Source organism: Nelumbo nucifera, chromosome 1 (genome assembly GCF_055504915.1).
Source record: "Nelumbo nucifera cultivar China Antique chromosome 1, China Antique-T2T, whole genome shotgun sequence".
Lineage (NCBI taxonomy): Eukaryota > Viridiplantae > Streptophyta > Magnoliopsida > Proteales > Nelumbonaceae > Nelumbo > Nelumbo nucifera.
The window spans coordinates 56,263,303-56,407,481 of record NC_142649.1 but is presented as its reverse complement, the minus strand read 5'-3'; the positions used below and the strand labels follow the sequence as shown (position 1 = coordinate 56,407,481).

The following is a 144,179-nucleotide window of genomic DNA, read 5'->3' as shown; positions in this document are numbered from 1 at the left end:
ACCCCCTAGCTGAAGTTATTGAAGTCATCGTTGGGGGCTCGGCCTTAGGTGGAGCATCCACTTTGGCCCAGAAGGCACACGCCATGCAAATGTCCAGAGCCCGGTGCCTAAAAGGTCAAGGTTGGAAGACACCACCTCCTTCTCCAATGATGACCTACAAGGGGTCTCATTGTCCCATGATGATGCATTGGTGGTGTCTATGACTATTGAAAACTCCATGGTAAAGAGAATCTTCCTGGACAATGGCTCCTTGGCTGACATCTTGTTTTACAACACATTCGAGAAGATGTAACTAATGCCAAATCGGATGCAACCTGTAGATGTGTCACTAGTCGGGTTCTCCAGAGTAGTCATCAATCCTGAAGGAAAGATAGCTACTAGTCATAGTAGGGACCGAGCCTCGACAAATAACCCAGATGACCAAGCTCTTAGCCATGAAGATAGGCTCCCTATACAATGCCATTATAGGGGGGCCAACCCTTCATGCACTCAAGGTGGCCATCTCGTCCTATCACCTCGCCATGCCATGAGAGTGGTTAGGGGAAACTAGCAAGCCAAGGCGAACCGGCCGAGGACCTCATCTTGGTTCCCCTAAACGAGGCTGAGTTCGAGAAGATGGTATGAGTCAGGCTGAAACTGCAATAAAAGCATAAGCGTTGGCGGACTTCTTAGTCGAATGCACTTTCAGCCATGCCCTCAGCCAATCACCCCAAAGAGGATGAAAGGTCTCGGCCCACCCAGACTTTTCTCGTGGATGGATCCTCCAACTCTATAGGAACAAAAGCTGGTGGCATACTTCTCACCCAGATGACAATAAGTTGGAGTATGTGCCGTGGTTTAGCTTCCACAACTCCAACAATGAAGCCGAGTACGAGGCCCTTCTCGCTAGCCTATAGCTCACCAAAGACCTCAAAGCCAAGCACATTGAGGTCTTCATTGACTCACAACTGGTCATGAACAAAGTGAATGGGAAATATGAAGCTAGAGAACCAAATATGGCTAAGTACTTGGCTGAAGTCTGAGAATTGATCAACCACTTCCAATAGTTCACCCTACACCAGGTCCCACGGGCTAAGAACACAAGAGCCGACGCCTTGTCCAAACTTGCAAGTTGTTCAGGATTAGCCCTTGGCCGTACAATACACATCGAGAACTTAGCATGGCCCAACACTGAAGAGAAGCAGGTGTATCCTATCCAAGCCAAGCCCGACACCTTTCAACTGGAGTACATGAGTGGAAGATCAATACCTCGTACCTGGAACTTTGAGAACCTCTCGATGTATTATCAATGATGTAAACATGGTTAGTGGAAATTTTTTGAATAAAGTGTGCAAGTTTCTCTCACCTCAGCTTGATTCACCTTAGTGTAAAGGTTCTCGTTTTATCCAATCGCTAGGAGCCCTTGATCGAACGATTGGCCATAGCACACAACCTTAATTAAGGTTATACAATTGGATTGAACGTCAGCCCAAGGCACAGAACTCTTTGAGAGTCATATGCCTAGTCACCTTTTTAGCAAAGGCAAGAAGTTTCGGGACCTTGGCCATTGTTAATGAGCGTCCTACGATGCTGGCCTTGGCCTTAAAGACCCTCAAGAGAAGCGAGTCTTTGTGTAGGCCAAAGAGCCAACATCGACCCTTTACTTAACTCAAAACACAATGAACAACACAAACTAAGCGAATAACGCTACTCCATCAAGGCAAAGACACTTCATAACCTCAGTCACATACCATTTGCCTGGCCCCGACCACGTGTGAGTCCAATCTCTAAGCCCCTAGGAAAAGCACGCCAGACAGGCTAATCGCTTCCCTTCCTTTTCGCTAAGGAAGAGGGTCCCGAGACCTCGGTGACAAGGGTCGGCCTCAACTTAACAGCCTTAAGGTGAAATGCCTTCGCGAGTAGCTAAGTCAAGAGTTATGAGTTTCTTTGCAAAATATGCCTCTTCGGTGGAGGCATCGACTCCTTGTGTGAGAGAAAAGAAAAAACGAGAAAAAGAAAGAAACAACACAATTTTGACAAAAACCTCAATATGGCAAAAAGTTCGTATATTCATTCAATTCTCTTTACAAAAAGATGCCTCTAATGGGGGAGGCCGAAGCCCTTACAAAAAGTATGTCAAAACAAAAGAAAAAGAAAAAAAAACTGTCGAAAGGTCGTTGAGGAAGGAAGCCTTAGCCCTACGCAAGCATCCTCACTTAGCCTCAATGTTGACATGCTCGTTGGTTGCCACTTCCTACTACTGTGTGGGCTATTCAGTGCCACCTTTGCCCTCGGCTGTGCTCACCACCTTGACTACTTACTGGCCCGAAAGGCGAGGACCCAACTAGCTGACATCGAAGTCAGGGAAGAATGCCAACACCTAAGCTCGGGTATCCTAGATCCCCTCCATATAAGATGAGGCACCAAACTCATCCATCTCCTCCTTGTGGGTCTTCGAGGCCTTGTACTCCTCTGCAGCTCGGGTGGACGCCTCTTGAAGCCTCTGTTCTGCTTCGTCTAGTGAGGCCCTGGCGGCCCCTAGCTGCTTCCTCTTGGCCTTAAGCTTCTTATGGCGCTCATGTTCCCCATGATCCGTCTTGGCCTTAAGCTTCTTAAGGTCCCTCGGCCGAGCCCTTCTTGGATTTTGCCATCGCTGCTTGCAGAAGTCTCTCCTTTATGCTACCATTCATCTTTGCAACCAAGGAAGACGACCGACATTAGAAGAAAGGAAATGAACATCAAACAAGTGACACAACTAGCCAACAACAGGAGCGCCCATACCATGGGGGGCAGGATTGAGGCCACTCAACACCAAGGCCTCCTCCGTCACCAAGGGTCCAACATGAATCATCCCAGTCAACTGAATCTGATTAATCATGACCGACTTCTCCTCACTATTGTACAACTTGATCCTCTCGGCCAATGAGTCTGACATTCCCTAATCAGACCAGAAGGACCATCCTTGTGGACAACTAATGAATAAAAACTTCTTCTTCCAGTTGTGGACATACAATGGGTTGTCCACTACCTTACCCCATTGGCCTTGGAAATACCACAAGCCTTTCCCTCAGGATGCTTCCTCAATGCGAACAAACCCCTAAATGACTTTCAGGGTCACAGACACATTTTAGAGGCAAGCCATTACCAACACGCCCACTATGGTCCTAATGGCATTCGAAGCAAGCTGGTTGAGGGAAATATTGTAATAATTAAGGATCAACCCTCCTAATCTAATTAGGAGTTTCCAGATCTAAATCTCTATTTGGATTTGGACTCTCTGAGTGGATAGGGACAATCCCTTATCCTATTTGCTGATTTAAATCCCAGAACCGCCCCTCTTTAATTAATCTCATTAAGCCAGTTCGAATTAGACTTTAGGCTCATTAAGTCTATGTGCTCACTTATCCACCAAACTGCTGCCCAGTTGAATATCCTTGTATTGCGTGGGACCCAAACATTGATCTACACATCAGCCACATGGGTTCAGCCCAACCTCTATTACAAGGCCTGGCCGAATTCACTGTAGGAGTCAGTGAACCCCTGAGTCCATCACCATGGGCTCTTAATGGGCCCAACATTTACACTAAATGGTCCTTGGGTCAAGCTACTTTATAAAAACTCAAGGACTAGGGGCAAATGCAAGATTAGCCCAACAGGTATCATCCTCAATGGTCGTACACTTAACCTCTCAGCCCATAATGATCAAACACTGCCCGATAAGAGAGGACCTCTCCCTCGACTGCAAGGTACAGTGCTGCACTCTCTATTCACATGGATCCCAGAAATTAAAACATTTTGCAAACATTTTGAAACAATAATATATATATATATATATATATATATATATATATATATATATATATATATATGTATATCTCTATAAATATATTTTGCAAAACAAATTCAACGGTTGAAATCGACTGCCGACAGTTTTGGTTTCCATCAGAGAGAGTGCATCCCCGATCATTCACTTTGTCCGACAAAGACGCTGATCATGTCACAATGATCACCCACTCAAATGAATTCTCAGACTGCCCCAACATACCCAGGTTTTGACCCCTCTAAGGGTCTCACTGATTGGCATATCAAAGACAGCCCAATCCGACACCCAGTGCAGTATCATAATCGAGTCTAGGGGTCAGGTGTAACATTCCAGTTTTGCCCGTCTATCTCCAAGGTCCAGGGCAATACTGGAATTCTGGTCCGGTTCAGGGTTTCAAGAAAACCCACACTGCATGTACCTCAGGTCTCACCCTGGCAGCTGAGACAAGCCACCCCAACCAACTTGGTGGCACATCAGTGTCCGCCTTGGTAGGATAAATCTCCCCAAATCTATCCAACGGCTATGAGGATTCTAAACTAACACGAGTCTCATAAGTGTCTAGTTTAAGCGTATTATACAGAAACACACCATAATCACTTGAATCAAATATGTACTTTATTCATTTACATTAAATGTCATAATGTACATCATGTAATTGGAGCTACAGGCATACACTGTCTAACAAGAGGAATGGTGAAAATGGGTCCCCTTGTCTGATTCCCCTACTTATTGGAAAAAAATCCCTCACCAACCCGTTTACTAGGATGGAATAGTGACAAGAGCCAACACAACTAATCATCCAACTACACCATCTTTTCCCAAACCCACACTTCCTCAAAACCTCTAGTAGGAACTGCCAGTCCACCAAATCATAGGCTTTCTCCAGATCAAGCTTACAAACAAAGATTCTCTACTTGGACCTTTTCATCTCTTCCACACTATCATTGGCAATCAGAATCTGATCAATTATCTGATGCCCTTGGATGAAAGCCCCTTGAGCCTGACTAATAATGGAGGGGAGGATTCCTTTAATCCTTAAAGACAAGACCTTGGCCAGGATTTTATAAATACTAGTCACCAAATTAATTGGCCTAAAATCTTTACGATGGAGACCGTAGATCTAGTGTTGTCACACAACAATGGAATGGGTGTTGTGCTGAATTCTAAATTTCAGAATGAACACCTTCATTCATAAGGCAGCCTCAGTTACGATAATGTGTTCGACTTGGGTTGTGGACTTCTATTCTTACTACTCAAGACCCCTGTTTGTTGCTCTTCTAGGTAACATCACACGATCCTATCGTGAAGTTATAAGCAAATGTAGACATTCTACCATCTAGATCTGACTGGTAGTCGGTATCAATATACCCGACGATCTGTAGTGAACTACCATCAAATTCCAGACAAAACTCTTTTGTCCTTCGAAGGTACTTTAGTATGTTTTTCACAGTGGTCCAATGCTCCTGCCCTAGGTTTGACTGGAATCTGCTTACCACACTCACTGCCTGAGAGATGTCAAGACGAGTGCACAACGTGGCATACATGATGCTTCGTACGTCTGAGGCATAGGGAACGTCCTTCATGCCTTCAATCTCTTCGAGAGTCCTGAGAGACATACCCTTGGAGAGAGTGACTCCATGCCTAAAAGGAACATTTCCTTTATTGGAGTTCTCCATGCTGTATTTCTTAACTATTTTGTCAATGTAAGCAGATTAATGGGAGGGGAGTTTTGATTTCTTTTCTTTTCTTGGAGGGAGTGACTCCATCGAAGGCTATTTATTTATTTTTTTTTCATTTTGGAAGTCAGAGGTGGTGACGTGTAGTTTTGTGTGGGACCCACCAATTAATGGGTGGGGAGTTTTGAGTGGAACCCATTTGTTAATGGAATTAGCTAACACAACACGCCATCTCAACATTCAGTTATAATTCAATGGTTCTATTAGGAATTGGGGTCACCAAAATTGGAGGATAAACTTTGAAGCATATCTAAAGATAATCTTTAGAACGTTATTTGCCCCCACTAAATTTTATTGAGTTTGCTGTTAGGTTATGAATAATTTTTTTTCTCAGAATATAACAGAGCCTTGGATGAGAAATTACAACTAACCAAGTTGAAGAATCTCTAAAGAAATTTTCCGTGTGAGACAGTAGCAATCAAATTGAGAGAATGATTTTGAGTGAAAAGTGATCAAATGTTATGTATAATTTGGCTTTGTTCACATCCTTTTAGTGACCGTTAATGTTTATAATTTCAAACTTTGTGATTTCGAAAAGAAATTTTGTACAGTTATAATTGCAAACTTTGTGATTGTTCTCAGTATAATGAACGGTTAGTGATCGTTAACATTTAAATGTTGTCCCTTGATCACACCCGATCAAGTCATGACCATTGGAATAACTTAAAACGTCCATGACCATGGTTCAACTTTCAAACCAAACACACCCTTATGTGCGGATCAAAACCAAAGGCGATTATGAAAAATCCATAGTCAGTGATTTGAGATTTTGCAAATCGCAAAGTCTATGTCTTGCGAATTTGGAAATTGCAATGTCTACATTTGCAAATTCTATAAAATTACAGTTTTTGGTTTTTTTCATTGCAAAACACGTCATCGCATCATAAAATTAGCTCTACCTCATGCGAACCAATGTGAACAAAGTGCACGTCTAAAATGCCTCATTGCACCATACTTATGCACACATATTGCACAATACCAAATCTCTATACTCCCCTCTCTATATCTTTTTACACTCCTTAAAGATATAAGATATAGTGAGGTTAAAGTCCAATAGGTTCTATAACATAACCATCGACAATGTTTCTAACATGGGTGTTTTTGCCTAACAATAGTGATGAAGGGTGATTTGGTCCGACCTAGTAAAGAGGGGACACGTGGACACGACCTGACCAAGAGATGACAACTCAGCTTGACATGACCAGTCCACAATAGATCAAGCTCAGATATTCAACCACCTCGGGATAAGGTGACCTCGGGACAAGGTCACCTCAGGACGAGATCACCTTGGTACCAGATCGCAGCAGGATCACTTCGATCCCAAGCCACTTCGGCATTCAACTTAGTTTGAAACTTGAAAGCATTAGCTCGGGGATACCGACTTCAGATCACTACGTGGTGATCCCAAAAATCCCTCCAATGGATTCCGAACCTCACGAGATCACGCCCCGTAACAGCTAGCATTATCTCCTCCATGCCCGATTCAGGCGGAATTGATAAGCCTTACCAATTGACAACGTTATCCCTCAATTAACGCAGAAACAGATCTCATCGTGACGAAGATCCTGGAATCGATCCGCGAAACCCACGAGGATTCAACTATATAAAGGCTCCACCCCCGGTGGCTCAAGGTATGCATGATTTCTCTGCTCTAAAGCTCTTAATACTCTCAACATTTTTTCAGCTCGCAACAAGCTTGCTAACTTAAGCATCGGGGCAACCTCACTGGGTTAGCCACCTCAGGTTCTCTGGTCTTATTTTGCAGATCCACCTAGCTCTCCATTCGACTGGAAGCCAAATCAACCTCCAGTAGGGAGCAGTCAAATCATGCTACATCATTTGGCATCGTCTGTGGGAAATGCTACAAAAAAGCCTTTTCCACCATCAACAACTCAGAAATCCATGGCTTCTTCCAGCAACGCCGGACATAGCATAGAAATGAACGTCTCCGGTGGGCAGCCTCAGTTCCCATCCGTCTGCATCGGTCAGTTCACCATACCTTTTACTGCAGCGGGGGCCCCAACACTGACAATGCCCCAAGCGACTGCACAGGTAAACACACCACACCCCCCGATAGTTGGTGCGGCCGTTGCTGAACCATCTGTGATTCCCCCTGGAGTCGGGCAATCCTAGTTCGACGACCTGGTACACCGCGTGTGGGCCATTCAGGTCCAAATGCAACTGGTCCAACAGTTCTAGCACTATCAGTAGCAGTTCCCTCTACTGCAACAAAACCAGCAGCCGATTCCACCCTGACACCCAACAGTACAGCAAAATCGACCTCGTGTGTAGAGCACTCGTTCTCCCCGCCGAGGAGAGGAGACTTCCCAGGTTCCACTTCCTCTCGGGAGCCAAGTCTCACCTCACGGTAGGAGAGGCGGGTAGGCCACTCCGCCCGCTTCACAGGACAACGTCGGAAACAGATCAGGAGACACTCATCCCGCTAGGGCCATTTTACCTCAGCATTCGCATCAAGAAGGTTCGCTAGCAGGTAACCGGTTCAGGGTTCTGGCCATGAACTCAAGGAAAGGCCCTTCCATCCGTGGCTGTCAGCCTCTACATCCAGAGAATCAAGAGCCACCCCGCTGCAAATCAGTACCTGACAACACAGAGGTCCGCAGCACCAATGCGGAGCTGACGAAGCAGCAGCGGAGGCATTGCAAGGCACACCAAATCTCAGTCCAGAATAGTCAGCTCCCAAGGCCCAACCAGCAAGAACAAGTGAAAGGTAAAGAGGAGGCGAGCTCAGTAGCAATAAAGATAGCTCCTCTCCTCTCCGAGTCGTTCCCTCTGTCCTCCGAGCTCCTATTGACCCTGATGCCGAAGGACTTCAAAATGCCTTCTCTCGACAAATATGGTGGATCTTTTGATCCAAATGACCATATAGACTCTTTTCAGTCCCAGATGCACCTAGCTGGGGCTGACAAGTCCTGCATGTGCGTGGCTTTCTCCACCACATTCAAAGGAGTAGCTCGCACATGGTACTGGAACCTTGCGCCAGGAACAATCAGAAGTTGGGCGCAGTTCGTAGAGTTGTTCACCTCGCACTTCATCACTAGCAAGAAGTGCCCAAGGTCCCAAGAAAGACTCCTCAACGTAGTTTAAAGAGATGGGGAGTCTATCAGAAGCTATATCAAACGCTTCAATGACACCTGCCTGCAGATCTCCGATCTAGATCCAGCAGTGAGGCTCACGATAGCGAAGAAAGGTATAACTCACAAGGAGTTCAAGTGGCATGTGGTGGCCAACAAGCCAAAAGACATCATCGAATTCCTCATGCTCGTCGATTAGTTCATCGGGACCGAGGAAGAGATGAATCAAAGGACTGAAAATCCAATAGAAAAGAGAAAAAGGGAAGGTGACAACGCAGGCAACAACGAGAACAGGAGAAGAAAGAGCAAGTCCCCGACCAGGGGAGGAAACAAGTCTGGGAGCCGATCTCCTTCGCGATCTCGTAAGTCAGGTCAGCGTTCCAGAACTCCACCCGTTGAAAGGATGAGCTACACACCCCTCAACGCGAAGCGAGGAGAGATCCTGATGGTGATCAAAGACTCCTCCTATGTGAAGTGGTCACCTCGGTTGAGGGGAGATCCCGCCATTACAAACAAAAATGTCTATTGCCACTTCCACAAAGACCATGGACATAGTACAGAGAATTGTAGGAACCTCCACAATGAGATTGAGGAGCTCATCCATCACGAATATCTAGAAACTTCATACAAAGAGAAGACAGGAACCAGGCAGATCACCAAACAGACCGGCAGGGGGACCAGAGAAGAAACGCCCCCGAGTCCAGCAACAGACAGAGCAAGTAGCCGCCGCAGCAGTTGCCCGAAGAAAGTTCGATCCATGGAGTAATCAACATGATTACTGGCGGGTCCATCATCGCAAGCTACACCTCGGCAGCAGGTCGAGCTTCAGTTCATGAATTAGAGAACGAGGAGTAGAATCCACCGAAGCAACCCAGACTCGAAGACCCCATCTACTTCACGAAAGATGATGCGTACGAGATCCAAGATCCTCATGATGACGCTTTGGTAATAAAATTGGGGATAACTGATTTTGAAGTTAAGCGCGTCCTAGTGGATTCACGTAGCTCGGCCGACATCCTGTTCAAAGACGCCTTCGACAAACTGCATCTCCAGACGAGCGATCTAAAGCCAACAAACACTCCCTTGGTAGGCTTCAGCGGTGAGGAGGTCAGACCTCTAGGGCGAGTCTCAGTAACCGTAGAGGTCGGCGCGTGGTCAAACATTGCAAGGTTCGAGCATACATTTTTAGTGGTTGCAGCTCCCTCCTCGTAAAATGGCATAGTAGGTTGGCTCATTACGCACACCATATGTGTGGTAGTATCCACCTACTACTTGGCAATGAAGTTCCCTACGGACTATGGAGTAGGGGTGGTGCGAGGCGACCAGATCGAATCTCGCAAATGCTACGTTGTCGCCCTCAAGTGGAAAGCCAAGCTAGCGGCTGACATCGAGCTTGAGCGACCTACAAAGTACGCCGAGGAGCGAGCTACACCAACAGAAGAGACAATTCACATCCCAGTCTCAACAGATGATCCGACTAAGACCCTCTAGATCGGTGCTTCGATCGAGGAACCGCTTCGCTCTCAACTGGTAAGTTTTTTACTTAAAAATTTAGATGTATTTGCATGGTTCGTGGCAGAAATGCTCAGCATAGATTCAAAAGTCCTAACTCATAAACTGAATACTGATCTCTTAGTTAGGCTCGTTAGACAGAAAAAATGCAACCTCGCCCCGGAGCGCTGGAGGATAGTCGACGAGGAGGTTGGGAAGCTCTTGGCGGCATACTTCATAAGGGAGGTCCATTACCCGAGCTGGGTAGCCAACCCAGTTCTGGTAAAAGAGGCCAACGGTAAATGGTGCATGTGTGTCGATTATACCAATCTGAACAGAGCCTGCCCAAAGGACTGCTTTCCGTTGCCCACGATCGACCGCCTAGTGGATTCGACCTCAGGGCATGAGTTGCTGAGCTTTTTGGATGTTTACTCGGGTTACAACCAGATCAGAATGAACCCTGCCGAAGAGGAAAAAATGGCCTTCATAACCGAGCTCGAACTGTACTGTTATAAGGTTATGCCCTTCGGTCTAAAAAATGCCGGGGCGACCTTTTAAAGACTTGTAAATAGGATTTTTGAGCCATTAATCGACAACAAAGTTGAACGCTATGTAGATGATATGGTCGTTAAGACCCAATTTTCAAAGTTTCTATTGAATGACTTGCAAAATGTTTTTGAAAATTTACGAAAATACAACATGAGGTTAAACCCCAACAAATGTGTCTTCGGCATCACCTCGGGCAAATTCTTGGGCTACATAGTCAACCGACGTGGCATCGAAGCCAATGCAAAAAAGATAAAAGCCATCTTAGATATGAGACCACCTGGCAAACTAAAGGAGGTTCAGAGACTGGACGACAGGATAGCCGCTTCATGTCTAAGTCGGCAGATGGCTGCTTGTCTTTCTTTAAGGCCATAAAGATAAGTAAGGACTTCGAATGGACTGCGGAGTGTCAGCTCACCTTCGATGAGCTGAAAAAATACCTAGCTAGTATCCCAGTTTTGACCCGACCGGAGGAGGGAGATATTTTAAAGCTGTACCTCTCCGCAAGTGACGAGGTGGTCAACTTGGTACTGATAAAAGAGGTAGATCGGGTCCAACGACCCATCTACTATGTTAGCAAGGTTTTGCAGGATGCGGAGACAAGGTATCTTGAGATCGAGAAGCTGGTGTACACGCTGGTCACAACAGCTCGGAAGCTTCGTCCCTACTTCCAAGCCCACACCGTCGTCGTCCTCACCAACAAGCCTCTGAGGCAGATCCTGCTCAAGCCCAAGGTGTCTGGCAGACTAACGAAATGGGCCATCGAACTCAGTGAGTACGACATCTAATACAAACCTCGGACGGCAATTAAGGCCCAAGCCTTAGCCAATTTCGTGGCAGATGCACATTCAACACCACGACCCCCGAGCTGGCCGAGCTCGAGCACACGGAGGAAGCATCAACTAGAATGGAACCAATCCTGGTTAGAGCCGAAGGGATGAGACATCCATCGTATGGACGCCCAAAGATTGTGGAATAAGGGGCGAATTTCAAAATTTTTTCTCTCCCTTCAACTGGGAATCACATTCCTTATTTAGAAAAATATATTTTTCAAGGATCAATCTTGAACAAAGAACCAAACCAGATCTGAACCAAAAGGAGTAGGAGGGAGGATGTACTTGATACGGAGAAACAGTATCTCCCAATGGAGGTGTTCACACCTAAGGAAGGATCCAAAATCTGCTCCCAATGAAGATGGTGCAGTGCAGGATGGAGCAGAATCAACAATGTTCTTTGAAACAAACTTGACCCTTCGCAAGAATCAACTGGATGGGTTGTGAGTACAGCTCCAAACAATCTTTTCCCAAAAGATTTGAATCAAGATCAGATCTTGATTTCTCCCAAGAACTGGAGATCGAACTGAAGGCAATGACGGCGACAGTGGGGAGGCGGCAAGAGAGTATTTGCAGGGTGCAGAATTCTCTCTTCTTGTGATTTCATCACTCTAGAGGATCTGAATGTCTCATTCATCTAAAGGCTGCCACCCCCACCTTCTTTTTGTTAACCAAAAGGATCAGCTCTCAATCCCATTAAGAGCTGCTTATCCAAATCATATTTGGATCAACCTTCACTTCAGGTGATAAGGATAAACCCTTATCTTATTTGTAGATCAGATTAGCTTTCTCCTAATCTCATTAGAAGGTTTCTAGATCTGAATCACATTCAGATCTAGACTCTCTGAGTGGATAGGATCAAGACCCTATCCTATCTACTAATCTATCTCAGAATTCGCCCCATAAATAACTAATTAAATAGCCCAGTTCGAAATGGGCTTTAGGCCTATTAAGCTTATGTACTCACTTAACCTTCCTAACTCCTGCCCAGTTGGGCTTCCTTGTATGGCGTGGGACCCAAACATTGATCTACGCATCAGCCACATGGGTTCAGCCCAGCCTTTGTTACAAGGCCTGGCCGAATACACTGTTATGGACAGTGCACCCCCTGAAACCCATCTTATGGGCTCTATGCGTCCGACACTTACCCTAAGTGGTCCCTAGGCCAAGCCACCTTGTAACACCCAGGGACTATGGGCAGATGCAAGATTAGCCCATCAGGCATTATTCTCAATGGTCTTACACATAACCTCTTAGCCCATAATGATCATACACTGCCCGACAAGAGAGAACCTCTCCCTCGGCTGCAAGGAACAGTGTTGCACTCTCTACTTATATGGATCCCGGGAATTAAAACCTTCTTGCAAACATTTTAGAAACCATAATATATATACTTTTATATCACATATAAAATATACTTTGCAAAACAAATCTCAATGGTTGAAACCGGCTGCCGGCAGTCTTGGTTTCCATTAGTGAGAGCGCATCCTCGATCATTACTTTTGTCCGACAAAGGGGCTGATCCTGTCACTATGATCACCCACTCAGATGAATTCTCGGACTGCCCCAACAAACCCAGGTTTTGACCCCCGCTAAGGATCTCACTGATTGGTACATCAAAGACAGCCCAATCTGACACTTAGTGCAGTATCATAATCGAGTCTAGGGGTTGGGTGTAACTTTCCAGTTTTGCCCATCAATCTCCAAGGTCCAGGGCAATTCTGGAAATCTGGTCCAGTTCATAGATTCAATTAATCCTACACTGTATGTGCCTAGGGTCTCACCCTGGCAGCTGAGACAGGCCACCCCAACCGACTTGGTGGCACCACAGTGTCAGCCTTGTCTGGATAGGTCTCCCCAGACCGATCCACTAGCTGTGAACATTCTAAACTAACACGAGTCTCATTAAGTATCCAGTTTAAGGGTGTTACACAGAAACATACCAAGGGAACATGAATCAAATATGCATTTTTATTCATATACAATAAACTCATAAAGTACATCATTCTGATTGAAGCTAAGGGCATACAAAACTGTCTAACAACTCCCACTTGCACTTAGGTCCAATCAGGTACTAGCCGGAGTCCCATGCTTTCCACGTGTTTCTCAAACACTTTCTGTGATAGTGGCTTCGTCAATGGGTCTGCTACATTTTTCACTGACGCTACCTTCTGAATCAGGACGTCCCCTCTACCAACAATCTCCCGCTGTACGTGGTACTTCCTCTCGATGTGCTTCGACTTCGAGTGGGCTCGTGGCTCCTTAGCTTGAGCAAGGGGTCCATTGTTGTCACACAACAATGGGATGGGTGATGTGCTGGACGGAACTATTCCCAACTCGTGAACGAATTTCTTCATCCAGACGCTTCTTTGGCAGCCTCACTTGCGGCAATGTACTCGACTACGGTCGTGGAGACTGCAGTGGACCCCTGTTTGCTGCTTTTCCAGCAAACAACACACAATCCTATCGTGAAAACATATCCAGATGTAGACTTTCTATCATTTGGGTCCGACTGGAAATCGGCATTTGTATACCCTTGGATCTGTAGTGAGCTACCGTCGAATACAAAACACTTTCTCCCCATCAAGAACAACTTCTTGACGATGGGTGTCCAAGATATAATCGGTTTCCAAGAATTGTGCATTTCGACTGCAGAACACTTTCTGCTCACTTGGGTCGTAGAATAGGTAAGCTACAGAGCCTTTTGGGTAGCCTACAAATAGGCAACGACTGGTCTTGGATTTCAACTTGTCTACACTCGTTCTTTTAACGTGTGCTGGACAACCCCAAATCTTCAAGTGTCTGACACTTGGTTTCTTTTCAGTCCAAAGTTCATATGGAGTATTCGGAACCGATTTGGTTGGAACCTGATTCAGCACGTAAATCGCAATCTCTAATGCGTACCCCAAAGGATGTGGGTAACTCTGAGAGAAGTGACCGGACCATATCCAATAAGGTCCTATTCCTCCTCTCTGAAACACCGTTAAGTTATGGTGTAGTAGGAGGAGCTAACTGTGATACTATCCCATTGTCCTTTGAGTAGTCCCTGAATTCGTCAGAGAGATATTCGCCACCTCGATCTGATCGAAGGGCTTTAATTTCTCTCCCTAACTGTTTCTCGACCTCTTGTCTGAACTCTTTGAACTTTTCAAAGGATTCAGACTTTTGTCTCATTAGGTACATGTAACCATATCGTGAAAAATCATTTGTGAAGGTGATGAAATACACGTGTTGGTTCCGTGTCCTAACTCTCAGGGAACCACATACATCAGTATGTATTAGGTCAAATGTGCTTATACATCTTTCCGGCTTACCGTTAAATGGCCGTTTCGTCATCTTGCCTTGTAGGCAAGGCTCACAGGTGGGAAGATCTTTTACAGTTAGAAAATCCAAAGGGCCATCCTTTACCAACCTTGTGATTTGATCAACACCTATGTGGCCAAGTTGGTAATGCCACAGACACGTGGGATTAACTATATCACATGCTCTCTTCTTGGGGATTTTAGCTGACGTAGTTTCGGTTATGTTTGTTTCTAGAGAAGGTTGTAGAACATAGAGACCGTTCTCCAGTTCCCCATATGCGATGAATCTGTTGTTTCTTTTAATAGTAATCGTATTACTAAAGAAGACAGAATAACCATCTACACATAGTTTTGAAACAGAAATCAAATTTCTCCTTAAATTTTGTACATAAAGACAATCTTTTAGTACAATCGTTCTTTCTCTAAAAAGTAACACCACGGTTCCTATGGCCGCGACTGCAATAGTTGCATTAGTCCCCAAGTAGAGTGTGACTTCTCCTTCACTTAGCCTTCTACTTACCTTGAACCCCTGCAGTGAGTTACACGCATGAGTTGAAGCCCCAGATTCAATACACCAAGATGCAGAAGCTACCAATAAATTGGTTTCTATAACACAAGTTTCGAAATTACCTTTCTTGGATTTCAGGTAGGCAGGACAGTTCTTTTTCCAGTGGCCGGTTTTCTTACAAAAATGACAAGCATCTGATGCCTTGTCCTTCCTCTGTTTCTTGGGTTTGGCAGTCTTCTTCTGGGGTTTTCTCTTTACCTTCATTTTCTTGCCCGATTTGCCAGTTTCAACAAGCATGGCAATGGGCTCATCATTTTTAATCAATTCTTCGGCCCTCTGCAACATATTGCTGAGTTCCTGCAAGCTGATGTTCAGCTTGTTCATGTTGTAGTTCATGATGAATGGATTAAAGGATGGAGGCAGAGAGTTGAGAATAGCATCGATCTGTGTTACCAAATCCAACCCGGATCCAAGAGCCTCCAGTTCGTTGATATAGCCCATCATCCGAAGACAATGGTCATGAACTTGTTGCCCCTTGGACATCTGCACGGTCATGAACTTTTTCAAGACCTTCTGCCGAGTAGAACGATTATGCTCTTCGTACATTGTCTTCAGACTGTCCAGTACGTCCTTAGCTAGTTCGATCTGATCGAACTGCCTTTGAATTGGATTGTCTAAAGAGGCAATGATATAGCAGCGGGCAAGGGAGTTTTTCTCCTCCCATTCTTAGTATTCTCTTCTCCTGGCCTCGGAAGCCCTATCTCCCGGACGATCCGGAGTAGGATTCTTGGCTACCTTATCCAACTTTTCAGAGGTTAAGACCAACATAAGGTTCCTGTATCAGTCGGCATAGTTTGGGCCCTTCAACTTGTTGTCATCAAGCAATCTTGCGAATGATCCATTTGCCATTTTCTGATAAAAGAGCAAACATCAGTCCACAACCTAATTTGATTCATGTTCATTTCATAAATATGGATTTTAATCTACGTTCCATTTCCATTTATTCATCTCTGAGATTTCCCTCATTTCTTAGTGACGGAGACTGCGGGTCGTCTCTGGAAATGTGGGAAATCACATAGGGTGCATGGAGCCAACTGTTTCAACTGCATAACCCCACCACCTTTCTATGAAGGATCATATCCACTCATCATATGAGTTTTCCCTTTGACCTCTGCCAGACAAGGTTCAGAGCCGTTTTCAGGTAAACCTTTCTATCTAGTGAGTGCTTACCCATCATATTCGTGAACGCCAAGGTACCGTGAGAGAGTTCCCATTTTCTGGTGAAGCCTCTCCCACATTGGTCTATGACGCCCCTATCATCTTATGAAACACTTAGACAAGCCCAACAACAAATGGATAGCCCATTTTTTGGTGCGTTTTCTCATTACTGAAGGACCCATCCTCATGCTAATGATGGAAGGCCTTTAGAGAGCTCATCATATGAATCTCCCTATCACATGCACTCATATTAGTTGGAGGGAACAGTTAATTACGCCCTAGTTCTAATTTTAGGTCAAACAAAAGTGGCTCCCACTGACTTTCATAAAGCCAGATTTCGGTGGGCCTAAATCGGTTAGGGTTCCGCACGTAACCTCTTGATGAGGTGTGGGGCCCACCACTGAGGGAGGTCATCCAATGACCAAAAGGGACACCATGGCAATGATGTGCATTCATCCATGGTATGCACAAGAGCCACTATCGATTGAGCATGGGCCAAGTACTTATGGCCCATGTACGTAGCACATCATACATTCATACATCACATGCAGGGATAAATTGATCCAATCAATTAATCATTTGTAAGGCCCATTTGAAGCCCATTTTAAATCCATAAAATTAACCATTAATATTATCTAGGTATATGGGCCGAATGGTTCAACCCATATAGCTTTATGTTTTTAATTGGGCTTTTATCAGTCCACTTGAACTCGTCATGAACTCCCCGCACCGGGTCAGGACCCCTGGCTTGAGGAGTCGGGGGCAATTGATGAAGGGTGATTTGGCCCAACCTAGTAAAGAAGGGACACGTTGACACAATTTGACCAAGAGATGACAACTCAGCCTGACATGACCAGTGCACAATAGATCGAGTTCGGATATTCAACCACCTCGGGATAAGGTGACCTCAGGACAAGGTCACCTCGGGACGAGATCACCTCGGTACCAGATCGGAACAGAATCACTTTGATCCCAAGGCACTTTGGCATTCAACTCAGTTCAGAACCTAAAAGCTTCAGCTCAGGGATACCAACTTTAGATCACTACGTGGTGATCCCAAAAATCTCTCCAACGGATTCCGAACCTTACGGGATCACGCCGTGTAACAGCTAGCATTATCTCCTCCCCGCCCGATTCGGGCGGAATTGGTAAGCCTTATCAGTTGACAACGCTATCCCTCAATTAATGCGAAAATGGATCTCATCGTGATGAAGATCCCAGAACCGATCCGTGAAACCTGCGATGACTCAACTATATACAGGCTCCACCCCCGGTGGCTCAAGGTACGTGTGATTTCTCTGCTCTCTAGCTCTCAATATTCTCAACATTTTTTCAGTTCGTAACAAGCTTGCTAACTTAAAGATCGGAGCGACCTCGCCGGATTAGCCACCCCGGGTTCTCTGATCCTATTTTGCAGATCCACCTATCTCGTCATCCGACTAGAAGCCAGATCAACATCCAGGAGGGAGAAATCAGATTGCGCTACATTAAATTACCTTTCTGCCATAATCTAAGATTCAAAATAGTCCTTTTTAATTCTTTAATTGCGTCAAAAAATGGTTTTGACAAAATTCCAGGATTGTATGATCCACAAATCCTGTAGAAATATGAATCATAAAAGTCCATGAGGCTGTGCGCTACAGTACAAAATAAACAAATCAAAACCGCAATGGTACTCACTCCGGTCAACCATAGCCTTTGCTGTTTTGTCGGACACTCCAAGAATCCAAATGGCTCACTCACTGTTTTGTTTTGTCGTGACGAAACCGCTGCCAAAAATATTACGTAGACCAATGGTCGAACACTTGGAATATTATAATTTAATTGATAACCCAATGAGCGCGATCGATCTCATTTAGTGAAGTTAACAATTGGATGAGCACACTACCGTGTTTATCACTCTTATTGGCTCTTAAATTAGACATATATATATATATATACATATATTCCAACTTTCATGGGTGCTGCGAGGTAAACGACGAAGTACCTTGGGTCTCGGACTTTATAAACAACTTGCCACTTGAGTCTGCAGATTCAAGAACACAGATGGTGGGTCATGATTCTAGAACAATGTTTTGAAAAATGACCTGAAATTGAAATCATTCCAACCACCGGTTTTCAGGTGAATGGTTCGATTGTCTGATTTGAATGAATGACCTATTTTAATAAAAAGTTAAAATAATAATTAAAATAAAAAATAATTAAAAATCGTTGATTGAATCGAACAAATCAACAGTTTGATCAACTGAGTCAATAAATCGCTAACTAATTCAACGGTTTTTGATTAAGGACTAAGTTTAGGATAAAATAAAACCGGTTGCCCTAGATGATTTTCAGGCTAAATGGTTCAACTGTCCGAATCAACGATGATTCAAAAACCATGTTATATAGCCAGTTAACGTATTAAATGTCTATTAATTCACCATTAAATGGTTCCTACTAAAATATTAATTGGTTGTGCCAAAATAGATCTTCGTCATTAGAAATTTGAGTCCCCATATGTATTCACATAATTAAGTTAGTAAAATCATCAAATGGTTGTAATAAATGCTCTAAGAACAACGACTTTGGTCTAATTGATCCAACAGAAGTAGGACCCATCGCTTGGTGGCCCTATACCAATCTACTGGCCTGGTCACTGGTGTCATACATAAGATTAATCTTGATTTTCACCTAAGAATTATAAATTAATGACTAGTACTGACTACTGACTACTGAGAAAGAGTGAGAAAGTTGGAGGTTTTATTTGGTTTATGGGTGGTAGTAAATGTTTAAGTAGAAGTAAACTAAACAACAATATCTCTTCACATCTCATTCCTTCAATCAAAAGTAAACCCACTTATAAATCCATTAAAATGCGACAGGAACGACATAGACATAACACAGACATGTTAGAGTAGGGTGATTGCTAGCTAGGTCTCTCTAAAACTCTGCAGTACAGTCCCGCCAAATGGGAAGAAGACCCTGCTGTTCCAAGGAAGGCTTGAATAGAGGAGCTTGGAGTGTTGTTGAAGATCAAATACTCATGGATTACATCAAACTCCATGGTGAGGGAAATTGGAGATCCCTACCTCAGAAAGCAGGTGAGTTCATCAATGAGACATGCACTAAGAAATTCTTAACTTTATTGCTATATATGCTGTTTTGTTAGTCTACAAATTAAAACCATACCAGCAGCTATCTAATGTTCTGAAATCTGAATATACTTCACCAATTATTCCAGGTCTCAACAGATGTGGCAAGAGTAGTAGACTTCGCTGGTTGAATTATCTGAGACCAGATATCAAGAGGGGAAACATATCCCATGATGAAGAAGAGCTGATTCTCAGGCTTCACAAGCTCTTGGGGAACAGGTGATGCTGATGGTCTAACTTGTTTAATTTCTCTTAATTTTATTAGTTTTCTGGTCTACATGATACATAATTTGCAGAATATTAATTCAAACGAACTTTGGTTTTCTGCACTACTGCAGGTGGTCTCTGATAACTGGGAGGCTTCCAGGGAGAACAGATAATGAAATCAAGAACTACTGGAACACCAAGTTAGGAAAGAGGAAAAGAGATCACCCCAGCTCTTCTTCGGCTCCTAATAGCAAGCACTCAAAGCAATCAGAAAACGAGAAGAATGAGCCCATTGATGAGTTATCTGCAGGCCAACCAAAGATAACAACTTTGGTCCGGACCAAGGCATCAAGGTGCACAAAGATTTTTATTGTTCCCACTCAACCACGAGACCATCATCAAGTTGAAGAAATTGATGACGCTAATGCAGCAGTAATTCCTCCTCCCAATCCAATGGTTGATAGCCTTGTGACCCAGAAAGCAGTAGAATCAGAACCCTGCAGCAATGGGCTGTCATCACTCACTACTCCTGTTGAAGACAATTCGCTGGATTTCATCATGAATCTCAATGTTGGAGACCTCTGTCTGTCTGAGCTTCTTGGTTCTGAGTTCTCGCAGCTGTGGAATCCTCACGATGATCATGAAATGATAGAAGAGAGCAAGATCAATGGTGACAACGACAACTGGTTGTGTCCATCTTTAGACCAATCTATCATTTACACTGACGTAATGCCGGAGGATTGGACACGAATTAATTATGTCGAAACCAGAGACGACACTGTTTTGCACCTTGGATCACTGGCATCTTTTCTTGATTCCGGAGATGACTGATCAGTAGCAGAATAGTTTAAACAAATCGAGATTGTTAGGTATAAGCTCTAGGTGGTTACAGGTTTGACCCTTGGTCGATATTCACACTGTTTTGCACCAAATATGATTGTTTTAATTTCCTGCTTGTGCTTGGTGTTGATTAGGATGAAGTAATTGCTTTCCCTCGTGTGTGGATCTACTATGGCTCTAGTTATAGCTTTTCCTCCCCTAGGTAGAACCTTAGGAGTTATTTTACTATCAAGTTTGCGTAGTGTGTAATTAGCCTTATTCAAGTGAAAAGAAGCATTATTTATGTATTCGTTGGTAAGTCTTTTTTGAAAGATCTGACAGCCAAAAGAGTAGTGGACTTTTACATAAAGATCTTGGCATCTCACAAACCATTTGGTTGGAGGTGTGTTTTTCATGTGAAAATGAGACGAAAAGAAGGCAAGAAATTTCGTTTCTAACTTCTCAAAATAAATTCGAATCGAGCTTCTCACGTCTTTGAGGCGGAGTCTTTTAGCAGCTAAATCTTCCCCCAACCAAATGGGAAAAGACGAAAATGCGGACTACCAAACTTCTGAACAACTGACAGCCCATGTGAAAAGACATCTGAAAAGGGGCATTAATTACTCCACTAGGATTATTGTTTGATTGGCTGTGCTTTGATCAAACAATATTGAAAATGGAAATGACTATCATGAGATTATTAATTCGATGCCAAATAACTCAAATCTACTAGCCGTTTTGTTTATCTTTCTTTCTTGTATGTTTTCTACATGCATGTGGATGTCGTGATTCAATAATTTATGAAATTTAATATTTTATTTAAAGTTTAGGGTAAAATACACTCTGCCACACCCCATACGTTACTTTGGGGTACTTTGGTGTACGTGACACTTTATCCCCCAAACTTCTTATTTTTCTTCTTTTTGGTCATTTAAAGTATTCTTAATTTTTAGGAAATTGACTAATTCTACCTCTACTATTTATAAAGTACTCCTAGATTTTTTGACAATTGACTAATCCTCCCTACCGTTACTATTCATTAATGGAAAGATGGAAAAAACTATTTTACCTATCATCTTCTTAAAATTTTCAAAATGACATATTTGAATAACACCTTGCTAGTCTTCTTTATCTTCTCAAAGGAGAAAACCCTAAAAACTAGGTACGTGTTTGGCATCGGTGCTGGGAACATCGCACTATTTTCTCATAAAAACGGTGCTGGGCATGTGGAGTTATAAGAACCGTTTTTTTCAAAAAACAATGCTTATTTTTTTGTTTGGAACTAGTGTTGCCACATAGGCGTTTTTTGAGAAAACAACATTGGTTTTGCTTGGTATACCAGTGTTGGTAGACTTATTCACAGGCCGGGCCGGGCTTTGCCTCTTTATCAACAAAAAAAGCCCAGGCCTGAGCCCGAGCCTAGATCTTAAGCTCGAGTCCAAATCTGAAGCCCAATTTGCACATAAAATGTCCTACTTTTTGTGTAATTTAATAAACTAATATTATATTAATTTGGTAATAATTTAATAAATTAATTCATATTTCTTGAATAATAAATTAATATTTGATAATAACTTTATAAATAAATACATATTATATATTTATTATATATAAATAATGTATATTTCTATTATATGTAATAGTATCAGGCCAGGCTTATTTGAGAAAGCTTGAGCCTAGCCCAAAAAATATTGGGTCGGGCCGGGCTGGCCCGTCAGACTACCTGGCCCTAGGGGTGTCTATGAAAAACTGAAAAACTGAACTGAACCACAAAATGCAGTTAACCGAACCGATTGGTTCGGTTTCAGTTTGGAAATTTTGAAAAACCGAAGGACCAGTTTGGTTTTCGGTTAACATACAAAAAAAAACCGGCAGTTAACTGAACCGACTGATATATATATTTATATGTATAATTTATATATATTTTTAATATATGTCACATATTTTCTATATATTATATATAAATATATACTTATATTATATTTATAATAATCTATTTATAAATATATTATATATTTTTAAAATATTTATAATATATTATATATCATTTATTATTTATAACAAAATATTATACATATATTTATATAATATATATTATAAATATAAAAAACTAAAAAACCAAAGAACCGAATCGGTCAAAAATCGAAACTGGTAGACTAGTGGTATCGGTTTAGAGAAATGGAAAATCTGGTACCACCGGTTTGGTTTGCAAAATATGCCCATGGTTCGGTTAACCAAACTGTGGACACCCCAACCCGACCCATGAACATGTCTAAGTGCTGGCAGCAACGCTTTCAACATTGATCTATATTATTCAACGTCCAAGATGATGCCACATTGGTGCCACATCATTGCATCGCTGGCAGCAACGCACCATTTCCTCTAAAACATTGAATTTAGCGTTGCTCCAAACCACACTTTCCTTATTTCTAAGGTGTTGTTTGAAGTAACATTTTTTCTGGAAAAATAGTACCAAACAAGAGGGCATTGTTTGAAGCACTGCTTTCTTTGATGTGGCACCTAGGTGGTGTCATTTTCTCAGAAAATGACATTAATGCCAAACACCCACTAGAACCATCTCCCCATTTCCAGCAACCCATCCACCCTTCCAACGGCAAACAACGACCCAGTATGATCCCTCTCTAATCCCATTTTGCATGTAACAAAAAGAATAGAAATTGATATGTAACCTATTTTTTTTAGGGTTAAATACTTAAAGTACCCTATGGTTTAGTAAATAGACAAAAACTTACCCTACTGTCGGGGTTCAAAGTATCGATATGATACGAGTTTCGGTCGTATCGTATCAGTACTTAGAAATGGCCGAAACTTTATTTTTTTTCACATTTTGTTTTTTGGGAAGCTGTTATCATGTTTTTTATTATTAAAACAAATTGGGGGTCCGAAACACCTGGAAACAGGCGTTTTAGACCGTATCTTTTTCAAAAGATATTATACGATACGCTCCATATCGGGCGTATCGTATCGATACTTTGAACCATGCCTACTGTTTAAAAAATTACTTATAGTACCCTTAAGTTTTTTGACAATGGACAATGCCATTAAATATTGATGAAAAAAAGTGAAATATCGAATTTTCCCTCCATTATTTCTCGAATTTTCAAGTTAAAATCAATTGATAAAAAATTCAAGAACTACAAGAGAGTTAAGGAAGGAGGGCCCCACCAAATTTATATCAATATTGGAGCTTAAAAGGCCTAAAGGGTGAGCTTGAGCTTCCATTTATGGTGGTTACAAAAGCTCTGCCCTGTAATACACTTATGCCAAGGTGGGTCTTTGCTTAGGGAAAAGATGGTCGACACCACAAGGTTGATATTGGAAAGACAAATCTGTGTAAAGTATGGATTTTTCAAGCCCTATAACCACCCGTAATATTCAATGTACACTCCCCTATCCCCGCACATTCTTGATTGTAATCCCTTTGACAACATGGAGAGCTAGCATTGGGATTGAATTTATCATTTGTTTGGTCCTTCGAGTAGATCAATTAGAGAGTACTATAACTCTTTTTTCCATTAGGCGCCATTCTAGTTTCCATGGGAGGAATTAGGATCTGCTCCTCACACCGGGTGCCTCACAGTGACCTCACAAGCACATCCCATCGTGAATTAGGAACATCTCCCATAAATAATAACACATAAGTACGGGATATGTTCCCAATGTATGGTGGGATGTGCATGTGAGGTCGGTGTGAGGCGCCATGTGTGAGGAGCAAATCCAGTCTCCCATGGGGGTAGGCTACAACTTGTACGGAGAAATTAATGCCATTCAACCAAGCGGTATATTTTGCTTCACGAAAAAAAGCAATCTATTCAACCTGCACTCAATGTAATAAAAAAATTCTGAATATACCAAGTTAAAATCAATGCTTTAATGCTAAAAAGATGCTCATTGGGATTAAAACAAACCTCTCTAACTACTTTCCTATGGATTTGAACTCCTTTCTAAAAGATTTTCAAGTATCTAAATATAGATGCAACCACTCTAAGCTGAACCTGAAATTTTTGGTTATCAACACAATTTGGGTGATCAAAGGTCTTGATTTCGTTAATTGGATTAACCAAATACCACTAAGATGTGTCCTCCCATTCTAGGATATTGAACATACCCTTCCCAGACTACTGAACCTACACTCCTCGTGTATTGGGGTGAAATCCTAGAACAGGGAGGATTTTGTCCATTGTCAGAAAACTTAAGGGTATCATAAGTAATTTTTCTAATAATAGGGTAAGTTTTTGTCCATTTTCTAAACCATAGGAGTACTTTAATGGTCCGTTTGGTTGCCGAGAAAGGATGGGATGTGAAAGGAATATATTTCTTTCCCATTTTTGCATCCAGTGTTTGTTTCCTAAGAAACAATATGATCAAAATTCATTTTCCTGTGTTTGTTTACTAAGAAATTTTAACAAGAAACATATTAAACCGAGTTTTTCATCCTTTCTCACCTTTTTCAATGACATTGCATGGTTCATCACATGAATGTATAAATTTTCCATGTGGCAACAATGAGGTGCATATAAGATATCGCAATCACATTCCAAATCGGTGAAGTGTAAAAGAAAAAACTAAAAAAGACAAGGTAGTGAAAGAAAATATTAGATCTAAGATCACCTGTTACCTGAAGACGAAATCAATTGCTTTGTTGTTTGTGATTACCAGAAGTAACAAAAAAACAACACAAAATCTCATATCTGAGTTCAACCAAGACAAAAAAACGTTTGAATAAAAAGATATATTATTGTGCCAGAGAACAAAGTCCAGATATGGGACTATCATATTCTAGAATCCAGAATTGGAGATCGTGCGAATAAACTCAAATGATTATCCGGTTAGAAGCTAGATCTGGTTCAATCATGCCAGATCTAAGCCTACCTTCGCCAAAAATTCCAGCGGTGAGGTCTGGATGACCGAGGACGGATGGAGCTGGCAGTGAAATTTCGGTGACCACCCATCAAACGGAACAGGAGAAAAATAGTATAAAAAAGAACGTGAATGAAGAGATAGTGTCAGAACTACACTTACTGTCCGACAAGAAGGGAGGCGGCGATGTTTGTGAGAGGGCACTTGACAAAAATTTCTTGCCTTTTTTCCTTTCTCAGCGAGGTCTCACCAAATTAGTGTGTCCCTGCTTATTGATTTTTAGGAACCCACATCCCTGGTGTTTCCTTTCCTTTCTCAAGTTTTCATTTGAAACAAACACACGAAAAAAAAATATTCTTCAAATATGCTTCCTTTCCCATCTGTTTCTTAGAAACCAAACGCACTATAAGTATTTAACTCTTTTTTATGGATAATCTCAACTTTATCAAACTTCTAAACATCAAACAACTTGTACGGGTAGTGAAGTCCTAGAGGTCTGTAACCAATTAATAAACAAGAAATTTCTCAAGAAATCATCCCTTATGCCCCTTACGAAAAATTTTCGCAACAAAAACCATGAAGATTTGACTGAACTTGAATTAAATGGAAGGTTAACATGCGTCTCTATTTTTACATTTAAAATATTTTTAAATAACCCCAAAAGAAGCATCAAAAGTATTTCTCGCCTCTCTACCATTCTTACTGTAGGTGGGAAGGTAATGTAACAATATAAGTCTTCCTAATGGATGACAAATGGCCTTAGGGATGGAGAAGGTAAGAGGGTTGTAGGGAGTAAGGGAGCTTTAATGGAGGTTGGAGAGGGGTTGGGATCGTAGTTGGGCAGAGTTCTCAGAAGTAATCGGTAATTGTGAGCTCCGGGAAGCTCTTTGTTGGCTCAAAGAGATGGAGTCGCTACTCATTTTTTAAAGGAAATGGGCCTTCATTTTTAGGTTTGAAAAGCTTGATTTAAGTCTTTGATAGTAACTCCATCCTTAACCAAGGATGGCACTTAACCGAGAGATTTCGGGTCCCAAGGATTGGGAGAGGGAAAATATTAGGCACCTCTCTCTCCAAAATGTTGTAGCAGCCCAATATGGGATTGTTTAGGCTCAGATTCTTTCAGGGAAAAATAGAAATTGTTGCAAGAATTTCTTAAATCCGGAGGAACATGCTTTCAACTTCTCCTAAGACCAATTTTGAGGTGATGTTATCGGGTCTTATGTACTGATTTTCCTAAGACCCTCGCCTCTTTGCCTCTATTCTCAGTCAAGAAGAAATTCCAAGCAATGGTTCTCCAATATTCAAAACCTCAAGCAACCCATAAAATCTAAAAAAAAGGCTTACCTTTCGTATATACCTTGTCAAAAGATTTCCAGCAAGTAAAAGGACTTCAAACAAAACTTGAGTAAGGCACATAACTGAGTTGAGCTTTTTGGTGTTAAGTTTGGAAGACAGGAGATATGGCTTCAGCTTGGCTTCAGGGACTTCGGGATTTCAGGCAGAATGGGTGTATCACAGAAGTTGGGAAAACTACCATCCTCCTCTCTCTTTCTTTCTATAGGGACCTCTCTCAGGTTTCCTCCCTTTAGTCCCCCCTCGTCTCCCTTTTTCCTCTAGTCTCTCCTCTCTCCATTTGAGCTCGAATTAGATCGGTATTTATAAAGAAAGGGAGGAGGGTCTAGTCTGAATTCACTCAGCTACATTGCCTGGGATTCGATAGAGGTTGTTCACAAAAAAAAAGGTAAAGATTCTTCAAAGAAAAGGATGCCCAGTCAAGCTTACTTATTTGGTGAAATATTTTCTTTGATTTGGGGGTGGCTTTCATGGGTTTTGTGCGTCAAATGGGAGCTTAGGGCGTGCTAGACGTTGCAGACCCGTATTTGGGGCTGACAGTGGCAAGAAACATAAATTTGATGAACTTTTAAATGCTATTTTATCTTTTCTTGGTCTCAAGTAGGGTCTGTTAGGCTCTGTTTCATTGGTACAAGTGTTTCAATAGGGTTAAGTAAGGAGATGGCGTCTGTCCCTACCCTCTTAAGATTCTAGGTTGGACAACTAATGTGGCGGTTAAATCCGGTGCATCAAAATGGTACCTTTATAGTTTAACGCTCAAACGGATGAATCTGATCATGAAATTTGGTGTGCTGGGGTTTCTTGGGTCTCTGAATATAGTGGTGAGGTCTGATCGGACAAATAGGATCGGAATGATGAAGATCTATGGCTGACAAGTTTGGATCAACGAGATTTGCTGAAGTAGAATCTTTGTTTAATGAAGGGTCAAATGAAAGAATTTTGAGATGAAATTTGGTGGTTTGGCACTTTTGAACATCCTAAATCTATCGAAAGTGATGGATCTTTGACCAAAGGTGTGGATTGATTGTTTTAGTTCAGGTCATGGTCTTAGCTTATGGTTTTTCAACCAACGAAAGGGACTGAAATGGAATCTTACTTTTTTAACTGTCAAATGGAGGTGTTTGGTCGTAAAATTTGATGTGTTGGGGTTTTCTAGGTCCCCGAACACAATGGTAAGGTCTGATTTGTCATATGAAATTGGGATGACAGACGGTAAGCTCTAATTAATGCGATTTACTGAAATAGGATCTAGGCTTGATTATGGGTCAAATGGGGGAATTTTGAGATAAACTTCGGTAGATAAGCATGGATTAGGGTGAGGAGTCAAGTGGATGGTTCTGATCTAAGAAAGATATGGTTAACCTTGGTAATCATTCAGGGCCTTCAGAATGTGATCTTAATGTTTTTGCAGTTGATTATCATAGATTTGTGGTGGGATTCACTAGTTGATTGCTTCCTAGTGATCTTAAGGTGATGAGTGTGTTGGATTTGATTTTGAGAAGTTGGAGTTTGAACATTGCATAGATCGGGACCGTCGGAAAAGGGAGTTGGCATGATGATCAGTGGATCTTTGTAGCTTAGTCATTATAACTAAGTTATAATTTTCAAAATCTTGGGATGATGTCTGATCAGACGTTGATATTGATCTCAAAGTTCTTATTTGTCCTGTGGATTGTGTCAGAGGAGGGTTTTTCAGGATTTGGGAAGTCTCAAGTGGATCTGGTTGTGTTTCTAAGTTTTTTGGAGTCTAAGAGGAGGGTATAAAGAGGTAGGGTGAAGGGACTGAGCAAAAATTGGGTGCTAACAGCTGCCCCTCTTTGTTGGAGGTAGCAAGCTACCGAACAACAAAGAAAAAGAAGCACAGAAAGATTTTTGTAAGGGCCAAGAGTTTAGAGGAGGGGATTTGGCTGTTGGAATTTTAATCAAGATGGAAGTTGATGTAGTGCAAAACCTTTGTTTGGAAAGTGTTATACCATCCTAAGCCTTGGAAGGAAATTGCAACTGTAAAGCAAACACAAGAAAAACATAGTGGTGCCATCCAAAAAATAGTTAGCCTTAGTTGATGTTTGATTTTTTATTAATGCATGGATATGTTTTGAAGGATTTTATATTTTTTAACATGGGATGAAGCTTGTTAAGTTTTTTTTTTAATTATTATTATTATTTTTATGGATTTCAAATTTGTTATTTGTTGGTTGCCTATAGGTTAAGTTTGTGTGGGTTTGACCTTTTTCTGTTGTGGCATTTGAATTGATGATTCGATGAAAGCCTATAAATTTTGATTTGCTTTTTTTACTGATTTAGGCTTTTGATAATTGATGTTGAAGATCGAATTCGTTATTTGATTCAAATGTTTGATGAAATTTTACTAAGTTGATATGGATTTTGGTTTTTGATTTGAGTTTTTTACTAGCCTTGATTTTGATTTAAATATTTGATGGATTTTGAATTTTGATTTTAATTTTCACAGGTTTTGATTTTTAAAAATATTTGATTTTCTTGTGGATTTTATTTGATTTAAATTTTTATGGGTTTGATTTTGGAAATTGGCTATTTGATTTGAATATTTGATGGTTTTTGACTTTTGACTTGAATTTTTATGGGTTTTGAAAATATTTGGTTTTATTTGATATAAATATTTGATGGACTTTGGCTATTGATTTAAATTTTTATGGGTTTGATTTTTGAATGTGGTTATATGATTTGTATATTTGGTGGATTTTGACCTTTGATTTTTATTTTTATGGGTTTTGATTTTTGAAATTTATTTGATTTGAATGTTTAATGGATCTTGACTTTTGATTTGAATTTTTATGGGCTTTGATTAGTTGTTTGGTTTATGGATTTTGATTTTTTATTTGAGTTTTCACGGGTGAAGTTATTTAAAATATTTGATGGAAGTTTTCTAATTTAATATAGATTTTGATTTTTTTATTTGAGTTTTTAAAGGTTTTGATTTTTGAAAATATTTAATGGAAGTTTAATATGTATGTTGATTTTTGTTTTCAGTTTTTACGAGTTTTGATTTTTGAAAATATTTAATGGATTTTTATTTTTGTTTTGTATTTTTACGGATCTTGATTTTTGTTTTGGTTTTTATGGGTTTTGATTTTTTGAAAAAATTTGATGGATTTTGATTTTTGTTTTGGTTTTTATGGGTTTTAATTTTTGAAATTAGTTATTTAATTTAGATATTTGATGGAAGTTTATGGATTTTGATTTCTTTATTAGAGTTATTATGGGTTTTGATTTTTGCAAATATTTGATGAAAGTTTAATATTCGATGGATGTTTATGGATTTTGATTTTTTGGAGTTTTTACAGGTTTTGATTTTTTATGTTTGATGTTGAAATCATTTTAGGAAACCATTTTGAAAACTTGACAAAGGTCGTGTGATTACTATAGCACATGTTGCCAGTCTGATAGGTAATACGATCCCTTCAGATAGGAGTTACTTGCACATCAGAACTTTGATAATTCGAGCGATGAAAACTGTGTGGCAAAGTGTACGATGTTAAAGTAAGTCTAATGCCCCTAGTAACGGTTTAGATTTTATATGGGTGGTTTGGTCATAACTTATCAAGCTTTCTGTGCTTCTAGACAGACTGCCATGCATCGGGGGAAAACGATTTTTGAACTCTACAATTGATTTTAGGAATGATTGAACTGAAAGTTTTTTCTTTTCTTTAAGTGATTTACCCGAAGGTATCTCACATGGGATTTTTTTTTTATTATACCAAGTGAATGCTTTTGATTGACTCCAGATTTTGCATGAAGGCAAACCACACAAGGTGATAGATTTTGATGATTTTCGATGGGTAAGAGATTATGCCAGAGAGATTTTGATGAATTTGGATTTGATTATGCTCAAAGGCGAAGTGAAAGATATTGATGAATTTGGATGGGTATTTGATTGTGCACGAAGTGAAAGATTTTTAATGAATTTGGATGGGTATTTGATTATGTCCGAAGTCGGATTGCAAAAAGTGATAGATTTTGATGATTTTCGATTATGTCTAAAGGTAGATTGCACAAAGCGAGAAATTTCGAGGATTTTCGATGGGTATTCGATTATGCCCGAAGGTGGATCGCACAAAGTGAGAGATTTCAGTGATATTATGGGTATTCAATTATGCCAGAATGCGGATTGCACAAAGCAAGAGATTTCGATGATTTTCGATGGGTATTCGATTATGCCCGAAGGTGGATAACATAAAGCGAGAGATTTTGATTATATTTGATGGGTATTCGATTATGCCCGAAGGCAGATAACACAAAGCGAGCAATTTTGATGATATTTGATGGGTATTCGATTATATTTGAAGGCAGATCGCAAAAAGCGGGAGATTTTGATGATTTTCGATATTCGATTATATTTGAAGGCAGATCACAAAAAGCGGGAGATTTTGATGATTTTCGATGGGTATTCAATTATTCCCAAAGCCGGACCGCACAAAGCAAGAAATTTTGATGATTATTCAATTATGCCCGAAGGTGGGTCACACAAAGCAAAAGATTTCGATGATATTTGATGGGTATTTGATTATGCTCGAAGGCGGATCGCATAAAGCGAGAAATTTCAATGATTTCCGATGGGAATTCGATTATGCCCGATGGCGAATGGGTTTGGATGATTTAAATGAAAGGAAGTTGAATGATTAATGACTTTTGGATTTAGATGAAAACAAATTGCACATAAGGATTATGAAGATGATGCAAAGGACTTCGGATTTGGTGCATACCAAAATTTTGGATTTGATGAAAAATTTTTGCATAATAAAGGAAATTTGTATGAAAACTCTTGGATAGTTGAATGAAAGATTTTTGAATGATTTTAGATTTTCTGGAAAACTTTTGGTGATTTGAAAACAAATTTTGGATGCTTTAAATGAAAGAAAAAATGAATGCTATTGAGTTTTTCACTATGCGGTGATGCCATGCTTTTTTCTTTTTTTGCCACAAGGGACTTTGATGTTGCAAATGACTTTAATGTCACAATGGACTTTAGTGCCACGAGGGACTTTGATGACACAAGGGACTTTAGTGCCACGAGGGACTTTAAAATAGATTTGATGATCAAACATTGATTTATATGCCATATTGCAAGAAATGATATAACTATCTGGAAGATTGATGATTTTAAAAAGCATGGTAAACGAGTGAGGACATTTTCTTCTTTTCCTGTGATGATTGGCCATTTTGAAACATTCGGGCTGAAGAAAAGGATGATGTATATGATGCTAGGTGGGAAGATAATGACAAGAAGTTGACAATGATTAGGTGAAAGGTCATAGCTTACTTCTGAGAAAACAATGACACTAAAAAAGAACTTGCTTACCCTTAATGTGGTGTGAGACTTGCTGATAGTAGCACTATTGATTTCAAAGATATGCATCTTAAAAATGTTAGATGCCAATTGGAAATTCACTTCGAGAAAATGTTCAAGCAAGAGGTAGTCTCCCCTTTGCGCAAAGATTGAATCTTTACGATTTTGCTGAATCAAACTTTTTTTGCTTTGATATACTTGCCCCAAGTTTGGAATGTATCTTCCCTTTTTCTTTTTCTTTTTTATTTTTTTGCCCTTTTTACCCCAGGTTTAGTGTTTCTAAGTCCGACTTCTTTCTTCTTCTTCTTCTTCTTTTTTTCTCTCATTTGGGGAGCCTATACTTGATTCTGTCATTGTTAGCGAAAAAAAGTGTACCCAAGGTTAATTTGCTAATCTCTTAAAGATTGATGAGGTCTTATTAGATGAGATGAAACATGATTTAGGACATGGTTCAGAATTGAAAGATAGGAGGCTCAAATATTCTTTAGACATAGGTTTTAGATGCTTGAATTGACAAATGGAGCCTTTAGCACATTTTTTTTTGCTCTTCTTCTTTTCATTTTTTTCTCCTTTTTTTTATTCCCTTTGGATGAGAAATTATTTTCATGTCTTTCAACGCCACGAGCCATACATTTATCTTGATCCAAGAGGAATTTTTGTTGGGGTGGAGAAGGAGGAATGAGGTGGGGTTAAAATGAAATTAGAAATAGATGTTTAGCTTAACTGCCCCAATTTTTTTTTCTTTCTTTTCTTTTTTCCTTCAAAATTTCACTTTGCTGCCATAGTTTTTCCTTTTTTTTTGACTTATTGTAAGGGCATTCGAACATTTGACATCTATCTCGAGGTGAAATGATTGATAGATGGCCTCCCTTCGTCTCTTGATTGTATGTATAACTTGTGAAATGAAATACATGTTAAGCTTGTCCCTAATTGATCATTCAAGGGAGAAGTATTACTCTTTGACAATGTTGGGGTCCTTCAATGAACTTGCCCCAAGTTCTTTTTGCCTTTTTTGTATGCTTTTTTTTTATTCTTTTTCTTTCCTTTTTTCCTCTTTCTTTTTTTTTTTTGCCTTTTGATTTTCCCTTTTGATTCAAGCATCTTTGGAAACTTGTGGGTTTTGTCAAAGAAGAGTTTAGATGAAAGGCTCAAATGGGTTGACTATCATCTAAATAAATGATAAGGGACCAAGGGAAATGATTGACCAAAAATGGTCTCCAGTCATTTCTTTGATCGATGAGCAATTGATATTGGTTTTGATGCCCTTATGCTGACTTAGGAGTAGTTGTGAGTTGACTCCATTGCCCTTTTGCCTTCAGCACTTGTGCTACCTAGGGTTGTGAGTTGACTCAATCGTCACATTTGGATACACTAGAAGGATAAATTGGGCCCAATTGAATTCATTGTTTTGTTGGGAGTAAGCATTGAGACCCAAACATAGATTGATAAAAGACAAAAAGCAAAATTTCATTAAGTAAAAACTAAGTACACTGAGCTTTAAGGCACAAAGAAAAATAAAGTTCAATGCAAATGTGCTTTATATGGCAATATGTCCATAAGCTTGAGCTCAGAGTTGTATTGGCCGTCATCAATGAGGCATTGGATAGCATACTTCATTTGCCAGCATTCATTGGTCTTATGTCCTGGTCCTTGATGATAGGCACAGTAAGCCTTTTGGTTGAAATTCTTTGGATTCGTAGAAGGCTTCCAAGGCAATAAATGAAGGTATCATTTTTTGACTAAGATGGGCAAAAGTTGGGAAGGTTGGCAAGGTAATGGGCTGAACTTCTTCAGTTCTTTCTTTGATGGTTGAGGTGGTGGCATAGGATTTGAAACAAAAACTAGTGGTGTTGCCCCTGTGTGGGAGATTAACCAATCAACTTTGAAGGTTAACAGGTTCACTGCTTTTTAAAGTTCTTCGATCTCTTGTTTGATTTTGACTTGATCTCTGGTAGGTATGGTCATCTTTCCTGCTAAGAGCATTAGACTTTAGATGGAATGCAGACATGCGTGGAATGAATGCAAAGATGATGCAAGCAGTGCCTAAACTATTTGGGTTGGTACCTAGAGGGTGTTTGGGTAGAACGCCTAGTGTTTTTAGGAGAAGATACTGAAAGGTGTTTATTTGAGAGTCCTAAGGTTTTATTTTTATTTGATTATCCGGATCGCACCTAAGTGCCACTGCTCAAGCTACCTACGTACCCCTTGTGGGGGATCATACCAGTTATAGTTCTTGAAAATGTTACAAATTTGATTACATATTTTAGTTATGCTTTAAAGGATATTGTTCGAAGTTGATTAGATCTTGGATGTTGACTTTGAGAACTATGCAATTTTTTGTCGAATGCCCCGGTTCTTGGTGATAATACTCGCCCATCTCAGAGCTCTTTGGTAGGGGATTGGGAGTTGGTTTAGGTAGCAATTGAGGAAGCGGATTGTCTCTTTACTCTTCTTTTGAAGGGATCAGTTAAAGTTCGATGTATGGCAACAACTATAGTAGGTTCTTTTATCTCAACTAGTGGATTTGTAGACGTCAGGTGGATTTTCTTATGCTTAACTCTCCATTCGATGTGCACACCAACTTCTTGCAATTGAGAAAAGCTTATCTTATGTTGTCCTAAGGTGTTCTATATCAACAAAACTCTTGGTAAATTGTTCCACCAATTTTCCGCATGTCCTCTGAGCGTCTAGGTTGACCTAGGTATGCCAATCCAAAGTGCTCCTTTTAGGATCTTAGATCCAAGGTGCAACATGTCTGTATAAATTATAATAAAGGAGGATGTGAGCCCTAAGACAACTAGATCGATTATACTTGTGGAATTTTGGGATTTAAACATTTTTAAACATGTCAAGGTTGAGGTGAGGGGATAAAGCATTAAACTCAATTATTTCTTCTAGTTGGGATGTTCGTATATCATTTATGTCTTCCTTCATCTTTGACAACTCTTCTTGGTAGAGTACAACCGACAAGTCTTGCATAGTGGGAGGTTGATGAGAAACTTGCTCCATAACGATCCTAGAAGAGTTCTTTTTAGTTTAAGAGGGATTTGAACTTTTATTTGATTTGTATTATGGTCCTTTTGTTTTACTATATTAGGATTAGGCTAGGTAGACATTTCAAAGTTGGTTGTCTCAAGGGACTATGTTGCTAGTTCTACAAAGATATCAATCTAGGTTGTAGGCATCTAGCATGTGGGAATAAACTAGTGTGGGCTAAGGACTAATTCTAGGGATGCAACATGTTATGACATGTGATATGCTCATGCAAATGATGAAGTGCAGACAAAAACAACGGAAAACCACGATAAAGCCGACCTGCCCCTAGTATATACCTAGAGCTATTGAGGCCGCTATGACTTGGCTAACTAGATATTGGATTGTAAGCAAGAACGGGTCGAGGTTAAACTTGACTTGCGAGGGTGTAGGGTGCTATGGGTGAGGTTGAGGTAATAGACTTGGTGTGAAGTTCTAGGGTTGTCAATAATATGGTGACTATTGATTGGAAGAGTCCTAAGAAGGCTAGATGTGTAGGTGATTAGATAAGATGGCTTCCTTGGAGTAGGTCAAGGGAACCTAGTAAGGATGTGCAAGAATCTATGGTCAACTAGATTAGGTCGTGCAAGAGGAATATCTTAAATTAGTGGACCTCTGTCGAAAAAAAAAACATTAAGATTGAGCTTGAAGTTAGAAAACCAATCCAATGTTTAAAGAAACTTTGAAGAATCTTTTTGGAGTTTGCGGAATTTGATTAACTTTGTTGGTTTTGATAATATTGAAAGAACATTAATGGAATTCAGTATTTTCTCAAGTTTGTGGAATGTTGATTTTTGCAATTAACTTGAAATTATGTGAGTTAAGGTTTGATAAAGAGACTTTATTTGATAATAGAACTTGACGGTTTGAATTTTATTTCACCTCGTTTTATAAGCCTTTCCTTTATTGGATTTTTGTTTACTTGATAGATTTATATATTAAATGATTTTGGAAATAGATTTTTATTATGAGTTAGATATTGGGATTTGATGCTATTTGGTACATTTGCCATTTTCCCTCGTTTTATTATTAATTTTGGGACTTGGGCAACTAATGTTGTAATTAGGATCAAATTCTAATTTAGAAAATACTCTTGGGTTTTGGAAATGTTAAGATTTGAAAGAAATGTCGAGAGTAATTAGTTCATGTACTTTATTTATAAAATAAACAACATTTTTTATGTTGCTCCCCAAGAGCAAACTCATTGGATTAAACATCTACTTAGTTTGGAAAAGAGCAAGAAAGATATTTGAGCTCGAAAGTTTATGAAGTATCATGAGAATGTCTTTTCAATATTGGCTAAGGGAATATCAATCCCTACACCATATGTGCACCTACTTAACATCTTGGAGTTTTGAAGGTATGAAGGTTTAAGTGGCCTTTTGATGTTATTTCTCACGAGTAACTCATAGAGCCAAGCCTCTATTTGGCCTAAGTTCAGTTGAGGGAATGAAGCATCCTTTGATACTGGTCAAGGGAGGCTTAGACCCTTTCCATATATATATATATATATCTACTTGAAACTCGTAGAGTGAGTCAATGTGGTGTTTTGATGTACTTCCCAATAGTTGAATATCATGCATCTTACTCAGCTAAAGGATGGACACAGGAGAAATGATGAAAGGGGTCAAAAATGGCCTTTTGATACTACTTCTCAAGAACTGAACTTATATAGTCATGCATCTACTTAGCTAAGAGATGGACATGGGACAAATAATGAAAGGGATCAAAATGGTTGTTTGGTGCTACCTCTCAAGAGCTGAGCTCATAGAGTCATGCATCTACTTAGCCAAGATAGGGAACAGAAACCTGGAGTCGTAAAATGGTCATTTTATTTGAGAGTTTCAGATTCTGATAATTGTAGTTTTAATTTTGATTATTTTTTTATTATTGTAGGGAGGGGATTGGTGTCTACCTGTGTTGGTTTTGTTTTTTTTTTCAAAAACTCATCTAACTTAACCTTTTGTTGCAAAAATTCTTTGTAGGGTAAAGTGTAGTGTTCTAATGGACTCGTGCCATTGCTTACGACACCTATCTCTCTTTGGATTGACATGGGGTGGGGTTGGAGGTGCTTTGATGGAATTATCTTCAATTAATTTGTTCATGATTGGTATTACCTCATTTCTGTTGCAACCAAAGGGTAGTGGTGGGGGAGGTGGAGGTCCATCATCTCTTCTCCTAGGGCTAAATCCATTCCTTGTGTTTCTCCTAGAGGTACACTACTTCTTATCTACCATATAGCTTTCTTGAAAGTTGTGTTGAAACTACTGCATTGTATTTGATCGTTGCACTGCGGGAAGGGTGTCTTGAATGTTGGTTGTTCTTTTGGCCCACTTCCAAAGCTGCGAAAAACTAGGCAATTCATGGTTCTCGATGCTAATTATATAGGGTGGTCTCATCCTATGCACACATTATTCCATGAACTCTTTTTTCTGCAATTCATTCATCTAGGATGAAGTGCATTGCTTTCTAAAATCGCATGGCATAGTCTAATAGGCTTTCTCTAGCCCTTTGCTCTATGTTGCGCAAGTCTACCATTGTCATGTGCCTCTCCAAAGTGAACCGCTTGGTGATAGATTTTTCTACCAAGTCATTGTAGGAATCTATCCCTCATAGCGTTAAGCTCATGAACCAAGAGTAAGTTGGGCCGATCAGGGAATTGGAAAACTCACTTACTTTGAGGTCTCCCTCCAGGGCAAAAGAACCCATAAGTCTTCAAACTTGCTGATGTGACCACATGGGTTGTCCCGTTGCCCATCATATAAGATCCATTGTTGGGGAGGGGTGTACCTAACTGTGTAGGATCTATTCAATATCCAATCAGAGAAGGGTTTCTAAAGGAATAGGGAAGCTTTGAACCATATCTTGTTAGCCTTAAAGAGGCTCTAGACATATTCATGGATTTCAGCTTGATTAACTGGGGACTTGGAGGAATTGACAACTTTCTTGGCCAAGTGAGGATGTTGTACAGGGGTGGGAAAGGTGGAAAATGGCTCTTTAGTGTATAAGGTTCTATGGGGCACTGAGATTTGATAATTTGGATCGTGGAAAGTAGTTGTAGGGCCATGTTGTGTCGGTACTAATCCAACGTGGTCTTGGGGATGGATTTGATTGGAAAACTAGGTCAGGGGTGGTTGGTGTCAAACTGATGAAGGTGGGGGATTCTGTGGGTAGTTCAGAGCTTGTGTTTGCACCTCCTTAATCTTTACCATTTGGCGTTCGAGAGGCATAGACTTTATGGGAGAGGATCTCCAATTCGCCATCTCTGTGACCAGGAAAGAACTAGAGATTCTAATGAAGGTGGGAAGGTAAACCAAAAGTGTATGTCATCTTGAAGGATGATGAATGGCCTTAAGGATGGAGAAGGTAAGAGGGTCGGGTTGTAGGGTGTTTGTAAGGGAGCTTTAATGGAGGTTGGAGAGGGGTTGGGATCGTAATAAGACAGAGCTCTTGCAAGTGGTTAGTAATAAATCATGTGTAGAGGGTGTTGAGTTTTCTCTATTTATATAGGAAGACTTGTTAATAGAATAGGAAGTCGTGGTGCAAACGGAGACTTTCTTCTATACAAGAAAGTATTTATAATTGGTTAGTTTTAGGGTGGAAGGTTCGCAAGTAGGGTTTTGCCACGTGAACACGAGCTTAGCTACAACCCTGCCTCTAGAAACTTGTCAACATGCCTTAATTTTTCATTTGAAGTGTCAACACACCAACTAATAGGTTGTCATGTACTTGCATGTCATGCTACTACACCGCAGAGCTTCTAGCAAAGGGTTAGTGTAGTGTAGAGGGATATTGTGCTGAAGCATTGGTTTCTAGGACATTGGTAAGCTTGGATTTGTGCTACCACTATGATCCAACATGTCTCGTTGCAAGTGCAATTGTATCTTGTGTCTTAGGTGTTCAAGTGGAACTATGCTGTAAGAGGACTTTGACTGTAAACAAATCTAGGTATTCGTCAATGTAATTTCATTGTTTAAATGTGGGGGGTCCAGGTTTGTGTTATGATGTTGGTGCGTTGTGGTCACTTATACGTGTGTGTAAAGGATAACTCACTAAGAAAATTCAAACATTACTGAAACTGTATTGTAAAAACTCAAATAAGTGACATCCCACAATATAGTATCCATGTTGGTTCGTTGTGGTCACTTATTTGAGTGATCTCCCAATAGTCATTGAATTTGAGTGTTTATAATACATGTGCATCCAAGTGATACACGCGACCTTCCTTTCAAGAGGTCTCTCTCCTTCTGTTTGGCAAAGAATATCATCTTTGCAGTTGATCTATGTATTGCAAGTGGCTAACAACCTCTGACTTGATTTAATGAGAGGCTAGGAAGGGAGAAGGAGAAGGAGAGAGAGAGAGAGAGTTAAGGAGAATGAAGGAATTCAACATGGCAAATTTTTATGATGATGATTAGGGGTGAGCAAAAAAAACCGAAAAACCAATTAACCGAATCGGTCAGTTTGATTTCGGTTCAGTGTTTTTAAAAAACTAAAAGTACCGGTTCAGTTTCGAATAACCAATACAAAAAATCAGCGGTTAACCAAACCGACCGGTATACATATATTCCTATATTTTATATATATTTATGTATATTATATATTTTGTATACTATAAATTAATAAATATGCATTATATGTATACAAATATATAGTTACAATATATGATATATTATTTATTATTTAAAATATAATATTTTACATTATATTTATAATTTTTTGTATATTTATATATATATTTTTATAATATATTGTAAAAAATAAAAAAACTGACAAACCGAACCGATGGTTAACTGAACTGGCCAACTGATTAACCGATAGGTTTTGGTTACCGGCATTCTAGTCAAGAATAGGATTCAATAAATGTTAATAGGAGTTAATACTTTAAAGTGGTTCAAATATATTTTTGTCCTTATAATTAGAGGACCAAATTAAAAAATTGGGATATTTTAATCAAACAAACAAGGGTGTATCCTTGAGTCATGAGTATCAACAAATTCAAGGTTGCATCACATATCACATTGTATTGAGTCGACACACAAGGTTGTATCACATTATATTTATATTTTTTTGTATATTTATATATATTTTTCTAATTTGGTCCTTATAATTAGAGAAGGACCAAATTAAAAAATTGGGATATTTTAATCAAACAAACACAGGGCGTATCCTTGAGTCGTGAGTATCAACAAATTCAAGGTTGTATCACATATCACATTGTATTGAGTCGACACACAAGGTTGTATCACATATCACATTGTATTGAGTCGACACACAAGGTTGTATCACATTATATTTATAATTTTTTGTATATTTATATATATTTTTATAATATATTGTAAAAAATAAAAAACTAACAAACCGAACCGATGGTTAACTGAACTGGCCAACTGATTAACCGATAGGTTTTGGTTACCGGTTTTCCAAAAACTGGTACTATCGGTTCGGTTACAAAATGAGCCTCACGATCCGGTTAACCGAACCGTAAGCACCCCTGATGATGATGATAGTAAATAATATGTTTCCAAAATTTTTTATAATTTTATTTTATATTTCTATGTCTATAAAATTATTCTTATTTGTCATACTTATTTTTTATATTTCTATGACATTTATTCTTGTAGCACGGGGACACGTGGGTATGACCTTGCTTAAGTGATGACTCAGCGTGACAGCACAACAAGCGTAACCGAAACCCGGTAAGAAGGGCTCGTCGAGTTTAATCTGGCAACTTGGTAGGTTAGGCTACTCACCGAGAGTCGTCTGCCTTGCACCTTCTTCCCGAGGCTGAAGCGCTCCAAGCTGCCTCCGAGCTCGGGGCCTCCTGACTTTTCCTAATGCCTGAGCTCCTCCCAGTGGGTTCTAGGCCACTCCCGAAAAAGGAACACCCCGATCCGACTCTAGATACCCCGAGGTGGAGACACCCCTGGCCAGGCAGCTCGGTGTAGCCCGCCACAGGCAGCTCGCCACGTATAGGGCAGCTCGGTACAGGGTAGCAATTCAGCATATCACAGGAAGATCTCCTGCCTGACAACTGAGCCTGACAACCTGAAGACTGCGATCATGTCTTTTGTCAAACAGTGTCGTGCCCACCACCTCTGGAAGATGTCTTACATCTGACAAGTACATACCCTGCAACAACGGCCCCGCATGTGCCACCTCAGCCCTAGCTGTAATGGCTGCGGCAGGACGACAGTGGCGGTTATACCTACCCTGACCAAAGCAGGTGGGCCTGATCCAACAGAGTTCTGTTATAAGTAGCTCCATATCCAAAGGGCAGAGGTAATCTTCTAATACTCGCGCTATCTGCACTCTTAGCCTCCTTTACTCTATTTGCATTTACTCTATTTGCATCTTTCATAGAGCTCTAACTTAAGCGTTAGAGTGTTCCTGCCGGGCAAGCCCCCCGGGGATTCCTCATCTTCTCCATCTCAAGTACCATCCAGGAGCCACGCAGATGCCAGCTAGGAGTGACCGGATTGCGCACCATCATTTGGTGCCGTCTGTGGGAAAGACTTCAAAAAGCCTCCCCTTAGTTTCTACAACTACCTTTTAAGACTTAGCACCCATGGCTTCTTCAAGCAATGTCGGATGCAGCATGGAGATGGACATCGCCGGGGAACAACTCCAGGTTCCCGTGGTCTGCATTGGGCAGTTCACTATTCCCCTCTCCGCGGACGGAGTCCCCAAACTGAACGTGCTGCAAGTAACGGCACCTTTGAGCATCCCCCTACCTTTTTCAGTCGGGACAACCTTCACTGAGCCTTCCATCGTCCCTCCGACGACAAGACAGAGCCAGCTCGACAACCTGGTGCAGTCCATGCGGGCCATGCAAGCCCAGATGCAGCAGTTTCAGCAATTTCAGCTCTCCCAGCAGCAGGTGCTGCACCAAGTCTCTCAATATCACTATCAATAGCAGTTCCCTTAATTGCCTCTGCCTCAGCTCCCTCCTCGCCACCTGGCCTCGCGACAAGCTAGGTCTCACCGCCAGGATGAACGCCCTTCTCGCCCAGAAGAGGCTTCCCAAAACCCCCCTAAGAGCCAGGCATCCTCCCGCGGAAGAAAGGAAAGCCAGCCACTCCGGTCTTGCCGCGGGTAGTCAGGTCGGGAGGATCCCAACTCACCAGGTCTACATCACCCTAGCAATTGAAGTTCGAAGCTCCGCTTCTGGAGAACCGGTTCGAGATCCTGGCTGCAGACTCTAAGTAGAACCCCTCTGTTCGTAGCCATCACCAGCAGCCCGAGTTGCTTCCTGCGCAAATTATCCCTGACAGTACGGAGGTGAGCAGCACCAACGCGGAGCCCGCCAAGAAGCAAAGACGCCGTCGCCGAGCTCGCCGAACTGCCACCTACAACCTGCCCGAGCTCAGAGGTAGAGAAGAGGTAAGCTTGGGTGAAGTAAAAGCTCCCCTCCTTTCTGTTCCATCCCCCCCATCTCCCGAGCTCCTAGTCGTTCCATTGCCCAAGGACTTCAAGCTCCCACCTCTCAATAAGTATGACGGGTCATTCGACCCGAATGATCATGTAGACACTTTCCAATTACATATGCACCTGGCAAGGGCCAGTGAGTCTTGCATGTGCGTGGCCTTCTCCACCACTTTTAGTGGAGTGGCCCGCACGTGGTATCGGAACCTTGCACCCGGATCGATAAGAAGCTGGGTGCAGTTCGCGCAAGCCTTCATGTCCCACTTCGTCACCAGCAAGCGGTGTCCACGAACTGAGGAAAGCCTTCTCAGTATTGTTCATAGAGAGGGAGAGTCCATCCGGGGCTACATCAAGCGGTTCAACAATGCATGCATGCAGATACCGCACCTAGACCCCGCAGTGTGCCTTGCAGCAGCCAAGAAGGGCGTGATGCACAAGGAATTCAAGTGGCACATGGTTGTCAACGGAAGAGGAGATCAACCAGAAGGGCGGAAGCGCGCCCGAAAAGAGAAAGAGAGAAGGGGAACCTTCTAGCTAAGGAGACAGCCGAAAGAAGAAGGACTTAGCTCAGGAGGCAAATCCGAGTCAGCCATTCCGAGCCCCTGTAGCGGACCGAACTGACTACACCCCATTGAATGCTAAGCGGTCTGAAATCCTGATGGCAATCAAGGATGCCCCGTATGTGAAGTGACCACCCCGCCTGAGGGGAAATCCTAATGAAAGGAATAAAAAACTATATTGTAGCTTTCATAGAGACCACGGTCATAGTACCGAGAACTGTAAGAATCTCTGCGACGAGATAGAGGAACTCATTCGTCACGGATATCTAAGGAATTTTGTACAAAATAATAATAGTAATAATAATAAAGCAGGTCGGCAAGGAGAGCACGGTAAGGATGTTCCCGAGTCCAGCAACAGGCCAGTAGAGCAGTCACAGAGGCAGCCCCCGGAAGAAAGGCCAATTTGGGGCACCATCCACATGATAGTTGGAGGCTCGATCGTTGCGGGTTGTACCTCGGCGGCAGCTCGAACATCAGTTCATGAAGCTGCCAGAGAAGAACAGAATCCTCTGAAGTGGCCGAAGACAGAGGAACCGATCTTCTTCACAGAGGATGATGCGCACGGGGTTCACTACCCCATGATGACGCGCTCGTCATAAAAGTAAGGATCAATGATTTCGAGGTCAGACGCATCCTCGTAGACTCGGGTAGCTCGGCAGATATCCTCTTCAAAGACGCGTTCGACCAACTTCAGCTGTAGGGAAGTGACTTGAGGCCCGCGAATACTCCCCTGGTAGGCTTCAGCGGAGAAGAAGTCATGCCCCTGGGGAAAATAACAGTACCTGTGAAAGTCGGCGCATGGCCCAATGTAGTAAGGCTTAACCATGACTTCTTAGTGGTCGCAACCCCCTCCCTGTACAATGCCAATAGGCCAGCCGATCACCCATGCCCTATAGGCGGTGGTTTCCACTTATTATTTGGCAATGAAATTCCCTATAGACTTCGGAGTGGGGGTAGTGCGGGGCGACTAGCTTGAGTCTCACAAGTGCTATGTTGCCGCCCTCAAGGGAAAGACAAAGGTGGTCGACAATCTCGAACTGGAGCGACCTACGGAGCAAGGCGAAGAACGAGCTGCACCCACAGAAGAAACAGTTGCTATTCCAGCTTTAGTGAAAGACCCAGCTCGAACACTTCAGATCGGAGTTTCAGTCCAGGAGCCCTTGTGATCCAAACTAGTAAGTTTCCTACTCCAAAACTTAGATGTTTTTGCATGGTCCACGGCAGAGATGCCTGGCATAGACCCTAATCTCATAACTCACAAACTCAATATTGATCCTGTATTTAGGCCCGTTAGACAGAAGAAACACAACCTAGCCCCAGAGCGATGGAAAACAATCGACAAGGAGGCCGGGAAGCTCCTCGCAGCCGACTTCATAAGAGAAGTCTATTACCTGAGCTGGGTAGCCAACCCTGTTCTTGTAAAGAAGGCTAACGACAAGTGGCGCATGTGCGTCGACTACACCGACCTGAACTGAGCCTGCCCAAAAGACTGCTTCCCCCTCCCCAGAATCGACCACTTAGTGGACGCGACCTCAGGGCACGAGTTCTGATTTTCTTAGATGCCTATTCGAGTTATAACCAGATCAAGATGGACCCGGCGAAGGAATAAAAGACTGCCTTCATCACAGAGTTCGGTCTATATTGTTACAAGGTTATGCCCTTCGGATTGAAAAATGTTGGGGCAACCTTTCAAAGGCTTGTAAATAAACTATTTGAGCCATTAATCGGCAAAAAAATAGAGTGTTATGTAGATGGCATGGTCGTCAAAACCCAATTCTCACATGAATTAATACGAGACTTGTACTATGTCTTTCAAATTCTGCGACAATTTAACATGAAGTTAAATCCAAACAAGTGTGTCTTTGGTGTCACCTCGGGTAAATTCCTATGATACATCATCAACCGGCGCGGCATTGAGGACAACTCGGATAAAATTAAGGCTATCCTAGATATGAGACCACCCCGGAAGTTGAAGGAGGTTCAGAGGTTGAATAGCCGCATAGCCGCCCTGAGTCGCTTTCTGCCCAAGTCAGCGGACCGCTGTCTGCCTTTCTTTAAGGCAATTAAAAGCAAAGGGTTCGGGTGAACCCAAGATTGCCAGCTCGCGTTTGACGAGCTCAAGAAATATCTCGCTAGTGTACCCATCTTAACCCGGTCCGAAGAGGGCGATGTTTTAGAGCTGTACCTCTCGGCAAGTGACGAAGTGGTCAGCTCGGTACTGATAAAGAAAGTAGATCGGGTCCAACGACCCATCTACTACGTTAGTGAAGTGTTGCAGGGAGCAGAGACGAGATATCCAAAGATAGAGAAGCTAGCCTACAAGCTGGTCATCACAGCTCAAAAGCTTCGCCCATACTTCCAAGCTCATACTGTTATCGTCCTCACCGATAAACCTTTGAGACAAGTCTTACTTAAGCCCGAGGTCTCTAGTCGATTGACGAAGTGGGTCGTTGAGCTCAGCGAGTACAACCTCCAATACAAGCCGCGAACTGCTATTAAGGCCCAAGCCTTAGCAGATTTCATTGCGGAGTGCACTTTCAGCTCTAAAGTCCCCAGGCCGGTTGAGCACGAGGCCCCCAGTTCGGGTAAGCCCGGAGCTCTCATGCCAGTTGAGTCCGAGCCCCGTGAGACAGTAGCCAGCGCGGCATCTCTCCTAGTTAGGCCAAGCGCGAACTGGGATGAGGAGCCCTGGATCCTTCACGTAGATGGCTCCTCGAACCAGCAGGGCAGCGGAGCCAGAATAGTTCCGCACGGCCCAAGTGGCACAAAATTGGCACTATGCTTCGAGTTCGTGACATCCAATAACGAAGCGGAGTACGAAGCGTTGATAGTTGGACTAGCTTTAGCCAGAGAAGTAAAAGCCAAGCATATTGTCATCTGCAGCGTCTGCAGCGATTCCTAGCTCGTGGTCAACCAAGTCACAGGAGATTACGAAGCTCGCAAACCAACCATGATTGCCTACTTAGCCAAAGTAAGAGAGGCTCTGCTCAACTTCCAGTCACACCTCATTAGGCAAATGCCGAGGTCAAAGAATGCTGAGGCCGATGCTCTGTCCCGGTTGGCTAGCACCAGTGATATCACCATGAGAACCGTGTACATAGAGGACCTGCCTCGACCTAGTATTATTGGGGGGGCAGAGGAGGTCGTTCCTATCGTTCAAGCAGAGCCGAACTGGATTGACCCGGTCACGAGCTTCTTACTGCACGGGACCCTCCCTGTAGATCACAATGCGGCCTGAAGGGTAGAGCGCCAAGCGGCCAAATACGTCATAATAGATGAAAGGTTGTACCGAAGATCCTACACACTCCCCTACCTGCGCTGCTTGCGACCTACCGAAGCCGAGCTCGTACTCTGCGACACTCATGAAGATCTGTGCAACGGACACTTGGGGGGTAGGGCCCTCGCCCAAAAAGCACTACGACAGGGGTACTATTGGCCAACAATGAAAGCAGGCGTCATCGAGCTCGTCAGAAAATGTGACAAATACCAGAAGCATGCCAATATCCATCATCAGCCCGTTGTCGACCTCAAGTATCTTACCAGCCCTTGGCTTTTGCACAATGGGGCATCGACATACTTGGACCGTTCCCATCAGCGATAGAACAGAGGAAGTTTTTAGTAGTAGTAGTGGATTACTTCACCAAGTGGGTAGAAGTTGAACCTCTTGTAACGATCACAACCCGGAACGTCTAAAACTTCTTTTGGAAGAACATTGTGTGTCGCTTCGGGCTACCCCGGGTACTAATTTCTGACAACGGCAAGCAGTTCAAGGACATCAAATTCCAGAACTGGTGCCAAGACATGGGGATCCGACAGAATTTCACTTCAGTCGCACACCCTCAAGCAAACGGTCAAGCAGAAGTCACGAACAGAGCTATCCTCCGCGGACTAAAGGCATGTTTGGACCGAGCTAAAGGATTGTGGGCGGACGAGCTACCCAGTGTTCTATGGGCTTACCGAACCACGGAGAAAACCGCCACAAAAGAGACTTCCTTCAACCTCACTTACGGCACCGAAGCAGTTATCCCGGTAAAGATCGAAGTACCTACGCTGCGACTGGAAGCATACAATGACAAGACAAATGAAGACGAGCTACGTACCTACCTCGATCTACTCGATGAAGTAATGGACCTCGCGTACATCAGGACCGCAGCTTACTAGCAAAGAGTAGCTCGGTACTATAACGCCAGGGTCAAGAAGCGGAACCTCCGCGACGATGACCTCGTCCTTCGTAAAGTTATGGTACCTGAGCCCGGCGTTGGCAAGCTCGGGCCTAATTGGGAAGGACCTTACCGAGTGAAACAAGTGCTTGGGGAGGGAACATATGAGCTCGAAACCCTTGAAGGGAAACGAGTACCTCGGGCATGGAATATTGTCAATCTGAGGCAATATTACCTGTAGCCGCTGAGCAGACCACGGGTCACTCTAAGCCCAAGGACCAAAATGCCGAGCTGACAGGAACCTCAGCAACACATGAAAACCAGCTGCCCCTTTGGCATGGGCGGATAGACTGTAAGTCACCGCCACCTGGCTTAAGAGCCAAGAAGCCAAGCTGGTAAGAGACCTCGGCACCGCGCATGACTTAACCGCCTCACTCCGGCTGTACGTGCACCGAGCGATACATAGCACACCCCGGCATATGCCAATATCAACCTGACGTATGAAGTCTACTTGTAAAAATAATAAACAATCCGGAAAATAGTAGAAGATTGAGGAAGAAAATTCTTTCATTGATTCTACAAGGTTCTTTACAAGGATTGAGGAAGAAAACAAAAAAGATCAAGCTCGCAGGCTCAGGGTACGGGGACTGAACTACTTCGGAGACTCGTCGCCTTTGCTCAGGACCTCCTCAGGGGCATTAACCGGATCAGTGGCCTTTGCACCATCATCAGTGCCTTCGTCCTCGGAGTCCGGATCATCTGCTGACTGACACACCATGTCATCAGTGATCCGCGAAGTGGTGATGGCACCCGTATCAAGACCGGGGTAGGTATGCCTGATTAGCCATCGGCTGAGCTTGAAGCCCTTACGGTAGGCCTCGGTCATCACGTTGTCAAACCTTGGAGACTTGACGTAGTCAATGACGACTTGGACCTTTGTCTCCTTGAGGGCATCTTCGAAGATCTCGGTCTTCTCTTTGAGGTTGCCTCTGAGGTACTCCACCTTGTGCTCCAACATTCCTTTCGCTTCCTTGAGGCCCTGCACCTCGAGCTTCAGAGCATCCCGGTCTACTTTGAGGCTGTCCACCTCGAGCCTCAAGGCCTCTTGTCCAGCCTTGAACCTGCTCACCTCGGCCCTCAATCTGTCCTTGTCTCGGGCCAGCTCACTCTTCTCCACCAGCAGTACCTCGATGAAGCTCTTCTGAGCTGAGGCATCACTCTGCAAGCGGTGGATCTGACCACGAGCCACCCTCAGTTCGCTATGGGCTGTGCGGGATGACTCCTCTGCTGCCAAAGCCCGTTTCAGGTGCCGATCAGATTGAAGGGTCAAGGCGCGCACGGCTGAGTTCACCTACAAAAAGGAGACCAATCAAAAAAAAAAAGAGAGAGAATCCTTCACAAGGAACTCACCACCATGGTATGAGAAGCAGCTCGGGCACCGAACTGACCAGGAGTGAGATCAGCCCATCATGTGACCTCCTCCAGGTACGCAACCTCCTTACTCTTCTGAAGGCTGCACTGGGGGTTCAGAATGCTTTGACTCTCCTGACTCCCCGAGCTGGATACCGACATCTCTGCCGCATGGGTGGACTCCTCGGAAGCTTCAGCGGCGGCATCAGCAAGACGAGCTTCGGTTGTAACCTCTGCAGGGCGAGTCTCAGCGACAACTTCAGTGGCATCCTCGGCAGCAGTCTCGGCAGGATTAGGGGTGGGCTCTGTCGCCACCTCAGGTCCCTGAGGCACCATGTCTCCCTTCAAGTCGATCACAGGGGGAGCGTCGGGGAGCTCAGGCTCCGGAGCCGGGACCTGTGGAGGCTGGGCCTCGGTAGGGGTCTGCGGAGACACGACGCGCGCCTTCTTGGCTACGTGTTTCTTCCTCTTCATCTGGTGGAAGAGCCTCTGACTCTCTATCTTCTCCTCCTCCATGGAACCTGTAGTGGAGCTCGACGTTAGTAACCCTGAAGTGAGTATGCAAACGAAAAAGTCGAAGTAAAGACAAACCTACCCAGGCTCAAGCCAGCCTAGATGAGCTTCTCCTCGGCTGTGAAATCCTTGTAGTTCATCCCGAATTGAGCCCACAACTGTAGTGACTTTTTGGTCTTTCCATCAAGGATGACACCGAGGTCTTGAACGGCCACCCTCCAGTTAGTAGGGAAAGGCCACCCCGTGCTGCTCTGAACTACGAAGTAGTCCCGCTTCCAGGCTGGGACTTTACTCGGGAGCTTGTGCATTAATATAAAACCTGGGCGGGGTGACAGGTAGTAGGCCTGCCTGTGCCCGGGGAGAATGCCTGAAACGCTCTTCTTTATTGCCAGGATGGAACAAAGAATATCTAAGTCAATAGGGAAGGCACGGTCGAAGCAGAGGGAAATGGTCCCAACCACGTTACGAATGGAATTCGAGTGGAGTTGGTCCAAGGTAATGTTGAAGTGCACCAGCACCTCAACGATCAGGGGGTGAAGAGGGAGACGGAGTCCGGCGACTAGTTTCTCCCTAAAGACCACGATCTCATCAGGACCGTGCTCCCATGGAAAACCGCCGGTAGGAAGGCTGTAAGAGTACTCCCTAGGAAGGTGAAACCTCTATATGAGATCTTGAAGTCTCTCCAGAGTCATAGTGGAAGGGCCGAACTGATCTGGCACCCGACCTCGGTGGGAGGTAGATGCTAGATGGCCCGAAGCCACCCGTACCTTGGAAGGCTGGGCGGCAAGAGAGGCACCCTGAGCCGAGGTACCCACCTCGGGCTCGTCTATAAGACAGTCTACACTAGACGACATGAAAGCACGAAAAGAAAAGAAAGTTTAGAAAAGAAAAGGAAGCTCGGGGACTCACCGTGAAAGACGCAACCGAACTGAGGAAATAACTGAACTAGAAGACCCGAGCTAGGAACCTCAGACGCGAGCTCAATACTGACGCTAAAGACTTTGTGGCGAAGAAAATGACCAGGGTTCCCCACTATTTATAGCCACTGTATTTGGGCATTGACGGTCGAGATTGAGATGATCCAACGACTCTCAAAGAAACCGGCTACGGACTCCTCGAGGTGAAATCAGTTTAGCGCGTTTTTTGGCGTGCGCGAAGTCCAAATCGCATGACGCCCGCGCGTAAACCGAACCCGACCCGGGTTTCTTTTTATTAAGTCGGGCACCGGACTGGTCTGGCCAGGCGAATCGCACGACAGAGTGGTATGAGTACCAAAGCCAAATCCACCCGACGCATCATGAACTCCCCGCACTGGGTCAACACCGCTAGCACAAGGGGTGGGGGGCAATTGATGGAGGGTGATTTGGCCCGACCTCGTAGCACGAGGACACGTGGGTATGACCTTGCTTAAGCGATGACTCAGCGTGACAACACAACAAACGTAACCGAAACCCGGTAACAAGGGCTCACCGAGTTTAATCCGGCAACTCGGCGGGTTAGGCTACTCGTCGAGAGTCATCTGCCTTGCACCTTCTTCCCGAGGCTGAAGCGCTCCGAGCTGCCTCCGAGCTCGGGGCCTCCTTACTTTTCCTAATGCCTGAGCTCCTCCCAGTGGGTTCTAGGCCACTCCCGAAAAAGGAACACCCCGATCCGACTCTAGATACCCTGAGGTGGAGACACCCTGAGCCAGGCAGCTCGGTGTAGCCCGCCACAGGCAGCTCGCCACGTATAGGGTAGCTCGGTACAGGGTAGCAATTCGGCATATCGCAAGAAGATCTCCTGCCTGACAACTGAGCCCGACAACCTGAAGACTGCGATCACGTCTTTTGTCAAACAGTGTCGTGCCCACCACCTCTGGAAGATGTCTTACATTTGACAAGTACGTACCCTGCAACGACGGCCCCGCACGTGCCACCTCAGCCCTGGCTATAATGGTTGTGGCAGGACGACAGTGGCGGTTATACCTGCCTTGACCAAAGCAGGTGGGCCTGATCCGATAGAGTTCTGTTATAAGTAGCTCCAATTCCAAAGGGCAAAGGTAATCTTCTGATACTCGCGCTATCTGCACTCTTAGCCTCCTTTACTCTCTTTGCATTTTTCACAGAGCTCTAACTTAAGCGTCAGAGTGTTCCCACCGGGCAAGCCCCCCGGGGATTCCTCATTTTCTCCATCTCAGGTATCATCCAGGAGCCACGCAGCTGCCAGTTAGGGGTGACTGGATCGTGCACCATCAAGAAGAAATATAGTAATTCAAATTACATTTTGTGCCCTTACAATTGAAGAGGGAACAAATTAAAAAATAGGGGTATTCTAGTCAAGAATAGGATTCAATAAATGTTAATAGGAGTTAATACTTTAAAGTGGTTCAAATACATTTTTGTCCTTATAATTAGAGAAGGACCAAATTAAAAATTAGGATATTTTAATCAAACAAACAAGGGCGTATCCTTGAGTCGTGAGTATCAACAAAGTCAAGGTTGTATCACATATCAAATTCAAGGTTCTCAAATCTTAAACGCTCTTCTAAACCGCTGAGCCACTTTACTTTTTTGTGATAATAAATATATTATTTATGTTCAATTAAAAAATGATGATAGCGTGATTTGAACCCTAAGCGCTTTACGAACTAATAACTTATGTTTATAATCAATATATCCAACTAAAAATTAAAAAGAATAATATTCAAAATTGGTATTTTACAAATAATCTAAATCTACATTAGTATCAAAAAATGTTTTTTTTTAATCTCAATATATTTAAAAAATATTAATAATAGAATAATTATTTTAGTACTTAAAATTTATAAATTTTCACATCATAAGTATCTTAAATTTTTTATATATTTTTATAAATTATTATTTTAATTTAAACTAAATAACATATTTATTATTTACAAAAATAAAAATATTATTTACAAAATATTTAAGAATATAATATTAAATTGAATATATCAAATATATTAACCTACATTTATATCAAAAAATGATTTTTATTTTAGAAAAATTATAAAAATAAAAACATTAATAATAGAATAATTAATTTAGTAATTAAAATTTATAAATTTTCATATGGTACGTATCTTAGAAATTTTAACAAGTTTGATAACACCTTTATTGTTTAAAAAAATAACAATATTATTTACCAAACATTTAAAAACTTTTTATTTAGTTGAATTTTTGTTAATGTTAAAAAGTAAAAATTGTAAAACAAAATATAATTGATACAATAATTAAGATATAATGGTTGTATATGTTTTATGCTTTGGACTTAAATAAAAAATAACAAAATATGTGTCTTAGACTCTTGATTGATGCATTACCATAAAGTTGTATGATATCTATGCATCCCATTATATTTCTTTATATATACAATTAAAATATATATTTTTATGTATTTATATACTATTTGTGGCTATTTTAACTTTAAGTTTAGTGTTATTAATATGTTTACGGAATTTGTATGTATTTTCCTAGTGTATCATACTTTTCATTCGTATTCATGCGTTTCCAAAGTGTATCCGTATCTATATCCGTATCTGAATTATCTGATATGATATCCGATACTGATACTTTAATCTTTGAGTTGTATAGATTTGATATGTTTTTATCATGGTTTTCAAAACTGGACCAAACCAGACAGTCGAACCAGAAAAATCGGGAATCGGTCACCAGATCGGTTTTGTTTTCTCCCAAAACCGTTGATTTTAGTCAGCAAATTGCTGAACCAACTGGTTAACTGTTTGAACGGTTTTGACCATTTTTTATTTTTTTTGTCAGAACGGGCTAGCCGTTCGGGTCGAATAGTCGGACCATTCAAACCGGTAACTGGACTCCTGACCGGTTTGGTTTTTATTCACTCCAAGGTTCTAAATATTGATACATACCGATACGACATATCAGTACTTTTTTTATGTTTTATTTATTTTTTCAAAACCAGTTCAAAGGGGTCGGTTCAAGTCCTGACTATCTTTTGAACCATGGCTTGCCCAATACAACCCCTATATGGCATTATCGGGAAGGCCCCGGTACGATACATATCGGCCGATATGGGCCAATACGTGATAATATTTTGAACCTTGATTTGTATAGGTGCTTCAATTTGTATAATGAAAGTTTAATGTGATTTGCTATATTCTCTTAAACTTACTCAATGGGACCCAACTCATCTAAGTGATTTTTCTATGTTACCTGCCGGTCCTTATTGGTCTGCAGTAGACCCGGTTCTTGATCTATCGTCAAGAATTTGGACCCAAAATGGACCCACTAGAACATAGGGTCATACAGTTCAGGTCAGCCTGGTTAAGTGTGAACCAGACTCACTGACCGGCCTGATGGTCCATGCCCAACTCAGGGCCTAAACTTATTATTTTTTATTTTTATTTTTGGGTAAGAGGGCCCTAGTACAAGGCTAAACCAGCCAGTGGGTCCCTCTCTTCTCACTTTTTCTGTAAGATGTGCAATTTCAACAACTCCACACCCCAAAGGCTCTAACCAAAAAAGAAAGTCTGCCTTTTCTATAAATGAACTCTTTTTGTTTCTTCTTTTAACAAACACAATGCCCACAGACATAGATATACCACAAGGGTCCATTCAACTGACAACTGTGGGCCTTCACCCTGCTCCACGCTCAGGCCCCAGAACCCAGAATAGTTCTGACTCGTGATTCCCTGGCTCAAAAAGCCCACCTTAGTGCGAGGCTGGACCTATGTACCTAGATGAGCTACACCCATTTGTCCTTTTTTTTTTTCTTCATTTTCATATATCTATAATACAAAGTTGCAGCTATAATAAACAAACACATCAAGCTGAAGAAAACGACGTAGGAAAAATCAAAAATCTTTGTTGGTCGGCTTGACAAGGTCCCCCACTTGATAAACTATAAGTTTTTGGTCAACATTTAAAGCCAATGAATTAAGCAGCCAACCTCATTTTCCTTTATTTTACTACCACCCATGTCTACATCCCTCCATTCTGAGGTCCCCAAAAGAGTCTAGGAGAGATTAAAAAGGAAGAAAAGCAAGAAAGAGATATTAAGAAAATTGGGCCCAAAACCCCAAGTCCTCTATTTTCTAGAGTATGTAAATTCATGGCTTCCTTATGGGCACATCAAGACCTAAAATGGTTAGGATGACAGTGGGGCAGGTGCCATGTGGTACACCTGGCTTGTTGTGTTGTGGGCATTGTGGATTGGTGGGTGCTTCTATCTTTTATTCCTGAGGAATTAGAAATCATCAAGAGGGGAAGGCATGTTTGGGCATGAAATGAATTTGTCCAAACTCACAAATGAAGAGGTCAACCTCTTAATTATGGCCAGTTCTTATGATTGATAGAAGGTTTAATTAATCAAGCAATGGTCATTGGGTTGTCTGTAGATCGGGGATGACAATTTTTGCTCTGACCTGTAAATTTAGACGTCTCTCTCCCTCAACCTTTTAATATTCAGATTTTGTGTGCGTCGAGTTTCTTGGTCTGAACTTTGAAGTTTGAACCAAATCCAAAGAGTTGAGCCATGACCTATTCCACGTGGGTATGTATGTATGTATATATATATAGAATGAGTTGATTAATCAACCTGAATCTAATCTGAATTCAAGTTCAAGTCCAGTATATCAAATTATAGCATAGGCTAGATTTGGATTGAAAAGATCGGGCTTAGCCTCAGGCTGTCCAGACTTGGGCTTTAGGTTCAAATCTTAGGGTTGGGCCTGGGTTGACATTAAACCCAGCCTAGCCCACCCAATTTGCACCCCCTAATTCCACCTTTATTCAGGGAAAAAATATTGTTGTCTTAGTTTTAACAGCCTTGGCTTTCAACGGGGCTCTCCCTCCCGTCTCCATAACACGTTAGTGGTTACTTCACAGACTCCTAATAAAAGTTTTCCGTGCTGGATGCATTGTTGGGTGAGCTAATTTGTCACGCAGGAGGAGCCCTATTAACAGCTGGTACGGATGTCAACGGGTCGGATTTGGTGCATGTTTGCCCCAATCCAAACCTGACCCGACTAAATAAAGAGGGGATACTAAACCTGCCCCGTCTCAAATATAACACACCTATCCTCAATCCTCAGTTGATATTATATATTAATATTTGAACTTTGAAGGATGCAATGTCAACAGGCCGGGTCAATGTGGGTTCACCCCAGCCGAATCCAACCCGAAACCCGATTGAGTATGGGGTCAGTGTGGTCACCTAACACAATCCACTGACATCCCCAACAGCTGGCTGTCAAACTTATTAGACAGCTAAAGCTTCCTCTAATCCATGCAGCAGGTCCTAGGATTTTGGCAAATGAATGGCTTTGTTAGTGAAGTCCTACAAGGCTAAAAGACCAAATTCGTTGATAACTTTCCCTCAACTCTCTGTTTCTCCTTTATTTTATTTTATTCTTTTATCAAAAATCAACGATGATCCAACCATTCGCGATGTATGACAGCACTTTAGTGCTTAGGCCAGCCTGGTTTGATTGGTATGGTTGGGTTCGGTTTCTCTGACAGGTTCTGGTTCATCCAGTTTAATAAAAAAATGTTCAGGCCATGCTTCACACACTGTTTGAGCCTAGTTGCAGGGATATTTATAACAAAATAAGGACAGTTGATATTTTTTTTTTTAGTAAAAAGATAGGTCTTCAACAACTCAATCCTTTGCAGAACATGCAGAAAACCAATATAAAAATACCAACCACGTAAACTCATAACAACCCTTTTAAGAGAATCACCCCATAGGCTTATAATGTCAGCAACCACTAAATTAATATAAATTCAAAATTGTTGTTGGAGCATCACATTCACACATTCCATGGCACAAACATAACTTCATCATGTATCAACATTAATCACCAGATTTTAACACCAGACAGAGGACAATTATCCAAAGAGCTCCACAGATTGAGAATCAGGTTGGGTCATGCGCCGCTATATATTAGATTGAAGGTGACTGACAATTGATGGGATTTCTTCTTTTTTTTTTTTTTTTTTTGTGTGTGGTGAGGAACCAACCACAGGTTTGGAACCCAAGAACCAAAGTTGGTGGTATTAAACACTGAGGCCTGAGGGGCAGATTTTACAAATGGGGATGAGGTTTCAGTCAACAGTCTCATTCATGGTGTACTATACTGGTACAGCTCAAGAGAGAGGCCTTAAGAAGCCTAAAACAAGCAGGTAGAGAACCAAAACAGAATTTATGCAAGGAACCCACCACCCCATCACAGTGGAGCTGGAGACAAATTCTCACAAGCTTGACTGAAGTCATTTTCCATCTGCTTCACATCCATACTTAGGTTTCTCTTCCATTAAATGCTTACTATTAATATCAAATAATTGAAGATAGTACCACATGGGTAGGCCCCCCACAAGCCGCCCTTACAGTGAAGGCCTCATACCGCCACTACCAGTGCCAAATCATACATCCCTTGGACTGGTTCTGTCATCTGTTGTCCACCCATTTCAACATTAAGCTTGCCAACACACTCAACCCCAATCCCACCACCAAAATGCCTATAAAAAAACAACACTTGAGTACTGGAACTAGTTCCTCAAAGTGTGGGTGGGGTCTGTTCTGTGTTTGTAATTTTGTTTTGGTTTTAGACTTTTACCACCAAAGAGAGCTGAGAGAACTTATATCAATAATCATATTTCATGGATAAAAGAAACAGAAAAGATAAAAAAAAAGAGCAGCCAGCCTGACAGACAGCACATATCATCCTCTCCTTGCTTGGTCTCTTACCCACAAAAACCCAACACATTGCTTTTCTCCCTCCACGCACGGTTCCTTCTTTCCCCTTTTTGGATTCGCAAAGCTTTTGGGGGCACTGATCACTAACTGGGTCTGAAGATTTTCGGGGCGCTTGGCCCCGGAAGAAAGCAGAAAGGTGTGTTCAGGCTTTGGATTTTTTTTTCTATTTTTTTCTCTTTTTTTTAAAAGCTTTTTGCTCTTCTTTGCTTGGTTTTTCTTTGATTTTTGTTTTCTGGGTTTTCAGGAAAATGTACTCTGGGATTCATTCGCTTGATGGGAGCGTCGGCCATGAAGATTTACAGGGATCTCTTGAAGGCACTAATCTACCTGGTGACGCTTGTCTGGTTCTCACTACCGATCCGAAGCCTCGGTTACGATGGACAGCTGAGCTCCATGAGAGATTTGTAGATGCTGTTACTCAACTGGGTGGCCCTGACAGTGAGTATTGTTCTTGTCTGTGTTGTTGGTTTTCTTTCATTTTTCTTTTATCCTGTTGTTTTTGAATGTCTTGAATTTGTTACTCTCTCTCCCGGGTTTTGTTTATATTTTTGTTACTATTGTTCAAAATGTAGCTTCTTGGCATTCTATATTGTGTTATTTCGTACTTTCTCTTCACTTAGTTACTTGATGAGGTTAAAGGAATGTTAATGGTGGGTATCTTATTCTATTTCCTCTCTTGTGGTGGGTCACCATGGCTTTTAGAACTAATATTGCTGAATTTTGACTGATCAAGGAGTGTGCTTTATTCTTATTCTTCATATTATAATCTGGTGGATGAGATCTTTTTCCCCTCTAGTTCCTGTGCTTTCTCTACCTCTTATGAAAGATTAATGGTTTTCCCTTTTGTTGTGGGTTTTCTTAGAAGAGGATCTCTCATCATCTTCATGCACCTATGCTGTTTTAGTTGTGAAGGCTGCTAGGTTCTCATTTTTCATGCTTATTATAGAGTTTTTTTTTTTTTTTTTTACATTTAGAAACATTTACTGGTTTTCTTAAACTTTCATTAATGAACCATCCATTTATTTTTTTATTCTCATTTTTTTTACCAGTGACAAAAACAATAATTCAAATATTTGTTGATTGTTAAATTCTGTAAGAGTGGTTAACTATGTGTCCTCACATTTTTCTTCATATTCTCTCTGTTTGATTTCATACATCCTTAATTTTCCATTTGATGCATGCTTCAATTGGTTTGGTTGTTGAGGAATCCTATAGGTATGAGGGCCTTGTTATGTGTATAAAACTTTCTAGAAACACAGATTTCAACCAAAAATATAGATAATTGGTGGGCCCAATAAATTCTGTTATTCTTGTGTAGGTTATATAACTGTATACAAAATATAGCAAGTATTATATCTGTGTCTGCCTTAGAAGTCTGAAGCGAAAATAAAATAACTTTTTCTCCTTTTAAAAGGAGCAGAAGTGAACTCGTTATAAGAATATTCTGCTGCTGATGTAAAATGTTGTCTGAATTAACCACAGACTGAGGATTTAGTTTTGATTAAAGCACATAGCCACTGTAAACTATTTGTATATGTTGGTCTTAGTAATAGAGTGGACAACTAAAATTTCCCAAATGTCTTCCTTGCTCCATTACTTTAAATCCTAACCAGATATCTGCTGATACCTTTGCTGTAAATATTAGATATTCTCATTAGAAAAGAGACAAGTTTCATATGCAAAAAGGATATGAAGTATGCTGTGAACTATGTCTTTCCTCCACGAGGCCAGGGAGATTTGAGGAAAAAAGCCTGTTGGTTGGCAGTGATTATCTCGAATGTTTGGAAGGGGAGAAACAACTAGATTTTCAATCAGTGCAGGCTTCAGAGGATGACATTATGAACAGAATATGTGGCTCAATTTATTCTTGGCTGTCAAAATTTCAAGGGAGTCTCTTGTTTATTTTTTTAATCATAGTAACCTTTATTTTTTCTCTTTATTTTGTAATGATCACATACAGTTGTACAGTCTCAGGGTACAAAATGTTATGTAGAGGGAACTATATATTGTAACACATTTGGTTTTCATATAGTAATGAGACTTTCCTTACCTTTTAAAAAAAAAAAAAGATTGGTAATCAGGAGGAAATGAGGTTAGCAGTTAGGGTAGAGACAGAGAAAGTTGGAGTCATAAGGAGAGGATACAGAAAAAGGGGAGGTTGGACCAAAGAAACAAAGTGAGGATGAGGGGCAGAGATGGGAGAGTGGGTTGGTAAAGCGGGGGGTAGTGGAGCCAAATGAAATCATTTCAGTTGAAAGTAATTTGTTTGTAAAACAAACGGTGTTTATTCTCAGTATATTGTAACATTTTCATATAGTAATGTAAATTTTTTCTATCATTTTCAGAAAAAAATTGGTTGGCAGTTAGGGTAGAGAGGGAGAAAGTTGTGGTCATAGGAAAAGACACAGACAAAGGGGTGGTTGGTTCAAGGAAACAAAGTGAGGATGAGGGGCAGAGATAGGAGAGTGGGTTGGTAAAACAAGGGGTAGTGGAGCCAAATGAAACCATTTCAGTTGAAAGTAATTTATTCATAAAACAGTCTAAGGGTGGTTATTCTTAGTGTGAGACCATTGACTGTGTGCTTTTATTAGATGAAAAGTTGGATGGTTTTGTTGAAGAGAGTTTGGATCTCAATGAAGCATCACAGGCAGATGATATAGAAAATTCAAGAATTGGGCTAAAAAATTGTTTTTTTTTTTTTTATGTACCTGGATCATAGTTTTTTTTTGTCTATTTTGATTTGTTCTTTTTTTTCCTCATTAATTCTTATTTATCGTGCATATCTGATATGATTTCTTCCTTTTCCTTCTGTAATTTCTCTCAAAAATTGTTTATTTGTTATCCACAATTTCCTGTAGCTAAAATGCTAATTTGCAGCATTTTTTTTTTCTTTTAAGAATTTTGACCTGAAAACCCTCCTCAAAGGCCCAAATCCATTTTTCTCTCATCCTATCATTAGATCTGAACCCTCTTCCTGTGAATCAGTCCTTTAAATTCTTTCTTTTAGTGCATCACGGGCTTGATTCATGGGGCTCCATTGATCAATTAGCTTCAAGTTATTTGACCATGTCTGTACATAGTGATTGATCCTTTTTGTTTATGCACATGTCTAATAATCTTGAAGATGAAGTAACCTGATGCTAGTATACTACTAAATCTCTTCCTTAGAAGAGTCAAATGTTGTTGATCTCAGTTTCTCATTCAGATGAGCCCCTAGGTCTGCAAATGAAAAGGGTGGTGCATTAGCAAGGAATGGAGTTTATAGGGAAGAATGGGTTTTTAGTCATTTGCATTTCTGCCTTCAGCTGTTGACTGTTTTGTACTCACCCCCTCCACCTCCAGTTCAAAACCTTGAAATGTTGGGGATCACCCCTTTTGTACAAATTTAACAAAATCCTGATTGCTGGTACTGATAAAAAAGTCATATGTGGAAGAGAGGCCTTCAAGTTAGTTTTTTCACAAGATACTTGGCTGTTCAAATTCAATTTAAGCTACTTATTGATTACAAATTAGAACTACTCAAAGTCAACTACCCACATATAACATGTCAATGAACATAAAACATAACAACAAATCAAGAAGAAAATAAGAAGAGGAAATAGAGAAAACACCAAGATTTAACATGGTTCGGCTCGATAGCCTACATCCACGGGAAGAGAGGGAAAAATATCCATTATGAGAACAAGAGATAAGAAAGTTCTCCCTCAACAAAATATCCACTCTCACTCAACCCTAATCCCACACAACCATTGGCTTAAATAAGAAAGTTCTCCCTTCAATCATCTCTCATTATCAAGGAGCCTTTATCCAGGATAGACAGATAGTGGATCAAATCCTCATTGCTAATGAATGTGTGGAGGCCCAAAGGAGATCTAAGAAAAAGGGTGTCGCAATTAAGTTGGATTTGGAGAAAGTTTATGATTTAGTGGATTGGGAATTCTTGATTAATATCATGAGATCTTGTGGTTTTGGGGATTTATGGTGTAAGTGGATTAAAGGCAGCCTGCAAACCAGTCAGTCACTTCTCAGCCTGCAAATCCCCTTTCCCCTTTCCTTTTCATCTTGGTGGTAGAAGTTCTAAGTAAGCTGATTTCTAGAGACAACCAATTGTAGTTTATTAAAGGTTGGGAGGTGGGTAGAGAGAGTGATGGTCTCCCATCTCCAGTTTGCAGATGACATTTTGATTTTTTGTGATGGGGAAGATAGGAATTGAGTGGAAAACCTGAAGTTGGTGGTGGGCCTCTTTGAAAGAATGTCTAACCTAAAGATCAATTGGCATAAGAGAGCAAGGGTTGGTTCAAATGTTGGGGAAGAAGAGCTTGACTCATTTGCGGATATTCTTGGGTGTGAAAAAGGGGTGTGGTCTTTGAATTATTTAGGCTTACCCCTTGGTGGCAATCCAAGGTCTATAAGCTTATGGAGTGTAGTAGTTGAGAGATTTGAGAAAATATTAGCTGGGTGGAAAAGGAAGTACATTTCTCTAGGAGGGAGAATCACTTTGATAAAATCAACCTTGGCCAACCTCCCTATCTACTTCATGTCTGTTTTTAAGATGCCTCGAGCAGTTGTGAAGAGGGTAGACAAACTAATTAGAGACTTGACTTTCTGTGGGAACCGGGAGGTAAAAAGGACCACTTGGTGAAATGGGAAAAGGTGGTTAAAAGGACAGAGGGGGGGGGGGGGGGGGGGTAGGGTATAGATAACATCATTTAGAAAAACCTTGCTCTCCTAAGTAAGTGGTTGTGGTGTTTTCCCTTTAGAGAATGATAGATTGTGGCATAAAGTGGTCTCAAGTATTCATGGGCTGGCTAGGAATGGATGGGATGCTGGCATTCTACAAAGAGCTAGACTTACTATGCCGTAGAAAGTAGTGCATGGTATCTTGCCCCAATTCCTTGAGTATGCCAGGTATGATTTGGCTCTTGGTAATAGGATAAGATTTTGGGAAGATGTGTGGGTTGGGGATGCTCCCTTGAAAGATTTGTTGCCTTCATTGTATGCTTTCTCTAATCTAAAGGAGAAACCTATGTCTGATTTCTTTGGGTCTCCCTCCTCCCTTGGGGGGGCTGGAATTTGGGGCTTGTGAGAAACCTTCTAAAATCAGAAATTCCATTTGTATCGAACCTTTTAAATATTCTGGATGGCCTTGTCTTTGATGTTTTGGGGGAAGATAGTAGGGTGTGGTCTCTCAATCCCTCTGGGTGTTTTAATTGTAAATCCTTTTTTTTTATTCTCTTGTGCCACCCCCATTCCCCCTTCCTTTCTTGTGAAAGAAATTTGGAGTGCCCCTATCCCCCCAAAAGTTAGTGCCCTTTGTTGGAAAGTTTATCATGGGTGCATCAACACTTGTGATATGCTACAAAGGAAAAGGCCAAATTGGTGCTTGTCTCTTAATTGGTGCATCTTGTGTAAGGTGAATGGTGTGAATGCTTTCCATCTTCTAATTTCTTGTCCCTTTGCTTGTTGTATTTGGGAATGGTTCTGCTCTCTTTTTGGTTGCAGGGTGGAGCCCTTGGTAGCTTGGAAGGTCTCTTTAGTCCATCTCTTCTGAGGAGCACGAAGAGAAGAGGTAGAATCCTTTGGAAGTGTGCAAGGGCAACGGTGGTGTGGTCAGTTTGGGAGGAAAGGAACCTAAGACTCTTTGAAGAGAGAGAAAGAAATAGGGAGCCACTAGTGGAGATTGTTACAGTAAGAGCTGCACATTGGGTGATAACTTTGAAAGTTTTCTCAGACTTCTCAATGGATGACTTCTTCTAGAACTGGAGGTTGATTGCCCTCTCCTCTTCTAGGAAACAAAAGGTCTTGGAGACCTGTAGCCCCCCAAGTGGTGGGTGGAAGAAGCTGAACTTTGATGGAAGTAGCTTTGGCAATCCAGGGACTTCTGGAATTGGTGGAGTGTTTAGAGATGAGAATGGGAATATATGTGGCTTGTATTCAGGACCTGATCAAGGTGACTCAGTGAGAGCTGAATTTTTGGCTGCTATTGTTGGGGGTGCAAAAAGCTAAGGATATGGGAATTTCTAGGCTGATTCTTGAAGGGGACTCAAAAATAGTCGTTGGCTGGTTGAAAAAAGAAGAAGGGGTTCTATGGCAATTCAGAAATGATTTCAGAAGATTCAAGATGATCTCAAGAAATATGCAAATCCATGTAAGATGGGTTAGGAGGTCTGCAAATGGGTTGGCAGATGGATTGGCTAAGCAAGGAACTGATAGGCAACATTTGTTTTGGGATCAATGTTGAATGTATAGGGGGATCTTTGCTGTAAAGGGTCTTTGACCTAACAACTTCTTGTTGTACCTTTTTGTTCTTTAATCTTAATAAAATTTTCTCGAGTTGCTGATCAAAAACAAAGGTCAAATTATATCAGAATTTCATACAGGCCCCTCTTCCTCCCATAAATACATACAAGTCCCCAAATTTGAGATGGGGAAACCAGCTTTAATTTGTAAGAAGGATGTTGAAGCAACCTCCATGAAAATAGGTGTACTGTTGAAGCAACAACCATGAAACTTGAGATGTTGAAGTGGCCTCTTAAAAACCAAAGTTGGATATTAGAAAGCTGAATGAACTCATGTCAAAAAGCCAAAGTAGAGCCAAGGCATGATCTAGTAATCACCAAACTGAAGTTGGCCAACGGAAAGCCAACATATATCATGCCAAAGAATCAAATTTAGCCATCAAAAGATCAATCACAATCTCTGAACTGAAGAACCAACCATGTGAAGCAACTAGATCATCAGAAATGCCAACCGAATTACCAAAACAGAGTTGGCTAGCGTAAAGCCAACTATGAACTCCATAAACCAAATTGGGGAATATGAGTTGGCCAATTGAAAAGCCAACTAGATAAATTGAGTCATAATCCCATGTCACCGAAGAAGATCAAAATTCCAAGGATTTCTTCAACAATAACTCAGAACTGATGAGCATAATAAAGGATCATTGCTGAAACATTTCGTCAAACATCTTCCATGCAAAACATGTATGAGGTAAACAAACCAAATATCCGCCGATGATAATAGATCCACCATTCACCAAAATAGTCCAAATATCAAACCAAGACACAAACAAGATCAGATCAGAAGTAATCATAACAATGGAGAACCATTGTAGAAATTTGCACCATTGAGACATTTTCTCGAACACAAAATAGTCACCTTTAGGGGTGGCAAATGGGTGGGTTGGGTTGGGTTGGGTTGAGTATCAAGTATCAACCCACCCATATTGACCCTCCAACCCATTTGCCACCATATTTATTGATGTTAGTGGGTCACAACCCACCCTGATCCTGACCCACCCATATCAACCAGCATGGCCCAAACTGTGACATTTTTTTTTTAATTTTTCTCTATTATACAAACACATTAAACATAGAAATATCAATTAAGAAAACATAAAAAAGATGAAAAAGTGCAAAAAACATTTTTCAAATGAAAATAAAAATGCACAAAATACTGAAAATAATAAATATATCTCGTGTAAAACATAAAAAAATTAAATGAAAGTTCTCATTTCACATAAAAACAGAAAATTGTAAAAAACACAAAAATTGCAGAAAATTCAAAAACATACAAATATGCACAAATTTAGAAAAATATAAAATATGAAAAATAGAAATTGTAGAAAAACCAAAGAAATTATAAAAAATTATATAAAAAACAAAAAAATGTAAATAAATAACAAAAAACAGTAAAATGTATAAACTACAAAAAATAGAAATTATGAAACATTTAGAAAAACTATAAAATTAGAAGAAAATACAAAAGTTAGGGGAAATACAGAAAATTAGAAAAAATAAAAATTGCAGGAAAAACAAAAATTATAATAAAGCAACAAAATGCAAATAAATAACAAAAGTACAAGAAAACCAAACATAAAAAATGTAGGAAAATTACAAAAACTGATAGATTGTTTTTGATATTTTTAATACGAGAAAACAAAACGTAAAAATGTAGGATTTTTTTTTGAAAGAGGTTTCCATCATTTTTTAAATAATTAGAAAATTTAAAAAATATATAGAAAAATATAAAAATTATTTTGAAAAAAATATATTATATGCGACGAATTTCTTTTACAATCCCAGATCTGTCACGATGAACACATATCTGGAATTCTGGATTTAAACCAGATCTGGTGTGATCTCTTTGATTTTTGTCTACGAACCCAGATCTGTGTTTGGGAACCCAGATCTGAGTTCTACCATGGCAGAAAACATCTCCGATCCATCTGTGTCGATCTGGGTTCTACCATGGCAGAAACCTCTTCGATCTGTGTCTGTGAACTCAGATTTGGGTTCTACCATGGGGGAAACCTCTCCGATCTGTGTCTGTAAACCTAGATCTCTTTGATCTAGGTTCTACCATGGCAGAAAGAGTGGAGAGATCTGCTATGTGAAGCCAGACCCCTAACCCTTTTTCTCTAAAGTTTTGACCCTTCTTTTATCCAACTGACCCCAACCCATCTTGACCCTAATGGGTACCCTCGACCCAACCCATCCTGACTCTTTTCTCCTGACCCTAATGGGTCATTCGACCCTTACCCACTAATAGTATGGGTGGGTTGGGTGGGCAAATGGGTTGGGGTCAAGATTGCCAGCCCTAGTCACCTTGAGCTCTAGTATCACGTGCTGATATTGATAATCACAAATAGACCAAAGAAGTTGCAGAGTTTCTATAATACTTCTTCGAAAATTAGAGCTCTCAAAGAAAACACCAGACTTGGCTAAATAAGGACTGGAAGATGTCCTAATATACCAACCAGATCAGATTTCCTTGCCCAAATGACCCTTTGATCTTCTTTCTCATATAAAAACGATCTGAACTCTAAAAGCTCAAGTCTAGATTCCACCTGGTATGAGAGAGCCAAAAGAAAATCCAAATCTGATGTTACTTTTTCCTAGTTTCCGAAAGAAGCCACGAGAAGCAATATCACCCCTTTCAGAGTCTAGTAAAATTCTAGAAAAATGATGAAAAATACTCACATATATTCTTCATTGAATGGTAAAAGTCCCTAACAGATTGCTTCATAGATTCAAGCACTACAGATATGTTGTCAAAATCTTACGATTTACGATACCATTCACGATTTGAATCATGGGAGACTTTTTTAAGCCCTTAATAGAAAATGATTTATTTACATTATTCAAGACTAGAAATTGAGTTTATTTTCTATCATATGTAAATTAAAAGGTCATTGTGTGTAGATTTGTTTGATTTTCAAGTCAAACTTTATTATATCATCTTAGGCTTCTATTGTATAAGTAGTAAGTTCTGTTGTTTTAAGTACATATATGGTAGATACGGATTAAAAATAGGGTAAAGTCAGTTTCTTATATATATTTAGCCTTTTAATATATCTATATTTAATTTTTTGACAAGTTTGTAAAAAATAGAAATAATATTACGATTTACAATACAATTCACTATTCGATTCAATTCAACTTTCTTTACGATTACAGTTTTCAAAACATTGTAACAGACCTCGCGTGAACAGTAACGTGAATAGTGACTCGATTGCTAGTCTTCCTTAGTTCACCAAACCAATTCCCACACTAAACCTGTTCTGATACCATGTCAACTAACATAAAACAGAATAACAAATCAAGAAAAAAAATAAGAAATAGCAAAAACACCAAGATTTAACGTGGTTCGGCTCAGTAGCCTACATCCAAGGGAAGAGAGGGAAAAATATTCACTATGAGAACAAGAGATACATGGCTGACCTCTCTGTAGACTCGCAACAAAATATCCACTCTCACTCAACCCTAATCCCACACAAACAATGGCTTAAATAAGCAAAAGGGCAAATTTATACCAGAATTTCACACAAGCCCCTCTTCCTCCCATAAATACATACAAGTCCCCAAAATTTATCAGCATTACAAATATACACCTGTAACCTCCAAAAACCCAAATACAACCAAATATAATATATCTCTCGACATAACATTCCTTAACCTAAAAATGATGGAAAATAAATTCAAAAGGCCATTAGATAGGTTATAAATAGCTCACATATTGAAATAAGTCTTACTACACAAAGGGTTTTGAAATAAAACTGTTGAGAAGAAAAGAAAGTGAAAAGTACAGAGCTAAGTCATTGCTGAATTGGTTAAATTGCATTAATTGGACAGACAATAAAGACTCATGAATCAAATCATAAGATTCAAACAACAACAGTAATGTATTTTTAAGAAAGGTGATGCTGGATTCACCCAAAGAGGAGATAATTGATGTAGCTATTTTTTTGTCAACATAATTGATTGATGTAGCTATCATGGCCCTGAGTAAGCTGGAATTAGGCCAAAATCCCTCATCTTGTTAGTTTGAGATTTAGCTTATGTCTACCCAAAGACACAAAAAATGGATAAAGTACTTGCTATTGGAGTAAGGATAGGTCCTAATGGAGTCAGCACCATCAAGTTTGGAGTTGGCACCAATCTGTAAAAATTATAAGAACAATTCATCACCATCATCATCTAAGCCTTGTCCCAACAATCCAAATGCAGAATCCCCATTTTTCTTTCAGGAAAAGGTTTTCAAAAATTTTCAATGATTTTAACAAAATATCAGAAAGTTTCAATGATATTCTAAAATTTTAATTCTTAGATGTATAATTTGTCTATGGATCCCTGATATGTTGGCAATGTATTAGCAATTTATAAAAAAAGGGCAATGTATCAAAGATACAAGGGGAAAAAGATTCTTAGAATACCTTTTGTCCAACCATCCAAGATGATTGGGGAGTAGTATTTCTCATTTGGGGAGTAGTGCTTCTTACACTAATAACCTACTGATAGATCACTAATAAAAAAATGAATAGTTGTGCAAGGTAAAGGATTAATTGGGAAACGTTTTGCCAGTTTAGTCCAAAAATTCTTGCCAAGATGAAATTATGGATTCATTTCCTGCCCAAGTCATGGCTTCATACAAGTTCAGGACAGAACAAGAGAACTTATGGCTTTGTTGAATGTCCAAGTTAGATGGATCCTAAGGGAATTAATACCATTGTTGATATGCTTGGGAAATCAGGGTCAGAAAGAGGCTATTTTATATGGTGGCAGAACCCTGTCTGAATAGTTTCTAGACAGGAGTGGGTTCTTATTTTTTCCCCAATATTTTGTGCAGATCTGCACATCCTATCATGTTCATTAACTTTTACCATAACTGAAAATTTTCAGTTTCTTTTTTCCAAAAGCAAAAAAGAAAAAAAGAAAGAAACAAGGAAAATCAAAACAAGTTGGTAAGCATTCAGCTTAGCTATATTCCATGGATATGTCCCCAAGTCCAGATTGCTAGTTGCCTATTAACTGGATCCATTGCTGGATAGTGAATCTCCAATAAAAATGCACCAGCTGTCCTCTGACCATGTGAATGCGGACTATGTGCTAAAGCCGTTCTATGTTTTCTCCTTTGAATGGGGGAATCATGAAAATGTGGATAAATCATGAATGGAACTTACGTGTAAATGCAGGTGGCTCCTGTAGACTGCATTCACATGGGTCTAGGATATGTGGCACATTGCTACTGGGGATTCATCAATGAGTCTACCAAATAGGTAGCCAGCAATTCCCAGAATTCCAGCTTCTTGCAATTCAACAATGATGGGTTACAAGGTTGAGCATAAAAGACTTATTGTATGGAACATCATCTCATTTGTTGTTTTTAGGGGATATTGAGGGAAAGAAATAGAAGAATTTTCTTGAGTGTGCCAACACTGCTTCCATGGATGTGCAGAGATATTTATTCATGCATGAGGAAGTATGAATTGGGCAATAGGGTGGATTCAAGCCGAGCTGAGCTGAATATCTAGCTATTCGAGCTTGGCTTGCCAATAAAGTATGAGGCTCAAGCTCGAGCTCGAGCTTGATTCGAGCTAGAGATTTGAGCTCAAGTTTGGCTCGAGTCAAAAGCTCAAGCTCGGATCGGCTTGACTTGAGCTTGATTGTGAGCCAAATGTTTTATAAAAGTAAAAAAATATATATAATTATTTTTTCTTTGACATATAAAAAATTAAGAATTATAAAAACTAGTTATAATTATTATATATATAACATTTTTTATTTTTTTATATATATTTATATATTATTTTCTATTTGTATAATATATATATATATATATGTGTGTGTGTGTGTGTGTGTGTGTGTGTGTGTAAAAGCTCGATTAGGCTCTCAAGCCTCACAAGCTGAGCTCGAATAGCTTGTGAAAAAGCTCGACTTGTGGCCACCCCTAGATTGGCCATTAATATTGAAAGAATTCTAGAATATAGAATTGATGTCAAAAGAAAATTGCCATGATGTCGTGAGACATTGAAGTTACACTAGGTGTATTTGTTCTACACACTTTTATTTTGTTGGGATCCTCTAGCTCTTAAGTTGGACCTATTTTACTTTTGTAAACCCCTTTACTTGCATCTATAAAATTACTCTCTTATCTACTGAGAAGGATTGATTTAAAATGCCAGAGCCCCATTCAATCCTGTTTTCACAAATTGAGTATGCTAAACTTAATATGTAACCCATTGTTGAACTAGCCTGATTCTCCTCATCAATCTGATTTCAAGTCCTGCATCATTCCAATACACTGCTAATATTTGTGGTCAAAGCTGGTCATGATGTTCTTTCCCATGACAAAAATAGTAGGTCTTTCATATAAAACTGGCTAACTTCTCCCTTATAATTTAGTCTCACATTTGAAGCTGATTATCATTTTTCCCAACTCATTTGCAGAAGCAACACCAAAAACCATTATGAGGACAATGGGTGTAAAGGGCCTTACCCTGTATCATTTGAAGTCTCATCTACAGGTTAGTTTCTCTGCATTGCATATTTTGGAATTTCTATTTTTATTTTTCCTTTGGTTGCCTTATTATTCCGAAACAAGAAAAAAAAAATCAGATTAATGAATAGATTCTTTCTTGATTTTTAAAATATGTAATTACAACCTAATTGATATTCTTTTCTTTTCCAATTTTGGATCTATTTGATATTGCAAGTAAAAAAGAAGGAAAATGAATGATTTCCATAGAAAAGGCTGTTTTATGGCATTTGTTCGCAATGTCTGTGGAAAGCAAAAAAATTCCAAATAGTGAATGGTATTTGTAGGATAATGACGTGATGCTCCTTCTAACCTTCCTCACATCATTTTCTGAATAGAGGAATGATTATCTTGATTCATTTTCCTATTTCAACTTCAGGGGGATCATTCTTTTTACTTTCATTTTGTATGCAGCCAAATGCGACCTTAGTGCATCTACTTTTTCCTGCTATAGTTGTGAATTTCTAGTCAAGTGAATTTGGGAGGCAATAATCTGACTTTTAGGTGTATTCAGAAATAATACTGTTATCTGCAATTCATGTTTGACTATATTCTTCTGCAGAAATATCGTCTGGGGAAGCAATCATGCAAGGAGTTCACTGAGAGTTCTAAAGATGGTATCAATCATATTCTTTCTTTCCCCCCCTTTCTTATGCATGGGGGATTGTGCGTTCATTCAGACATGGTTTTACTGCAATAATGGATATTTTTCTTTCTTTATAATATTTTTTTCTGAATATAACCATTGCCTTTCAATGGAGGTGGCACGGCATTGAAATGCCCATCTTCGTCATCGTAGTAATCGTCATCGTCATCTATGCCTTATCCCAACTATAAGGGGGTCAGCTACATGAATCCTGTTTCACCAATCTGTTCTTTTAAAGCCATATCCATTGTTAAATTATTAGTGCTTAAATCATTTCTTATTACTTTTAGTCTTTTACCCATATCCTTTTTGGTCTATCCCTAACTTTTTTGGCCCCTTCCACTTGTAACAAATCACTTTTTCTAATTGGAACTGTTGGTGGTCTTCTATGCACATGACCAAACCTTCTTAGTCTACTCTCTCTCATTTCATCACTTATTGGAGCTACTCCTAAGTTCCTACATGACTTCATTCCTGATCCTATCATTTCTAGTTTTGCACTCATCCATCTTAGCATTCACATTTCTGCCACAATCATTTTCTGGACATGTTTTTTAACTGCTCAACACTTTGCTCCATGCAACATTGCTGACCTTACAACTGTTCTATAGAAATTTCCCTTTAATCTAAGTGGTATTTGCCCATCACACCGAAGTCCAGATACGTCCTCCATTTTGCCCAACCTTCTCTAATCTTTGGGTGACATCATCATCCATACTTAGGGTGGGTTATTTCTGGTTAACCAGATGCTCATTTATTCTATATTATTGCATTGGGTTTACAGCCTCTTCTGTTGCAGAAAGTCAGGGTGCTGTTTCATCATCTTCATCAGCATCATCAAGAATGATGGCTCAAGACTTAAATGAGTATGTTGTAATTTCTAGTTTCTTATTTACATCTATCTTGTTTTCTTTTTCCTCATTGCTTGCAAAATTTGTAACAGTGGTTACCAGGTTACTGAGGCTTTGCGGGTGCAAATGGAAGTCCAAAGAAGATTGCATGAGCAGCTGGAGGTAACTTCTGATTTTTCCTTTTCCGAACTTCTAGTCTTATAATGATGGTTTCACAATGCCAGGTCCAGCGACATCTCCACCTTCGGATTGAAGCGCAAGGAAAATATCTGCAGTCCATACTTGAGAAAGCCTGCAAGGCTCTCAATGAGCAAACCATAGCATCAGTTGGGCTTGAAGCTGCCAGGCAAGAGCTCTCTGAATTGGCCATCAAAGTTTCTAATGACTGTCTGGGTATGGTCCCACTCGACACCATCAAAATGCCTTCCTTATCTGAGATTGCTGCAGCTCTTGAAGAGAAATCTGCTTCAAACGGGCCAACTCGGATTGGGGATTGCTCTGTTGACAGCTGCCTGACATCAACTGGAAGCCCAGTATCTCCAATGTGCATGGGTTCACAAGCTGCAATGATGAAGAAAAGATCAAGGCCCATGTTTGGCGGAGATTCACTGGCTTGGGAAAGTGATATGCGGCAAGATGTTGAGTGGATGTTGCCAGGCATTCGATGAAAGGCAGGAGCAGTCCCATGAAGAACAAATGACAGAAGTTCCATGGTGACTAATCTGAACCTTTCATTGTGGCAACTGTAACATGATAGATCTGTATATTCTCTATACAGATCTTTGTATTTGGGAACACATCTCACTTGCAATGGAGTGGCATTATGCTCAGTCGTTCATGAAATATCCATCTTTTATGTATGTGAGCTAAGTAATAGCCATTTCTTATATATAATCAATATTTGTTTGAAGTTTAAATCGTGTATATCACAATCTGACAGTCGGTAGAGGAGTTGGTAATTGCTGAAATCATGCCATTGCCACCCAAGCTTGAAAATACTAGCTTGCCAATACGGGGTTGCCCTACAATGAGGGCCCTCTTGTAGTGGATTATTGCTTTTTGACTGCAAGTTAGGTTTGGGCATTAAGTAGAAGCCATTATGATGAAAAAGGAATCCTTCCTACACCCTCAAATGCAAGGGATCAAGGTTCAAAATTCCGCAACTTATTGGACCATATTGGCCAATAAGTATAGTTTCTTTAAGGGGTTGGTATAGGAAATGCTATAAAATCATTTGTATTGTATCTTTTTGTTGTGTCAACCTCATAGCGGGTCTGTATCGGAGTGTATTGGGACCATATCATAGCCATATTGAAGTGTATTGGCTGATTCAATACGATTTTCCTATATGCGAAAAATAAATTAAAAATGATAAAGAAAAAAGGTTTCTAATTCTTTCCAAAAGTTTTGTTTTTCTCCCAAACTCACCAAATCATCCTTGTACATTCTTGGAAATGCTACTAAATGTATACACTCCTTATGTTGAAAATCCTATATTTTTTGTGCTTTAAATAGATCTATTTAATTTTTTAAGAAAATTTGGAAAAAATATAAAATAACAACAAAAAAAATAAAATTTTATATTTTGTGTAATTTGCCCATGAAGAATAATTGTGTCATAGATTTATAGGTAATTTAACATATCCATATATCTATTGAAATTTCTAAAATATTTATTTTTTGTAAATTTTAGAATAAAAATAGTTTTTCATTTTTAATATAAAAAATAGTTATTTTTGTAAAACTAAAAATATTCATTTTTAAAACTTTTTTGTAATTTTAGAATAAAAAGTATATATTTTTTTATAATTTTTAATTCATAGATTTATTGAAATTTATTGTAAAATATTTATTTATATTTTTTTGTAATATTTATTTTTTCTAATTTTTGGTGTGATCTAACTATAATATTTACCATGTTGTAAATCTATGGATGATCTATCACATCCATAAAATTATTTTCTTGTTACACTTTATTTTTTAATTTTGTAATAAAAATAAAATAATTGTTTGAATAGGAAATAAATAATTGTAGTTATAACCTTATTAGAGAGAATATCCTTGTATTTTCATATGTTGATTATGATATATATTTTCATAAAAATCACTAAGGCTGTATTTGGATGTGATGTAAAACAAGAACCTATGTAAAATTTACATTGGTTCAGTTTTGTATGCATTTGGAAAGAGGGTGTAATTATTATTAATGTAAAGTTACACTCTAGTTCAGTTTTGAGTGTGTTTGGATGGAGTGTAGTATTACGTCAATAATCAATGTAAAATCTCATTAACTCTAAAGCTTTACATCGATAATCGATGTAAAAACTACATCAATTTTCAATGTAAAACCTCATTAACTCTAAAGATTTACATCGATAATCGATGTAAAAATTACATCAATTTTATCGATGTAAAATTTTACACTCTTCTGCCCATCACTATTTTCAAAAAAGCAACCGTCACTTTCTAGTTTAGTGTAAAACGTCATCGGTGTATTTTTAAACTGATTTCAAACGCAGCCTAAGGATGTAAATTTTATGTATATATAGTTCATTGAAATATCTAGTGTTTCATGTGTTTCCATGTATATCTTAATTTTTCATTCATATCCATGTGTATCCAAGGCATATCCTAATATGTCTCTTAAATTGTCTTTTTGATCTTTCAAAAAAAATTGTCTTTTCGATAGATTGTCATCTCATCTCAACAGTGATGTCTCAAAAAAGTTGCCAGAGTGCCATAGATTGGATTTTAGGGGATCGGTATCAATGAGCTTGCTTGGCCCTATTGGGTTTGGATTTATAATTTACTTCTCATTGAAGCTGTTGTAGAAGTGGATAATCTTTATGAGAAAAATGATAATAATCAACTTTTACACCAGCTTGGTTGAGCATTCTTGAAGATGGGTGGCATTCAAATGTTAAAACAGTTAAAGGCATGGAATTCAAAATGTTATCTAAAAACAGTTCTTCTACAAAATTTAATGCACTTGCAAAGCTTCCTTCTCTGGGGTACCTTTTCAAAGCCAGCCCTTTCATTCGTCATGGTCTTCACATTCCAACAATTCAATTTTCTGAAACTCGGAAGATATTATAAGAAGTTTGTTCACCTTGAAATGAAGTGAAACCCTAGAATTCTTTATTGTTCACCTTTTTCTTAGACTTTCCATGAAAGCCACTTTGGCATCTCTTCCTTTATTCAGAACAACTCATGTAGCCATATTCCCCACTTTCTCCATTGCGTCTTTGAAGGTCTCTCTTTTATTCTTTTATTTCTTTGTGTGTGCGTGTGGTGGTGGTGGTGGTGGTGGTGGTGGGGAGGGGGAGAGTCTATAAAGCTGAGAGTTGCTGTGTCGCCTCTCAAGCCAAAGCCATGAAAGAGTCACCAGGTAAGCATTTATCATTAGTATTCTTTTAGTATTCGCTTTCTAATTTCCTTCCTTAAAAAATAACAAAAAAGATTAAGAAAATCAAAGGCTTTTAGCATGTCTATAACAATATGAATGATTTTTCTTCAGAAGATATGGTTGATTCAATCACTCGTCTAGCTTTTAAATCTTAATATGGTTGGGAAATCTGAACTCTCAAGTTGAGAGTTGTCTATACAAAAAGCAGAATTGCTAACTGGCAGTTCACTACATGGTTGATTACATCTTTAAGGTTCCTGAAATGTTTCCAAACCAAGTGATCCAGTTATTTGATTAATGTAATTGGGTGTGGATACTAATCACAGCAGCATGCCTTTTCTTTTATTTTTCTTTCATATTTTTAAAAGAATTATTATTTGTTCTTTTACAAAACTTTACACTGGACTCCTGCAAAATTAATGAAATATATCTATGAACTTGGGGCACTGGCTCCTTAGATAATTGAGTTACACCTGTTTGAGAAAGTGAAATATGGGATCTGCTCTCCTTGTTCTGGGTTGTTTGGGTTGATAGCTTATGTTCTTCATTTTCTAAAGAGGTGGTTGGTGCCACTCTAGGCAAATAAATCTTGGTTCGGTTCGGAATTGCTTGATGGTAATAACATGTCTTGATATTCATAAAAAAAATAATAATAATAACATGTCTTGATTATTTCATTTCTTTTTTGATGAAACATTAGATTTCTGTTTGAGTGATCACAACCTGTAGTGGTTTCACATTGTCCTCCAATAACAATTTGCCCTGAGATCCAAATTAATTGATAGGATATGGTAGTAAAGTAAGCCCTACAGGTTTAATTTGTCTTCATGTTCTTATATCCAGCCAAGTAAGATTTAACTGATCTGCCTATATCCATGCTGATACTTGGACATCTATTTATACCTTCTAATATGCTATTGATTTTATGGGCTGAAATTGGCAAAAGACATTGGAACTAAACACTTTCAGACAATGTAACACAATGAAGGGGACAAACAATAAAGTGCAAACATTTTATTTTCCAAAATTTCCTTTAGGTTTCATATTCTGTTACATGGTTACACCTTAAAATTGTTTATGTACTTTCTTTTACATGCCAAGGTAACAACATAGAGCCTATTGCATTTAAAGGCTCTTGGTTATTCCAAAAATATTCATCATAAATTATATTCTCTCTATGGATTACTGTTTTTGTTTGATCTCCTTCAGCATTTATGTTTTTAAGATCTATTAGTCCTCTCCTCTCTCCCCTTCCCCCTCTTTCTCCTTGATTTATGTCCTTTGTCAAATTCTGACATTACCAAGTAATGATGGAATGCTCTTTAATGTACAAATTGTTCTCTTTAATATATTCAAGAATGAACTCTGTTTGTTTCTGATAAAAGAAAAGGTTTAATTCCCTTTCACATGCTTTTTTTTTCTTTTCCTTTATTTCTTTTCTTTTTATTTTTTTTCTTTTCTCCCTTTGAGTAGGTTGGTCGTTCAAGTTACACCAAGTGTATTTTGTGCATTCATTTTTCTGTATAATCATCATCGTTGTATCCCTTGACCCCTATTAAAGTGGAGAGGATAAACTCTTCCAATTGCATCCAAGCAACCAGCTTTACCAGATGGATATCATGAAAATTGAATTCAAAACTCAAAATAAGTCCTTTCCTTCATAGTACTCTGAACTGTGCTATATTGAAACTCCTAGAAGTAGATCCAAGTCCTCCATAGATGTTTCAGATTGTCCTCCTTCCATCTGTATAGATTCTAGGCTCTATGAGAAAGCCTGAAAGGGTATAGTAGTGGGTGTTTTTTATTTTGATGGTCAAAATAAAATTCATTAGAAAAGAAAAAATACAACCTAATTAGATGATGAGGCAGCATCCGCATACAAACTAACATAACAGAATCATCCAATTACAATTCAAAATAAATTTTCCAGATTTTGAAACCCCAACACTACCCCAATCTTATCCCCAAAATCCTTTATGGTGACTTGGTCTAAATTCTGGTAATATCAGGACCCAATCTGCAGTTGATTTGCCAACAGTTGCCACCAACCTATCCAAATTCCAAACTTTGTCTTCACAAAATCTTTTGTTTCTTTCCTTCCATAGTAGTGAGCGTTGCTACTCCCAGTGGATAAAGAGAATTTTTTTTTTATATTGTCTAAGACTTAATATCAGGAGTTGTTTTTTTTTTTTTTTCATTTGCCTCTTTTATTTAACTTTTCATTTTCATTCGTTTGTATGGGTATACTTACAAAAACATAACTGCATGGCTCATCCCCTTTTCCCTTGTTTTCTGGCTCACTATCCTTCCACAGGCCTTCAAATTCCTTAAAAGCTTGCATGCATATTTAGTAAGAATGTTCAAAATTCTTGCCAAACAACCATAAATCATCAAGTTTTACCTTAATATCAATTATTTGTATGACCCTTTTTGTTCATTATTAATTAGTGTATCTAATCCTCATTCTCACCACTCCAACTAGCCTATTGACCTTCTAAATAATAATAAGAAGAAATTGGCTCTACCATTCATCATATCCTTAATGAGATATCTTGCATGTATTGAAGCAACCCCTGTTCCCTTTTTATTTCTTCTTTATTCAGGTAAATTTCATCTATGCCCTACACTGAAGTCATTTTTCACTGAAAAAGTTGGAGGCTTGCTTTCCCATTGCAATTCATCAAACAAGTATAAGAAGTTAGATGCAAAGCTTGAAGGGAAAATGATTGAAGTTATCAAACACAAGGGGTCATCTGAAAAGAAGACTTTCAAGTCAATGAACAGCATAATTATGAGATTTCCTCAATTCAAAGAGGAGATGAGATTGATCAAGGATGTGTTTGAACAGTACGGTGAGTTTTTACTAAGATTTTAGGATAAAAAGTGTAGTTGAGGCAGTTGACCCTGGACCTGGAGATCTTTTTTTCTTTTTCTTTTTTCCCTGCGTGCATGCATGGTAGGGCTGGAGAGGTTCGAGAGACATGGGGAGTAAAAAGCATGATAGAAGTGGAAAATACTAAGAATAGATATTGGTAATGCAAATTTGCAGTTGATAGAATGGGGATATTTCAAATTTCTGTCCCTTTGTTGGACCCTTCTTGTCATTATAGAACAAATTTAGCTCAAAACTATCTAGAATATGGCAATAAACCCGAGGAAAAGAAACCACATATAATTCAGAATAGATAAGAAAGACAAACAACTAATGAAGCTAACTTAGAGGCTAAAACACCAAAAAGACTTTCTTTCTAGATATGTTAAGCTGCAAAGATGAGGAGCTTGCAACATGATTTAATCCAACAGCTGCATAGAGAATATCCAATGAAATCTTAGATGAGGGTCTATCAGAAAACAGAAAAGCAAATAAAAGCTTCTTTCAAAACAGAGGTTAGTGAAAAGGTAGTGTTTATTGCTCTCTTTCTGTTATCTTGATTTGTGCAATAAGCTAAGAATAAGGAATTTTACCGGTTTTAGCACAAAAAATATTAAAAAAAGTAATGAAACTTTCCACTACACTAACAATTTAAGGTCACCAAGCATGACCTTCCACCTTTCATAAGGGGGGTAAACCTCTGAGTAGTAATTAAGGGGTAGGCCTTAGTATATATGTGAGGCCTAGACCTGTAGAGATACTCTTGGTACCTCACTTCGAGGCATATACGTTCCCCCTTGAAGTAGTTGTCTTTTAAATCAATGGTTTTCGTAAAAGTTCTATTGGAGTTTAACTTCTTCACTGTTGCAAGATGTTTTGTGGAGAGTTAAGTGATGAATGTTTCATACTCTCTCTTTTGAATAGATGAAGATTCTAATGGAAGTATTGACCGTGATGAACTAAGGAAATGCTTAGGCAAACTGCAAGTCCAACTAACAGAGAAGGAAATGGAGGATCTTTTCCAATCATGTGATATTGATAAGAATGAAGGGATACAATTCAATGAGTTCATTGTTCTTCTCTGTCTCGTCTACCTCCTTATGGAGCCTTCCTCCTCTTCAAACACTGTAACAGTCTTTTAGAGTTTGTGATATGTTTCCTTTGCATCTTATATATTGTAAATATGTACTTACTGATTTCTTTGATGAACTGGGGACTTCTTTCAGAAATCACAGATGGGATCACCACAACTTGAGGCCGTCTTTGATACAATAATTCAAGCATTCCTGTTTCTTGACAAAAATGGAGATGGAAAACTGAACAAGAAAGACTTGGCCAAGGCATTTAATGAGGCTCCTACCCAGGAGAAACTCCCGAGGCATATCACCAAATCAAGATTCAGTATGTCATCCCCTCCCCTAGTTTGTGCTTTGTATTACTATTCTGTTTCTATTTTTTCCTTGGTGTGCACTTGACCATCTGCTCTTTTTGGGTATCCTTCTAACTAAATGCAGAAGAAATGGACTGGAACAGAAGTGGTAAGGTCAGCTTCAAGGATTTCCTATTTGCATTAACCAAGTGGGTTGGGATCGATACAGATGATGAGAAGGATTAGTCAGTATGACATGAGGTGGGACTGGATAGAATTAGCAGATGATTTACAGGAGCAAACACTGTACAAGACTTCGGCATATGGCTGTATGCCTGTATGCAATTCTTCATAATCAAAATGTCCTAAATACCATCCAACAATACTTGTCTGTTTTGAATTCGTGTAATTGTTGGGCCATTGCAAAAAAGCCCTATTAAGTAAGAGTAATTGTGGCAGTAAATGATAAACATCTTCCAAAATATCGTTCAATTAATAATGCTGCAGAAAAACTGAATTCAAATCTGATAGTTACCTTCCAATTGGTATCACATTTAAACCATCCTATTTACAACAGTTATTGTTAGTATGTAGTTATAATGTAAGAAATGGAGAAAGAGGAGTGTTCTGTTGCTTTCTTTTTTTCTTTTATACGAGGAGCCTAGGATGTTTGACAGTTTGAATTATCTGTTATACCAAGTTCACTTTGCAAAAATAAATACTTTCCATATGAAGCTTTTATTTACAGCCAATGTGGGGCAGTACAAGGTTTGTTTTGAAAATGGCAAGTCTCTGTAGCATTAGCTAGTATTTGAGTTTTAGTATACCAAATTTTAGTTTTGGTGCCTTTAATGGAGAGAAGAAAAAGTAGATAGCTTGCTTGATTCCTTCTTCTGAGATAAAACTTAAAAGGAATATCCACAACCCATTAGCAAAATCATCACAAATTTGTATGCAAAAAAGACATCTCTCCCATTTTTATTTACAAGAAGTAAACAACCAGATAAAACATTTCAGCATTCCTTTTCTATACAAGAAGTATAACATAAAACTAGATACCGTTACCACTCATTTTTCCATACCAAAACTTCAACTGTGTTGGCTGAGTTTCACTGAATTCCAAGAGCTTGGATTCTTTTGATCAATGCCAAGGAACAGTAGTTCCTCTGCTGCCATTCATCCCTTCTTTCTTTCCTTTGTCCTCCCTCCTCCAAGCACCTGTCATTCCCATCCAGTATGCTGACAATCTTCTTCATGCTTGGTCTCAAATCTGGGTCCGAGTGTGTACATGCCATTCCCAATTTCACTAGCCTCACCATCTCCCTGTGATCATACTCTCCATCCAACCTCCAATCCACCAGTTCCATTAATGGTCTCTTCCGTGCCTGGAATTCACGGACCTTCTTCACTAGTAGTACCTCAGGCCACCGGAAGTCGACCGCCATCTGTCCAGTCACAACCTCAAGCATCACCACGCCAAAGCTATACACATCGGCCGAGGTATTTGCTTCACCGGATTCTATATACTCCGGTGCCATGTATCCAAAGATCCCACGAACTGATGATCTCGTTGGATTGGCAACCACATGATGGCCATGCTCATTCCGAATCAAGAATTCAGCAAGAGCAAAGCAACCCAGACGTGGGTTCATGTCAGGGTCAAGAACAATGGCCGAAGATGTGATGTTTCTGTGAATGACCTGCTCATCCCATTCCTCATGGAGGTAAAGAATGGCAGATGCAAGTGATCGAATTATGCTGTACCGGTGCCGCCATCTTAATACAGGCTGCTCTGTCTTTTGGTGGTGGTGGTGGTGGTGGAAGAGGAGGTGACTGAGCAATCGATTAGCTGAGTAGTCATAGACAACTAGCATCTCTCCTTGCTCAGTGCACCACCCACGGAGCTGCACTAGGTTGCGATGGCGGAGCCTCCCAAGGTTATGGAGTTCGTCAGAAAACCGAGCTCGCAATGCAGGGCATGTCTTCATCCCAAGTCGCTTTACCAGGATATGTTGACAGTTCTCCAGGTAGCCATGATAAGCAGTGCCAAAGTCCACCTCTGCAACTCTGTGGGTATCCGAGAAATTGTCTGTAGCATTAATAATCTCCTGGAATGATATCTCTCGTGGTGTTTTGACTGAAGGGAAAGTGGTCGGATAGTAGCGATTGCTGTCACTGGAAGGACCATTGCTCTCACCATTGTGGGCAGTCACAAACATGGTCTCGGCTGCAGTGACATAACTAGACGCCATAGATGTAATGGTGGTTGTAGTAGATGTGCTGGGAGATGACAAGGATATGTATTGAGGGTGGGACTGAAACGATGGAAGAGCCGGTAACGGACCGATACAAGTTCCGGCGAGTGCTGTCATGACCCATTTCATGGTAGGCCTGGATTGAGGGTCACTGAGAGAACACAGGAGCCCGATATGGATCAGACGTTCCATGTCAGAAAGCCTGTAAGATCCATCCTTGAGCCTGCCATCCCCAGCTTGGAGGCACCTGCCCTCATCAGATAGCTGTCTTATCCAGTCAAGCAGGATGATCTGCTCATCTGGGTATGTGAGATCGATCGCTCGCCGACCAGAGGCCACCTCCAAGACAACAATCCCAAAGCTGAAAACATCAGATTTTGCCGTCGCAATGCTTCGTTTCTGGAAGCTCTCAGGCGGCAGATACCCAATTGTGCCACCGATCCTGGTTGTGTCTGCCAACCGAAACTGGTGGCTTCTTATGGACATGGACTTGGGTATTGGGGTGGTTGGATATTCGAGCTCATGCTCCAGCCACCGGGCCAAGCCAAAGTCGCCCAGCCGGGCGTTGAAGTGGGAGTCAAGCATCACGTTGCTTGTCTTCACATCCCGATGAATGATCTGCGTCTCCAGCTGTTCATGGAGATAGAAGAGCGCGGTTGCCAGGCCGGAGACAATTCGCCAACGGCGTTCAAAGTCCAGAACTGCCGGCCCTGAACCATCAGGCCGCCTGAAGAGCATCCGGTCAAGGCTTCGGTTCGGCATGTAGTCGTAAACAAGGAGTAACTGGTCTTCATGAATACACCAACCCCTAAGCCGAACAAGGTTGCGGTGACGGAGCTGAGCCACCGCCACCAGCTCGGCCGCGAACGTCTTCTCAAAACGCTCCCCCTTCTCTGCCACGCACTTCACTGCAACCACAGACCCATCACTCGGCAAAACTGCTCTATATACACGCCCGAATCCCCCGCTCCCAAGCATCTCATCCTCGCTGAACCCATTAGAGCCTATATAGAGCTCGGCGTAGCTGAAAATCCTCGGGCTGTTACTACCAACCTTGTCTGACAACACTACCCCGGCCATGTCCTGAAAATAACCAGGCCCGGAGAAGTTGCACTTACACAGCTGTCCATAGCAGTACTGCCGGAAACGAAGCCACCCCCGGTGGCCTAACCGTCGGATCAGCTGGCGAATGAAAGCAAGAATCCGGCGGTGGTACTCAAGCCCATCCTTCTTTGTGGTGCGGTGGTTGTTGTCGGCCGGTAACATGAAACAGAGGCGACCCTGCTGCATCCCGGAGGCGATGGCGGTTTTACCGGCGAGAGGCGGAGGACATGGATTGGTGGGATTCTACTTCATACGTTGCTTTGTTTGAATTTTATGCGAGGAATGGACCGGTGAGTGGCCACCACTTTTGACATCAGCACAGAAAATCCTTTTTTCTCAGATTCTAGAAGCACGCTCTCCGTGCGTTCACACGACGCGATCGGAATCTGTAGCAGGAAGCGTGGCGAATGGCGATAGTAAAGCGAGTTCGGACCCTGGAGTTGCGATGGTGGCGCCGGCAGCATCTTATGTCCTGCGCCAGCCTAAATATTGTTGCCACGTGGCAAATGGGACAGCATTTGTTTGTCATCAGTCAACTAGACTTGGTGGGCCATGGTTGGAGATTGTGGGCCCCAACTTTAATCCTCTGGATTTATTTGATTAGTGCCGTAAAAATTGGATAAGATAAGAGGTACTTGATGGTTAAAACTTAAAATCATTGTGTCAAATTGGAAGTTTGGCCTGTTTTCCATCCATCAGACGGTACAAACCATTTTGACATCTACTGTTTCCGATAAATCGAGCAGCACCAGATAATATTTGTATTGGTAACGAGTAACGACTAACGAGTAACGACCTCCCTCCTTTCACGATCACGTGTGCGTATCAACCATAAATACCTTTTGGGCTTTTGGCCGCCTGTAGAGTTGTGAATGGATCGGGTTTTCTCGATAAACCGAACCGGTCGAACCAATTTATCAGTTCTGCAATTGTGTCCTGATTAATAATTGAGTTGGGATTAGGAATGACAACCGGGTGGGGCAAGGCCGAGTTTTCCATGTCGCATGATGTTTGAGTTCGGGGTCGGAGCCGGGGTGAGGTGGACAAATACCATCTCTGCCCCGTTCTCAGTCCCCCACCCTGAACCCCAATCAATGGTCAAAAAACCTACCTTGATTGGGGTGGGGTGGGTCAGAGCCCCACGAGGATGGGTCAAATTGCCATCTCTAATTGGAATCAGTTTTTGTTATTCTAAACGGATTATGGGGGCATTGTATAATGCAAATTATTTCTTTGGTTGCTGGTTCCAAAGAAATAATTATTTAATACTATGCTTCCATCTCAACAAGATTGAGTTCTTGAATTTCTAGTTTCAAAAACATGCTTCCATCTAATTATTTAATACTATGTTCCATAAATCACATAATTTTATACTAAAGAAATTGTTTTTTATTTTAAAAATCATCATTATTTTGATCATTTCAAAAACATATATTGTTTTTTTAAAACAAAACCAATTTGTTTTTTCTTTTGAAAACAAAAATAGAGTTAAATAACATGTTTTTTTTTTTGTTGAAGTTGGGTGAGCAAGAAAAACCAAAAAACCGAACCAATAATTCTGATTAACCAAATCGAGCGGTTCAATTTTGGCTTGGTAATTTAAAAAACCAAAGGTTAACCAAACCAATCAATATACATATATTTCTATATATTATATGTATATTATATATATGTTTCATATATTTTATATTATCCATATATTGTAAAGTAATAAATATGCATTATATATAAATATATATTTATAATATATAATATATTATTTATTATTTAAAATATAATATTTTATATGTATTTCTAGTTTTATTATATATTTATATAATTTTTATAATATATTATAAATATAAAAAAAACCAAAAAACTAATAAAACGAATCACCTGTTAATCGAACCAGTCAACTAGTTAAACAATCGGTTTTGATTCAATTTCGGTTATCGGTTTTCCACAAACTGCTAGTTCCAGTTCAATTTCAAAAATAAGCTCAACCGAACCGTGAGCACCCTTATCTAAAGTGGCGATTCCAAAAATAAATGAAAACAAAAGCATTGATGTTATAGAACGCCCCCTAACTAATACTTTATAGTATATAAAGGCTTGCTGATTTTTCTTGTATTTTTTATTACATTTTGTCTAAAAGGGTAAATTTATAGACAAGTAATTTTGATATCAGTTTATTATTTACTCTTATTTTTTATTAAGATTATATTACCAAAATATGAAGTTCCAAATTGTTATTACTAGAAGTAGTTATACATGTCAAAGTATTATCGGGTTTAATCGAATAATAAATTGTTTGTTTCTGTTTCTATTAAGGGAAAATTCCCAATTAGTACCTTGTACTTTGGGCATAATGCCATTTTGGTCCCCAAACTTTAAAACGTGACATTTCGGTACCTGAACTTTCAAAACGTACCAATTTAGTACTTATCGTTAACCAACTGTTAAGTGGCATTTGAAAAGACATAAATGCCCTTCGAGTGTCATCTAATTTTCTTTATTAACTATCCAAACGTTGACAAAAAATGAAGAGTCCGAAGTCCTTTTCTCTTCTATTCAAGTTGGGGTCACGTCTCAATAGGCATTCTGGTGACCCCAACTTTCTTGAATAGAAGAGGCAAGGATTTGGGATTATTCATTTTTTGTCAACGTTTGGATGGTTGATAAAGAAAATTTAGATGACACTCGAATGGCATTTGCATCTTTTCAAATGCCACTTGACGGTGGATTAAACCCAGGTACTAAATTGACACATTTTGAAAGTTTAGGTACTAAATTGTTGTGCTTTAAAGTTCAGTGGACCAAAATGGCAATAGGCCTAGTGGTGAGCAAAAAAACCAAAAAACCAAACCGAAAAATTGGTTAATCGAACCAATCGGTTCAATTTCGGTTCAATGTTTTAAAAAAACCAAAGGTACCGGTTCGGTTTCAGTTAACGAATATAGAAAACTGGCGGTTAACCGAACTGACCGGTATACATATATTTTATATATATTTCTGTATATTATATATATTATATATTTTATATATCATAAATATGCATTATATATAAATTTATATTTATAATATATGATATATTATTTATACTTTGAATATAACATTTTATATATATTTATAATTTTTTATTATATATTTTTATAATATATATTGTAAAAATTAAAATACTGAAAAACCGATGAACCGAACCAGTCAACCAATTAACTGATTGGCTTTGGTTTGATTTCGATTACTGGTTTTCCAAAAACCGGTAGTAACAATTCGATTACAAAAAAGGCCCACGATTCGATTAACCGAACTGTAAACACCCCTAATTAGGCCCAAAGTACATGGTACTAATCAGAAATTCTCCCTTCCATTAATAATCCATTCAGGATTGGTCCACCCTGTCCCAAACCAGACCCGACCCGTTAACAGCTATATGACTGGTCCTCAGGCATACACATCTCATTCACCACCGTCCATATTAGCAGCGATAGATCACATGTTAGGCTCCCGGTTCAAGATAAAGATCAGCGTTCAAATTTCTTCATAGTCCCTCATGTGTAAACGTTAACCTTGTAGGCACCGTCCAACGTGGGTACTGGGTACAGCCAAATTTACTGGTCCCCCGACCTAATTCCCTACTTCCATGAATCACAACGATGATATGATATCAACCATTGTTTTTCACCGGTTCAGGCTATTTTTAGGACGTGCATATGAACAAGAATCGTGTTTTTCACAAGTTATTTGAATTTCACTAATGAAAAGTTGAATTTGGTTTTATTTAAATTGAGCTTTCAGTTGAGCTTAATTTATATTATATATAATATTTTTATTTTTTTTTATATATAATGACATAATTTTTATATGTATAACAGACAATAATTTTTTTTATTTTTTATATAAAATTTAATATATTATTGAACTCGATTTACCTGATGTTTTTCTATCAAATCAAGATATTCGACTCCGCTCGGCTCCACTGAACACTAATCCACCCTTACTACAATGGTTGAACTGAAGGTGTATACATCAATCTATCTCATACTCTAAAAGGAAATCTGCTTGGCGGGACCCATAGGATGGTGAGCAATCGCTATATATGTCATGGAGATGCAGTTGGGTATGGATAGGATCATAGGAGAAGGTCCCACCTGCACCACTGAAAATAAAAAATGTTTGGTTTTATTTGATAAATTATTATGAACGTAAAATGGGAGTCAACAGCGCTCCACCTGCACGTTGAAAATGAGGAACCAAACTACTTGTTTCTTATATTCCCTTTAAAAAATTCAGGGATTCACTCATTCATTTTTATCACAAATCACAAAATTCAGGGATTCACCACCAACTACACTTTAAATGCGTTCTCACCAAATATATGTATAAAAGAAAGAAAATATTCAACTCAAGCTCAACAGACCCATATCCCAAACTTTAAGGACAAACGCATAAAAAAGATGTACAAAGGTTTCAATCATTTCTAGACAAATACCAACAGTATACCAAGTGGGTTTGGCCTACAACCTTGATCATGTTTCATTACCACCTGATTAGCCAAAACTGATGCAGGGCATTAAGTACATTAAACGAGAAGGCATTGAAAAGGACTTGGATGGAAGTAATAAGAAATGATTTAAGTACTTATGATATGGGCTAAGGTTCAAAGTATCATTATGTATCAGCTTGTATTGGCTGATACGTATCATTCCGGGACCCTTTCGGCACACCCCTACAGTGGGTGTATCGGGGGTCTGACTGGTTCAGGGGATGGAGGGGTCCTAAACCGGTTCCCCTGAACCAGTTTTGAAAAAAAAAGTAAAAAAAAAAAAAAAAAACAAGTATTGAAATGCCCAATACTCCCCTACCGGCGTATCGGGTGTATTGACATTTTGAACCTTGATATGGGCTATTGAATAAAATGGAATGGCAAAACATGATTCATGTAGCCGACCTCATATAAGTGGTGATGACTTCATTAAAATGGCTAGCATTGTTGGGGGTGTAAGCTGAGCCACGTTAGATCAGGTTAAGGTGAATCCTAACCCAATCTGAGCTTTTGAATCCCCAATCCTAATCCTAACCCAGCCTCATGACTTCAGGATGGATTGGGATGAGATTAGGCACAGGTTGGCTTGGTTTTTTCCACTTGTTTTTGCTAGAATGCTCTTATTAGACTTAACTGACAGCATTATTATAACATTATACGTACTAGGTGCTTTAGTTGTATTATACTTTACATTCCTCCATGGTTGTTCAGGGTGGGTTGCTCAAAGGGCTCACCCCTAACCAAACCCTAAGTTAGTTTATATTTTTCAACCCTAACCCTAACCCTAACCCGAACTTCCTCAAATTGTACCCGTTCTAGTTGTTAATATACCCTATGTCTCAATCAGGGGAGGCATCACATGCCTGATGGTTCTACTGTATACAAGTCAAATGGTGGAAAGGTGTAGGGCCTACAGAAGAAGAAAAGGTCAGGTATATTGATCCATTTATCTGCACTATAGTCAGTGGCTGATATTATGGTTTGGTTGTAGGAAAAGAACGTTTGGGTTAGTTTAACCAGGCATTGCACCTTTTTGACGTGCAGCTACCAAACTAATAAAATATACGATGCGTGCATTCCAAGCATGAAGCATGTGCACCAACACTGTCCCAACAAGCCATTGCAGTTGCACAAGGGAGATGTTATCAATGTGAGGCTGCAGTGGTATGTTGGGACAGCATTGGGAGCATTCTGTTGGTAGCAGAAGTTGCAAAATGGTTCACGAAACATCACCTAATTTGGTGTGTAATATGCTAATTCTGGTTGGGTAGCAGATGGAGAGTTCAAGTATAATGTGAACCAGGGCTGGCAGTTCTTGGTCCAAACCACCAACCAACGATTTTTCTTAATGGGTTTTCTTTTGGGTCGTGTCTTTTTCTTTCCAGTTTGGTATGATAGATCACCTGTTACACATATTTTAGGTTTTCAGTATCTTCCTTTCACATGGAGAAATGGAGAGAAAGTAAAGAACGAAACATTCAAAATACAGGAGATTCAGAACAAGCCCAATGAAGCTAGATGATAATAGAGTTGTATTAGCTGTATATGAATTTTGTACATCTGGATTTAGTGGTAACTGTCCCTCTGATGAAAAAGGAGGTGATGTTTCTTCAATGGTTTAGTATAACTTAACTATCTAAGAAAGATAAAAGGAACAAATCTATATCTGGTCCTCTGGGAGAAGTTACACCCAGCCCTGCAAGGCCTATGTTCAGTTTTCCCATATTTTATAATTTCATGGAATCTGATCTGATAAACAAATATTGAAGTGGACTAGTTGGCATAACGTCGACGCAGGAAAAGGAACATAGCAGTTAAAGCTGCCATAGCATATGGAAACACTGTCCAGATACCCTGCATGTTAATAGAAGTTAGATTTTTTTAACTTACACATAAGTAGAATTTATGCAAGAAAAGGGATATTTTGTGTACCACTGCAGTTGCAACACCAGCAAGGGCTACCATGGGCCGCTCTCTCAACAAGAATCCAATACTCAACTGAGCTCAAAATGCACAGAACAATAGTATTAGGAACCACATATACCAAGTGCTCGGTTTGACTCTTAAACCCAAAAAAAAATTATAATACTTCTAGCAACTTTATCAGGAAGAAATGATGATACTGTAAATGTATTCAATACACTGGAATGATTTTTGTAAATGTACTCGCTGATTTGCATTGTAAATGTATTCAATATAATACTTCTAGTGTACCCTGATTTGCACTCCTATTATTATTAAATTTACATTGAATATTTTCTATTTTAGCCACACTCATTTGAAAGCTTCTTTTTCTAAGATAAATGTCAATAAACCTAGTTTTACATTTAATCCTTTGTTATCAATCAATACTATATCGTCAACAAAAAAATAAGCACCATGGGACCTCCTGCTCAATATGTTTATTCAATCCATCCACAACTAGTGCAAATAAACAAGGACTACATGCTGGGACTTACTGTAACCATAAAATCTGGTGTCTCTCCTATAGGCAACATTGGTTGTTGCACCCTCATAAATATCCTTAATCAGGTCCACATATTTGTTTAGTACTCATTTCTTTTCCAGGACCCAGCATATTATCTCTCTAGGGACTCTATCATATGCTTTCTCTATATTATATGAAGATCTCTCTTCTCTCTAAACTTTTCTATCTATCATATCAATAGAAGGAAGGCTTCCTTGGTTGATCTAAAAGGGCAGCACAGTGCACGAGGCTCCCACTAATCGGGGTCTGGGGAGGGACAGATGTACACAGCCTTACCCTCTGAACATACAAAGAGGCTGTTTCCAAGATTTGAGCCATGGTCACCTAGGTCGTAATGGAGCAACCCAACCATGTGAAGATCTCTCTTCTCTCAAAACTGCAAGTACAATCTTAGAGTGGTGCCACTCATATTTATAGGCAAAAGGAAACAACCACCAGTTCACAACATTCGAATGAGGAATGTATGCCTAATCATGCAAGAGATGAAAAAACACACTTAGACTTTTTCATGTACAATATGAGGGTGTTTTGGTAATTGAAGAACCACTAGATAGTGATGTAAAACAGATGGTGCCAAGTTAACAACTTTATCCCATCGTGCAAGTAAACAAAGAATCCCTCTATTGGGACCCACACCTTTGGAGCTTCCAGAATCTGGAGAGCACAATCTATTGACATTAAGGGCATAACCCACTCTGTGCCATTTCACAAATGCATAACCTATTTTCCTTGTGTTTCAACACCCCCCCCCCCCTCCAATCCTTAGCATGAGATTCACTTCAATGCCACTATCATAAGAAAGAGATTCTTTGGTAGCTGATGCACTAGCTCTGCGAGGGGTGTATAGAAATCAACTGTATTGGGTTCTAGTATATCATAGACCTTGATTCTAACATGATGTCAATCACCTGGGGAACAGCAAAAAGAGGACAGTCACCAGTTTGGGATAATGGGGTTCTTGGAACTCAGTATTCTTGTAAATAGACATGATTCTTTCTTTAAATCAATTAGACTGCCTGTTACCAATAAAAGAAGCATCATGTTATTCTTCATATTTGAACAGCAGAAAAGAAATAATAGAAATGATCGTAAGGAGTATTCCTTGGCCATATGCCCTTATGTATGCTCTTATGAAAGCCACATCATAATCATCTAAGCATTGTCCCTACTATATGGGGTTGATGTTGAAAGTGAAATCTCATATATTCAATTTTGTTTAATTAATTTTAAAAGTTAGAACTATCTTGCCACGACAGCTTTTCTTGCCAACTCGCCACCAGCTTACCTTATCCCTTATCCCATCTATCCTTATCTTATCTTATGTTCTTAGTAAGAGTTTTGTTTACCACTAGAAGTAGGAGTTTGTTTACCATTAAGAGTAGGAGTTTGAGTTGGATTTAGAGAGGAATTATCCTAGCCTAGCCGAATACAATAAGGAACTCCCTCTTGTAATCTCCTATTTAAGGAGCTGTGAATTGGAATAAAGCATTCAGTTTCCAGTTAAGAGAAGAGTGAGGAGAGTTCGGGTGGTCTCTTGGACAAATCACCCATTCGGTTTTCCACAATAGGGTCTGCATGCAAGGGAAGGCGCAAGGGGAAGCAAGAGGTTCTCCCCGTGGACCGACCCGTGACGAGATCCTACGCGCGGGCCCATAACATTCTGGTATCAGAGCCTACCATCATGGGGGAACAGGAGCCGCTGTCTTCCAGGGTCTACGAACTGGAGCATAGGCTCGTAGAAACCAGCACGGAGGTTCGTGAAGTCAAGGAAGATGTCCGGGAGCTGCGACGCCTGCTAGAAGCATTTCTCTCCAACAATGAAGTTCTAAGGGAACCGCCACCACCAACAGTCGCCGTCTGGACTGGGCAGAGACGTCCAGCGAACAGCAGATTGTTGCCCCGACAGCCGCAGTTATTTCCAAGTATAGCCGGCTGGAATTCCCGTCTTACAACGGCACCGAGGACCCGTTAGGATGGTTGTATCGCTGTGAACAGTTCTTCCGTAATCAGTGCACTGATGACAAAGATAAGGTCAGTCTGGCCGCCTTCCACCTATCAGAAGAGGCACAGCTCTGGTTCTACCGACTGGAGCAAGAAGAACCCGGGCTCAGTTGGGGGCAGTTTAAATCATATTGTCTCCTCAGGTTTGGACCCCCGTTGACAAGCAACCCGCTGGGTAAGTTAATCAACCTCAAGCAAACTAGAACCGTGGCAGAGTACCAACGCCAGTTCCAAACCCTTCTCACCAGAGCAACCTCGGTTCGCGCAGATCAGCAAGTAGATATGTTTACAGCAGGGTTAGTAGAACCCCTAAGAGTGGACGTAGAGATGCAACACCCTCCTAACCTGGTCACAGCAATGAACCTCGCGCGCGCCTTCGAACGGAAAATGCAGCTCTCCCACGGAAACCTCAGTATAGGACGGCCGACAACGACCTGGACACCTTCGAAGACAGTAGGAGTGTATCCTTCGTTGACCGCCAGCAGGGAACAAAGGCCTCCTGCCGGTAACCCCTCCAGATCGGCATCAAGTGTAGGAAGTAGCAGGACAGCACCCCCCATTAGACGGCTGTCCCAAGCCGAGATGGCAGAACGGCGCGCAAGAGGGCAGTGCTTCAACTGCGATGATCTGTACTCCTCTGGGCACAGGTGCAAGAAGCTGTTCTGTCTTCTGGTAGATGAACCCGAAGAGGACGAGGATGAACCTACAGCATCAGAACCAGAGATCTCCCTCCACGCCATCACGGGGATCAAAACTTCCCAAACCATGCAACTAAGGGCGCTGGTAGCAGGGCAACCAGTTCGTATTCTCGTGGACTCCGGAAGCACCCACAACTTCGTCAGTGAACAGGCTGCCCGTCAGTTAGAGTTACCGATGGAAATCAGGCGGCAGTTACAGGTAGCCGTGGCCAACGGGGAAAGAGTTCACAGCCCCGGTATCTGCAAAGACACCGAAATTCAGGTTGGATCAGAATCCTTCCGTGCTGATTTATTCGTACTCTCCTTGGATGAATTTGACATCATCCTGGGAGTCAAATGGCTGATCACTCTAGGGCCCATCCTATGGGATTTCAGCGCCCTGACAATGACTTTCCACCTGGATGGGAAACAGGTTACATGGCAGGGAACCAGAATAAGAACAAAAACGCAGCTGCATACACTTCAAGGTGAGAACTCACGCGCAACAGATATGGAGAGGCTCCTCACGGATTTCTCTGCAGTATTCAAAGAACCCAAAGGGCTCCCACCTTCCAGAGCCTGCGATCATCGGATCCCTCTGATGGCCGGATCGGATCCCGTCGTCGTCCGACCCTACCGTTACCCACATCGACAGAAGGATGAGATAGAAAGGCAGTGCGCGAACATGTTACAGTAGGGGATCATCCGTCCCAGCTGCTCCCCCTTCTCCTCTCCGGTTCTGTTGGTACCCAAGCAAGATGGGACCTGGAGATTTTGTGTAGACTACAGAGAACTTAACAGCCAAATGGTCAAGGATAAATTTCCTATCCCCATCGTAGATGAGCTATTGGACGAGCTCCATGGCGCACAATACTTCTCAAAATTAGACCTCCAGTCGGGTTACTTCCAGGTCCGAATGACTCCCGAAGATGTAGAGAAAACGGCCTTCAGAACACATCATGGCCATTTCGAATTCCTAGTTATGCCATTCGGTCTCAGCAACACTCCTTCCACGTTCCAGGCCTTGATGAACAAGGTATTTCACTCCCACCTCCACAAATTCGTCTTGGTGTTCTTTGACGACATCCTAGTCTATAGCAAATCGTGGGTAGAACACGTGCAACATCTACGGATCGTTCTTGAACTCCTGCAACAACACCAACTCTTCCTTAAGCGATCCAAATGCTCCTTTGGGGAACGCCGAGTCCTTTACTTAGTGCATGTGATCAACAGGCAAGGGGTCACTGTGGATGACTCCAAGATTCAGGCGATCAAGGATTGGCCCAGACCGCAATCTGCCAAGGCTCTCCGCGGGTTCCTAGGGCTGACAGGCTACTACCGCAAATTCGTACAAAATTATGGACTTTTGGTGATGCAGCCTTTGTAAGTTTAAGAGAAGCCCTCTCCTCCACACCGGTTCTACAGTTGCCAAACTTTGATCTCGAGTTCACAGTGGAATGCGATGCATCCGGCACCGGCATCGACGCCATACTACAGCAACAAGGGCATCCGATCGCCTTCTTCAGCCGCAAACTAGCCGACCGCCACCTTAAGTTACCCGCCTACGAACGTGAACTGATTGGACTGGCAAAAGCAGTGCAGCACTGGAGACCGTACTTGTGGGGAAGATCCTTCGTCGTCGTCGTCAAGACGAACCACTACAACCTCAAATATTTGTTGGAACAACGGCTTACCACCTCGCCGCAACAGCATTGGGTCAGCGAACTTCTTGGGTTCGATTTCCGAGTGGACTACAAGGCGGGAACCTTGAACCGTGCCGCAGATGCCTTGTCTCGCCGAGAAGAAGACAATATGCTGCTCCATGCGATCTCACAGCCCCGAGCCACCCTGTTGGAAGACATTCGGAACATACTGCCACAATCACCGGAGTGGAACGATCTGGTCAAGAAAATACAAGCCGGAACAACCAACCCAAACTGGTCCGTACACGACGGATTGGCACTATACAAATGACAGATTTATCTCCCAACCGACTGTCCCTTAATCCCCTCCATCATCTCCAGCATACACAACTCCGCGCATGAAGGTGTCCAAAAAACATTGCACCGCATCCACGCTGACTTCCACTGGCAAGGTATGAAGGCTTCGGTGCGGGACTTCATTCAGAACTGCTCTATGTGCCAACAGAAAAAGTGGGAAAACTTGCACCCAGCAAGCCTTCTCCAACCACTTGCACTCCCAACTCAGATCTGGGCAGATATTTCCATGGACTTCATTGAGGGCCTACCCAAAGTTGGAGGGAAGTCGGTCTTATTTGTGGTGGTGGACCGTTTTTCCAAATATGCGCATTTCCTCCCCTTATTCCACCCTTACAGCGCGGTTTCAGTCGTCCACGCCTTCTTCACCCACATCTTCCAATTGCATGGGCTACCCGAATCCATCGTAAGTGACAGAGACCCGATCTTTACTAGCACCTTCTGGAAGGAGCTATTTCGTCTGCAGGGAACAGCCCTGGCCTTCTCCTCCGCCTACCATCCGCAGACTGACGGCCAAACGGAGGTGGTAAACCAAACAATAGAGATGTACCTCCGCTGTTTTGTGGGAGACCAGCCCCGGCGTTGGGTGGAGTACCTTCCATGGGCCGAATACTGTTACAACACATCCTACCACTCCTCCCTTGGCATGACTCCTTTCCGGGTTGTTTATGGTCGGGACCCTCCCCGTCTATTATCTTACGGACCCGGTTCAACATGGTTGGAAGAAGTGGATCGCAACCTACAAGATCACGATGCCCTCCTGGCCGAAGTCTCCTTGCGCTTACAGCAGGCTCAGGCACGCATGAAGAACGCCTACGATCAGCGCCACCGAGAAGTCACCTTCGAGCCGGGACAATTCGTTTGGCTGAAGCTCCAACCTTATCGGCAGCTCTCCCTCAGATGCAGAGCCTCCCCTAAGCTGGCTCCCAAATTCTATGGGCCCTTCAGGGTTTTGCGACAGATCGGGAAGGTTGCATATCAGCTCGAGCTACCAGAACACAGCAAACTCCATGATACCTTCCACGTGTCCCTACTTAAGCCTTTTACAGGGACTCCTCTTGATCAAGTACCTTCCCTACCCCCCTTGAAGGACGGCAGACCCATTCTCCAACCTCAGGCTCTTGTCCAGTCCCGCATCAATCGGGGTACCTTAGAGGTCCTTGTGGAGTGGGACGGACTACCATCAGCGGAGGCCACCTGGATCCCCTGGTCTGATCTTCACAATGCCTATCCAGATCTCGAGCTTGAGGACAAGCTCGTTGCCCAGGAGGGGTGTGATGTTATGGATGCATTCGTGGGCAAGACTTACCGCCGTCGCCGACAGCAGCAATGAGGAGGGGCCCACACGACAGCTCATCAGGGGGCCCACACTTATCTTGCCACGACAGCTTTTCTTGCCAACTCACCACCAGCTTACCTTATCCCTTATCCCATCTATCCTTATCTTATCTTATGTTCTTAGTAAGAGTTTTGTTTACCACTAGAAGTAGGAGTTTGTTTACCATTAAGAGTAGGAGTTTGAGTTGGATTTAGAGAGGAATTATCCTAGCCTAGCCGAGTACAATAAGGAACCCCCTCTTGTAATCTCCTATTTAAGGAGTTGTGAATTGGAATAAAGCATTCAGTTTCTAGTTAAGAGAAGAGTGAGGAGAGTTCGGGTGGTCTCTTGGACAAATCACCCATTCGGTTTTCCACAATAGGGTCTGCACGCAAGGGAAGGCGCAAGGGGAAGCAAGAGGTTCTCCCCGTGGACTGACCCGTGGCGAGATCCTACGCGCGGGCCCATAACAGTCTTTTATTATCCTTTATTTCTTAATCTGGGCACTGGGAAGTGGAATTGTGAGGGGGTTCCTTCTCCTTTTCATCCTTTACTTGATATTATTTTCAACAATCAAGAAAAAGTGTGTCCATATAAATCTTGGTTATGCTATAATTGTCCCAAACATATCTGATGTTGATATATCCAGCGATCTTTATTAAACAAAACCAACATTAACTCCCAGGCTTCCCTTCCCTTCCCTTTCTTTGCTTTTCCTCTCCTTTCCTTTCCTTTTTTTCTTTTTTCTTTTTTTTTCAGTCTTTCTATATAAGATGTGCATGAGGCACATGAGGCATATGCCTCTAGCACACCTCATGAAAAAAGCACATGAGGCGTACGCCTCTTGCACCTGAGGCTTATGCCTCAGAGGTGTCAACACCTCTGGCATACGCCTCAGGGCATTTTGGGAGCGCCTCCAGGCATACACTTCCCACGCCTTTTAAAACACTACTCCTCTCCCCCTGCTTGCAAGTGGAGGATTCAGCTTGTAATTGGTATATGCTGCATAGTATCTCTGCTCTGAATAGGTAGATTTTGCTTGTTCCCATATTTCGCAAGCTATTTCAGCCCACATAAACGCTTTCCTTACTTGTGGCAGCATGGAAACCAAGAGCCATGACATCACCATACTATTTTCTTGGTCTCACATGTCATGTTCAGCACTTCCAGTCTTTGGTTCCTTCACTTTACCATTAATATACCCCATTTTCCCCCTAGCAGTAATGTAAAGTTTAATTCCCCTAGACCATTCAAGGCAGTTTAGTCCATCAAAGGGAATATCAGCGACGGAGAAACTCATATCCATCCCCCCACTCATTCCATTTTAACCTACTAAAATCCCAGAAGTTGCAGAATTCTTAGAGGACATGATTCAAACACTTTTCGAACACTTTTCAGTTTCAACACACACCTTAAGATCTCTCCTAACACCCAAAAATGTCTTAAAAACACACTAGAGATGCAGTCCACATGAACACACTCCGGTCTAAACACAATCTGAACACAGTTGAGTCAAAGTTGAGTCAAAGTTGATCATCCCATTCTCAGGTATAGGATTACATGATCCACAGAAAAGAGACCTGAACCTCACAATTCCTTTGACCATTCAGCAGTTTTGTTTCATAGGGTTTTTTCTTGGTATACGACCAAGAGAAAAGGAAAAAAAAAGGTAAAACAAACTTGTACCAGTCGTAGGTCAACTTCTCTGATCTTAGTTGAAGAAGACAGCAAGATAAAGAAGAAAGAACTTGTTCGATCTGCTCTCAGACCCAGTAGAACCACTCTGATACCATATTAGTAGAAGAAAAAGAGGAGAAATAAGGAAGAAGAAGAGAAGAGAGAGAGAAGAGAGAAGAGAAGAGAAAGGTTTGGGGAGTTCTAAATCAGTCTGGTGGCACCAGCTTATATTATTATATATAGGGTGACCATAATTAAAAGGGAAAAGACCCTTATGCCCCTGCTATAGTCAAAGTACATAAACAATGATAAAAAAGCTATTTTAACCAGACCAAACAGACCCTAAATAAGCAGAATAAAAACATAAAATGTAAAGTAAACATTCCAACAATAATGATGATAAAAATGAAGTAGACATAGGTAGATATAAAATGTTGACCCAGTGGGACAAAAAAGCATATAAATCATATTCAGAACAGAATAGCATTATAATACTATCTACATATTTTAAGGATTTAACATCTAGGATGAAGCACTAAAAAATATAATTTCTGATTTTCAAGTTATAAAACTCGATTAACCTGGATGGGAAGAGTAACCAAGCCACCACAACATACACCGGCAAAAAAACAGTCTGGAGATATTCCCTGCTTTGAGATAGACATATGATAACCATGAGGATTGCTGGCATAAACCATCAATAAATGTAACTAGTAGTTTCAGTTGCATAACAGAGTGTAATAGTGCAAAGTACACAGGTAAACCTTCATGTAAAGAATTATCAATGTGCATCCCAGAACATAAAAACTGTACCAATCATCAATTACAAATGATGCTCAAGGTTAGGAAATCTAGTTAACCATGAACAAGCTCAATGGAGCTTACAAACACACCCTTTTTTATTTGTAAAGCAATATTGATGGTCATCATAAATGTCATATTATGATGATGCAAAGCAATATTGATGGTCATCATAAATGTCATAAATGTCATATTATGATGGAGCTTACAAGCATACCCTTTTTTATTTGTAAGCTCAATGGAGCTTGCAACATACCCTTTTTTATTTGTAAAGCAATATTGATGGTCATCATAAATGTCATATTATGTTGTTTTACTTATACAGTGAGGTTTCACACCAGTACAAATGCAACAAGAGATAATCATAAAAAAAATAAAAAAAAAAACATGATTAAATGGATGAGGTTTGTATGCCTCAATTCAACTCGACCTTAATCCCAACTATTTGAAATCTGTTAACATGAATTGAGAGTGTCATGTTCTGTTTCACATTGTAATCATATCTTACCACTTCAGTTCAGCCCACATTTTCTTGGTCTTCCACTTGCTCCTAGGGGTGTTAACGGGTCAGGTTGGGTCGGCTTAAGACATTTTGTTCAACTGACTCGACCTGGTCGGGTTACTAAAGCAGCAAACCAAAACCGACCGACCAAGAAGCAAAACCGACCCAAACATGAAGGGTTGGTTTATCGGTTTAATTGGTCGGTTTATCAATGCAACTTGGTCCAATGCATTCCAGAACTATTTGGTTTTTGGCCCATTACACACCATGATTAAGGCTGCATTTGCCATTTGGCATTCATAGATGCTCAAAAGACCAATGGGCTTGTGATGGGCTTGTGATGCAATCTGAAATCTGAATGATTCAGCGATCCAATCTGATATTCAGAACGTTGGATGGATAATGGATTTAACTAACCCTGAACCTGGAGAGGCTGCCCTAGCTAGCTTCTACTTTGTCCTCCTCTTTAGTGCACAACCCCTAGTTGTCCCATTCAGACTTCATAATTGAGGGCATGAAGGCTCCCACCAATGTGGGGTCTGAGGAGGGACAGATGTACACAGCCTTACCCCTGCACATACAGAGAAGCTGTTTCCAAAACAGAAAATATAATATCTTCAACTAAATGGTGCGGTTCCTAAAAAAATCCACAACTCCTCTCCTCCCAGACTGAAAGGAATTCTAGGATAATTTGCAAAGAAGAAGACCTTTTCTTTTTATATCCCCAAACTGGTGCATTCTCCGTAAAGGCCAAATAAGTATCACTCTTCTCTCCATTTGTTGCAGGCATTTGGGAGTGGTTTCTCTCTGTTTGGGAGCAGGTGAATTTGCCAATGAAGATAAACATGTTGTTTGATCTGACCACGTTCTCATGGCCTAAGAGAAGAGGAAGAATTATATGAAGATGTACAAGGGCAAGCCTTTTTTTATGAGAAAGATAACTTATATTCAGAAAAAGGAGGTGTACATAAGAGATGTACAAAGGGCAACAATATTATGGACCATTTGGAAAGAAAGGAATGCAAGAGTTTTTATTGAGAAGGAAAGAAGCAGGGAGGCAGTGAAGGAATGTGTTATGACTAGCGCAATACAATGGTTTAAAACAATGGACATTTTCTCACAATTTCCTTTAATGATATTTGGAGGAATTGGAGTGAGGTGGTAAAATGTTCCTCTAAAACTATTGATCCTGTTTGCTTGGACCCTTCTCTAGATACCTGTATTTGGAAGCCTTTGCCCTCGGGATCCTTTTATTGTGCTTCTTTCTTTGCTTCCTTGTGCTCCTCTCCACTGCCTCAACCTTTTCATAACAAGGAAGTTTGGTCCAAACCTGTCCCTCCAAAAGTGGGAGCCCTTTGTTGGGAAGTCTCCCTTGGAAAAATCAACACTTTGGATGTTTTGCAAAAAAGAAAGTTTTTGTATCTCTCCTAACTGGTGTACCCTATGCAAAGCAAATGAAGAAAGTTTCTACCATAGACTAATCACTTGCCCTTTTGTTGTAGGCCTTTGGGAAAATCTTTTTGATCTTTTTGGGTGCAGGTGGACAGAACCGGAGCAGATTTGCAATCTTTTTGACCCTACAACTTTCAGGTGGCCAAAGAGAAGAGGAAGAGTTTTGTGGAGGTGTGCTAGAGCTGCTTTGGTGTGGACTGTGTGGGAGGAACGAAAGCTAGAGTCTTTAATGACAAGGAGAGGAATCAGACGTGTGTTAGAAAGTATTTTATGTAGGGCCATAAGCTGGGTAAAATCCTTGGACCTATTCTCATCCTACTCTTTTGATGATATAAGTAGGAATTGGGAACAACTAGCCAAAAGTTCTGCAGTCGGAAGCAAGTCTTTGGTGGACTCAAAGCCTCCTGATGTAGGCTTCATTAAATTAAATTTTGATGGCAGTAGTTTGGGCAACCTGGGGCCATCTAGAATAGGGGGAATCTTTAGAAATGCCGAGGGCCCGATTGTAGCTCTATTTTCTGGTCCTATAGGGATGGGAGATTCAGTCAATGCAGAACTCCAAGCTGTGATACAAGGAGCAGAAATTGCAAAAGAGTTGGCAGTGGAGCATTTAATGATTGAAGTGACTCCAAATTGGTTATTGGATGGCTAAAAGAACCAGAGATGGCAGCCTGGCCTTACAGGGGGGCTTTGAGAAGATTTAAGTGGCTAACATCAAATATCTCAGTCAAGGTTCAATGGAAAAGAAGATCAGCAAATGGGCTGGCAGATTTCCTAGCCAAACAAGGAGTACATAGGAATCAGCTCTTTTGGGCTCAATTGTAAGCTTTATGATGTAGCTTGGAGGCTGCACCTCGCGCCTCTTTGTGGGGAGTTGTAAGATGAATACTGTGTTTTTATTCTAATTAATAAAATTATCATTATCTATCAAAAAAAAATGTTCCTCTAAAAAGAAACTGGTAAATTTGACTTGGTCACCTCCCACTTTAGAATACATCATATTGAACTTTGATGGGAGTAGCCATGACAATCCAAGTCTATCAGGGGGAGTATGCAGAGATAAAAATGGTAATGTTGCTTCTTTGTTTCTGGGACCAATGGGAGTGGGGGAATCCATCAGGCATCCAAGTCAAGAAGTTGGTGGTGGGATGGTTAGAGAAACCGCAGATTGTCATATGGGCTTTATAGAGATGAAACGAAGATGTTCAAATGGCTAACCAGCACCATGACCTTGAAGATACAATGGATTAGAAGATAGATTAATGGGATGACAAATACATCGGCCAAGCAAGGGATTAATAAGGAGCATTTGTATTTGGCTCGGTTGTAGCTTAGTCTTTGTGTTTGAATTTTTTGGGTGAGGCCGTGAGGGTGCACCTTGCACCTCTATATATATAAGGGATGCTTGTATCCTGGTACTGATTATATATATTGTTGTTTTATCAATAAAATTTGTTAAGTCACTTATCAAAAAAAAAAAATCCTCTCCTCCCAAATCCTCATGAGGCAGCAAAAGCATGCACATCCACATAATCATTTACTATTGTACAAGTTGAAAGCTTGGAATTGGAAGAGTTACTAGATGAAAGACCATAAATCTTTTTTATTAATAAATAAGCATATCTTAAAGATAAATCATAAAAGTTGTATATAAAGGAAGAAGAGATTGAGGAAAAGAGAGAAAAAAAATAAAGAAACAAAGCAAAGAGAAGAGGAGAAAGGAGTCTGCACCAGGAAAAAAAAAAAACTTTTTCCTGGACCTGGTTATACAAAAACCTCTACACAAAAAAGGAGGCCAGTGAAATACAAGAACTAGAAGAAATCCTCCCTCAAAACTATACAGTTTCCAAATAAAGAACCAATACTAAAACCACTGGAACCAATTTAAAGCAATTGTCCACCTACAATGCATCTAGAGCCTGAATCCTGATGCAACAAAAGCACTAGGGAGTTCCTAGAGCTTGATGCACAACAGCACAAGGCACAACAGCACAAGGCACATACTTCAACAAAGTTTTTGTGTAGTATCCTTTTCTGATCCATGCAGTATCCTACGTTATATATATCATGTCCAAGACATAATCATGTATAGATATCAGGGTACCATAGTTGCCGATGCAAATCCATACTGGGGGAATTGAGTGATCTGGATGGTTTTGAACTGTTTTCTTATTAGCACTGCATTGTATTTGAGGAGCCCGATAGCCTGGTAATGCATATCCTATGTATTTTCTGGTTCTATGGAGCACCTTGCTCCCTAATCACTTATTAATTAAGCATTTGTAAAAATGTCAAAGAACCATTGATATCATCATCATCATCAAAGCCTTGTCCCAACAATATGGGGTCAGATAGACAGCTATATGAATCCTATTTCATCATTCTGTTCTGTTTAGTACTATATCTATTGCTAAATTATGGGAGTTTAAATCATTTCTTATTACTTCCATCCGAGTCCTTTTCGATCTGCCCCTAGCTCTTCTAGCCCCTTCAACTTGTAACAGGTGACATGCCTACGAAAATAGGGAGAATTATGTGGAGATGTGCTCGTGCTGCCTTGACTTGGACTCTTTGGGAAGAGAGGAATCTCAGAATTTTTCAAGATAAGGAAAGGAACAGCCAAGATTTGAAAGACTATGTGTTAAACAGGGCAATACATTGGCTGAAGACCTTGGAAATCTTTCATCAATTCTCCTTTAATGACATTTGGAGAAATTGGTCAGTAGTAGCAAGGTGTTCATCTTTAAAGGCCAAATCAATTACAAGCTGGTTTCCTCCACCCAAAGGCTCAATTAAGTTGAACTTTGATGGAAGCAGCATGGGTAATCTAGGATTATCCGGAGTGGGGGGTGCTTTGAGAAATGAGAAGGGAGAGATTTTTTTGCTCTACTCAGGTCCTTTGGGAATTGGGAATTCCATCAGGGCAGAACTTTTAGCTGCTGTACAAGGGATCCAATTTGCAAACCAGCTGGGGGTACAACTAATAATCGAGGGGGATTCCAAAGTGGTGGTGGGTTGGTTGACAAGGAATATGTTGGTCACTGTACAGTGGGTGGGGAGATCAGCAAATACCTTGTCAGATGTGTTAGCTAAGCAAGGGGTAAATAGGGAAGAATTATTTTGGGCTCAGTTGTGATTCTTGTTTTTCTTTCCTAGTTTACTTGTAAGTTTCAAGGAGGGGCTGCAGCTTGCGCCTCTCACTGGGATGATGTATGAACTCACTCTAATTTGCTTCTAAATCAATAAACTTATTATTATTCATCAAAAAAAAAAAAAAACTTGTAACAGGTGACATGCCAAACAACCATTTACATCATTATATTATATATCATTAGATGGCTTGGAAAGTACATATCCATCCAAATTTAGAGTATTATCTATATGCTTATTCAAAGTCTCAAACTATACTTCTGTTTGAGCTTACATTATACACAAAAAATAAAGTAAGCCTTATACCTATCTACATTCAACCGGTTAAAATAAAGGAAGAAATGGTCTGCATCCTATGAGCATATTGTGCATGGATTGAGACCTGGTCCAAAAAGATAGCAAATGCAAGTATTCTTGAAGAAGTTGCCATTCTTTTCAGAGAAAAAAGCAGCTAGAGAAATTTCAAACATAAATGGTACAGAGAATGGGTCAGAAAATATATGAAAGCAGAAACTTGCAAAGTCAGGTAAGATGATCTTGATGGTTAAAAATCAGAATAAGAAGACTGCATAGTTATGTCAGCAATGAATTGCCTTCAACATAAATGAGAATCACTAACCAGTGCCCCTGCCAGAAAAGCTGTTGGATTTCTCACTCCAAGGGAAAATCGTTCCACTGCAATTAATATATCACGCACAAATCCATCAGCATTTAGTTATTTTTTTCTATTAATGAAAAATTACTATTACCTTCTCAGAGGAAAAAAAATAGTAAATAGTATGATGAGTATAAAATAAATGGCAAAAAGGAGATGTCCATAAAAAATGAAAAGAATAGATATGTTTATTGATGCATACACTGGACACGCAAATCAATTAATATAATGATGTTAATGATAATTAAAGGGGTCATCACACATTGAAAGAGAAAAATCATATTGAAGAAAATGTTCAGAAATGGTTCTCTAGATTTCATGAATCCAGTGCTTGCCAATGGAAAGATAACACCCTAAGTATCACACAGAAATATGGAAGAACCAATTATATTAATCTGGGATAACTGGAGTTTAACGTTTTCCTTTTTTTATGTTGCATGTGACAATTATGCTTTATCACAGACTTTCCTGTTCTACTCTGTCATGTCCCTTCACAAGGTGGATGGAGGGGAATAAAACCTTGTAAGAACTTTTTATTGGCTGTTGAAACTCTTACCTCAACCAACCAGATTACGTTAATAAGAACCCTACCCAACAGGTTTATGTTAGATTACTGCCTGATAAAGTTCAGACCTGCACTTCAATTCTGTTAGAAATAGTATTAGAAGCAGGTTAGAGGAGATAGAAGGGAGAAGAAGAAAAGAAGAGAAGAGAGGAGAAGAAGAAACTGATTCGAACTAGAGAGCAAAATCTACTCTCTAGTCGGCCAGGTTATATTTATAGTTTTCTATAATAAAACAAAAAGTCTGTTATGACCCTACTTAAGTATGGGACACGTCATCACTTAACATTACCCCTCATACCAAGCATAAATAAAAGGACTAAACTACCCCTATACAATCGACGCTAACACTCCCCCTCAAGCTGGTGAGTATATATCATATAGTCCCAACTTGTTATATATATAGTCTACTCTTCCCCAACTCAACCCTTTGGTGAACAAGTTTACCCATTGACTTCCTGTGTTAACATATGCAGTATCTATCACTCCACTAAGCACATTTTCTCTCACAAAGTGACAGTCAACTTCTATATGTTTTGTTTGCTCATGAAAAACTGGATTAGAAGAGATATGGATTGCAGCTTGGTTGACACAATAAAGCTTCATCAGAGTGTCAATCGAGTACCCCATCTCATGTAGAAGATTTCTCAACCACACTAGTTCACAAGTTGTATGTGCCATGGCTCTGTATTCAGTTTCTACATTGCTTCTTGCCACCACTGTCTATTTCTTACTCTTCCATGTCACCAAATTACCCCCATAAAAGGTACAATAACCTGTAGTGGACCTTCTGCCTGATACAGAACCAGCCCAATCAGCATCAATGTACCCCTCTATTTCAAGATTTCCTCCACTCTTGTATAACAAACCACGATTAGGAGCTACCTTCAAATACCTTACAATCCTTAGAACTGCATCCCAATGTGAAACCCGAGGATTCTGCATAAACTAACTTACCACACTAATGGCAAATGAAATATCTGGCCGAGTAATGGTTAGGTAGTTTAGTTTACCCACCAACCACCTGTACCTTCCAGGATCTTCAAACTCCTCACCCACATCACTACTTAACTTGGTATTTGGTTCTATAGAGAGACTGAGCCGAATGGGCCCTAATATCTATTCTTTTATTTTTTTTTGTAGTATGTTATTTATTTGTTTGTTAATGGGCCTGTCTTTGTAGGCTTGTTACTTCTTTTTATAAGCTTACTTTAAGTTCTTGCTTAGCTGGCTGCCCACTTAAGGGCATACTTGTAATGTAACTTAATGAATGAATATTAACAAAAGTGATGCTGAAACACCTATGGGTTTGGAGAGTTGAGTAGTGATGGAAAAAAAAAAAGCGGAAGACTCAAAGAAAGTAATATCAAGGAACTGGGGTTATAACACTTATACCCTTTCTAGGTCCAAGATAGCTAAGAAAGATACACTTAGTGGATCGTGTATCTAATTTGTCCATTTCAAGTCCAAGATTGTGGACAAAACATATGCACCCAAAAACCATGGGAATAAGAGGAAATGGGGACAAGGTAGGAAACAAAGTGGTGAAAGGAGAATGACCTTCAAGGATGGGTGTGGGCATCCGATTAATGAGGAAACAAGATGTAAGCACATCACTCCAAAAACATTTGGGTACATTCATATGGTGCAAAAGGGACCGAGCAGTTTCCAAAAGATGGTGATTCTTTCTCTTAGCCACCCCTTTTTGTTGTGGGGTGTAGGTACATGAAGTCCGATGGGTAATGCCATGTTCCAAATACTCCTGAAGCGGTGTATAGAAGTATTCTGGGCCATTATCAGAACAAAAAATCTTAATGTGTACACCAAATTGGTTGCAAATTTCAGCATAAAATTTTTGGAAAATGGAAAATAACTCGCTCATTTCTTTCAAAAGGTAAGTAGTGCCATGTTCCAAATACTCCTAAAGCAGTGTATAAAAGTATTCTTGGCCATTATTAGAACAAAGAATCTTAATGTGTATACCAAATTGGTTGCAAATTTCAGCATAATTGTTTTTTGATTGATAACAGAAATCTTTATTTAATGAATAATACTTGTGAAAATTAATTATAGAAAATGGGGAGGTAAACTATCTTAACTCCCCAACACCAAAATTACAATAAAATACTAAAAATGTGCCCAAAACAAAGAATCCTTAACCACCCCTTGCTTAGCTAACCCATCAGCCATTGAGTAATTTCAGCATAAAATTTTTGGAAAATGAAAAATAATTCACTCCTTTCTTTCAAAAGGTAAATCCACATCATCCTTGAATAATCATCATCAAAAATAGGGGTGCAAATGGATGATCTAATCCAATCCGAGATGATCCTATTTGGTTGAATTCAGATCACCCCCTTATCCTATCCGATATATATTTATAAATATAAATATATATAATACATATATATATGTTATTTATTTATTTATAAATATATTTTTATAAATTTGTTATATTATTTATTTTTTTATAAAAACATGTATATATGTGATGAAAATAATTAAAAAATACTTGCATTTTTTTGTTTTTACTTTATTTAAGTTAGTATATTTTATTTTTATTTTAATAATTTATTAATTTTTAAAGAAAACAAGTCGGATCAGATCAGATCCGAAGATCCAACTTACCGATAGGATTCAAATTCAAATGGAGTCCTATCTGATCCGATCGGATCGGATCCGACATGAACAGTGTCGGATCATATTCGAATATACCTTAATTTGCATCTGATCCAATCCATTTTCATCCCTAAACAAAAATAACAAAGTATTTGTAACCATTGTATGACACTATTTTATTTGGACCCAAATATCTGAATAAACTAAGAAAAATGACTCGACATACAATTATCAACCCTAGGAGGCTAGGACCAAAGGGAACACGATGATGTTTCCCCAATTGACATGACTCACAATCCAAAACAGAAAGACGACTCAATGAAGGAACAAGCAACTTCAGTGCTTTAAGCGATGGATGACCAAGTCTATAGTGCCACTAAAGAGGAGAAAGAGATGTCTGAAGAGCTATTGATGAACCACCACCACCATCAAGATAATACAATCCACCAGCTTCATGCCCTCCACCAATCTTCATCCCCATCTTGAAATCCTGAAAAACATAAGAATAATGGTAAAAGGTGATAGAGCAATTAAGAGACTTGGTCAGCTTACTAACAGACATAAGATTAAAAGGGAATTTGAGACCATACAAAACTAAAGACAGGGATAAAGGGTTTGTTCAAATTCTATTAGTATATTTAGATTAGTACCGCAAGGGTACTATTGTATTTTTTCCCTTTCTTTTTATTTGTTTATGTCGCCCTAATATAAATATCAAAAGTTGGCACCGCCAACTTGACTTTTTGGCTCTCAAATCTTATTTTTCTCTCTTCTCTTCTCTCTTCCTTCTCTTCTTCTTCTCCTCTTCTGGACAATATGGTATTGGAGTGAGATTATTAGATCTGAAAGGAAATCGAGCAAGCCTTCTTTTCTCTGTCTTCTCTCTTCACCAGCTGTTGTTTGTTTTACTAAAGATCCAAAGTACAGTATCAGACTGATTCCAAAAGTAGGTTCACTCAATCTCTTTTATTTTTTTCTGGTCGTGTGCCAGGACAGAACTTGTAGTAGGTTCACTTAACTGATGTGAGGTGATCAGCACCTATTCTTTCCTTTTTGTGGGATCGGTTGATCCCTGTGATGCTTTGTAGGTCGGTGATGACCTGTATATGCTATGACAATAGTTCTATGTAGGCTTGTAAATGGTATTCGAAAATTTGAATTCAAATTCGAGATTCGAACTAAACGAATCAAATTCGGATAATTCGAATTGAATGAACGATCGAATTCGAATATGTTTTTCATACCGATTAGTTAGTCGAATCGAATTCGGATATAACATGATTCGATTCGACAAATATCTTATTCAATTACAATATTATAAATATATAAATTATATATTTATTTAGCAATACCTGCGACGATGAATCATAAATATTGATTTCTTAAAAAGAAATATATTAATATATCATTTTATTAATAGTTGAAGTACAATGCATAATGACTTTCGATAAAACCTCTCAATATAATATTATTTTAATAATAAAAAGGTTGATGGAGCATTTGAAAGTTCAAAGGGCACAACCAAAAACTCATAGTGCCCTTCATGTGTGTAAAAGGCAATTTTGTGCACATCTTCAGGGTGTACTAATATTTGATGATAACTTGACCTCAAATCTAGCTTGGAGAAGATTGTGGTTGCTCTCAATTCATCTAGTAGCTCATCAATAATAGGAACTGGGAATCAGTCCTTGACTGTTTTTTTCCGGGCCCTATAGTCAACACAAAATCTCCAAGACCCATCCTCCTTCACAAGAAGCATTGGGCCTAAGTATGGGCTGGTACTGGACTGTATTTGCCTTTTGTCGAGCATCTCCTTCACTATCCTCTCTATCTCAATCTTCTGGAAGTGGGGATATCTATATAGTCCGTTAGTGTTCACTATTGGGTAACTCAACCATTGTAATAGTCAACTCAAGGCCGATTGGGCGTTTCGGCCCAAGGCCAGATGCATGATAATTGGGTTGCCTTCAACTTGACATGACTTCAGCATGGGCCCGTAACTTTTGACTTGTGGGCCTAGGTGGGAGATACCCTTCAACGTGTAACTTCAGCCCCCAAGGGTGAATTCCATAGTCATTTGGTCCCAATTACATATGACCTAGCTCAATTGACTTAACCATTGGGACCCGAACACTATATTGGCCCCACTAAACCCTAAGAGATAGAGGTCCATCACTAATTCTTCTCCTTGCACCTTCATTTAGTTTCCCTTACACAACCCTTCACATGAAAGATGACATCCATTAGCCACATGCACCCTGAATGGTTTCACCAGCTGAACTGCTAAAGCGAGTTGCTTGGGTAACAAGATTCATTGAACTCTCCCACTATCCACCAAAATTGTCAAAATCCAGCCCCTAACCTGTCCCTTGAGCTACATGGTATACGGGGAGGCTTGCCCAGTTAAGGCATGGAGAGAGATTTTAGGGTGGTCCAATTGGACCAACTCAATGGCCTTTGCTGCATTTGACCCTCATCAGGAACCGGCTTAGTGTCGTCCTCATCCTCGGCTTGAAGAAGAAACACCTGTTGTGACAATTATCAGAAAAAAAAAAAAAAAACACTTGTTGTGTCTTGCATTAGTGGCCTAGTGCAAATTTTTCGTCACAATTGTATCACAACCACTTATTGCATCGGGCTTGAATCTCAGCCCAACTTAACCTTTTGAATAGTAGAGTAGGCTTCAGTCCAGGTCCAATTGGTTTGGGTTGGAATGGTTCGGGTTTCTTGACCAGGGTAGGTAAAAGTGGGGCCAAGTTCTTAGGAACCTTCTTCAGGCAGTTCAATTACTCTTCATGGATGTGGGCAAGACCTGCAGCTGCCATTACTATTGCTGGTTGCCAGGCCTTAACCTCCAACCTAATGTCATCCCGCAGTCCCCCAATGAAGCATCTGACTAGAGCCTTTTCAAGACAGCCATGGACGCGGGTAGCAAGCTTCTTGAACTCATTTTGGTATTCCAGAACATTCCCAATCTGTTTTGCTTTAGTTAGATTCTCATCAAGGTCATTGTAACCAATGATGCCAAATTGCTCTATCAGTTCCGTCCAAGACAAACATGGGTGAGATCAGTGATACCACTGAAACCATTGCAGGGCATCACCAGTCAGAAATGAAGGCAATCGTTTTTTTTTTTTTTTTTTTTGATAGGTTAAATGGAGACGATCAATACCCCCTAAGAGCCGATAATATCATAGTATTAGAAGTACCGCTCAAACTTATAAACCCATCATTGCAGGGCATCACCAGTCAGAAATGAAGGCAATCGTTTTTTTTTTTTTTTTTTGATAGGTTAAATGGAGACGATCAATACCCCCTAAGAGCCGATAATATCATAGTATTAGAAGTACCGCTCAAACTTATAAACCCAAGAGACTGGATCCTATCCTAAAATGACAGAAGCTTGGGGTAGGGGTGTTGGGACTTGGGACCTCCTCCGCACTTGGAATCACTCTAGTTTGATCCCTCCACCTCAACATCTCGACTGGTGGAGCTGGTGAACCTATTCCTATTGCACTCTTGTGTACATCAACTTCAAGCTTGTCCAAGCGGCTACCCATAGTAGCTGTCTTAGTGGAAGACATCCACTTTGATACTAGTTTTGTTGGGTATCTCTTTGAGGGGGTTCACCTCCTACAAGAAGAAGAAGATAAGAAAGAAGAAGGAAGTTGGGATAATACTCACCATATGCTCCTCTTTCTCAGCTTTCTTTATATATAATATCTCTTTATTACAATCAATACCCACTATTCTGCTCTAACCGATTCTGACTTCACACATGCAGGTCCTAACTAATTAGCTGATGTGTCATTCTGCCTTCCAGTATACAGTATACACAAAATAAACTGGATGCAGAGTGGGTTCTGTGCATGTGGCTACACCCATGGCCTATGGGTTGTTGTCATGGGTTTGAGTAGTAGTGGTCTGTGGCGGTAGATCCTATGGGCTCTCAACAGTTTAGAAGTGGGTCACCCATTTAATAAGGTATACTAGCCCTACCTCACTTCATCACTTTGTGGTAGAACCATTGAGTGCCCATTTGGGAAGGCTGAAGCACAATGGCTTCTGGCTTTCTGAGGCGGGCCCCACATGAACAACCTATAAGCCATGTTTTGTGAAAAAATCGGAGAGCTTCAAAGCAGCTGAACCAGCTTAGCTGAATCTTTAGATCAGCCCTCCCAAACAGGCCCTTAATGGTTAATTCGCACCAGTAGATAAAGTTTAACTGTTAAGTTGTCAAAAATAAACAGGTGTATTGCATTATTTGACATGTAATTGTTGCCTCTACAGACATACAACAAGGGCAGAAATCTGGCAATGTGAATATAATCCAGTACATAGAACTTACCAAAACCTATGAGATTACCATATCTCTGCACAAGACGAGTGATGCTTAATGCCTTCTGTTTTCCAATCCCTAACTACACGAGTGATAAGAATATAAGATTAAGAAAACAATCATAAATAACTAAATAAGATATTGGCAAGGCAACAGGTCAGATAAATGCAATTAAGTTGAATTTGGCCTCATGATGCAGGGAGTTTAAAGAAATATAGCAACTTCATCAGTATGGTAATATCATCCTCCCTTAGGGGACAATTTATGCTGTCCTATTTGTTGTAAATTTTGGATTGAGACCTCCAATCTCTAGGTTTGATATGATTTGAAATTCTAATGTGGATTGCAGCCCCTGTGAACAGAGATGGATTCCAATACAAAGGTGATTCTACATGGACCCATTGTCATACTCACAAGATTGTTTTCTATCAATCTGACTAAATAAGAGATGCATACATGTAATATTAATTGCTTATATTGAAATAATACATAAGAGTTGAGAAAGCAACAAACCTTAGAACAAACATCATCAGATGCACCAGCCTGTCTGAAAAGCTTTCCAAAGTAAAATGGTACCATATCGCTAATACAGACACCCCTGAACGTTTTATTTTGATACATGAGATTGGTATACCCAATGAATAGTAATATAAATCAGTGCACGGGAAAGGGGAAAAATATTCCAGTTTCCAAAGTGCAGATAGACAAAACAATAAAAAATTCTGACTTCAAAACTTTTAAGATTTCTAATACCATGCTTTCACTAATTCAAACACCATTTACCTTTTTCAGACAATGAAAATTTTTCCTTTTCATGGTTCAAAGACAAATTACTATGTGAAAATGGGAACAAAACTATTTATCAAAAAAAGGGAACAAAACCAAACAAGAAAATGGTGAGGAAACATGCCATTAAGACAAACTCTCAAAAAATTGTGTTGAAAGACTAACAATGATAAGCTGTAGGAATGAATTTTTCCACAAGAATCTAAATTCTATAGAAATTTTCAAACTAAAAAACTAACACACTATTTTATGCTAAACATATTTTGGGAGGCAGGGTTCACATTTCTTTAATTTCCCCAAACAAGAATAATTTCTTTTAGTTTACAACCTGAGAAAATAAGTAACTAAGATAAAAACAATTTAGAAAACCCAAAGTACATGAAGCAAAAGCATACCAGTAAACCCACAGCACTGTGGATATTATATATGGGGCGTTTCTTGAAAAAGATTCAGCAAATGACTTCCAAGTGCCATCCAAAGACAGCATCCGAGCTAAAGATATGCCAACCTACATATTCAAACTGTGAACATGACTTGTGCAGTAGCAAATCTGAAACAGATTGCACCTAAATTTTAATAAGCCATAACAAGCAAGCAATTGATACTAAAATTGTGAACATAACAGAGAAATTTAAGGGGTAAATGTGATAGATGACTGAATGGGTAAAGGGAGGTGAACCATCTGAGTTTTGTGAAACAGAAGTACCAGTACAAAGGACAAACCCAAACATTTAGAGCTTCTTCACTGATGAAAAGCCCAAAACCAGCAGCCATAAGCAACCAAAAATAGATCCATCTGCAAAAGTATATTTGAGAAGAAATTTTCAGACCCATCCATCATCAGAAATGAATTCAAGCAGAAGCAATAGCACATGCACATGTCAAAATCCAAGCAATTGGTTCATGGCCCCTAGAAAATATAACATCATCTAAAATATAATCAATGCAGTCCCAACAGTTGAAGATGAAATGCTTAATAGATGAACTCTAAAACCTATAAAAATTTATGATTGTTTTCACCAGAGACATCCAATAGAAAGCCAGAAATAGTTATTGGTATCAGTTGGCATGGAAAAAAAAAACAACAAGCTATGCCAATACAAATTTAGGCGCATACCCTGGCGCATATTCTGGTAGTACAACTTTCCATTTGAAAATATTCAATGTAAAACCAACAGGAGCAGCAGTTGGAAGCAAAGCTGATGAACCATCACCCAGAGACGAAAACCCAAGGGATGAACCAAGGGTAGGCCTCTTAAATCCAACAGATATAACTGTCATAGTTGCAGCTATGCCTAGAGCAATTGCTAGTTTTGCCAAGAAGGAATTCCCTGGTTTTCTCGTTTCAACTTTCAAATCTCTAAGTACTTCCTCAATACCTCTGTCTTGTCCATTTGGAGTATCTCCTGTTGTCAAAGGCTCAGAGTCTCCAGCATCTTGTGGTTGAAAGCTTTGAACCCTGTTTACAAATAGAAAATGATGATAATTCACATATATAGGTTCCACAGTTATATGTTTATACCAGAAAAGTTAGGCATAACTACATCAGGGATTGCACTTGAGAAGATCCAACCAAAAGTGTCATGATGATAATGATATAACATGAGCAATCACCAATCACAAACATGTAAATAAATCCCGGAAATGCTTTGCAGAAGGAAACATTGACTTAATGACATTTAGTTGGTAAATATAATCATACCAGCAAGAAAGAAAATTCATTACTACTAGGTGCTAATAAGGGCCTAAAATGAAGAACATATAGAAAAACTTAACTAGTTGACATAAAATTCAACAAAGATTGACTGCATAATGGACATCCCAAAACCTCCAGAAGAAAAAACAGACTATTGTGGAGGAACACAGATTGCAAAATAAAAAAGGCACATGATATTTATCAAAAAAAAAATATTAGAACAGTAATTAACTCTGAAGTCACATGGTAAATTCTTTTTTTTTTCTTTCTGAAACCCCAATGAATCAGGAACATTGTGTTCTTATTCTAGTGATAATTAGCCCCTGGATGGAGGACTTCCAAGTTTTGTAGATGCTGAATGCATCTGGGGTCATTGGGTTCCTCCAAGAGTCAAAGCTTTCATGTGGCTGGACTTTCTGGATAAAACCCTAACTACCAACCACCTAAACAACAAAGACATCCCAATCTTTAATAGGCATCTTTTTTCTAAAAGTCAAAGAAATCTGTCAATCACTTGTTTTTGGATAGGAAAAAAAAAACTCTTTCGTGTTATGGGATACCTGTTTCTCTTTTGGTATGGTTTGAATCATTCTATCTGATATGTGCTTCATTCTTCTCTCTTGGACTGCTTTATTCTGTTTGCTCTTGAGAGACAATGTTATGGGCTATGATCCCATTTATAATCTCTTGATCTATATGGAAATAGAGTAACTGCAGATTTCTGAAAGTTGAGAAAGGTCATTCCTTCATTTTTTTTTTTTTTGAATAGGACATTCCTTCATATTTATGTAGATGTTTGCAGCTTCCTAATGGAATAGGCTTTGGCCTTGAAAGAGTTCAAAACTTTTCAAAGAAGGAATTCTGCCTTTAATTGGCAAGCTGTTCTGGGTTCAGAGGTTGAACGCCATAACATTATTTTGGGCTGTGGCCTGGCCCCTTTTTTGCATATCTATACTTGTACACTAAAACATCAATAGAATTACGATTACTTATCAAATAAAAATCTCATTGTTGAATTAAAAACCATATGTTGATATCTGCAATAGCAATATCTTCAAATTTTTTACAAAATTATAATAAAAGACTCTAATAAGATTTTTGTGGCAAGTTGGAGGAAACTGAAAAGGATGTCCAAAGAAGATCTGCCTTTAATTGGCAAGCTGTTCTGGGTTCAGAGGTTGAACGCCATAACATTATTTTGGTCTGTGGCCTGGCCCCTTTTTTGCATATCTATACTTGTACACTAAAACATCAATAGAATTACGATTACTTATCAAATAAAAATCTCATTGTTGAATAAAAAACCATATGTTGATATCTGCAATAGCAATATCTTCAAAATTTTTACAAAATTATAATAAAAGACTCTAATAAGATTTTTGTGGCAAGTTGGAGGAAACTGAAAAGGATGTCCAAAGAAGAAGTTGATTCATCAACAATTTTTCCATCAAGTATAATTTTTTAAGATTGTCAAATTGGGATCAAAAGAACTTACATAGTTAACAAAATAGAAAAAAAAAAAAAAAGAAAGAAAGTTGATTTCAATGAAATTATAGAATTGATCTAGACAGTTCTTTGGCCCGTGCTTATTGGTTCACAGCCATCTCAATGACTGATACTCATGTCCCAAATTTGGGTACATTTTCAGCATTTTCATCTAAAGCCTTTTGCCCATAAGCATGTTCAAGCTCCACAATTGAATATAACAAACAGAGCGCATGATGTAGGACGGAAAGGTGAATATCCTATTAAGTTGACCATGGTGGGAAGAAGAGAGGGAGTTACAGGTCTGAATCATGAAAAGAAGAGATCTGTATCTGAAAAGAGAAAGGAAAGACAACAGAAGAAACATTACACCTAAGAAGAAGAAGATCAAACTTATGCACAGGATCACAGGTAACTTCAAACAAGCTTTTCATTCTACTAATTCAATTCTAAAATTCCTATTATAATGGTTCTATTTATGCAAATAGGTAACCCGCAGAGACACTCAGATAAGGACTTAACTCCTAAAGTGCTAAACTTTAGGAGTAAAGAGACACTCAAATAGGTAACCAAAGAGACAGACGCTCAGAAAAGGGACTTAACTCCGGAGCACTTTAATATTTAAACCAACTTAATGTAAAGAAACAACAAATTATTAAAATTGTAAATTACAATTTTACTATAAATAGTATGGAACTTGCTATAAATAACAAGTATGAAAGTTTCTATAAATAGTAACTTCTATTTATTACTAAGGCTCAGTTTGGAAGGAGTACAAGTACAAATATGTAGAGTGCCAAACCTAGTATTTTGTATGTATTTGTATTTTGTACTGTACATTTTTGTAGTTGTACTCTTTCCAAACTGAGCCTAAGAAAATAAATTTCTAGAGGATTGAAACTTAGTCCTACAATCACCTCCATGATTTTTCTTCAATTGAAGCTCCCACACAAGTACACCTTTAAAATACGTCAAAATTTTGGTAATACACTTTTGGAAGGAATAAAAAGGCATGGCAATTCAATTTACCATTTCAGAAGGGGGGGGGGGGGGGGGGGGGGGGGGGGGGGAAGGGGGAGAGACTGGTCGACATGCAAGGAATGATTTAATGTCAATGGATTCTCCAGATTTCAAATTAAGAGACAAAAAAGGTTATGACAATGATTATCATTCTGTATGACTCTGAAATGACTTTCTTGTAATTCTGGTATTATGGTTTGTGACTTTGTGGTTTTTTGAGGTGTTAGGGCTGGTTTTTTCTTCTTTTCTCTTGGGTGACTTCTGGTCACCTTCCTTGTATTTCTTCTTTTTTTACAAAGCATTTAGGGAAGGCATAGAAACTTGCACAGACTGGTGATCCTAATAGCGTAAACTGAAGATAAATTGTAGAAATGCATAGAAGCCTATATGTACAATGCCAACCATAGAGGTATTGGCATGGTAGCTTCAGAGAGGCTTAAGATTCTAATTCATTGCAAGTTTAACATCAACTCTCACATGTCATCGATAGCCCTTTCTTCCAACATTGAGGGAATTGATTCCCATGGTCCACAATACTCAAACAAACCAATGAAATTAATGGGATAAAACCACATCATCAACAGTTTGTAGCTGTTCTTTTCCTTTTCTTTCACTAGCATGGTAATGTTTAGTGAATGGCTTACTTTTCAGATCGTTCCCCTAATTAAGATCTTGAATGTGATCATACGAGCCATACAGAAATTAGATAATAAAACTTACCATGAATCCCAATGCATAACATACTGTAGCACAATGTGCACAGATCGACAAATAAAGGGCAATTTCACCATTCAGTGATAGACATGAGCCAAAGGCTAAGTTACATATATCGATCAAAAAGAAAAGGCTACAGTTGCATATTCTAATTAAAACTCTACCCTTTCCGTACAAGAACCTCACTTTCATCCAATTCGATCAGCAAGATAATCTCACAAGCAAAAAAAAAGGAGAGGGGAATTTACTTGAGTATTCTGCGAGTGTAGAGGTAGGGCAAAGGAGATCTTGGACTCTCGCTCGAAAACGGTCTATGTCGGGAACCGGAAAACCCCGTATTCTTTGTTTGTTTTCTGTGGAAGCGTTGCAGAGGTGTCCGGGGGTGAAAGGAGGAGACATTTGCTAGCAGGGTGTTTAAAGACATCTGTAAGCCGAGAAAGAGACTGGACGAACTCCTCTGCTACTGCTGCTACTGGTGAGGCAGTTGATGCATGGGAAGAGAGAGGAGGCAAGAGAGGACAATGGCTGAGCATTCATGTCATATAGAATATTCCAATGTCTGAAATATGCTGAAGCCTGTTGAATGGCTGAAAACGAGCCAATTGGACACGTTTTCACTTCAACTGAATCTTCCTACTTCCAACATTTGACCATTAATAAAAATAATAATTAATATATTATTATGTAGGAAAAAAGGTTCATCGATCGGGTTAACTAGGAAGCTACCTACACGACTGGCCTCATTCTTGCCACTGTACAGATGACATGGCAAATCCAAATGTTCGACAATAAGGCTAGGATGCTAAGAATGTTAAAATTAGGGTTGCAGGTAATGATGGCAATTTCTACCCTATCCGGTGGGTACCCGCCCCTACCCTCTCCAACGGGGCGGGTTTTTTTACTTGAATGACCGATTTGGGATTCTACAACCCGTACTAGCACAGGTAAGGTACGGTATTATGTTAAACCCGATTCGCATATTGTTGGAAAGCATATAAATTTTATGTACTAGGTGTTGAATTTAATAATATTTTGAATTTGATGTGAAAGATAATTGATAGTTTATGTGTTTTCTATCACTTACATGTCTTAATCAAATAATTGGAAATTTTGTTGTTTATTTATATTATTTTACTTATTTATTGCTTATATATGACAAAAAAATAAAAGGAAATTACATGCGGGTTCTAAACCCAACCCACTCTTACCCTTGAATTCGAAGAGGGTAGGGTTGGGGAGGATTTTGCATTTTCATGTACGGGGAGGGTTTGGATTCTCAAAATCCAACTCACGGGTTTTAGGCCAGGTATGGGTGGGAGGTTTAGGAAAGCAGGTAGGGTCTAGAATTTACAAAACCCTCCTTGAACCTGCCTATTGCCATCCCTAGTTGCAAATGAGTGGGTCGAGGGTGTGGGTTGAGTGGTACTCACCCATCAATGACCCACACCTATTTGCCATTTCATACTAGTGGGTTGAAACCAAGGTTCTAAATATCTCTGATTCATCGTTTGGGGCGTATTGGCCTATATTGTGCTACACTTACATAGTTGTTTTTTTTTCCAAATTGGTTCGAGTGTCGATTTAAGGCCCATCTACCCCTTGAACCAGGTCAGACCCCAAAATAACTATAATAGGGGTTGATGGAGGGTGATTTGACCCGTCCTCCTAAGAAGGCAACACGTGGACGTGACTCAGCATAAGCAACAGCTCAGCATGACAGCCTGGCTACGACTGAGTAGCGAGCTCGTTAAGGTCCTCGCAGGACAGCTCACCACGGAATGAGCTCGCTACAGTGCGAGCTCATGGACCTCGGTATGTAGAAAGGGAATACTCTAAGTCAAGTCTATCCCAGCTCGCGAGCTGAGAGAATCAGCTCGCTCCAATACTTAGGCAAGAAGACTGCCCCAAAGGCAACCTCAGGCGGAATCACCTCGGAACACATTCAGGAGCTCGCTACAAGGCAGCTCGCTATGGGATAGCTCGCTACAAGGCAGCTCGTTATGGGATAGCTCGCTACAAAGCAGCTCGTTGTTAAGCGACGCGACGTTCTCAAGAAGCTTCTTATTTGACGAGACCGTACCCGTCAGACTGCATCACGTCTCCTGACTAACGGCACAGTCCCTGCCAGCCCAACAGACTGCACCCACGTCTCTCGACAGGTGGTGGCGTGTCTGTCCTTTTCGGGTCATGTCTCTCATCCGATTGGGCAGTACTCTACAACAGTCACCTGCGCAGCCCAGGCAAATAACGGCTGCGACAGAGGGCTAGTGGCGGTTACGCCCGATTTGACAAGAACATCTGCATTTAAAGGCCCCAGTATCGAAGGGGCAAAGGTATCTTGAATTGACCTTGAATTAATCTTGAATTTTACTGTTATAGCGCTATCTGCACTCTTAGTTCTCTTTGCATCCTTACAGCTCTCCCAAGTATTCTAACTTAAGCATCAGAGTATTCCCACCAGGCGAGCTCCCCGGGAATCCTTCACCTTCCTCTTCTCAAGTACTGTCCGTCGCCAGCTAGGAGCCAAGCGTCCGCCAGCTAGGAGTGTCTGGATTGCGCTGCATCATTTGGCGTCGTCTGTGGAAATCGCTTCAAAAAAACTTCCTCTAATCTCTGCAACTTTCTCTAAGAACTCAGCATGCATGGCTTCCTCTAGTAATGTCGGACGTGGTGCCGACCAGAATGCTTTTGGGGAACAACCTCAGCTCCCTATTGTCTGCATTGGACAGTTCACCGTCCCCCTCTCCGTGGACGGAGTTCCCAGCTTGAACGTGCCTCACACAATGACACCTGTGAATGCTCCACTCCCTTCCACGGTTGGAGCAACCTTTACTAAACCTTATGTTGTTCCCCCAGTGAGCAACCAAAACCAACTTGAAGACCTGGTGCAGTGCATGCGAGCCATGCAAGCTCAAATGCAACAGTTCCAGTAGTTTCAACTCTACCAGCAGCAAGTGTTGCATCAAGTTTCTCAATACCAGTACCAACAGCATTTCCCTTCACTGCCTCAGGCCTAACAGTTGCTTCCCCCTCGGCATCCGACCTCGAAGCAAGCCAAGCCCTCCCGCCGAAGCGAATGTCCTCGCCGGGAAGAGGCCTCTCAAACCCAGAATCCTTCTAAAAAGCCAAGCCTCGTCCCACGGCAGGAAGGAGAGACCAGTCACCCCCGCCTCGTAGCCTACAGGCAGGTCGGGGGCCTCCTAGCCGGTCAGGCCCGCATCGCCTCAGCACTCTCAGTTCGAGCTCCCGCTCGCAGAAAACGAGTTCGAGGTCCTCGCTGCAGATTACAGGCAGGGCCCTTCGGTTCACAGCTATCATTAACAGTTCGAGACCATCGAGCTCGGTAATACTGAAGCCAACAACACCAACGCCGCGCCGACGAAGCAGTAGCGGAGGCGCCGACGAGCTCGCCGAATTGCTACCCACGTCCTGCCCGAGCTGAAGGGTAAGGAGGAGGTAAGCTCAGATGAAGTCAAAGCTACTCCTCTCCTTTCAATTCCTTACCCTCTGTCGTCAGAACTTCTTGCGGTCCCTATGCCAAAGGACTTCAACCTCCCCCCCCTGGGTAAGTACGACGGGTCCTTCAATCCGAATGACCATGTGGACGCCATCCAGTCCCAGATGCACTTGGCAAGGGCCAGTGAATCCTGTACGTGCGTGGCTTTCTCCACCACCTTCAAAGGGGTGGCCCGCACATGGTACCGAAACCTTGCGCCCGGATCGATAAGAAGCTGGGTACAGTTCATGCAAGTCTTCACCTCCCATTTTGTCACCAGCAAGAGGTGCCCAAGAACTCAAGAAAGCCTCATTGGCATAGTCCAGAAGGAAGGGGAGTCCATTCGGAGTTATATCAAGCGGTTCAATGACGCTTGTTTGCAAATACATGATCTAAACCCCGCAGTTCGTCTCACCGCAGCCAAGCGAGGCATTACTCATAAAGAATTCAAGTGGCATGTGGTTGTTAATCAGCCCAAGACTGTGACCGAGTTCCTCAAGCTCGCGGATTAGTTTATAAGGATAGAGGAGGAAATCAACCAGAAGAACGCAAGTGCGCCCAAGAAAAGAAAAAGGGAAGGCGAGTCCTCGATTCAAGGGGACGGTAAGAAGAAAAAAGACCCAGCTCGGGGGGCAAGGCCGAGTCAGCCTTTCCGAGCTCCAGCAGCCGAAAGAAGGGACTACACGCCCATGAATGCAAAGCGGGCCGAGATCCTTATGGCAATCAAGGACGATCCGTATGTGAAGTGGCCACCTCGGCTGAAGGCTGATCCTAGTGTAAGGAATAAAAATTTGTATTGTAGTTTCCATAAAGACCACGGTCATAGCACCGAAAATTGTAAAAACAACGACGAGATAGAGGAGCTCATCTGTCGCGGATACTTGAGAAATTTTGTACAAAATAATAATAATAATAAAACAGGTCGGCAGGGGGAGCAGAGTAGAGATTCTACCGAATCTAGCAGGTAGGCAGAACAACCGTAGAGGCAGCCCCCAAAAGAAAGACCAGTTCGGGGGACTATCCACGTGATCATTGGAGGTTCGATCGCCGTGGGCTGTACCACAGCTGCAGCTCGGACATCAGCTCGCGAGGCCGCCAGGGAATAACAAAATCCCTCGAAGCGGCTAAGGACGAAAGATCCGATCTTCTTCATAGAGGATGACGCGTGCGGGGTCCACTACCCCCATGATGACGCGCTCATCATAAAGATAAAGATTAATGACTTTGAAGCCAGGCGTGTCCTCGTCGACTCCGGCAGCTCGACAGATATCCTCTTCAAAGCAGCATTCGACCAGCTCTAGCTCTAAGAAAGCAACGTGCAGTGGTCTCCACTTACTATTTGGCAATGAAGTTCCCCATGGACTTCGGAATTGGGATAGCGCGAGGTGACTAGCTTGAGTCTCGCAATTGCTATGTCGCCGCCCTCAAAAGGGAAAGCCAAGGTGGCCGACGACCTCGAGCTGGAGCGACATACGGAGCAATGCGAGGAGCGAGCTGCACCCATAGAAGAGACTGTCTCTGTCCCGGCATCGACGGAGGACCCAGCTCGTATACTTCAGATCGGCGCTTCCATTGAGAAGCCTCTACGATCTCAACTGGTACGCTTCTTACTTGAAAATTTAGATGTTTTTGCATGGTCCACGACAGAGATGCCCGGCATAGACCCTAGCATCATAACTCACAAGCTTAATACTAATCCTGTAGTTAGGCCTGTTAGATAGAAGAAATACAACTTAGCCCTAGAGCGATGGAGGGCAGTCGACGAGGAGGTCGGGAAGCTCCTCACAGCCGACTTTATCAGGGAAGTCCATTACCCGAGTTGGGTGGCCAACCCCGTTCTGGTAAAAAGGCTAACGGTAAATGGCGCATGTGCGTTGACTACACCGACCTGAATCGAGCTTGCCCAAAGGACTGCTTCCCACTCCCCAGAATCGACCGTCTGGTGAACGCGACCTCAGGCCATGAGTTGTTAAGCTTCCTAGACGCCTATTCGGGCTACAACCATATCAGGATGGACCCAACTGATGAAGAAAAGACTGCCTTCATAACTGAGCTCGGCCTGTACTGTTACAAGGTCATGCCCTTTGGGTTGAAAAATGTTAGGGCAACCTTTCAGAGACTTGTGAATAAATTGTTTGAGCCATTGATTGGCAGAAAAATAAAATGCTATGTAGACGACATGGTCGCCAAGACCCAATTTTTGCATGATTTAATACAAGACTTGCATTTAGTTTTCGAAATTTTGCGTAAATTTAACATGAAATTGAACCCCAATAAGTGTGTCTTCGATGTCACCTCGGGTAAATTCCTGGGCTACATTGTTAACCAGCGCGGCATTGAGGCCAACCCAGATAAAATAAAGGCCATCCTAGACATGAGACCACCCCGAAAACTGAAGGAGGTTCAGAGGCTGAATGGCCGAATAGTTGCTCTGAGTCACTTCATGTCCAAGTCGGCAGACCGCTGCCTGCCTTTCCTTAAGGCAATTAAAAGCAAAGGTTTTGAATGGACCGAAGAGTGTCAACTCGCGTTCGACGAGCTCAAAAGGTACCTTGCTAATATACCGGTCTTAACCTGGCCAGAGGAGGGCAATGTTTTAGAGTTGTACCTCTCGGCAAGTGACGAGGTGGTTAGCTCGGTACTGATAAAAGAGGTAGATCGGGTCCAACGACCTATCTACTATGTTAGTAAAGTATTGCAGGGAGCAGAGACAAGATATCCAAAGATAGAAAAGTTGGCCTATGCACTAGTTATTGCAGCACGGAAGCTCCGCCCGTACTTCCAAGCTCACACTGTCATTGTCCTCACCAACAAACCTCTGAGGCAAGTTCTACTCAAGCTCGAGGTCTCCGGTAGACTGACGAAGTGGGCCATTGAGCTCAGCGAGTACGGCCTCCAATATAAGCTGTGAACTGCTATCAAGGCCCAAGCCTTAGCAGACTTCATCGCGGAATGCACTTTCAGCTCCGAAGTCCCCAAGCCGGTCGAGCATGAGGCCCCCAGCTTGGGCAAGCCCGAAGTTCCTAGGCCAATTGAGCTCGAGCACCGTGAGGTAACAACCAATGCGGAATCTCTCCTAGTTGGGTCAAGTGCGAATTGGGATGAGGAGCCCTGGATCCTTCACGTAGATGGCTCATCAAACCAGTACGGCAACGGAGCCAGAATCGTTCTGTATGGCCCAAGCGGCACAAAACTGGAGTACACACTACGCTTCGAGTTTGCGGCATCCAACAATCAAGCGGAGTACGAGACGTTAATAGCCGGGCTAGTTCTAGCCAAGGAAGTGAAAGCCAAGCATATTGTCATCTGTAGTGATTTCCAGCTCGTGGTCAATCAAGTCACAGGTGAATACGAAGCTCGCGAACCAACCATGATTGCCTACTTAGCCAAAGTAAGAGAGGTCCTGCTCAACTTCCAGTCACACTTCATCAAGCAAATCCCGAGATCGGAGAACGCTGAGGCCGACGTCCTGTCCCGGTTAGCCAGCACCAGTGATAATACCATGAGAACCGTGTACATAGAGAACCTGCCTCGGCCTAGCATTCTCGGGGGGGCAGAGGAGGTCGCTCCTGTCATTCAAGCAAAGCCGAGCTGGATTGATCTGTTCACGAGCTTCCTGCTACACAGGACCCTCCCTACAGACTGCAATGCCGCCAGAAGGGTAGAGCGCCAGACGACCAAATACGTCATAATAGACGAATGGTTGTACCGAAGATCCTACACTTTCCCTACCTGCGCTGCTTGCGACCTTCCGAAGCTGAGCTCATGCTCCGCGACACTCATGAGGGCCTGTGCGGCGGACACTTGGGGGGCAGGGCCCTCGCCCAAAAAGTGCTACGACAGAGGTACTATTGGCCTACAATGAAAGAAAATGCGATCGAGCTCGTCAGAAAGTGTGACAAGTGCAAGAAGCATGCCAATATCCACCATCAACTTGCCGCCGACCTGAAGTACCTCACCAGCCCATGGCCTTTCACACAGTGGGGGATCGATATACTTGGATCGTTTCCACTAGCAACAGGCCAGAGGAGGTTCTTAGTGGTAGCAGTTGATTATTTCACTAAGTGAGTAAAATTCGAACCTCTCATAACAATCACAGCTCGGAACGTACAGAACTTCTTTTGGAAAAATATAGTGTGCCATTTCGGGTTACCTCAGGTATTGATCTCTGACAATGGTAAGCAATACGAGGACATTAAATTCCATAACTGGTGCCAAGACATGGGAATTCGACAGAACTTTACCTCAGTCGCACACCCTTAAGCAAACGACCAAGCGGAAGTCACGAACAAAGCTATCCTCCGCGGACTGAAGGCACGCCTGGACCGAGCTAAAGGACTACGGCCAGACGAGCTACCCAATGTTCTATGGGCTTATTGAACCATAGTGAAGACCACTACAGGCATGACTCCCTTCAACCTCACCTATGGTACTGAAGCAGTCATCCCAGCCAAGGTCGAGGTTCCCTCACTACGACTAGAAGCGTATGATGACAAGGCAAATGAAGATGAGCTATGCACCAACCTCGACCTCCTTGACGGAGTACGGGACCTTGCATATATTAGGACCGCGGCCTACTAGCAGAGAGTAGGTTAGTACTATAACGCTAGGGTCAAGAAGCGGAACGTCCGCATCGGCAACCTGGTTCTTCGTAAAGTTATGGTGCCTGAACCCGGTGTTGGTAAGCTCAGGCTAAATTGGGAAGGACCCTACCGAGTAAAGCGAGTGCTCGGGGAAGGAACATACGAACTCAAAACTCTAGAAGGGAAACAAGTACCTCGGGCATGGAATATTGTCAACTTAAGGCAATATTACCTATAAACTACTAAGTAGACCATGAGTCACTCCCAAAGCCTAAGGGTCGAAAAGCCAAGCTAACGACGACCTCGGCGCGATAAGACCCAGTCGCCTCTATGGCATGGGCAAACTATTGAGTAGATTACGAGTCATTGTCAGAGCCTAAGGGCCAAAATGCCAAGCTAATGTAGACCTCGGCGCGATAAGACCCAGTTGCCTCCATGGCATGGGCGAACTCCAAGAGTGGACTATAAGTCACTCCCTCAGCCTAAGGGCTAAAACGCCGAGCTAACTAAGACCTAGACACTGTGAAAGACCTAACCGTTTCGTCGACAAAGGCTAAGTATTAATACTGAGGGCATAGGCAGCTCGGGCATGAACGCTATGAAGCGTAGCTCGCCTCGGTATACTAGTTGAACACGATAAGGGACAACCTATGCCAACTTAACCCAAGTACATACAGCTTGGGCTTACTATGATAACCACCTCGGGGTATACCATAAGACTACCCAAGTATGGAGGAACAGCTCAGGGTAACAACTACCAAAAGATCCTACTTCATGCATGAAGCTCTAACAACTCGAGTGATAAAATCGCTTCGGCAGAAAGTAAAGAGCACACAATACTTAGCAGAAAAAGACAACATTTCATTACTAACTTTTATAAATAAAAAACTGGGCCTAACAGCCCGGGAGAAGTTCATCAAACAACAAACAAATAAAAAACAGGGCCCAACCGCTCAAGAGAGTTCATAAAAAAACAAGAGAGAAATAGTTAAAACCGGGTTCAAACACTCGGGAACCACCAGAATCCATTCGGAAGAAAGAAAAAGAAGAGCAGCAACCGGCCTCAAGGATCCACCGCCTCTACGTCCTCGTCGTCCTTCGGAGAGTCAGGCTCCTCCTCCTCCGCCAAGTCCGCCGTCCCTGGATCCAGACCCTTCATCGTTATGCCCTCAAGGTTGAGCCTGGAGAACTTCTTTCAGACCAGCCAGCGGTAGAGTTTAAATCCAGAACGGTAGGAGCTCGAGCCGTATTCCACCTGTAGGTCGTGGTACTCTTGGGAGTCCTTGAAGTCCCACACCGCCTTAGCTCACTCAGCCTTCGCCATGGTGTCGAAGTTCCGAGTCCGACCCTAAAGCATGGACTCCAAGTCCCGGACTTGCTAGCGAAGAAGCTCCCTCTCCGCTGCCACCCTCGATGACTCCTCCCGGTAGAGAGCGCTCTCCTCAGATAGTCGGGCGATCTGTGCCTCTTTGTCCCGAACGAGCAGTTCTTAGGCCTCGCTCCCCTTTTGAGCCTGAAGGACTTCACCTCGAGCCCGGTCGAGCTCACCCTGGAGCTTCTGCATGGTTGACCTCTAAGCGAGAGCATCACCAGAGTGAATGTTGGTCTGGAGGGCCATGGCATGGATGGCGGAGTTCACCTGCCAACAAAAGGCTGAGGTCAAAAAAGAAAAAAGAAGGAGAAGAAGGGAAAAGAAGAAAAAAGTAGCCACTTACCAACATGTAGTGAGCGGAGGCTATCCTGGCGAGCTGCTTGGGGTCCATCCCTCCCCAGCTGGCGACCTCCTCGTGGGAGACCGCCTTTCGGCTCCTTCGCAAAGCCACAGTGAAGTCGGTGACGCTTTCCCACTCTCCGGTAGGGAACCGCGGGAAGATGCAGGGGTGGGACTACTCAAACGGAGGGAACTGCCCTTGCGTTGGGACCTCGTGCTCTTCTATGCCACCTTCGATGGCTACTCCCTTGAACGGGACCGATGGGACCTCAGGCGGTGGTGGAACGAAGGCGGGATCAGCAGCCTCGAACTTAGCGCTCCCGGAGGTGGAAGATCGGTTAGGGCGCGACCTCTTTGCCCTGCGCTTTTGGTTGCTGGACAGAAGGTGGCGCGCATCTACATCCGACATGTTGGCTGCCAAAAATCACAAGGCGTTAGTCCAGTAAAAAAAATTACAAGGCATTGCGTGACCTAAAAGGCAACCTACTGGGGCTCAGGCCGGCCTGCGTGAGCTTGTCCTCGATCAAGTACCAATGGAAGCCAACTGCTGCCCAGGATTGCAGCATTTCCCGAACTTTGGGATCCAAGTCAACACCCGAATCCTGGATAGCGGCCCTCCAGTGAGTTGGGAAGGGCCACCCTTCGGGGTTGCGAACTACAAAATAGTCCCACTTCCATGTCGGGATCCTGTTCGACAGCTCATGTAGGAGCTTGAAGCCGAGACGTGGAGAAAAATAATAGGAACGCCTTTCTGGAGGTGCTCCGGGAGAAGCATTCTTGATAGAGAGGATGGTGGAGAAGATGTCGAGGTCAAGAGGAAGACAATATTCATAAAATAAAGAAATTGTCCAAACTACATTTCGGATAGAGTTGGGGTGAAGCTGGTCTATAGTAACGTTAAAGTGGTTTAATACCTCCACTATCAAAGGGTGTAGAGGAAGACGGAGGTCAGCGATGAGCTGCTCCTGGAAGATCACGATCTCATCATGACCGTGTTCCCAATGATAGTCATCGGATGGGAGACTATAATTGAGGTTTCTAGGGAGGTTAAATTGAAGAACCAAGGTCCTAAGTCTCTCCATCGACATGGAGGAAGGACCAAAGCTATCCGGCTCCTTGCCCTGGGAGGTGGAAGCCATCTCGTCGGAGGCCTCTCGAGCCTCCGAAGCTTGCCCCCAAGCTCCCCCTGAGCTCGAAGGGGCGTCATCTTGGTTACTGCCCCGGGGAAAGACGTTATACGGATACCCAGACATGCTGTCAGAGTGGCAAGACTCCCTAGGGAAAAGTTGAACCGAAAAGACGGTGTGAACAGAAGAAGAGCTCGAGCAGCTAGGTGAAGGCACGACCTCAAATCCGAAGGCAAGGCAAGTTGGCATGAAGGAAATAAGGCCTGGGTCCCTCCTATTTATAGCCACTATGCCCATAAACTGACGGTTCAGATTAAGGCGAATCTGACGGTTCGCAGTCAAGCTGACCGCACGACTTTTGAAACCGAAATGTGACTGGTTGCACGTCTTCCATGATTAAGGTAATGCCGGCTGCATGACTTCCGGAGGTGAGAGCCATTTTTGCGCGCTTTTTGGCATTCGAAAAGTACAGAAATCGCCTGACATCCGCGTGTGTATTTAATGCGATTGGTCAATCAAGTTTGAATTTCAGGTCAAATCCACCTGTCACACTCCATGAACTCCTCGCGCCAAAGCAGAATCCTTAGCCCGAGGAGTGGGGGGCAATTGATGAAGGGTGATTTGACCCGACCTCCTAAGAAGGCGACACGTGGACGTGACTCAACATAAGCAACAACTCAGCATGACAGCCTGGCTACGACTGAGTAGCGAGCTCGTTAAGGTCCTCGCAGGACAGCTCGCCACGGAATGAACTCGCTATAGCATGGGCTCATGGACCCTGGTATGTGGAAAGGGAATACTCTAAGTCAAGTCTATCCCAGCTCGCGAGCTGAGAGAATCAACCCGTTCCAATACTTAGGCAAGAAGACTGCCCAAAGGCAACCTCAGGCGGAATCACCTCGGGACACATCTAGGAGCTCGCTATGGGATAGCTCACTACAAAGCAGTTCGTTATTAAACGACGCGGCGTTCTCAGGAAGCTTCTTATCTGACGAGACCGTACCCGTCAGACTGCATCACGTCTCTGGGCTGACGGCGCAATCCCTGCCAGCCCATCAGACTGCACCCACGTCTCTCGACAGGTGGTGGTGTGTCTGTCCTTTTTGGGTCGTGTCTCTCATCCGATTGGGCAGTACTCTGCAATAGTCACCTATGCAGCCCTGGCAAATAATGGTTGCGACAAAGGGCCAGTGGCGGATACGCCCGATTTGACAAGAACATCTGCATTTAAAGGCCCTAGGGTCAAAGGGGTGGAGGTATCTTGAGTTAGTCTTGAATTTTACTGATCTAGCGCTATCTGCACTCTTAACTTTCTTTGCATTCCTTACAGCTCTCCCAAGTATTCTAACTTAAGCATCGGAGTATTCCCACCGGACGAGCTCCCCGGGAATCCTTCACCTTCATCTTCTCAGGTACTGTCCATCGCCAGCTAGGAGCCAAGCGTCCGCCAGTTAGGAGTGTCCAAGGGTCACCAATACAAGACACATCGACTGGTATGCCCCAATATTTGCCATTTCATACTAGTGGGTTGAAAGCAAGGTTCTAAATATCTTTGATACATTGATTGGGGTGTATCGACCTATATTGTGTTGCACTTTATGTTTTCGTAGTTTTTTTCTCAAATTGGTTTTGGGTCAGGTTAAGGCCAGTCTACCCCTTGAACCAGGTCAGGCCCTGAAACACCTTTAATAGGGGTGTTTCAAGAGTTGCCAATACAAGACATATCAATCGATACGCCCTAATACGTTGCAGTTTTTCAATCCTTGGTTGCAACTTGAAAGTTGAAACCCACCCTTTCCCACCCATAATGACCCATCTGAACATGTGTTTGGAATCGACGTCATTTTCTTGAAAAATAGTGTAACATCACTCCCACGCTTGAAATTTGTTTTTTGAAGAAACACTCACTACTTGGCTAGGAATTTTCTCAAAAAACATTTTTTCATGCCACACCTTGGAAAATCGAGAAATGTGTAGTCTAAAAAAACCAATATTTTCAACCCACCATTGACCCGACTGATCGAACCGTCATCCAGCCAGGATTCTGGGTCTAGTTCAGTCAAGACCCGTCAGACGGTAAAAAACCATTGACTTGGTCAAGAACTGTTCGACCCAATCGGTTCGACCTAGTGACCGGGTCGCGGGTTGCACAATGAATACATGCAAACTTTCGACGGCCATAACTTTGAACTCCGATGTCCAATTGGGGTGATTTTTTTTTATTTTGGGTAACTTTTCGAGATATATGTGTCCCAAGGAGCCATAGGCGCCTTGCCCTACTATTTTTGTGAAAAAACCCTTTTTTGGCATCAAATTGCAATTTTTAATATTTTTTATAAATAAAAAATAAAAATTGAGTTAAAAAACATATAATAAATATAAAATAATACATATAACATATCTAAAACATATTTATACATTATTTATAGCTAAAATATATATCTATACACACACACACACACACATATATATAACATATCTAAAATATATATCTATACACACACACACACACACACACACACACACACACACACACTTAATACATATATACATTGATGTGGCACGGTATGAACCGTTTGACCCGGTCGGTCAAATCGGTGACCTGCGACCCAGAGGCAAAACTGGTTTGGCATCTGGGTTGATTTTTAAAACATTGAAAAAAAAACATCACTTTTAATGTTTTATCTTTTATCTACTATTGTCGCAACTGTATGCTGATGTGGTGTTGAAAAACACCTATGTGGCATCAATTGTCCCAAACAAAAGAAAAATCCTTTTTTTAAGAAAATAACATGCCTATGCAACACCGCTTTCTTAGAAAACAACATCAGTTCCAAACACCACCATAAACCACCTTAAAAAAGGTTTGGATTTCAAAAAAAAAATTGTAAATCGAATAAAATACATAAAATGGTAAATATATTAAAAATATATATGTTTTAGCCAAAAATAAAAAATAAATTGGATATGAAAAAAATAAAAAAAAATATCAACTAAACGTAATTACAAAAAATATAAAAGAAAAACAATTAAAACATCAAACTCTAAAATCAACGAAGAAAATTGTAAGATCGATCGAGGATCAGATATTTGCTTCACCATTGGAAATAGAAGATTGAAAATCAAAGAACATAAAAGTATGGATCTATGATCAATCTAAAAACTAAGGATCAGAGGTAGGAAAAAAAACAAAGTTAATTTATTTTGCTAAATAAAAGGACTATATTAACATATAGAGTAGAAGGTTGATGATCTAACCATATAGAGTAAAAGGGTTTGTTTGGTTCGTGGTCAGGATCAAAATTGGAATCCCTAGGATTCGGGATCAGAATCACTTATTTTCTGATGCTTGTTTGGTTCGAACAAGAATCACAATCAGATTCTAATTGTTGTTATTTGGTTCAATAGGAAGTCAAAATCAAAACCAGTCAAAATTCCTAGTTTTGCCCCCATTCACAGTGGTAATAATAAAGATATGGATGAAGAAAGAGGAGGAGGAGGGTGGATTCCATGATCTGTTCAGCTAGGCAGAGATTTGGAAGAAGAAAGAAAAAAAAATAAGAAAAGAGAGAGGATGAAGAAGAGGATTTGTTAATATCGACTGGCAATGGTATTAGCAATGGTGGCGACAACAAAGGGGAGGGAAGAAGAGGGGGTAGAAGAAGAGAAAAGAGGGGAGTAAGACGAGGAAGAATAGGAAGGAGAGAGGAGATACAAGGGAAGTACAACTCTAGCAAGTGACCAATCTTTTCTTGTTGGAGATGGTGGTCAGCAATGACTAACTTGGATGGAGGAAGGCCTGTAAGACCATGTTTTTCAAAACTGGACCATACCAGACGGTTGGACCAGAAAAACCAGGAACCGGTCAGGTGATCGGTTTCAGTTTTCCCCAAAACCGTTGATTTTGGTTAGCAAACCGCTGACCCAAGCAGTTAATCGTTCAAATAGTTTTGACTATTTTTTATTTTTTTGTCAGAATGGGCCAACCGTTCGATTCGAATGGTCGGACCATTCAACCCGGTTCCAGTAACCGGATCCCTGACCGGTTTGGTCTCTGGGTTGTTTTTAAAAACCATGTGTAAACTATGAGAACTTGGGGTCAAGTAAGGTTGTGGGTCAAAACAAGGTACACAATTTTGTAATGTATTGGCTGTGTCGAACCGGATTGAGTTTGTATTGGCTGATACAAATTATTAATTAGTTAGTAAGGCAAGTTTTGAATTTGAATTTCAAGTTTGGCATGCCATTGTAACATAATTTTGGGTGTAAAAACTAAAGTAGTCTATAAGAAGGTTTTAACCCTAGTCACTAGTTTTTAATGACCATGAGTCCACCACTATACCCAAATCTATTTTGTTGTTTAAACTCTGTGCATTTTAATCATTAAATAAACTTCTTTAGTGGATGTTTATAGGGGTGATCATGGCTCGGGTAAGACCAAGTCTTATATATATAATGTGCATATAATTTTTGTACATTATATAATATAAAATATTATAATATTTATATATAAATGCATATATTTAAACATATGGGTTGGGCCAAGTTTGAACACAAAATCCAGGCCGAAACCCAGAATTTCCGAGTAAGGTCGGGATGATTGTCCCTAGATGTTTGCCAAAAAATGCTAAAATCGATTATTAAAATTTATATATTAACAAATATTAAGACAAATTATATTGATTTTTTGGAAAATCAAGGTATATATGTACACCTTTTAGTTTTTTTTTGTCATTTTCAACAATTATCGATTGGTCCTTGATCTCTCACACTTCATATAAATCATTAAAGTAAGTTTTTTATGTTTTAATAACTTATTTATGGTCATATATACATTGTTCTTATATTAATATACTTTTTAGGATTTATTTAAGTTTCATAGCATATACATATGTATCTTGGTTTTTCATCCATATTTATGTGTATCCAAAGCGTACCTGATACTTCTCTTAAAACATTTTCAATACACTTTGTGTTTTTGATACTTTGAACCATGGGCCAAAATAGTGATTTTTTTGTCAAAAATATATAAAAAAAAAGAATGTAGAATTGGAATCACATTCCCAAGGGTGAATTGGCCACTCCCCCACATGGGGGTATCCCATTCTGCCTAGAATTGGAATGAGCCATTCAATTTCAATTCCAAGTGCCTATTCTTGTGAACCAAATGGACCCTCAGTCTATTAAATCTTTTGGTATATTGTGTCATATCATGAGCCAAAATATTTAGTTCACAGATTTACATAAACATTTTCAAACTTATTCATTAATTGATGATTTTAAAAAGGAGATGACTTGTTTGCCAAGGTAGTGAGCAACTAGAAGATTTAGACTAATAATTGTAAGGGGATAGAACAACCAAGAACACTTATCCACCGTGCATGAAAATGCCCATGACAATCCCTTATAAATGGCCATAAGTTCAGCTTCTTTAACCATCCCTTGGGCTGCATTTGGAAACGATGCAAATGAAGTGTAAATCCTGGTTCAGGGTAAATTTGCACTCTGGTTCACTTTTGCCTATGTTTGGCAACATTACATTTATGCATTGACAAATGACATAAAACACATTTTCCAATTCATATTTACATTGATAATAAGATGTAAAAGTACATCAATAAAAAAGAAGTAAATTTGCATTCAATTGGACTTTTGATAAAAAAATAGACATATACTTTATTGGAATCCGTGTTTGCATCCATTACAGTTAAACGTTTGTTTAGTAAGAAGGTAAAGTTGTTAGTGCAAAACTAACCCAACTTTGCAATTTATATAGACCATTTTATACTCTACATATTTACATTCACACTTATTTACATCATTTCCAAATGCAGCCTTGGGAACAAAAAGATCTTCCCGCAACATCTAGATAAGAAAGATCCTTATAAATACAAACAAATCAGGAACTACAATAACAAGATATCAAACCACCACCATGGAAAATTATTTTATCCACTATTGAATGAATAGATAATTTAGCAACAAAAGACACATAAGGTAGAATAGATGGAATAGGAAGGCCATCATCATCTAAAGAGAAAAGAGAAGAAAAAAAGAAAATCAAATTAATTTGTTGAGTGGTCCAAGAAATACCTACCTTCATGCAATTAAAAATCATTTCATTCATAGTAAACCAAATAAAATAAATCCCAATAAAAATTAGGAAGAGAAGAAATTAAAGTATGAAGATAATCAACAAGGAGAGATTATAAATATTTTTCAACTGTAAAGACCATGGTGAACTAAACCAAGAAGCTAATGCAGAGACTATAATGCATTATCACGAGAGAGGTCAATCTTGGATTTAATTGGGAAAAACATCGTACAACTTTCTCGATAAAGCAAGTTTTAATCTCCCAAGAATTTTCAATTTCCATATTCTATGTAAACACAATTTCAGGTGAAGAGAAAGATTAGGGTCTATTTGGTTCACAGTTGGAATCGGAATCGAAATCCTTCGGAATCAGAACTGGAATGATCTATTCGCATAGTCTGTTTGGTTTAAATAGGAATGGGAATGAAAATTGGAATCAACAGGAATGAGATTTCATTCCCAAGGGAGGGGCAAAGAATGGTCATTCCCTCAAATGGAGGAATGCCATTCCATCAGGAATGAAATTGGGATTCCGATCCTGTCCAACCAAACAGTTGGGCCATTCCGATTCCGATTCCAAACCCCTATTCCTGCGAACCAAACAGGGCCTAACATTCAAGTTATTTCTTTCCATAGAATAAGCTTTCTTTTTAGAAAAATTCCCAAGTCTATCCTTATTTCATATCCATTTCATAGTAGAATCAGGGAAAAATATGAGTACTTTGAATACAACACACAATACCTTTATCCAACAAATTATTTATTCTTCAAGCCCATTGACCATTCGAAGCAATCTAGTCAACAATTTTATAGTCCCACAAATGCCTACTCATCGGTTGAATTATCACAATGAATCCAGCGAACAATAGAAATACCAATATGAGAATTCAGATTCACCAAATAACCAAACTCGTACAACAAGTCTCTAAGAATTGGAGCAAAATATTTCCAAAACAACTAATTAGAACCTCCAATCCCAAAAGGAAAAAGACTCACATTCTTCAAATATGTTGCTTTCCAAAGAACTCCCAAAGTTCATGATATTTTTTCATTTAAAAACCTCCAAATCTAGGGGTGCAAATAGATCAGATCATTCAATTCGAGATCTGATCCTATTCGGTCGAATTCGGATCGCCCTTGGTCGGATCAGATCAGATCCTATGATCCAATCAGAAATCGGATCGGATTTGGAACACCCCTATCCAATCCGAGAAGATCCGATCTGATGTGTTATATATTTAAATATAAATATATATAATACATATATGTCTGTTATTTATTTATTTATAAATATATTTTTTATATTGTATTTTTATAAATTTGTTATATTATTTATTTATTTATAAAAAACATGCAAGTATATGATGAAAATAATTAAAAAATACTTGCATTTTTTGTTTTTTTATTTAAATTTGTATATTTTATTTTTTTCTTTTAATAATTTATTAATTTTTAAAGAAAACAAGCTAGATCAAATCAAGTCCGAAGATTCAATAGGATTTGAATTCAGATCGAGTCCTATCAAATCCGATCGGATTGAATCTGATTCAAATATACCTTGATTCAAATCCGATCCGATCCATTTGCATCCCTATCCACACCAAACATAATTTCTAAAGAATTGTGTTCATTAATTTCATCGATCTAAAACCAAGACCTCCACTATTTATTTTATTGGAACACCAATGAAACTTGTTTTGACATTCTTTAGAGTTCCACCAAAAGTTTCTTTGAGCCTTCTCTATCTCTTTTACTGTCCTCAAAGGAAATTGAACAACAACCATACAATGTATCGAGGTAGCTTGAAGAACAACTTGAACCAAGGTTTGTTTACCACCCATAAACAAAGAAAAGCCTTCAACTTATTCATTTTGGATTTCAAATTTCCAATAATAAAGGAAAGATAATAATGCTTTTGCTTTTTTCCAAATAATAAGAATCCTAAATATTTAGATTTAGAATCCAAATTCCCCATCTAAATTCCCACAATTTACAACCTGACTAGAAAGTTGTAAAAATGATCAATCACCCCTTTTAATTAGATTATTTATTTCATCTACAAGCCCTAAGAAAAATCATGACATCATCCAAAAAAAAGATGTAAGATTGAAGGAGAATTCCTAAAAATTGTAATACATTGAATTTCGCCCTCCTCTATAGTTTTCAAGAGGAGTCTAGAAAGCCTTTCCATTGCAATTACTGGTGGCCATGAGCCGAGCTTTTGATGAGCTATTTGAGCCCAGCTCATGAAAAGCTTGATTTGGCTCGGTCTAATCCAAGCTTCGAGCCAAACTCGAGCCTAATATATAGGCTCATTTGCTAATCAAACCAAGATTGAGCCCAATAAAGCTCGGCTTGTGAGGCTCACAAGCCTAATCGAGCTTTTACATAATAATAGTAATAGTAATAATAATAATAATAATAAAATAATTTATATATATATATATATTATTTTTATAAAATGTTTGGATCACAATTGAGCTTAAGTCGAGCTGAGCTCGAACTTACAAGCTTTTGACTCAAGCCAAATTTGAGCTTAAGTCTCAAGCTTGAATTGAGCTCGAACTTGATGGTTTATAAACGAGATAAGCTCAAATAGCTAGATATTCGACTTGGCTCGGCTTGAATCTACCCCTAATCACAATGATAAACAAATTAGGAGAAAGTCGATCTTCTTGTTGCAAACCCAAAAATAAGGAGTGAAATGACCTTTAATAGTACCATTGATAAGGAATGAAAAGGAAATCATAAAAATACACTAAAAATAAGCTAACACCAATCCTCATAAAACCCTAAAGCTTTTGAAATAGTTATAAAGTAAGGCCAATCAAGCCTATCATATGCTTTGGACATGTCAAGTTTCAAAGCTAAAGGGCATAATCCCTTTTTCTTCTATTTCAAATAATGACAGACCTGATGAGTAACAATCACATATCTACCAATCTAAGGATAAAAGTCACTTGACTTGAGGAAATGCATTTATCCAACAAGCCTTTAGGTTTAGAAACTAAAATCTTATATATCATTTTATAAACACATTACACAAACTTATAGCCTTGTAGTCTTGTACTTTAGCACAATTAGGTTTCTTAGGAATTAGACAAATAAGAGTATGATTCAATCTTCTCAATTTTTTTTCATTGAGGCTATGTTTGGAATCAATGTAAAATGTCATCGGTGTAAAAATACATTGCTAATGTTTTACATTGAACCGTGAAAGTGATCATTGCTTTTCGAAAAACGTGAAGGATGGAAGAGTGTAAAGTTTTACATCGATAAAATTGTGTAGTATTTATATCAATAATCGATGTAAACCTTTATGTTTAATAGGTTTTACATTGATTATCGACGTAAAACTCCACTCCATCCAAACACATGCGAAACTGAACCGGAGTGGAGTTTTACGTCGATCATAATTACATGCTCCTTCCAAATGCCTACAAAACCGAACCTTACATCGCTTCCAAATGCAGCCTTATAAACAATTCTTGAATGTACAAAACTATATTAGGATCCATCAAATCCCAAATTCCTAGTTGACTAAAGCGGGCATACCATCAGGACCAAGTGCTTTTAAACATCCAACACTTAAAACAACATTTCTAGCCTCCTCCGCAAAAGGAATGACAATCAACATAACATAGTCCTCTTTTGCCATAACATACTAAAAAAGAATAAACCCTTAAGCAATTACAATTATTGGGCTCTGAAAACATATTTTGAAAATAAGCTATACAAAAACATTGGCAATTGCATGGTGACCAACACCCAATTAACAATTGAATCTTTCACCCAATCTACTATATTTCTTTTTAATTTTGACTAACTTGAGTAATATGATGAAAAAAATTAGTATTACCATCCCTACAATTAACCCATAATTGATGAGATTTTTGCCTCTTAAATCTTTATAATTCTATTACAAATTTATCTATGTCTTGATAAGGAAAAGATAATTGAGAATAATTATCCTTAAGTGGTATTTCATCTTGACAAATGAGATCATCAATTAAATTCCTTCTCTCAACTCTTGTTTGTTCCATCAGACCAAGTAATTTTTAATTCTATCTAGTCTGACACATATCCTGTATGCTGCATAGCCTTGAATCTTCAAATCGTAAACATTATTGATAAAGTCCCTACATTTGTTCTGTTACCACAATTCATAAAATCTAAAAGGTATAGGCAAACTTTTTTGAGGTTGACTAAGATCCAAAGTAATTGAATTATGACCAAAGCCCCACTTAGTTGACATAGAAAATATGCAATGTAGAAATAAATCAAGCAAATCAACCAAAACAAAAGCACAACCAGGGGTCCTACTTATACAGTTTCCTTGTTATTTTTTATTTCACCAAGTAATTCCACCCCCTAATAGAAATCTCCATTAAGTATAAAGTAAAAACCAAATTATGAAATTACCTACACCCTTTAGATAAATGGGTAGAAGTTAAGGGCCAGAATAATTTAAAACCATAGATTTATTAAAATCACTAATGAGCACAAAAAGGTAATTGAAGAGTTCTCAACCAAGCATGCAAATTTTCCCAAAAATAGTTCCTTCTATGTTTGTAAGACTCTCCATAAATAAAACCTAAAACCCAATCAGAGTGAATAGGATAAGCATTTATCTTAAGAAATACATGCCTTTTAGAAATGGCAAAAAATATAAACTGCAAACCCAACTTCTAGAAAATTACTAATCCTTTGACTCTTCATCCAAGAGGGATTAAATAAGAATTACTATATTTAAATTTGTTACCTAAAGAATCTACTTTAGGAATGCGGATTTTATTTTCACATTAGAAGATAAATTTAGAAACTAAATCCCTAATTCCTTGAACTACCTTGGGATAAGCAACTTCATGGTGATTCCAACTACAAATTTTCTTTGGTGGTGGTGTGGTTGTTGTGATCTAGCCACCATCGCCCTTACCAACAAAAAAGACAAAAAATCAAAGACATAGGGATGTAGATCTATTGGATCAGATTTGAATCAGAGTATATCCGAATCCGATATGTCCTGAAGATCTGGTCAGACATCACATAAATTGATTCGGATTTTAATCCGATAAGGATGTCAAATATCTGAATTTGATATGATATGATTTATTTTTTTTTAAATATTAATTAATTGTTAACATAAAAATATAGGAGTCTCCGCAATAGGTTTCAAAAAGATAAGAAACTAAATCAAGATGCATAGTCCTATCTACCATTCCTCATTACTGGAAGCATGACCATACATAGGTAGGTCAAAGCCATTACTCATTCGGGTTATCCAAAACCGATAAGAACTAGGTTGTGTTCGAAGAGCAACAAAATGGATGTTTGTCATGTTCCAACTAGAAAAAGAAGTCATCAGTTGACCAAAAGTACTTATATCTAATCATATGTAGAGCCCTGCTCAATAGTGTGGTTAATTGGTTGAGAACCTGAACCACTAAATGGTGAATCTTGGGCTAATGTAGAAGGGTTAGCAATCTTGGTGCCAAGGACGGGGCCAAGGGCAACAAGGGGATTTCGTTGGTGTTCGAGCTTGACGGGTCCGACCTATGAGCAAGAGAAGAATACAAGTGATAAAGAGGGGTTAAACTAGGATTGAGATGAGGGCTCAGAGCTTAGTCCTTGATAACTAAGGAAAGTTCTCTTGGGATTTTGAATGCAAGAGAGTAAGTGTGAGTAAGATGTCTTTACCTTGAGATGAGCACTCCCTTTTATAGCTGACCATGCCATGGAGTGGTTGGAAACAGTTAGAGATGTGCGGCTAGGATTCCATTTGGTTGATGCCACATGGCATGATTCGAGGCATTCCAAGTACACCTACATCAAACAACATTAGGATTATACGGAGGACTAAAAGGCTATTCAAACCGTGAAAGCATATGTGCTTAATTAGGACCTAGAGATTAATAAAATCCCTAAATTTTGGACATCACCACTCACCATTCCCTTAGTGGAACCTTATGGTCGTGTTTGGTTGCGGTGTAAATTTACTTGCACTAGTACAAATACGTGGGAGTGCAAATGTAAAAAATGCAAATTCTTGTTTAAATTTGTTTTGGGTTTTACTTTATTCTGTTTTGGGTTTTACTTTATTCTGCTTCATGTCTTAATTTACTTCATTTGTATTTCAATCAAACAAAATAAGCTAAAATTTGAAACAAGAATAAGTCAAAATTTACACTCAAATCATTTGCACTACCATGTTTTTGCATTAATGCAAATTTATTTGCATTGCAACCAAACACAGCCTAAAGTGCAACCAAGGCCCTCCTGGTTCATTCATACCTTTAGAAGCAAAGAATTGGTCGGAAGTGTGACCACCCATTTGTGGCAAGGGTGAAGAGAAATGATGAAACAAATGACTTACTTGGCCACAAATGTAACAAACAAAGGTAAGATTTTCATGTATAAACACAACCTAGTTAATAGCACTGTAAAAAGTCACTTGTCGGAAGAGGATTATCAATGGAGATAGTAATCTTGACCCTAATATATGTTTGAAAGAGTTGAGCCTCTAACCAAACCAGCCCTTTGATCCAAACTTGATCCAACATTTTTCATTAATGATTTCAAATAGGAGATCAAGTATATACATATAAGCCTCCATTTCTCTTAGAATCCAAAAAAACTGAACCCTGAGAATAATCCATTGACCATTCACATGCCATGGACCACCATCCCTTATATTTTCAAAATCATTTTGAAATCTAAAATAACCTAGTTGTAGAGGAAAGATAAGAAGACTATCTCTATTCACACCCCAAAGATTATTGATGTAGGCGCAAATGATCGTCCAATCGCTGGACTCCCACGTGTTGGGCAGTACATGCCAGAGCTGAACCAATCCGCGAACACGTGTTGCCCAGCTCGACGGAATCAAGGGACCAATGGCGTGGGTCATGTGGCGGTCTAGGATGGCCATGCACCTTGCATACGGACTCAACCCCCACCGTCCAAGCTCACCTACCTCTAGGCGGTTTTAAGTATAAATATGGGGTGACCCCCCTCCAGATAAAGGATTGAAGGCTCAAACTCTCTTACTTACTCTCTTGTGACCTCGTTTGGGAACTCGCACCCCAGACCTCGTCCACCTCGTACCTCTCAACTAACTTGACCGTCGGAGTCCTCGCCTCGAGTCTTCACCCGAGGCCTCTGACATTGTCCTTGTTGTAGAACTGAACCCGTGATCCTTGACTACCTTGGATACTAGACGTCGCGGACCTCAGACTTTGGATTTCCATCACCTCGGTTACAAGTCCTCGGTTACGCCAGTCCTCAGACCTCAGGTACCTCAGTAATGCTCGGGCTAAGGGAGTGAATTTACAATGTTGTCCTCTGCCAAACCGAGCATCAACAATTAGTGCCGTCTGTGGGAATCGCCGCTAAGACTTCCCTCAATCTAACTTACAATCAAGAAAACACCCCTAAGCTCCAAATAACATGGTACGGAACACCAGGAATGCCTAGAACCTGGTCACTAATGAACAACTCCAAGCAGACCTCGACCGTTTGGACCACCTTGTTCGGCGTGTCAAGGAGGTGTGTCCCCAGGCAGGAGGCCGTCCTTAGGGTGGCTGCCCCGCTGGGGTGTCGGGCCATCAGGGACAACGTGAATTTGTGGACCCACTAGCCCTCGGCTCCGTCGACTCCCATCGGGCTGAGCCCTCTGAGTCTGGTAGCAGCCGACATGCAAGCCAACCACCTCGGAACGCAGGACCTCCTAGCCGAAGGGAAGGAGTATCGACACAATCCAGCGACTACCACCAGAACTCCAAACAACATTACCACCGTCGAAGAAGAGAGAACTCTCGGGATGAAGGTGGATAGCCTGGCCACCACAGCCCCCACTCCAGGGCTGAGGGCCGCCGTTGCACCTCTCCCTCTCAAGTCTCAGACCTCCGTAACCTTTTGAATGATCGTCGTGCCAGAAGGAATGACCACGACCCTATATCCAAGTTCTTAGGGGTTCAGGCCGACTCCTTCCGAGTCTGTGAAGACCGGGATAGGGCATAGGTCCCCCTCAGCCCTCGAATCACGGATCTACAAGCACAGCTCGAGACCATCAAGGACGAGCTCTGCCAAGTTAGAGAGAGCAGAGTCGACGTCTCGTTCAGTCAGCACCATCCGATAGGAAGGATGGACGCATTACCTCTGACATCATCTCCAACCCACTTGCCCCGCACTTTAAAGCTCCTACGCTGGAGATGTATGACGGGATGATAGATGATAGCTAAAAATATATAACCCTAGCAAGTATACTAGTTATCAAGTAGTATAATAATATCATTCCCACGGGGATTTAACAAAATAAGTATTAGAATCACAGTCTTCCCTAATTATTTGGACAGTCGAAATTTAGATTTAAGGAAACAAGAACTACTGAAAATAAAAATTGGAACAAAGAAAATAAAAACAAGGGTGATCACTAATCGAATATGCAAATGATGAAATCGCTAGGACTTTTGGTCCACCTAACCAATGCAATGAATATTGATGGGTCCAATTATCCAAGACTAATTGTTATTCCCATAAGCTAAGATTTTCACAAATTTATTTAATATTCTCTCTCGAGATATACTAAACCTACGCCCATCAGGTAACCCTTCGATCTCTCGAGTAGAGCTCTCAAGATGGAAGTGCATTAAGTCCAAGAAAACCATTAAATTCAGATGAATCATGTATATATATCTCTATATACCATTCAATTCACACTATGAATTATTCTGTCAATTATGTGAATTCCTCTCTCAATTCATTCACATAACCCAAATCAATTAAAAGGTGGCCAAGCCCTAGCAAGAAACAAATAAGTTCATGATGGAAGAATTAAAACAAACAAAGGGGAAGAAAGAACTCTTGAATTCGCCCATGGTGCTAAGATCTCCTCTTCTTGAAGTTTCTTGAATTCTTGAACCTTTCTTGAACCCTTCTTGACTGATTGCTCCTTGCTTCTTGATTCAAATCAGAAGTTGAATGATTGAATGATTCGATGATCCCATGATCCTAAAGCTGGTCCGCCCCCTCCTTTATATAGATTAAAGGGGAGGGGGTGGTCTCCTACTTTCTCTTGAAGTTGATCTTTACAAGAAATAGAAAGTCCTATCCTAATTCTAATCATATCTCATTATCTCTTGAACTCAATCCCTTTTTCACTTTAAGATTACATCAAGAATTTAGATCTAGAAGGATTCTTCTTAGTTTCTTGTTCTTGGATTCGTAATAGACCTCCTCTGCGAACTGGGCTTCAGCCAGGCTTTTCTGCGAGTTGGGCTTCAGCTGCGGATTGGGCCTTCCTACGAAATTGTCACGACTTCGGGCCCGGATTTGACTTCGATGCAGGCCGAATCTGCGAAAGCCCTAAACATGAAAGTTGTGGTTTTTTCTCTTATCTTTCCAGTGGATCTTGAATTATCCCATTCGGAGTTTGGAGACGCGAGTTAGAACCAGATCACTGAACAATGTCGAAACTGTGAAAAATCATCCGATTTGTCTTTCTTTGCTCTTGATGCTTTCTTTCATACCCTGGACCAAAATAAAAGAGATATGAGTCTAATTAGATATTAATTTAGTATAAAAGATAGAATAATTGGGGATAAAAATATGATAAATTCTACTCTCATCAATAGACCACGATGATCATTTGGAAAGTTTCAATGCACTCATTCTCCTTTACGGGTACTCAGATGCGCTGACATGCCGGACTTTCTATGCAACCTTCAAGGGGGAAGCTCAGCGTTGGTCTTTTGGCCTCCCACCTCGCTCAATCAGTTTGTGGGAGCAGTTTGCCAACCTATTCCTCGCCCACTTCATCAGCAGCAGGCGATGCAAGAAGAGTGTCGTCTCCTTGATGTCCGTCAAGCAGAAGCGCAGTGAGAGCCTGCTGTCCTACATCGACCACTTCAAGAAGGATGAACTTGAGATCTGAGACCTCGACCCAATGGTCTCCATGCACGCTACAATCAATGGCCTCCTCCACTGCTCGACCCTAAAGTGATCGGTAGCCAAGACCCTGTCGAAGTCCAAGGCGAAATTCCTCAAAAGGCACAGGAGTACATTGCGACCGATGAGGCCTAGGCTGATGACCACCAAGAGAGGGAGGCCGAGAGCCACCACAGAGGCCCAGAAAAGAAGAGGAAGAATGGAGACCACCACCACAACAGCAACAACTACAAGGACAATAAGAAGCCACTAGCCTCGGCCCTGGCTTATAGCCAATATACGCCACTCAACTCCACCTGAATCCAATTCCTGATGTAGGTCGGTAAGGAGTAGTATGTGAAGTGGCCTGAAAAGTTGAAG

At 40.6% G+C, this 144,179-nt stretch overlaps 5 protein-coding genes across 6 annotated transcripts; 3 read left to right on the top strand and 2 right to left on the bottom strand.

Annotated features, from left to right (window-relative positions):
- The first annotated feature begins 19,478 nt into the window (after nt 1-19,478).
- Nucleotides 19,479-20,958, top strand: LOC104585989 (transcription factor MYB1-like). Its single transcript, XM_010243060.2, has 3 exons — nt 19,479-19,611; nt 19,752-19,881; nt 20,001-20,958. Exons 1-3 carry the CDS (start codon nt 19,479-19,481, stop codon nt 20,698-20,700), a joined length of 963 nt encoding a protein of 320 aa, XP_010241362.1. The 3' UTR covers nt 20,701-20,958.
- Nucleotides 20,959-56,874: 35,916 nt separating this feature from the next.
- LOC104585990 (protein PHR1-LIKE 3-like) lies at nt 56,875-72,310 on the top strand. Of its 2 annotated transcripts, none has more exons than XM_010243062.3 (7): nt 56,875-57,216; nt 57,325-57,518; nt 69,809-69,885; nt 70,459-70,513; nt 71,342-71,408; nt 71,486-71,555; nt 71,618-72,310. In XM_010243062.3, exons 2-7 carry the CDS (start codon nt 57,329-57,331, stop codon nt 72,059-72,061), a joined length of 903 nt encoding a protein of 300 aa, XP_010241364.1. In that variant the 5' UTR covers nt 56,875-57,216; nt 57,325-57,328; the 3' UTR covers nt 72,062-72,310. The 2 variants fall into 2 exon arrangements, with proteins under 2 accessions (XP_010241364.1, XP_010241363.1); XM_010243061.3 differs by having other exon boundaries at nt 71,327-71,408.
- Nucleotides 72,311-74,349: 2,039 nt separating this feature from the next.
- On the top strand, nt 74,350-79,522 carry LOC104585992 (Calcium-binding EF-hand family protein). Its single transcript, XM_010243063.3, has 5 exons — nt 74,350-74,781; nt 77,403-77,651; nt 78,596-78,798; nt 78,898-79,072; nt 79,186-79,522. The coding sequence occupies exons 1-5, from the start codon at nt 74,766-74,768 to the stop codon at nt 79,284-79,286; spliced, it is 744 nt and encodes a 247-aa protein (XP_010241365.1). The 5' UTR covers nt 74,350-74,765; the 3' UTR covers nt 79,287-79,522.
- Nucleotides 79,523-79,987: 465 nt separating this feature from the next.
- LOC104585993 (receptor like protein kinase S.2-like) lies at nt 79,988-82,853 on the bottom strand. Its single transcript, XM_010243064.3, has one exon. It carries the CDS (start codon nt 82,583-82,585, stop codon nt 80,150-80,152), a length of 2,436 nt encoding a protein of 811 aa, XP_010241366.1. The 5' UTR covers nt 82,586-82,853; the 3' UTR covers nt 79,988-80,149.
- Nucleotides 82,854-88,433: 5,580 nt separating this feature from the next.
- On the bottom strand, nt 88,434-117,419 carry LOC104585994 (uncharacterized). The gene is made up of 10 exons (XM_010243066.3): nt 117,112-117,419; nt 113,066-113,407; nt 112,672-112,744; nt 112,344-112,456; nt 111,676-111,760; nt 111,172-111,244; nt 103,607-103,662; nt 97,664-97,729; nt 88,857-88,922; nt 88,434-88,778 (listed from the first exon to the last, which is right to left on the bottom strand). Exons 1-10 carry the CDS (start codon nt 117,285-117,287, stop codon nt 88,698-88,700), a joined length of 1,131 nt encoding a protein of 376 aa, XP_010241368.1. The 5' UTR covers nt 117,288-117,419; the 3' UTR covers nt 88,434-88,697.
- Between the last annotated feature and the right edge of the window lie 26,760 nt (nt 117,420-144,179).

Excerpts from the sequence above, each read along its gene's own strand:
- LOC104585989 (XM_010243060.2), top strand. The coding sequence starts at position 19,479 with ATGGGAAGAAGACCCTGCTGTTCCAAGGAAGGCTTGAATAGAGGAGCT. Across the intron at positions 19,612-19,751 it reads ATCCCTACCTCAGAAAGCAG|GTCTCAACAGATGTGGCAAG; the intron begins GTGAGTTCATCA and ends CAATTATTCCAG. Across the intron at positions 19,882-20,000 it reads CACAAGCTCTTGGGGAACAG|GTGGTCTCTGATAACTGGGA; the intron begins GTGATGCTGATG and ends GCACTACTGCAG.
- LOC104585990 (XM_010243061.3), top strand. The coding sequence starts at position 57,329 with ATGTACTCTGGGATTCATTCGCTTGATGGGAGCGTCGGCCATGAAGAT. Across the intron at positions 70,514-71,326 it reads CACTGAGAGTTCTAAAGATG|CCTCTTCTGTTGCAGAAAGT; the intron begins GTATCAATCATA and ends TTGGGTTTACAG. Across the intron at positions 71,409-71,485 it reads ATGGCTCAAGACTTAAATGA|TGGTTACCAGGTTACTGAGG; the intron begins GTATGTTGTAAT and ends AATTTGTAACAG.
- LOC104585992 (XM_010243063.3), top strand. Across the intron at positions 77,652-78,595 it reads GGATGTGTTTGAACAGTACG|ATGAAGATTCTAATGGAAGT; the intron begins GTGAGTTTTTAC and ends TCTTTTGAATAG. Across the intron at positions 79,073-79,185 it reads TATCACCAAATCAAGATTCA|AAGAAATGGACTGGAACAGA; the intron begins GTATGTCATCCC and ends AACTAAATGCAG.
- LOC104585993 (XM_010243064.3), bottom strand. The coding sequence starts at position 82,585 with ATGCAGCAGGGTCGCCTCTGTTTCATGTTACCGGCCGACAACAACCAC.
- LOC104585994 (XM_010243066.3), bottom strand. The coding sequence starts at position 117,287 with ATGTCTTTAAACACCCTGCTAGCAAATGTCTCCTCCTTTCACCCCCGG. Across the intron at positions 112,745-113,065 it reads CTACCAGAATATGCGCCAGG|ATGGATCTATTTTTGGTTGC; the intron begins GTATGCGCCTAA and ends ATACTTTTGCAG. Across the intron at positions 112,457-112,671 it reads AAGAAGCTCTAAATGTTTGG|GTTGGCATATCTTTAGCTCG; the intron begins GTTTGTCCTTTG and ends TTGAATATGTAG.